The sequence below is a fragment of the Equus quagga genome, chromosome 14 (genome assembly GCF_021613505.1).
Source record: "Equus quagga isolate Etosha38 chromosome 14, UCLA_HA_Equagga_1.0, whole genome shotgun sequence".
Classification (NCBI taxonomy): Eukaryota; Metazoa; Chordata; class Mammalia; order Perissodactyla; family Equidae; genus Equus; species Equus quagga.
The window spans coordinates 58,845,976-58,990,154 of NC_060280.1; the positions used below are offsets into that span (position 1 = coordinate 58,845,976).

General features: G+C 39.6%; 2 protein-coding genes across 4 annotated transcripts in view; one reads left to right on the plus strand and one right to left on the minus strand.

The window, feature by feature from the left end:
• Window positions 1-26,347: 26,347 nt before the first annotated feature.
• ZC3H12C (zinc finger CCCH-type containing 12C) lies at window positions 26,348-94,354 on the plus strand. Of its 3 annotated transcripts, none has more exons than XM_046637998.1 (6): window positions 26,348-26,403; window positions 60,098-60,846; window positions 79,195-79,334; window positions 84,112-84,346; window positions 86,202-86,308; window positions 86,948-94,354. In XM_046637998.1, exons 2-6 carry the CDS (start codon window positions 60,170-60,172, stop codon window positions 88,339-88,341), a joined length of 2,553 nt encoding a protein of 850 aa, XP_046493954.1. In that variant the 5' UTR covers window positions 26,348-26,403; window positions 60,098-60,169; the 3' UTR covers window positions 88,342-94,354. The 3 variants fall into 3 exon arrangements, with proteins under 3 accessions (XP_046493954.1, XP_046493952.1, XP_046493953.1); XM_046637996.1 differs by having other exon boundaries at window positions 26,378-26,650; XM_046637997.1 differs by lacking the exon at window positions 26,348-26,403 and adding an exon at window positions 26,788-26,860.
• Window positions 94,355-128,752: 34,398 nt separating this feature from the next.
• The window catches only part of RDX (radixin), a 65,214-nt gene continuing 49,787 nt past the window's right edge, over window positions 128,753-144,179 (minus strand). The window contains exons 11-14 of the mRNA XM_046684954.1: window positions 138,946-139,106; window positions 137,977-138,069; window positions 133,389-133,631; window positions 128,753-132,451 (exon numbers count right to left, since the gene is read on the minus strand). Of these exons, the coding sequence (XP_046540910.1) occupies window positions 132,287-132,451; window positions 133,389-133,631; window positions 137,977-138,069; window positions 138,946-139,106 (662 nt within the window). The 3' untranslated portion in view covers window positions 128,753-132,286. The remainder of the gene's footprint in view (window positions 132,452-133,388; window positions 133,632-137,976; window positions 138,070-138,945; window positions 139,107-144,179) is intronic.

Here is a 144,179-nt window from a genome sequence, read left to right on the forward strand (position 1 = left end):
ATTGAGATAGGAACCCATCAGATGATTTCTGTTTTTTTTAAAGATCTTATTTTTCCTTTTTCTCCCCAAAGCCCCCCAGTACATAGCTATATATTCTTAGTTGTGGGTCCTTCTAGTTGTGGCATGTGGGATGCTGCCTCAGCGTGGCTTGATGAAAGGCGCCATGTCCGCGCCCAGGATTCGCACCAGCAAAATGGGCCGCTGAAGCGGAGCATGCAAACTTAACTACTTGGCCACAGGGCCAGCCCCCATCAGATGGTTTCTAACAAAGGAATAACATATGTGACTCGGGTTTTAACAGGATTGCTTTGGCTGCTAAGCTAAGGACAGCAGGAAAATTGTGTGGTAGCTATGGGGCTTTTGTATGCTGATGGGTATGCTCTAATGGAAAGAAGAAAAAATTATGCTACAACGAAAAGAAGGCATAATGGTTGGAGAAATGTCCTTGAGTAGGCAAGAGGGGAATGACTCTGGTACTCAAGTGTAGAAGCTAAAAACACAGATGGTTCACCAATAGTTACAGCGGGAAGGCAGTTTATGGGCATAGGTTAACCTAAGAGCATAAATGTGGTAGTGGAGGCTTTGTTATTTCTCTCACGTTTGCCTCAATTTTTCAATGAAATAGAAAGTAAGACCATCAACCGAGAGTAAAGATGGAGCAGCAGATACTGCAAATTTAAAGAGAAAAGAATTATCCCTGCATGAATGTATCCTTAAATAATCCCTTGAAAGACTCATAAAACAATACACATAATACTAAAATTTGGGCTATAGATGTGGTTCCAGAAAAAAAAAAAAAGACCAGAAAATATTTTTACACATACAGCATATGTAAAGCCGTCTGAGTACAACAACATGTACAAATGAAGTGACATGATTTGGCACATTTCCACGAAGCAGTAAGAACTGTAAGTCAATTCTCAAAATTCTAGTGAGATTTGAATCAGGCATATACCTCTTTATTACCGGAAGTCATTTAAATTTAGGTCATTGCATTAGGAGTTAAATACTGAAGTGTAAAACACGTGTCCAGAACTAAGCAAGTGAGAAACGCTGGTTTTATAATAGCTATCTTTATTTGTTTTGTCTTTTTTGTTTTCTTTAACTAGTTGCAGGATGGCTTCTGATCTCTTAGCATTGCCTAGTGGCTGTCCGATTTCTTCTAGTTTTAACAGCCACTCCCCACCTCCCTTTGACATTCCCAAACTCCCAGCTAAACCCTTTAACCCAGACAATTAAGGAGATCCAACTTCCACAATCCCTTCCATGGACAATAAATTTCCTATTCTAGCTGCACATGCTTGCACATTTGGAATGGTATGTTTTTGTCACACTGTGCTCTGTAATGTCCTTCTGTAATGTCCTTCTAGAATCCACGGTCTCTACAAATCAGTAGGTGGGAACCCCACCCCCTCACCCTGTGGAGCATCACTACCTAACAGGAGAGAGAGGAAGGTACCAGGTTTCTTTCAGAGAAGAGTCACAACCTTCTCACAACTCTCCTAAGAACGAGCCACAGGAAAGACCAACAAAACCTTCAAAATATAAACTCCTTCTGCTTGCAATAACTAACATAATTAATCTGTTTTCAAATTTGTTATAAAAACATTCTATTCTTGAGTAGGTGTCCCACCTCCTGTATTTGAAGTTTCAAGGAGAAATGAGCTCTGGCAGGAATTATCCTGAACGGGGTGTGGGTTTTGTTTTGTTTTAGTTTGGTTTTTTTCGTAAGTAGATGAAAATACATATATACTAGATTCAGCTGCTCTTTTGCTTTGAATCTGGATCATTTGAAGACTAGAATCTTATTAAGCAGCCTGGGAGTGCTGGGAGACCCAAAGCCCCAGAAGAATGTGTAACCTGCCTCACTCCTTGACTAAATATGGGTCATTCTTCCACGAAAGGAGGGACTGAGGCAAGATGCCTACACTCTTCTGCTCAGCTCCCTAAAAGAAAGCAGGATGCCATTTTGGTTAGACTTGAGTTTCTAAAAACAACTGAATAAATTATCAGGGCCTAGGCCAACCTAAGGGAAATTTCACCAATTTTTCTACTTACTTTGCCTGAAGAATGTGTTTAAGCGAGAATCTCTCTCTCCCTCTCTGAACTATCTATCCATCCATTAGTGTTCTATCAATGTATTTCCTTTTTTTGCAAAACTTCTTTTTGGGCTTAGAGCCTGAGCCTTCTTTTACCAATATGTAACTCCCATCTTCTCTACTGCCATGGTTCCCACGAATTCTTCTCAGCCGGCCAGCTCGGGACATAGGGACTCTTGCGTGCCTGCTGAGCTTCCACTGGTCCCTGCAGCCTTCCCCTCAATGAAGTGCTCAGTCACGCTCTGCCTTGTGTACCTGAGCACTGATGAGCCAAGTCTAGCCAGCTCTGATCCCCATTCTCAGCTAGCAATGAAAGATTCATCCAGCCTTGAGCTTCATGAGGCTCATGGGCGTCTCCTTCCAAGCTCAGGAGGTCCCCAGGATCATTCCTACAAGTGACAAAGAGAAATCTAGGAGTGAAATCCTAGAGTGTGATAAGATGCCTTTGTGTATTTTAATATAGTATGCCATTGCTTAATCCAGATTCTAGAAAACAAATTCTCTCATTTCCAAGAACTGAAGCCTTTTTAATTTTCTAAGAGAAGAACATGACAGAGAAAAGAGAGAGTCTACATAATTTAAAGCCTTGTTAAAGGGACTGTCACTCACCTTCCAGGATCGTACCTTAACCACCCGTTTATCCCCAGCTGACTCTGGTTCAATAAGATGAACATGATGGGTGTGAGTGTTTGTTCTCCTGCCAGGACGCACACGGATTTTTCCAGTGCCCGGCCTCCAGTAGATGTGATAATCATCTCTGAAGACAGCAAAGTCAGGATCGGCATCAGGCTTGCCAACGTCTTTCCTGAAGACGGTTTGTACTGAAAGGATTCTTTCCATGTGGCTGGGCCAATTCTCTACTGAGTTATTTTAACCTAAATGAAAAATCCCCTGTCGAATCTATAAATTTCACCAAATATTGCTGAATGACAATCTCCGATAATGAGTCTAGTATAAATTTTACTTATTTCTCAATTCTCTTTCATTTGGGAAGATAGAAGGGAAAATTACTGAAATATACGGCAGGTGAAATTTGAAGTGCTACTTTTTGGAATGCAGTCTGGCAATATCTATAAAAATTAAAATTATATGTACTCTTCAACTCATCAATCCCATTTCTAGGAACTACCTTTTGGAAATACAAGTGCCAATATAGAAAGACGCATGTAAGAGCCACAAAGTAAAAACAAAGTGGAAGTCCATCAGTGAGGACTGAATAAATCATAATAATAAATCAAATATAAATAAATCAAACTAATAAAAGTGAGGATGCCTGAATAAATTGTGATATGCCCATAGGCTACCACACAGCCACTAAAAGGAATGACTAGAGCAGTCCAAGATGGTCTGGAAGGACCTCCATAAGGTACTGTTGAAGGAGAAAAGCCAGAAACACACACACACACAAATTTGTATAATGCAATTTGTTCCTATTTAAAAAAATACAAAGAAAATCTGTAGTGGTAGAGACATAAAGAGTTAGATATAATAGATCTACATAGAATTATATAAATGTTGATAAAAATCTAAAAAGACATTCACCAGGTATTAACTTGGGTCACTTAGAATGGTCAAGGATCAGAAGCGGGATACTAAGGCCTAGACTGGGTAGGATGATAAGTGTCCATGATAAAAACAGAATACATGATATGATGCTGTTCATGTAAACACACATATATAGAGATTTACTTGTATTTTTATTTTTATATACCTCCTAAAAAGAAGACATGAAGACAATTAACAAAGATTAATGATAGTTATCTCAGGGTAATAGAATTTTGGATGAACTTGAATTTTCTTTTTGTACTTATTTGTTGCTTGAATTCTTTAAGAGCATGTGCTACTTATATTCTATATAAATTTATTTATATGTTGTATCTATGGGAATAAACAAAGACCAACCAAATGAGAAAAGCAAAGCCTATTGATTCAGAGCTTGCTATAACAAGGGAGTCAGCCACCATCACTGCGTTTTGACAGAGACTCAACATCAGGCAGAGGAGTGGGAAATGTTAGAGTGGAAGAAGCAGAAGGCTTCAGGTCTACCCTGATTGGAGACTGTTGGCATGGGGAAGCCATGGGCCGGTTAACAGGAAGTGGGGCATCTTACGTGATTGGTTAGAGGTACACATTTGACTTTCTCAGGTTGGTCCTAAGTTGGAAGCAGGAACAAAAGTCAGGGAAGTTATTAGTTATGAATCAAGTTCTGGCCATTTTGGAGTGATTATTACAGAAGTTATTGTTTAGCTTCCTGGCTTGTTACTAGACATAGCAATCTGGTCTCCTGCACGTTTGACTTATAGCAAGCTCACTTCCGAGGCTCGTTATTGTAGATAAGGGAGTTGGTTTCCTGGGCAGGTTGCTGTGGGTTGTGAGTCAGAGATCTATTTTTATATATGATCTGGCCATTGTCTGTTTGTATATTGTCTTTCATATTTTATTAACTTATGGATAAACATGTTTATATGTATTGACAAATATATTTTATATTATATAATTTATATTGTCTATAAAATGGCCAATTTACATTTACATAAAAATGAAGCTATTTGTGAAAAGCAACAAAAAAATAAATAATAAAGTAGGCCAATGAATGCTGTAAAGGATAAAAGGCTCCCTCTTCTTAGCCCTTACCTTAATGCAAAGGTGGTTCCCAAACCTATTTGTACACGTCATTGTACGATTAAAAATAGGAGTTTATTAAACTGAAATGGGAAGGATGCTCCTATTTGTATAGGAATCGTTTTGTAACTAGGAGAGCTTCTAAATCCCTGTTCCATCTGCACTGCCTCCCTCCTGTGATGGTTTGTTAACCGCTTCACCCTTGCTACTGGTGTTTGGTGAAGACCGTTAGGTAGCGAGAATGAGCCTGGCTTGGTTAGCAAGGTAAAAGGGAACAGACAAGGATGTGAGCTGGCCTGGAAGCACCAGGGTCAACCATCCCACTCATTTGCCCCAAGTGCTCTCATTGGGGCGGTCAAAGGTGAAAAATACCGAAGATCGGGGAGGCTGGGGCAAGGAGTGGACAAACAAGTGAGCCAAGCCCTCCCGCAGAGCTGCTGCTGCTGGCTCCTTCAATAAACTTGGTCACTGGAATCTGTCTTTTCTTTGCAACCTGAAAGAGTCAAACTAACACATGTGACCATTCAAGGCATAAACTGTATTTAAATTTTTCAAAAAATATTTCATAAAATAAATGTAATAAATCAAGATAGGCGGCCCTATGCATTGTTTGTATAACTAATTACAAAGATGCATTTATTGGGAGTTTTCCACTGTACAGTTTTCAAAAAAAGGTATTTGGAAGCACAGTTAAAAGTTAATGTCTAATTAATTTCTTCCAGCTTTATACATCTAAAGTGACTTTGTATATTTCAAGTCCTTCAAGTTTCATATACTCTAAGCCGCCCTCAGACTGAAACTGGTCACTGGTCTTAAAATTTTTCCGAAACACCTCTTAAATTGAAGTTTAGGGTAACTATCCTTTGTCATTTAGTTTCTGATCTACCACTGACTATGTTACACTCTCATCTTGTACAGAACTCAGAAAAGAAAAATTGAAGACTGTGGACTAAATGCATGCTTGAGAATAAATTTGCATCGTTTCCTTTCTTGTTCTCCTTGAAGACACCTCTTAGGAAGAGGTGCGTAGAGATTTAGTGCAGCCACCCTTGACCAGGGCAGGACTGCAGGGATTAATGTTAAGCAGCCTTGAAAGGAGGATCTCGGGATTCAGGGTAGTTGTCCTTCCAAGGGGAACATGGGTCCTTAGGGTGGCCACCTTTAGAAGGGAAGGGAGAGCCCCATTGTCTGAAAAAGAGGGTGAGAAGGCCAAGACGTAAGGTCAGTGGGGACTAGGAGAAGGGCACAAGACAAAACAATTGTGTCTGGGGATAGGATGCCTGAGCCTTATTCTCAAGAGGGTCCTGGTTCGATCTGAGCCAACACAAGGAGAACTACTGTGCTAGGCACCATGCTTTGCCCTCTAAAGCTGCAGCAGGCTGCTCCCTGCAGTGAGGAGTGTTAGATCTCAGCCAGCATCTGCCAAGACTCTGCAGCAGATGGTTCACCGCCCCACTGGTGCTGTGAGTCCACACACACCAAGACATTTGGTCACAGACAGCCCCACGCCTCACTCCAGGACCCGTGTACGCCACTGGATATCTAGCTGGGGAAGGGAAGGGAAGCAGAAGCCCTCACACCTGGATTTTGAAACCAGATAATGGTTTACTGGAGCAACTCCAGCAGGGAGAGAGTAGAGCAGGCACTTAGATTACTACCACTTACAACTTTCACTGCCTTGTCATTGCCTTTTCCTTCTGGAGGCAGGAAGTGGCTCCGGGCCATCCTGTGTGAGCTCAATATATGCTTTGGTTATTTATATTCACATAAAACGAGGGTAGGCACAAGTGTTCTCCTGACAAGTCAGATGAGAACCTCCAGTAGCATGTGTTCTGGACCCCCTTCTTTCTAACATATACATTCATAATTTGAAATTTCTTTAAATGACCTAGAGGGTGTGCCTTCCCATATATAATAAGAAGACAAGTATCTTCCTACATGCTATTAATAAAGTTTTACTATAAATCAGGGGACAGATTTATAAGCAATTGACCCTTTAGTCTACTGCCAGAAAGAGGGGCTCAGTATTAATTATGTGAATACAAAAAGCATTGTCCTTGATAGTCTCCAAAATTAAACTCCAAAGTCTAACATAAAATAATCAATTACCATAAATTAATTTGATTTTTTTATCTCCAGCTACATTTTGCTGTTAATTTATCCTGGAAAATATCCCAGGAAAGTAACTGATAAGCTCTAAAATCCATCTCTTCCTCTTTACCAACTCTGCCACCCACTTGGTCTCTAATGTTTCTTGATTGGACAACTACAACCGAGTTCTAACAAGTCTCCAGGCTTCTGGTCTGTTGTGTCTTGCCTGCGAGCCATTCAATAAACCCATTCTGCCCACACGAATGCATGGAAATATAAAAGTTCCACCACATAACAGTCCCACTACAGGTGCTGGCTTCTGTCCTTGGAATTTACTCATGCCACCTCCCGTTCCATGGATTCCAATCTGATACTCTTTGCTCTTGTCTTTTCTGGGTCTCTGACCTCCGCTTTGATGGTTCCTTCAGACATTCTACTCCAACTCAACCCCAGCCTCTCTCTCAGACATAATCCTGGCATTCACCTTCTAGCATTCTCCGCCTAGCACTTGAGTAAGAGATATTTCTAGTCCTCCCACATCAGTCCTTTAGCGCCTCTGCCAAGGGAAATTGGAAAGTTTCCAGGATTATCTCTTAATCTATCCTCTAAACTGAAGCCAGATTCCTCTCTCTAAAATGAAATTCTTATGTCTTGCTCCTGCTTGAAATTCTTCAATGGCTCCCTATGGCCTTCAAAATAAAATCTAAATGCCCCATGGCAAGCGTGGCAGGCAAAGTCCTTCGTGATGTTATTCCAACCACCCTTTCCAGCCTCCTCACTCACAACTTCTCCACAACCACCTTTCATCTCAACCATTATGATATACTTTCATTTGCCCCAATGAACCATGATTTCACACCTCTGACAGTCCCCCTTTCCAGAATGCTCTTTCCTGCATTGTTTACCAAGTGAACTCTAACTTAGTCTTTAAATACAAATGCTTTCTTCTCCAGAAAACTTGCCTTGACTTCCCTGAGCAGCGCTTACCGTGTCATTCTCAACAACCCTACAGTGCTATTTACTAACTTTATCTTATATCACTGTGATCATTTATTTTTAATGTTTGTCTTCCCACTAAACCACAAACTCCTAAGGGAGAGGACTGTCTTTTCTCATTCTTTGAATCTCTAGTTCCTTGTATAGCATCTGACCCATAATAATTGATACATGAAGGAACAGGCAAAGAAATGAATTAATGAATGTTGAGTAGTTTCAGAATACACTGAGGGGAAATTTTTTATGTTACCTTTGGTTGCATAACTCTACCAGAGTTGGGTAATGTCGCTAATTTTTGTATGGTGAAAGAGAAGGAGAAGCATGTATTCTATAGTCTGGACCCAGGGTTGTGAGAGTTTCTCTGGGCCCCTGGTGATTCCTGCCCGTTCTCCAGGAATTCTGAAATAGAAGAAGTGGTGATGGGAAAGAAAGGAAGGAAAAGAAAGAAATTTTAAAAAAATAGCAGCTGATAGTTTTGCCAGATTAGAAAACAGAAACTTTTGCTTTGATACTATTTTTGAATATATGAGGTACCAGGGAAGAAATTATAACCAACCAATATTGTACAAGTTAGGAGAGAAGGAGTATTTGCATTCAGTTATATAAGGTTGTGTGAGTAATGCTTTGAGGGAACATCATGCTGACAGGAAGGCAGGACATCAGCTAGGAAGAGATGACACTATAGAATTATCATTATTAGTAGAGTTATACCAAGGTGTTCATAATTTTGTTGTTGTTGTTTTCTATCTTAATAAAGGGGAAAATAATTTATTTTATTTTATTTTTTTGCTGAGGAAGATTTGCCCTGAGCTAACATCTGTGCCAATCTTCCTCTATTTTGTATGTGAGTCACTGCCACAGCATGGCTGATGAGTCATCCACACTCAGGATCCAAATCTGTGCCCCGGATCCAAACCATGAACCCGGGCTGCCCAAGTAGAGTGCACTGAACTTAACCATTAGGTCACAGGGCTGGCCCTAAAAATAAAATTTTTTGTGGCATCAGAATAAATACAACCCTAAGATCTGTTTTACAACTTACATACCTGATTATGTATGCTTTTGATGGTTCTATTGAATTTTTTATTTTTCTTAATTCTGAAAAGTTGAATGGGGAGGAAGAACAAGTTCCTCTCCCACTCTTGTGTCTTGTAGATGCTGTACTTATGATTCTCTGATCCATTTCCACTTAGAGATAGAAATGATTATCCGAGTGTACTGAAAGAGCTTATATATTAATAATAGAATGACAACCTGACCTCTATCATTTTTATTTTCACAGCATATATCGATTTCAACCAGCCACAGAGACCACTGACTCATCAGGCCCTGCAAAGAGAAGATAACCTCAGCATTTTCTACTTCTGACCCAGCTCCTATCAAGAACCTCACTGACAGCAGTTTTATTTAGAAACTACCTTTCGTGATGTTCAATCCCTCTGCTCTTCTAGGTACTATGCTATAGCGTTGAACCAAATCAAACTGCCAAATGAGAAGTTTATCAATGAAACCTGCAAGATATAGTCATATTAAATTTGCTATTCAATTTCCTATTAAAAAATCATTGGGGTCATTAATAACCATCTCTAACAGAAAGTTTCATGTGTAACGTTTCTTTAAAAAAGAAAATATAACAGTACTTGGAAACTCTTGGCTACTCTGAGAGAAATTGTGTGTGCTTCTTCCTTTCTAATAAGGTAAGTCAAAATTACAGCCCAATAGCACACTTCTTTAGGTCCTCTGAGCCCTGCTTACAGTCAGCGTTCTGTCTCGCCATTATCAGGTAATATGGCAGCCACTCCAGCTGTTACTTGCCATCTCTTGAGTTTACTTCCATCTCTTTCTGCTTTTCCTCCATTTTCTTTAGGCTAAGTCTTTTCTAGTGGTAAATTCTCAGTCTTATTCTTTTATTCATTCATTCAACAAAATGTTTTAAGATGTATAGACAGCTCACTATGTACCAAATATTGGAGACTGTGAATAAGACAGAAACAATCATGGAGCTTACAGTCTAAGCTAGGAATCAACTCACACTAGGTTATCTTTAGCTCTTTTACAAACCCACAATTTCTTTCTCAAAATTCCAGGCTCTTTGCAATTCTGTCAGCCCCCTATATTGGCCTTTCTGGTCAGAGGTCTCTGCAGATATTACCAGACACATGCCCATCAAGGATTTTGGCAGCAGAGTAATGAAAATTTCCATTCTACCCATTTACAACATATCCTGCCCCACCCTCCCAAGTTTATAATGGCTTTGGAGGAAGACACAATTTAACAACGGGGCAGATTCTACCAGAGACTTTTGAGGACGTTCTAATTCCCATGATATGATTCTTATCTACCTCTTCCACTCCCTCTCTTCCTTGCATATTATGCTTAATCAGCATCAAACTACCCCAGTTCCCTGAAGAGAATATCTTTCAGTTCTTTGAAATGTTCTTTGAAATGTTCCCTCTTACCCTTCCTTTGACAACTTGTCCATCTGACATATACCTATTTATCATTCAGGTGACTGCATAGGGAACACCTCTTCCCTGTTGCCTGCTGGCTTCCCTCCTCCCTTCCTCCTCTTTTTTCCCAAGGTAATCCTTCCCTCTTCCATGCTGGAGTAGTATAGTGCATTGGCTTCTAGCTTAGTCTCTGAATGCCAATTAATCTGAGTTCATCTCTTGGCTCTATCATTTACCAACTATGTGATCTTGGACAATTTATTTAACCTTTCTAGGTCTCAGTTTCCCGATTTGCAAAAGGGGACAATAACAGTGTCTATCTCATAGGGTTGTTAGAATTAAACAATATAAAGAATTTTGAAAGTACTTAGAACAGGTTCAGACACACAGTAAGCATTTTTACCATTGTACATATCACACTGGGTTGTAGTTAATGGTTCCAGTTTCACTCTACTCCACTACACCAGCAGCTCCACCAGAGCCAGAATCATGTGTTATTCATCACAGGGCCCGGCATTCAGTAAATGCACAATAAGTGGGTTTTTAACTGAACCTAAAAGTGGTATAAAATATGTATGTCATAATTCACTGCAATTCAAGGCAATTCAAATGCAAGGAATTTTAAATAACATACTGTACTAACTTCAATTAGAGATCATCTTCCTCTCAGTTCATCTCTAAAATTTCCTATTCTTTTCTGGTTTAACTGCAGTCATTCAACAATTATCTGTCAAGTGCCTACTGTGAGCCAAGCAATGTGCTGCACAGCGGAGATTTCTCACTGAGCGTGTGCAGTCTCAAGCTTCTAGAAAAGAGACAGACAAGTAAACCAGCTTACACAATAAAGTCCTGTGGGAGTCACAGTGGGAGAGTATACAAAATGCCATGGGAAAACATAAGGAGAGGCAAGTATTCGATTTTTGGAGTCAGAGAAATGAAATCTGGCTGAACTTGGGAGAGCAGGGTCTTTGAGAGATGTACTCTTCGCCCACTAAGTTAATAATTGACCAACCAGCTGCCCAGAGGCCCCCTTGGTCCAGAGGCACCCAGCTCTTACTATTAATGTCAGACTCTAGGGTACTCTGGAGACAGTACCTTAGGGTGTTGGGCAACACTCTTTCTTGCCGCATTACTACTCCTTGAAGGATATTCAGCTACCTCAGAAGTTGATACAGTTGAATGCAAATACATTGTAAAAAACATACGATGCCTGGGGCCATATTATCTGGAGCCTCCTAGGCCTCCTGGAATTCACTGCAATAAATCTTCCTGCTTTGTGCAACCGCATGTCTCTTCTTGAAAAGATCCAGGTTTTTTCAAAACATCTGTTAAAATTATACATGCATAAATCATTTTTATTATGGTCAGAAAGACCTTAATTCTTTTTGCATGTAACCTGTGCTCGACATGCAAAATATTCTGAGACAATCTCTAAGTTCTTTCATTAATAAAACATTTATTGGACATCTATTGGAGCATCATGATTATTATCACTACTCCAAGGGCTAGCATATCTTGACTTTTTAAATTATTTTTTTCTTCCTTCAATTATCACACACTCAGTTTTCCCCCACCTGTGGGTTTATTTATATAGTGAAGTAATCTGGGGGAAGTGAAATACACTGAAGAACATAAAAGTCAATAGAGTCCCCCTCATCAGAGTGTTAAATGGCTTCTGGTTGTAGCTCAAGGGACTCTATTCTGGAACTTCCAGTCTGTTTAGCAGGGCTCTGTTCCTTTATCTGAGCACCACAGTAGGGCAATTCTCTTTAATTCACGCTTTTTCCTCTCTATGTGAACTATAGCACTTTCCCCCTCTTATTACCAACAGAACATAATTCCAGATGTCGAATTTGAGTTCACTGGTAAAGATTAAGAGTTCTGGACGTGGGGCAGAACTGGTTGTGAATTATGACTCCAAACCATTAACTAGTTGTGTGACTTTGGGTAAGTTCGCTGATATCTCTGGACCTAGTTTTCTCATCTGAATAGAGTTGCTATAAAGATTAAATGAGATAACATATGTAAAATATTTAACTAAGCACTGTTATAAGTGCTTTATATGTATTAACTCATTTACCCCCTATAAGGTGCCCATGTCATCGGGAACTTAGGGACAAATATCATGTCACCATTTTACAGTGTTCTACCAGCCCACACCTCCCATATATGCCACCTGCTGTACCTCCCAATCACAAAATACAGGCAGCTTTCTTGCCATAGTTGGCCTTGACATGTCTCTAGCCCCAGGCAGCCAGCTCTCAAGCGCTTCTGAACAGCCTTCACTGTGCTCAGTGTGGCTGCTTGGCTCAGAGAGGCAGCCTGCAGCACTTTGCACTAGCTGCAAATACATCTCTGCATTTTAATCCAACAGAGCTGGCTTTGCTGACATTAAGGACATGGTGCAAAGCACAGCTCTTTAGTTTCCAAATGAATGAAAATGACACATTGAAAGCGAGGCTGGCCGCAGCATCTAGCTAGAAAACAATAATGACTCACAGGAAAGACAAAGACTGAGTAAGCACCCAACGAAAGGCCACTCATTCCTTCAGTAACATCACTTGGGAAAATATGGTCTCACTATGGAACAACCAAAAACATATGGACAAAAATCTCCCAGGCTTTTGAGGATAGTCTGAGTCCCATCTGGCTTACAAATTTCCTAACTTCGAAATTAGCTACATAGGAGTTGGGGGAGGATGTACAGGGACCATGGATCTTAGACATTGTTACATGTGGCGTACATCTGGGCCACAACCGGCACTGCTAATCAATTGTGAAATGACTATTAGATAGCTCTGATAAGAGAGCTTGTTATTTACAGTCTAGATGTTGGGGCACAAAAATATTCCACCGGCGACACAGATTGAAGCTTCTTTCTGCATGTATATACTGTCAAAGGTCTGGGCAGAAATCTCAAAAAAAAATCTAAGAATAAATAAAGTATTTAGTGTGTTACTCCTTCCTTATTTATTATCTCTGTCACCATGTAATGCTACCTAATCTTGGCACATCTTAAGCACAAAAGTATCTTACAATACGTAAGTTTTTTTTCAACCTATTTATTATTTTTATGGGTGATCATTTATTCCACACGTTAACAATTATGTTTGTGCAACAAAAAAAAACACATCTTGATTTTTAATGCTAGTAAATGTTAAAAATTTTGAACTAAAAACTATTTACATAATATCCCACAGGAAAAAAAATTACTCAGGTAAAGGGCCTAATGAATCAGTATTGTCTTCACTTTCTTAGGGACTTCTCAGGCATTGCCAATAAGATCTGGGAGCCAAAAGGAAATGTCTAGAAGACTGGGAGTTGTATGCTAAAATATCTTGTATTAACTAAATCAAGGGTTTGTTAACCAAAATGAAGCATCCTTAGAAGACAAACCTTGTACTATACATTTTTTAGTGTTTTTGGCTTCTCAGCATTTAAACCTTTTGCTATGCACGAGAAACCTTATGTCAGAGAGCCCACCTCCCACTCTAGAAGCTGAACATACCAGGTACTAGCCTACCCAGCCTCCCTTGTAGCTAATGTGCTGTCACATGACCTAGACTTCTCTGATTGATGGATTCACCTCAGATTTTGAACCAAGAGCTAGTGACCAAAGAGGAAGGAACCTCATAGAGTCCATTTTGGTAACAGTAATAGCAGAGACAGAATCTACATTCATTTTTCAGAGGCAGCAGGGCACAGTGATTCTAGCAGCCACTTTTAGTGCCAGCATTGGGCTAGAGGTAGGACAAGCTGTGCTGTCTGTAACTATCAACAGAGACATTGATATCTTCCTGGGATATTTCTGTGCTATGATGTCGGATATGGTACCCAACTCTATAACCTCCAAGCCTGATTTTCAAGCCCCTTAAGAGATTATGTCAGATACCAATATTCTTTAATAAATCCTATTGCATAAGACCAGGATCCTGACTATTTCCTTGTATTTACTTAAAAAAAAAAAACTGGACATGTTACTGTGGCTATTGTAACTTGAGAAGTGGGGCAATTTCTTTTAGATTAAGAGGAAAGAATCCTTTCGATTAAGAGGAAAGAAAACATAAAACATAAGCACCACAAGGCAGTTGGCAGACATGGCAAAAACATTTGCTGTCAGTTTTGGGCATTCTCACTTTGGATTCCAGAATGCACTTTCTAGACAGCAATAACTGTGTATTGACGTACGATGTGCATCAGCATTTAAGTGTTCCCAGTTAGTCATCCTAGAGTCTTCACACCATACTATGGCTTCCAGCCTGTTCCTTCTCCACCCTGACTGGCCCACTTGGGCTCCTTGGCTGGGAGTAATACCCATCCACTGAGAACAGCTTTGAAATCCTAGGTCAACCTTGTTCCATTGGACTTGCCCTCATTTTATTCATTCTTTTTCCACTTTCTTGTCAAAGTTCCTTGGTATGATGTCCTGCTTCTCTGAAGAGGAGCCTTGACTAGCTCTTCTACCATTTCATCCTACTTCTTAGGAGATAAATTTATGGCAGTAAATTTTGCGTTTGTAGACTGCCCTTGCTGGAGCTGGCCATATTATCTCTCATTAGCATTAAGGAATTTCTTCTTCCTATACCTGTGATAGAAGAGAAAATCTTTTTGGGAATTATATCTTTGTCTTATTCCCAGAGAGTAGTGCTACTTTAAGCAGTATCTTAACAAAGCTTTCAGCAATTAACTTAATAAGTCAATTAAAACAAACTCTCCTATGAAACAAAAAGGGTATTTGAGTCCTGGTTGATTCAAGGTGGTTACAGTTTACATAAAGCTTTCCAGTGCAAAAACGTATGAAATTATGAGCATATCCACTTAACAAAGGAGAAGCTGGCATTAGAGAAATTTACTAACTTGCTCAAAGCACAGAGTTGGTTCAAAGTGGAACTGGATTGCTGAAACTCAAAATCAGGCATTAGACTTCAAATTTCATACTTTTCCTCTACATAACTGTTTCTCTCAAGCATAGGTGTCAATCTTAGTGCCTGCCATACCCAGAGCCCACGGCCACTACTAAGGGAAATTGCTCCATCTGGAGCCCCTGCTGATAGGGCAGCCCTGACCAGCCATGGTGGTTTGGTCACACCCCTCTCCTGCCTCCACTAGTTGAACAGGAGTGGGCAGCTGACCCCTTAGGAAGCCAGTCCACAGACTGGTCAGCAGCCTATGAGACCTGACACAAAAAGTTTTGACACACAAAAAAAGTTTTGACTCAACAGAGGTGACTTGAGTCAACTAGATTCTAGCTGAGTCTTGTTCCTTCTACCCAAGAGACCCTAGGTGACTCAACCTTTCTGTAGATAATTGTAGTATACACTATTCTAATTACCTGATTGCATGGAACAACCTCGTTCAACTTTCTATTTTACCACTCTTATGTAAATACGTCCTAATAGAACAGGACATCACATGTTTGGAAGTTCCCAATCTTCTTAACTACTGATTACCTTTCTTCTAGAAACATTCATTCCATGGATTCCTTGCCCCCACACAATTTTGGTCCTCTCTCTGCTTTTTGGTCTCTCCTTCCTCTACGTTCTAGGCAGCATTCTGAGTGCTGTACATAAATTATGTTATTTAAGGATCACAACAACCCCATAAGGTAAACACTATTAGTATCTCCATTTTACAGATGAGAAAGTTAGGCACAGGAAGATGGTGGTGGTTTGGATCAGGGTGGTGGCAGAGGCGAAAAGAGGGCAGATTACAGATATATTTTGAAAGTAGAACCAACAAGTGTTGGCTGCTGGATTAGATGTGGAAGTGAGGGAAGGGAAGAATCAAGGATGATGTTTAAGTAACAGGGTGAGTTATGCAGCCATTTGTCCAGACTACTGCTCTAATTAGATGTTCAAGAAGCACTTCAAAAGACAAGTTCAACAAGTCTAAAGTGAATTTTACCAATTTTCCACAAGACCTGTTCCTCCTTTTAATATTTTCCTTTTCAAAGAGTGTCACCATCACTGTTATTTCGTGGCAAGTACCTTACAGAAAGAGATGCAAATAAGAGAAGCAGTTAAAACTATAGTAAAGATCCTTCTAGGTATTCAAATTGTTTTCTCCAACTTCTTCACGTATTTACTAGACTTTCAGCTCCCTCATTTGACCATAAGCTTCTCGGGGCAGAGATTGTATCTGTAATTAGAGTGAATGTTTACTAAGTATTTTCCAAAGGCTGGGGCTTGTGTTAAGCACTTTCCGTGCATCATCACATGTAATTCTTCCAACAGCTTTATGAGGCGGGGACTAGAACCCAGTGGTTAAGAGCATGGGCTGGACTGCCAGGGTTCAAATCCTGCCTCTGTCTTGTGATTTGGGGGAAGTTCCTCAACTTTTCTGTGCCTTGGTTGTCACATGGGAGCCTGGGAGCATAAGGAGGAACGTCTAACCCAGATCAAAGAAGACTTTCCTAGAATGGAATGAAATGCTGAACTGAATCTTTGTTCACAAAAGATTAGGGGAAAGGTGTTGCAGGCAGAGAGAACAGTCTTTGTGGAGGCCCAGAAGTAAACAAAAGCCTGGAACCTTTCGATAACTGCCAGCGAAGTTTACCAAGATCAAGGAAAGGTCACAAACTCAAATATCTACAAGAGCCAGGCAGGTAAGGTAAGTAAGAGAGGTTAGCCAGGGGAAAGATACTGGGAAGACATGAGGTCCAGGGTAACCTGGAGAGCACAGGACCCATCTAAAGTGTCCAGCCTCTGCTCCCGCCAAACTCCTTCCCCTTCATCAAGCTCCATTATCCCGCTCTTCCTTCTCTTCTTGAACTGCCCAGTTTATACTGCCTCCAGGTTCCTTTGCTTGCTATTTCCTCTACCTGGAATATGCTTTGCATAACTGGCTCCTTTGTATCCTTTCAGCTCAAATGCAATTAAAATCAGGACTTTCCTGACCACCACTCACAAGCCAGCCTTAGACCTGCTGGTACTCCACTCTGGTTTATTTCTTCAGAGCACTTGTTATCACGTGAAATTATTGCATTCATTTGTTCATTTGTTGATTTCATATATTTGTTTAATTGTCTATTGGATATATAATATAAACCCTATTGGAGCAGGAAACATTTCCAGCACCTACAACAATGGCTGACATACACTAGGAGGCCCCAAAAGGCCATTTATTCATTTTGAATAAATTACGGGGGTTTTATTGTGCATCTACTCAGTACCGAGTACTATGGGCTGCAGAGATCAATTGGGCAAACACAAGAATACAGGTAGTAGTTAATGCCACAGGAGTGGGTGAGAAAACCCAGGATATGTGTGAGGAACCAGAATATAATGAGTCAGAGAGGAATTCTTTGTGGGAGTAGACAGAAGAAGAAAAATCCCAGAAACTGATCAGGGGAGGCAAGGGCAAAGCCGAAGAGAAGTGGTACCACAGAATCCAAAGGAAAACAGTCCGCGATGTAAATCACAACTTGATTAGATCATCTGCTTCTGGCTAATTATGACATGCAGCAAATACCTGACTAGCCAAGACTTCTCTCCTTACTTGGTCTTATTGTTGTACCCCTTGGGGACTTCTGAAGAACGCCTCACCTACATATCTAGTCTGTCTGGGTTTCCTGTGATATATATCAATGGTGACGTCACATTTATTCTCCTTTTACCTCATTCAGATAAACTTTCCTCCACTCTCATCTTCAGATAAACAAATATCCATTTACATATCAACCTATCTGGAGATATGTAAATTATAAGGTGATTATAAATGTCAAAAAAAAAAAAAAAGATTGAGTTAAGCGGTGGATAGTGACCAGAATGTATACGAAGGGAGGATATGGGCGATATTCTAGGATAGGCTCTTGAGGGATGGCTTCTCTAATAAGGTGATATTTGAGCAGAAATCTGAAGGACATTAGGGAGCAAGTCTTGTGAGAGATTTGGCGAAGAGTGTTCCAGAGAGAGGGAGCAGCAAGAACAGCAAGAAGGCCATTGTGGCTGGTGGAGAATGAGCAGGGGAGAGTGGTAGAAGACAGAGTTTGGCAGTGTACAGGATAGACTGAAGGAAGCAGCAACTGCCTTCAGCTTAAGAATTCTCAAAGTCTGCCTTAGCAAGTAGTGGTATGTCCTAACAGTGCCAGGCACACAATAGGTGTCAATGCACATTTGTTGAATGAATGGATCCCTAAGGTAGACAGAGAATTATTTTGAGATCTATATGCTGGGGATCCCAGCTGACTGAGTGGGCACCTATCTCAGGCAAATTTGGCACTTGATTATACTTAATTTAGAGTTTTCTCTAGATTTTTTTCAAATGTATGTCTTACCTTTCCAAGAAAATATTTGCATTATTTAAGACATGGACCATGTCTCTTATTTTATGATTCCAAGTTCAGTACTGGAACTCAACAAACACTTGTTTGGGTTAATTAAATCAAGAGGGTAGTGGAATAAAAACATAGAATGGAAGAAAATGAAAAAGCTGTAAAGGTGGTTGGTTATCTCTGGGTGCTGGGATGAGAGATGATTTATATTTTTGAAATCTTGTGTTTTTATGTGCCTTAAAATTTTCTACAATGGGTGGGTATTCTTGTTATGTTTTAAAATGATACATTAGAATATTAAAATGTGCTAGGTATTAAAGCCAATGAAATCCACCTCCATTAACCCTTGTTCAAGATCCACAGAGCTGAAGTATTTGAGTCTCCATTTTACTATTGGTTGGCTACATTTGTAAAAGAGTCTTGGAAAGTGCCAGCCCCTGCTTTTGTACATAAATAATTGACCACCGAGACAATGCAAGTAATTGTATAGACCAAATCATATCAATACTCTAAAATGGTCTTGCAAACACATATTTTAGCAAAGTAAACCGCAGAAAGTGGTGATAATACATTTCCTCAGGACAGTGTCTTCTTGTAAACAAGTTGCCCTTGCCAAAACTTACTGAACATTTAACTCCCTCTTGTAGTTATCCAAAATAAAATGACAAATTTACGGATTTCTCTAGCAAGATCTCCATTAAAAAGTAGGGACTCCCAAAGATAGATAACGCTCACTTTTCAAAATAGATGCTTGTAAGAATGACCCAGAAGGCCTAGCCCTTGTCAATAAACCATGGTTCAGTGTATGAAACTCAAGAACTAGAGGCAGTCACATAAAGACTGAAGAGCTGGAGAAACATTGCAGGGGACTACTGACATTGTTTCAAATAAGGTCAATGTTTTCACCAAAATGAAGGGCCATGAGGCATGAGAATAGAAGAATGGCTCTACTGTGTTCCAGGTATAGCCTGACTCTACCTCTGCCTATAAGTTAAAACCTATGTGCTCTGGACTGACCAGAGAATAGATAACGCCAGAGAATAGAATAAGAAGACAAATAGTTTCTCTAAGATCAGAGCTTACCTCCACGAAATCCCTGAGTGTGATCTGTGACCCACCAAAACCATTAAAACCGTTGGATAGCTCCAGTCTATTTATCTCTTTAGTGTCAATCGTCTCCCACCTAGGCCCAAGGGACTCACTTGTGGGACCCATGGAGATATGCTTAACATTTCCTGCCTGCTGAACTCCTCATTTCTGATGCTCTTTAGATGAATATCCCCTGGAATTTCCACATTCAAACAAAAACAGCTGACGGTATGAATTTTCCGTTGACTTTCACTCAAAGGTTGGAAGTGAGTACCTGGAACATTCTAGAATGGCTGTTTCCCCTGTATCCTTCTGACCTTATCAACTAGGCTCACTTGCCTCTCCCCTATCCTAGCCTCTGAAGCCACCCTAGACCTTAAGTCAAAGTGACTTGCCCACTCCAACCACTCAACTCTCCAGAGGTAAAATGACTCAGCAGCAAACCTGGTCTGCTGATAATCCTGCGCTTCCTGTAAACTGCAGCCCTGATTATCGGGCTCTCTCTTCTATTTTATTGGTGTGCTGTTTGTCTGGGGGAATTGTTTTGTTTTAACTTGTTTGCTGGTTGTTTATTTTTCTTTTCTTTTTTTTAAGCCACGCCCTTCCCCTGTTCTGTTAGATCAATAGTTAGTTCCTTGCCTTTTTCCTTCATGCTTAAGTATTTTTCCAATTCCCTAGTTCCTTTGAGATTCTGCTTTGCCCACTCTTTCAGAGTCTGGAGTCCTGAATCCTGGTTCCCATGGCCATGTCTTTACTGCCTTCTAACAGATTAATGTCTAAATAAGCAGCCACAGACTGGAGAGTCATCGGGTGTTAAGGTCCCCAGTTCCAGTCATCTGGAGTCAACCTAGTTCCAGGCACCAGAGAACTGAGGACACTACAGGGAGCAAGACACACAGAGCTCCTGCTTTCCTGGAGTTTACATTCTGATGTGGGGAGACAGAATAAAATAAATAAGTAAATACAATTCTAGGTGATAAGTATTATGAAAAAAAAAACATCTTCCATCTGCCCTGTGCCTACTGCTGACCTTCTGTGATGCCTGCAGTTTATAGAAACTTCTCCTGTATCTGCTGCGAACTTCCCTGAATGCTCCCCTTAGTTAAAGCAGTTCCCATCAGAAATCTTCATAGGATCTGAGTTTAGAGCTTTTGACAATTAAGTTGTAAAAACAGTGACTAATCCCACTAATGGCAGCTGGAAACCCTTTAGCAAATGTGGGATCTCCCCTTCCACATGATCAGAGGAATCTTTCCCCTGACTGGGAAGCCCCAGACTCCACACGTGCCACTCACAGGACTCCCTCAACTTCCTCTTCCTTGTGGCTGGGGTACTGTTGGAAAAAAAAGAAAATCTACGTATTCATAGAATCAGATAGAAAGACATGGACAGTAGCATACGTCATCAATAAATGTAGACTTAAAAAAATAGTTTTTTTGAATAGCTAATTCAAGTATCTAATTTAAAATTCAAACGCTATAAAAGGGTATAGAGGAAAATACAAATCTCTGTTCCACCCTTTCTTCCTATCATCCATTTCCCCAACCCAGGACAACCGCCGTTACTGGTTTCTTGTGTGTCCTTCCAGAGATATTATATATATATATATATATATAAGTGAATACAGAGATATTCTTTTTCTTTCACACAAATGGTAGCTTACTGTATACACCTATCTTCACCTTACTTTTTCAATAAATAATGGATCTTGAAGTTTATTCCATGCACATAAAACCACTTCATTCTTTTTAATAGGTGAATGGCATTCTAATGTATGGAGATGCTTCAATTTATTTAGGTAGTCTCCTATTAATGGACTTTTAGGTTGATTCTAATTTTTTGTCTTTGCAAATAATGCTGCAATTAATATTCTTGCGATATTGCCTTTTAACGTAAGATGTGCTCTAACCTAAAAATTCTGTAATTCTGCTTCCAACTATCTCAATTTTGTATATTTTAGTTTATGTACCAATTTCCTTTTAAAACAGATGCTTGTGGAGGTGATGGGAATGTTTTTGGTACACTTGAAATTCCATGTTGAAACAAAAATTTTAAAACTCTGGGCAGGATGAACTGCAATGGCAGGTGTGGTCCTTATCAAGATGGCAAAGTGCCACCTCAGGAACATGTTTTATTCTATATTAAGCGTTTACTGTTCTCAAAATTCCTATGTGGTCAAATGTGGTGAAAGTAGGGCAGCCACACTGTCTGGTTCAGGTAGAAAACCAAGCACATGACGGTAGACACAAGCCTATTGAAAACCTTGCTCTTCTGACTCTCTGGTGGCCTCCCACAAAGGCTGAAAAAAAGAGTCATGCTGCTGGTATGGAATCTTGTGGTAACCCATCAAATGAAAGAAGCCCTGGGATTGGTCAACAGCACATATCTCTTGTCCTCTGGTTTCCTTTCCCTAAGAACTTAGTATTAAAAGGCAATTCTAACCAGTCACTGAAGCACTGGGTGAGAATGTGTTTTACCCCTCTGGGTCTGTCTTATATAGATCATGCGCTTAGAAAATGGTTATTTAGGGTAATGATATTAAGAAACTTTACATTTCATAGGCTGCTGGAATTAACCAGAACTTCTCGAAAAGACATCAAAGAAACTGTGAGTGAAAAATCACAGCGGTCACCTGGCTATGTGTGTGAAACTCTTCAACTAGAGGAAAGCAAGCTGGCTAAAGAGCTAGAGATGAAGGTGCCTCCACGGGACTATTGACATTGTTTCAACCAAGGTAAGTGTTTTGGCAGAAATAGTGGAGGCAGGAGACGTGAAAGCAGGAAAAATAATTCTCTTGCATCCCCAAGTGTAGCCACTGGGTCTACACATTTTCAATGAGAAAACTCCTAAGGACACCACTAGGAAAGCCCTGGATAGAACTAGAAAGAGTTGCCAGGGGTGTGTGCCAGTTCTGAACCTGAGAGTGTCTTATGGATCATCACTTTTGAAGCCCCTGGAGGTCTCAGATAAGGTGGCTGGGCAATTGGATGTTCCAGGCTGAGGCAGTCAGGTAGAATGCAATGGGCACCTGAAACACTTGCTTTTAAGGTTCAACTGTGAATGTAGGTGTGGGGTAGTCTACCCGGGAGCTATATTTTAGAAACAATTGCTGCCCTTGCAAATCTTGTCCCTCCCCCACACTCTTCTTTTCAAAGCATTTGCTTTTAACTAGTGAGGCTGTCCCAAGGCTTTGCCTATTATGTAGTCACAGCCACTAGAATTCATTAATTACATGCAACTCAGTCACAATTCAAGGTCCAGATCTGCTTTAATAACTGAAATACAAACTGGCAATCCACAATTAGTAATAGCAAATGTACCTTATTCAGCTAATGCCTATTTTGAAGTTTTAATATCAGACACTCAAAATTTGATCCTCAGTTTCACCATTTGCAAAATGAAAAGTGGGGTCAGATTAAGTGATCTCTAAGTTTTCTTTCCTCAGTTTTCCATTCTCTGAACCCATGAAATTTCTTTCCTATATAGTCTCTTTTTCTTTTAAGCAAATATAAGTTGGAGTAAAGTCAAGAGGAATTCCCTAATGTTCATTTATCTCAGAGCCATACAACCATTTTATTTTTGATAGAAATTTTCTTTCAACCCTGGTTTACTTAAAATGGACAACCGTATTTTTTTATAGTGACCATTTAAAATTTTCATCCTTCCTCTCTCAATAGCAGATAAAGGCCACATTTACCCAGGTATTTGCCTTTTCTAAATAATACTATAAAACATTTCCACATGCACATCCCACTATTACCACAAATGTATGCCTGAAACCAAACTGTTCTACACATTTGCTTAAAAAAGTAGTTCCTCTATCCCTATACTTCCCCTTTTTTTCAGTCAGCAATACTATAGGTTTCACATTCACACTCACTAAGTCATTCTGGAGTTCTCTCTTTTCTTGAGTCCATCTCCGTCAAGCATAGTCAATCATTCACAAAGCCTTGGTGATTTTTCAGTCACAGTGTCTCACTAACCTTCCTTTCCCCTCTCACGATTTACTTCATTATATCATGTCAGTTCTCCCACACTGACCTTCAAACTTGGTTCTCTGTTGCAATCTTTCCTCTCTCCAAACCATCCAATAACCATCACAATATTGGTTTTCCTAAAATAGGATGTTCCCCCGTGTCACTTGCTGTTCAACACCCTTCACAGATTCCCCACTGTATATGGGCTACACCGAGCTCAAACTCTCCCCCCACCCCCTCTTGTTTCAAGTCCCTGTGCAATTTGGTCCTACTTTTTCCTATCCAGCTTTTTTTATCCCTATTTTGCAAATTTCCCGGGCACTCTTATCTTTGTTTACGCCGTTCCATTAAAGTGCCCTTCCTTATCCTCTTTGCTTATCAAAATACTATTTGTCATCATTATTCAGCTTAAATTTCACCTTTTTGAAACCCAGAATCATCTACTATGTAATTCTTCCCAACCCCTCCAACCTAAAGTGATTCCTCTGTCCTCTGATCCTTCACTGTGTTTATTACCCGTGGCACATATTTAACACTTACAAATTCTCTTGTCTTAGTTTTCTTTTAACTTTCATATGTTTTTCTCTCTCCAACTACATAGTGAGGTAATTAAAGGCAGTTACTGTTTCTTATTCACATAATGGGTCCTGATCCTAGAGTCACACTGCCTACATTTTAATCCTTGCGCTGTTATTTACTGACTGTAATTTTGGTCTCATTTTTCTCAACTCTGAAATGGAAATAGTGATAGTTATTCCCTCACAGGGGTTTTGTAGGTGTTATGTGAGAGAACATATGCAAAGTGCTTAGAATAGTGCCTGGAACATGGTAAGCATTCACTAAATGTTAGCAATTATAATAATTATTCATGTTTTTTACCTCCAAAGGACCTAATACAGTGCCTTGGTCTATAACCATGCTTAATCAACACTGAATGGAATTCAGTTGAGTCAATGGAGGGAAATAAGGTAGACTGTGTGGGCAGTACATTATGGAGTAGGGGAACTTCCTGATGTCACTAAATTTATGCCACAGATGCTGTCACTTATTGTTGTCAGCCAGTTAGCCTCTTTCTAAGTCCCTGGGACTCCCTAATACTGCTCAAGAGAGTTCTGAGCGTTTGGCTCAGGGAACAGGAAAGCATCCCCTAAACATCCCTCCCTTCCTGTCAATCAAAACTGACCTGGCCACAGAGAGCGGGTTGCCAGACTTCCTGAATCTTAGAGGTGGTACTAAAAACAAGGACCAGAGAGCTCTCATATATCCTAAAAGAAGTCTACCAGTCTGTTTAATAGACCCCAAGACTGGCTTACTGAAGTGGAAAGCAGGCTCAGGAAGATGCTCTCCTTTCATCTTGCAGCATCAGAACGCCCATGGGCACCACGCAGTAGGATGCCCTCAGCTGGAACGCCACCATCAATAGCCAAAGAGCAACAGATGCTGTCCAAAGAGGTGGGGACATCTGTGCTGGTCAACTGAGCCACAAGGGCAGAGTTTTTTAAACTGGAAACTACAAAGTTTGAGCCCAGTAAGCATCATGGATTTCACTATCATTAAGTAGCCCAAGCAAATTCAACAGATCCAGGCTTAAACCATATATGCCCTACTGAAACAATTCAGAGAGTCAAGAAATGATTTTATTTAAGGTGAAAAGTGTGATCAAAGGCATGAACTCTGGTCCAGTGAAACAAATATGTGCTTTGGATGCAGACGGACCTAGACTCTATTTTCAAGCTGTGTAATTTTGGGAAATTTTTCTAACCTCAATTTTCTGGTGAGTAAAGGGGATTATAATAGCTAGCTCATGTGGCAGTGGAGACACTTAAACGAGATCATGCATTTAACACAGGCTACCTAGTCTGTGGCACATGGTAGGAGCACAATCCTGGTAAGTTCCCCTTCCTTTCACTCCAAAAGCAGATGCATCCATGCATCCTGCCTGAGGCTAGGAATGAGGCGCCTGGTGACAATTCCACAGACAGGTGAATAAGATTATTTCAACATTTCTGAATGTTGACCTAGATTGTGCTAGGCGTTGTACAATTCACAGGAGAAAGGCTCTCTGCTTTCAGTGCCTTTCATACTTGCAGCTCAAGAGCCTAACTCGGTGTAGAGGGCTGTCTCCCCCCAGCCTCCCAAAAGAGATCTGGATTTATCCTGGGTTTGACCTCGATTTTGACATGTTGCCATTTCCAACAAGGCAAGTTTCCTTACTGAAAGAAGTCCTTCCCCTGGGTGAAGTCCCAACAGCTTCATTTGTTTAAGTTCCCTTCTTGGTCTCGCCAACGCCGGGGATGGTTTTTCCTCATTACAAAATATTGATAAGAAGCAAACAACCACGGGAAGCTTGCTCTATGAAGGCAGCCTCTCGATTTCCTTGAGCTCCCAGGGAATGATCCGTGTTCTTGCTGGTGGAGGGGGTGTTGCCGAGCGGAGAGGCGCCCTCCAGGGCAGGGCTGGGGCAGCGCGGGGTCGGGGGGAGGTCGGGACCCCCGGGCTGGGCCCGAGGAGGGAATGGGCGCGAGGGGAGGAGGCGCGGGAACCTGGGCAGCCCGAGCGGCCGGGTCGAGCCCGACAGGTTCCAGCAGCTCCCCTCACCCCTCTCCACGCCTCCCGGGTTTTCCCCTTGGCTCGGGGTTTCCTGTTTCAGTTCTCGGTGATCTCCAGCAGCAGGTGCTGGTTTGCCAACCTCGGCTTCAGAGGAGGCGAAGGAGGAGAAGGGAAGAGGGAAAGGGAGGAGGACGCGGCGGCGGCGGCGGCGGCGGCTGCGGGCGGCCGAGCAGCGAGGCGGCGGGCGGCCGAGCCAGGTTCGCTCTCGTCCGCGGAGCTGCGGCGCGGGCGGCGGGCGGGGCCCAGGGCCCGGGCCGCCTGAGCCGGGGCCCGGCGTGTGGCCGGCCGTCCGGCCGGGCGACATGGGGGAGCCTCCCGCTCGTCCCGCGCCCTAGCGGCGGCCGCGGCGGCCCAGGGCGGAGGCGACAGGCGGCCGCCCGCCGGAGGGTCGGGGCTGCCCGGCTTCCAGGGCATGTTGTGATGGCTGCTGAGAAGAGGCTGCAAGTAGGTTGAGCAAGAGCTCCGGCTGCGCGCGCTGCGGGCAGTGAGTTGTGCAAGACGGGGGAGGGGGCGCGGGCCGCGGACGCGGGGAGGGGGCGCGCGGGCGGGCGCGGCTCAGCGCGGGGAGGGCCGAGGTGGCCGCTGGCGCTGCGGGCCCCGACGCCGGCTAGCCGCTGCCTCGCGGGCTCGGCCATGCGGAGTAGCGGCCCCCAGGTTTGTCCCTCGGGAAGGGGCGGGGGGCCGACAGCGGCGAGAGTGGCCCTGAGGGAGCCGGGCGAGGGCAGGGCCGCGAGCCAGGAGGCCGCGCCCGAGCGCCGGGCGGAGGGCCCGGGGCTGGGGTGGCCGCGCCGGGTGATCTTCGGACCCGGAGGTCGAGTCACTGAGCTCCTGCGGCTCCAGGACTCGGGTGAGGCCGAGCGGAAAGCCCAGCGCATCCTCGCCGCGGGCAGAGCCGTGGCCGCCGGGATCTCGGGCAGAGGAGGCCGGTCGCCCGGGTCCCGCGGCCTAGGGCACCGGTCCACTCCCGCCCGCCTCGGGGCACTGCTGCCGAACATGGAGGCGAGCTCGGGCGCCCCGGATGGAAACGGCCCCACAGCCCTGCGCCGGCGGCTCAGACCCGCGCGCGCTCGTGGGGTGAGGCATCCTCCGACATCTCGGATCCAGCCCCAGCCATTAGCGTTTCTCATCCATCCCTCCATCCGAACCGCCGCCAGCCCCAGGCCGGCCCTAACGAAAACCCCTCACCCAGCCTCCTCGCCCCTCCTGCGCGCCTCACCCCTCCGTCTGCAGCCGAATTCCCATTTCCACCCTGCGTTCATTTCAGCTGGGCTGCTTCGCATTTTGAACTCCCTACAAAGAGGTGTCAAAATATAACTTGGAGAAATGAATCCCGCTTTTCTTCCCTAAACTGTCTCATCCTTCACCCCCCTTTAAGTCCTTAAAATACAGTCTTAGCTTCCAAGTACTGATTACTCCAGCTGGATTTCTTGCCATTTGGGTAAGCATGAACAATCCGGGTTTGTGCTCTGTGTTTTGTGATAAAGAGATGAAATACTAATCCAGATTTAGGGAAAGTTTTCCTATTGGTCGCAAGACTGTGTTGGAGTATCCCCAGGCCCGTGAGGCGCCTATTGATTCAGATTTTTTTTTTCTTACCATCTTAGAATAGATGCAGATATACTTGGGGCTAAGTACTGTATATTTAGAAATTTGGGAGAGTTCTTCATTTATTTCCCTATTTAGTTTTTCCAATGCATATTATAGACGGAAAACAGTGGATATGCGTCAAACATATTTTTTAGACTTTCCAAGAACCACAAGAAGTGTGTTATATTTTCTTTAAGTCTTAAACTATTTAAGGTTTAATGGGTGTGACTTCCATTTATTTGATCACTTACCTATACAACTAATTTTAGTAGCAATTTCTTAATTTTAGTTTTATCTGATGTTTGGATATAAAGACAGCATCACCAAATATTTGTAAAATTATTTTATTGTGCTAACCCCAGGTCAATGCCTATTTCAGACTGGCCTCTCTATTCACCTGTTTTCTTCCAATTTGGCATTCTTATTTTAAATTTCCTAAATCTCACATCTTTATGTGAAGGTAACTTCAACATATCAGAATGGTCTAGTAACTATTTGTGTATCTGTAACTCAAAATGTTTGGTTGAGCATTTTTACTTAATTTAAGAATGGATTTTACTTTCAAAGTCAGTCACAATTCTACCTCTGTTATCTGGTCATCACAAAAGTACTTAAACATTATAAGCAAAGTAAAATGAACTTTCAAACAAAACAACAAAAAAGCAGCCAGTGTTTTTTAACCTGCAATTATTAATGAAAGTCTAATGAGACTGTTTTAATTATAATGGAAAATATTAAAGAATAGGAAACAGAAACTTGGAATGTTTGTATGCTGATAGGAGTTTTTATTAGTCATTTCCTTTTTCTACATTTTTGTTTTAATTACCAGACTAATAAAAATATCCTATGTTATGTTAATAGCTCCTTTGGAGCTATGTTTTCATGGATTGCATCTGCCAAATTGGACCCCAAGGAAATTATATTTTTAAAATATTTTTCTCATTCTCAACTGGGTTACCTTGTCTTCATTCTAGCAGACCACAATGGTTTCTACATTAATTTTAATTACTATAACAGATGTAAAAGTGTTGCTATCATTTTAGAGCTTTTTATAACCATTTTTATACCCTTTTATATCATTTTATACTCTTTATTATTTTTCGTTGTTTTGGTACATAAATTCAGAAGAATTCTACTTTCATGCTAATTTGATTGCAGTTTTAAAGAAACAAACATGAGATATTATGTAGATTTTTTTATTCTTTTAGTGTTAGAATTTAGGATTGTGAACTAATCTGTAGTTACTGGTTTTTTGAGACTAGTAATGTTCTGTTCCCTTGGCAAATGATTATTTAGTATCAATCTAGGTGCTATGTGAGGCCCTTGACTTCTGAAAGGAGAGAGATTATGAACAGATAGAGCATAATGCTAGATGGAATATGCTAAGTACCAGGAGTGAAGAAGTAAGAGATTCAAGTACTGGGGAGGGCTGCATGCCAGGGCTTAAAGGTAGGATTCAAGTAGGTAGAACTTGGTGGGAGTCATTTCCAAATGAACACTGTGAGTCAAGGGATGGTGGCAGGAAAGCAAGGAGTGGGGTGGTTGGCCCAGTGTGTCTGGAGCATCTTGCAGCAGAAGATAAGAGTAGTGGGTGGTTGGGGCCGGCCCGGTGGCGCAGCGGTTAGGTTCGCACGTTCCGCTTCTCGGCGGTCCGGGGTTCGCTGGTTCGGATCCCGGGTGCGGACATGGCACTGCTTGGCAGCCATGCTGTGGTAGGCGTCCCACGTATAAACTAGAGGAAGATGGGCACGGATGTTAGCTCAGAGCCAGGCTTCCTCAGCAAAAAGAGGAGGACTGGCAGTAGTTAGCTGAGGGCTAATCTTCCTCCAAAAAAAAAAAAAAAAAAAGAGTAGTGGGTGGTTAAGGGTTAAGGTGCCAAAGACAGTTTCAGAGTATAGTTTTTTATTGGAAAGAGAAATATTAAGTAAGAAAGAAGGTCTGTGAACAACAAAAATTTATTAAATCAGGATTCCAAATTTAAACCTAAAATACTGAGATTCTAAGGTTGATCTCAAATCTACCAAATGTTCTAAAAAATCTCGTGTTTTAAGTGCTGATATGCCTCCTAGACCTACAGCATATAAAATCTCATGCCTTTAAAAAGCTAAACTTTTAAGATTCAGCAAAAAACATTTTATAATCATTGCTACTGTTTCACTAGTAACAGTTCAAGGAAATGATGAATAATTGAGAATGTGATTTTTAAAAAAATCTGTCTCATCCTAGAATATATCTCCAATACCTTGGTCATTCAGTATGATTTTTTTTAAAAAAACCAACTTTATAGGATTATTGAACTAGTTAAATGAGATAGCGTATGAAAAGTACACACTGGCTGGCACACAGTAAATTTTGGATCTGATGACATAAAGATAACTTATAGATCTGTGATGTGGCAATATCAGTTCTCTATCTTTGCTTTGGCTTTTATGGCTAACATAATAATACCTATTATATATTGTACTCGGGTGTGCCAGACACCATGCTAATCATGGTTTTTATCTTTGTTTTGTAGATAAGGAAACTGAAACACAGACAGTTTAAAAAACTTGCCCAAAGTCACACAGCTAGTAAGTTGCAGAAGAGAGTTTGAACCCAGACAGTCTGACTTTATAACCCATGCCCTAACACTGGGCAGTTCTGCCTCTGTGATTCTGTTTTCAGTTTGTTCTCCAAAGTGTGTCATTGTGTGTGTGTTCATATGTCGACACACATCGTCTGAAAATTAAGAGATGCATGACAGTTAGCCGGAATGAAAGATTTTCTGCAAAGTACTCCAGTGACAAGAGAACACGCAAATCCTGTCTGGCCAGATAGGTTGAAGGCGAGGACCAAGTCCCTTCGGCAGGTTGCTTCCGTCCATAGGAAGGCAAATCCAAAGACAATTTCAGTCCGGCATGGCAGGTGTTTTAACAGCAGTGTAGTCCACCAAAAGGAGTGCTTTTTGGCAAAAATCTCAAAGCTTTTTTTATGAGTAGTGGTTTTTATTGATTTTTACAACTCTTATCTCTGACTCTAGAAATGTAATGTACTTATGGTGAAAAACTTACAGAAGATAGAGAGGTATAAAGAATTTTAAAAACGTGTAATCCTATGACCGAGAGAACTAACAACATTATGATGAATTTCTAACTTTTGTCTGCATTGACAGGATTGTCTTACTTTCTTAAAATAGAGAGTAATCACCCATAAAGCACAGGATACTTGGTTTTACGTCACAACACTGACAGTACTTCTTGTGCCTAGTGGACTAGCCTAAAGCAAAACCCATAAGCAGATGTGTGAACATTCAAAGCGTTCTGCCCTTAAGTATCAACTCTCTAAGGGTGGATGGGGAACAAGCAGAAAATCCCGACGTCCTCCTGCTTGCCTGGGACATTTTCCCCTATCCTGCCTCACCTGTTGCCTGGCCCACACCTCCTTGTTCAGGCCTCAGCCTAGATCTCACTTGGTTTACGCCGTTTTGTAGTTTAAGACTGATAACAGTAGGTAGTGCTCACTGTGCCAAGCTTTGTTCAGAGTGCTCTCCATGTATTCATGCGTTTAGTACTTACTGCACTCCTGTGAAGAAGTATTTCAATACTCTTTTTTTTTCTGATGAGAAAACCAAACCACGGTGTGGTTAAATAACTTGCTGGAGATCTCACAGTTAATAATGGTAGAACGGGTTCCAACGTAGGCTAAGTCCTTGTTTTAACCAAATATTAAGGTCTCTGTAACCTAATGCGTGTTAATAAATTTGTCTGTCGTTGTGAGGTTTCAACAATATAATGGAATTCTCTCTCTTGGGAGTTTGGTTCTAAAAAGATACTATATCCCTTCCTTGTCTAATTGGAATTATACTGTTTATAGAGCTTTGTATCCCACCTTCCCATCCCCATTTAACATATACTAAGGATTTTCTCATAACTTTAAAAATATTTCAAACATTCTCTTCCTAAGAACGTCATTTTATTTAATCATTTTCCTATTTGTTAGACATTTTTTCCCAATATTTTAATATAATAATGCTTTAATAGAACATCCCAGTAAAAAATTTCTTTCTGCATCTGTGTTCTTAGGATGGATTCCTAGAAGTAATGATCAAAGAGAATAAACTTTAAGGTTTTTGATGGCAACAAGCTTTCCAGGAAAGTTGTATTGATATGTCTGCCCATTAGCAAAAAGTGAGAGCGCTGGTTTCATCCCACGTTTGAATGCACTACTAACTTTCAGATTTTTCGACAGTTTTTTAGGTGACTGTTAAACTCTAATTTTAATTCTGACTTTTTTATCTACTTATATTTTAAATTATTAAAGTAGTACAAGTTGGTTAAGAAAAAGCCAAGAGACAATTTACGCCACCTGGAATCTCCTTATGCAGAAACAACTTCCATAGATATGTTGATAAATACTCTTCCTGATTTCTTATTCCTGTAGTTATACTTTACAGAATTTTTCTTTGGATTTTTAAGTAAAAACACAAGCATTTCTGAATCCCCCAGCTTCAGGCAAATTTCCTTACTCTCCTGTGTTTTCAAAATGCGCCTATTCCTCCATAACACCTGCATATTTGGTGATAGTTAACTGTTTCTTCTTTATTTCTTTTCTGCTTTCTGTGTGTCTCCTCTTCATCTACAAAGCAGAGAAAATACTACCTACAGTAGATTTGTCATAAGGATTAGCTGATAATACAAAATGTTGGTAACAGTACCTTATACCGTGCCTAGGATTTTTTTCTTCATAGCCTTTAAGCTTCCTGAGGGCAAGGACGCTGGTCTACATTGGTTTATCTCGAGTCTTGTACAGCATTTGGCACATAGTAGACACTTCATGGATGTATTTTTATTATTAAAGTTCATATAGTACTTTAAATGAATCTGCTGGTGTGGTTGGGATGGACAAAAGCCAGTAGATAGTTAAGAGATGGTCACAATAATCAGCACAGAGCAAACAACACAATTGGTACCCATACTTTCTTTCTTTCTTTCTTTTTTTTGGAGAGGAAGATTGGCTCTGGGCTAACATCTGTTGCCAGTCTTCGTCTATGTTATGTGGGATGCCACCACAATGTGGCTTGACGAGTGGTGCTAAGTCTACACCCAGGATCCGAACCTGTGAACCCCAGCCACCAAAGTGGAGCATGCAAACTTACCCACTGTACCACCAGGCCGGCCCTGGTGCCCACACATTTTTAAATTAACTTAGAGTGTATGATGTGGTTTCTTGAGGGGCCCTACATATTTGCCCCATAAGAAGATAATTAACCTTATCTACACCACTTAGCAGGAGAAGGAGATTTTAAAAGTATATTTTCTAAAAATTTAGTCTGTAGAGTCTTCAAGAGCAAAAATTTTAACTATTTTAAATGGAAGACTTTGTACACCTGATTATATTTTTCCACCTTCAAATATTATGTAGCCTATAATTTCACTTATTATGGAATATAATAACTGACATTTATTGGGTACTAACTGTATGCCGGGCACAGTATTAAGCACTTTACTTACATTATCTAATTTAGTTTTACAGCAATTCTGTAAGGTTTACACTGTTGTTTTGCCTATCTTCCAGGTGATGGAACTGCTGCCTAGAGATGAAAAGTAACTTGCCCAAGGTTATCAAGATTTCTGATTTATCCTAAACTAAATAACAATAATCTTATGCTCTTTTTTTGACCTTTAGATGGCGGTGGCAGCAGGACTCAATGACTTCGATCAGTGACTTTTGGTCTTTTCTTCTTGATGTTAGCTGTTCCTTGCTGACATTCTCACTCCCTCCCCCTAATTTGCAGCAGATCTCTGCTGTGGACTGTGAAACTGAACGACAACAGCTAGAGTTCTGTCTAAAATAAAAGTATTTAGGCAGTGGGGTTAAAGGCGTATAGGAGGCTCAGATAGTCTGGGGTGGAGAACTGAAAGATTGCACTTTATGCAGAGCAGATGGGGTCTCTGAAGTCAGCTAGACCTGGATTTGAACCCGGCTCTGCCCCTTGCTGGCTGGGACCCTTGGCAAGACTCTCAGTTCCTCTTTGATTTCTCATCCATCCAACACTATGTACTTTGCAGAGTTGTTTTTACTGACCGAAGATAATGCGTGTGAAAGTGCCGGGCACAGAGAAGGCTCTCAGTAGTATTATGAAATGATTTAGCAGTATCCATTGATTCGATTGTACAGAGATTTTATTTATTTGTTTTGTTTTTGTGTCTACTTATTCACTGGCTCCTGATTGTGTTCTGAGTAATTGGGATTACCAGATAAAAAATTTCTATAAAACCAGGTTTACTGTCACTGCTTTTAATTTGTCAGTTTATATTTAAGATTGTTCAAACGGCTTTCAAATCTGTTGCCTCGTGTCTTTTAGGGTGAAGCTAAAATTAGTTTTTGTTCTTTGTTCTTAGTCATCTGTACTCATTTCCTATTCAAAATTACGTGGGCTTAAATTTATCCTTATTCTGTTACTTAGTCTGTTTCAAATCTTGGCTTTTACTTTATAATTTATTTGTATTATTTTGTACACTTAGAGGGACAGTTCCCCGTGTAATTGAGGCTGCCTCCCCATTGTTGACTTAGACATTTTCTGGTTTATCTTTAAGTTATCATTTTCTGTGCTGGCCTCACTGAGTTGGTGATCTTATGTATTAGATACTTTCTGGAATTTTGCTGTAATTTTAAATGATTAGTACAGACCTACAATGCTTAAAATGTGTAATAAATTATGTATTTTGATAAAGTAGATATATTTCTGGTTTTCCTAAGATAGAAAAAATGCCTTAAGTAATGTAAAAATCATGGGTGTAAAGTATGTTAAAATTAGCAATATCATGCCTAGGAAAAACTAGTTTTAAATAGGGGCAGTGTTTTCTAAGTTGCATTTCTACTATTTTGACTACTTCAGTTTATCTTTCAAAATCGAATTTTGAGTTTAATATTTTAACATATTCATTTGATCATGTTTTTACAATACAGAAGACATCTAAAGTGACAGTGAAAGTCATCTATAATTCTCACCTAAAGATAACTTAAAGTTTTGGTTATCAGTGTTTTCATTGGCTAAAATCTTTTAGCCAATATAAACACATCCTGTAAAAAATTTGTATGCATATGTAGTTTTGTTTCTTGCTGTTCATTCAGTATATCATGTTTGCCTGTGTCATTAAATAACCTTTTAAAAGATTATTTTTATTGGCTGAATGGCATTCCACATACTCAAGTAGTGCAATTTAATCCAGTTCATATTGTTGAGTATTTAGAGTGTGACCCGTTGTGTTTTTATTGTTGCAAACAACAGTGTGTAAATATTCATGTATGTAGATCTTTGTACACATCAATGAATATATTTTCAACAGATTCCTAGATATGATCATGCAAACTGCCCTCTAGAAAAGTTGCACCAATTTATATTCTTATCAGCAGTGCATGAATATCCATTTCCCGCACTCATCCACACTTGCCTGCATAGCTTGTCTTGTTAATTTGATAGACAAGAACGCAGAGTACTGTTAAGAAGCTCAGTCTGTAGAGTCTAAGAGACTGAATTTGACTTCCTGTTCTGACACCTACTGGCTATGTGATCTGGGGCAAATTTCTTATAATTTCACTAAGCTTCAGTTTCTTTGTCTGTAAAATTGTGATGATAGTACCTATTATCATGGTAATATGTAATATCATAGTTGTGGAGAGTAAGTGATGATGAATATTGAAGCATAAGTCCTTGAGAGATGTTAGCTATCACTACTTGCTATGAATGCGATTTCCCCTCATTATATTTTATACTTGGTATTATATTTTATACCTGGTAGTAGCTGGCATAAAGGAAAGTAATTCATTTTTAAATAACCATCTAGCTACCTTACTGAACTCTTATGTGCTGTTAGTTAAATTGTAGGACTTAGTTCCAACACTTTTTCATTTGAGTCTTTTGATTTCCAGGATATGTAATAGTAACCCAATAATAATATCAATTTTTTTTCAGTCTTTCAATTCTACTTCTTTTTTTCTTGTCTTATTGCATTGGTTGAAGTCAGAGGACAGTGTTGATTAATAGTAGGCATTTGGGATTATTTCTGATTTTAATGGGGCTTCCTCTCTGGTATTTCACTTCTTAAATGCCGATGGCTGTTGTCTTCTGACACAGGTGTCCCCTCTTATGTACACATATTCCTGCAAATATCTATGAAAGTTAAATGTCAGAAACTTGAAAACAGACTTATGTATTATGGGAGGACTCCCTTAAATTATTAAATCCCTAAGTGTCTTTTAGGCACATCATCAAAAATATAGTTTCAGCATTTGACTCGTGTTCTTTTCTTTTTTAATTGAACATACAGTCAGTAAGTTTAAGGCTTAAATTTCAGAAAAGCTGAAATTTTACTGCTTTCAATCCACTTAATGATTCTGTCCTTGTCTCAGTGATATAAACTTTGAGACCTACTCTTCTTTTCACTACTGTCCACTGTTACATATTTATAAAATATTAGTAAAAGTAAATGAATCAGTTTTGCCCCCTGGAATAAAACCCTTTATCCAGATGAAGTTTTAGCATCAGGGTCCCAGTCCCCTCCTTATGCAGCCTCTTAGGCTTCTTTCAGAGCACTGTTTGAAAACCGCTGCCCCCCAAAAAAGATTCAGCTAATTTACAAATATCCAGAATGACAGTACTACTGAAACTGAAGTTTTGAGGCTAGCAGGAAAACCACCTTGTGATATCATGAGGTTTTTATTAAATTGTGTTTGTGCTGAAGTCCTAATTTAGCATGTTTAACAAAATGATTTAAGTATAGAAACATACTACATGAAAGTATGGTATTCACAAATCTAGGTAGTGTCTTTCTATCATTAGCTTACTGAAATTTTGGTCCTGGAGTCTACTTTTTTCTATGGTCTTCCATCCTTCCAATACTATATTTTTAAATAGCATCCACATGCTAAGTACCAGATTTATGTCTCCAATCCTGACATTTTTTACCCAGCTGTCTTGGGACAGCTTCACTTGGATAGCTATTGGTATCTGAAATAAAAATTATCTAAAACAGAATTTTTCTCCTTCTACGTCTGTTCCTTTCCATGTCTTCCCCACTTCAGTAAGTGCCACTACCTTCTTCTCAGCTGCTCAAACTGAAAATCTAGAAGTTCTTGGTTTCTCATGTCCCTCTCTCATCTTCCACACCCAATCCAGTGCAAGAGCTTCTTATCAATACATGTAATGAATTGATTTAACAACGTTGTTCAATATTAGAAAAATCTATTATCATAGAATAAAATCTACCCAGTTAATGTGTGTAATTATAATTTGAATATACTACATAATTTACCTTTTTTATAGTTAGAACTTTTGTGTGTAGTATAAGTAAGATTATACATATATTTGGTTAGCTTTGGTGCTATCTTTGTTGGGTTTTGTCATCAGAATTATGGTAGCCTCATAAACCAGTTGAGATGCTTTCCCTTTTCTTCAGTGCCCTAGAATAATCTAAGTAACATAGGAGTTGCTGGATGCTTTGAGGTTTTGCTGCAATATACCCATAGAACCTATAGGTAGAGCATCCTTTGTCAGGAGTGGAATAGAGGGTATAAATCTTTAACAGAGTTTTTATTTTTTAAATGGTTATTCACACTTGCAACCTTTTCTTAAGTCAGCTTTGATTATGGATTCTTAATTTATTGGCATAAAGAATTTATTGGCAAAGAATCCCTCCCATTGAACATTACATTATAACGTTACATATTTGTAGAGTTCCTGACCTCTTGGTCACATATTTAGGTTATTCACTCATTCATTTATTCACTCATCATTTAGAACCAGCTCTCCATTTTATTAACCAGTTCTACTTTGTTTCTTTTTTGATTCCTAGTTTGTTTATTTCTACTTTGAATTTTATTCCTTTGTCCACCTTAATTTTGGTTTGTTTGCTCATTTTAATCTTTCCGATTTAAATGTTTCATTTTTTTAATTTCTTGTTTTATTATTGAATACATTTACACATTGATTTTTCTTTGAGTATCAGTTTGGCCACATCCCATAGGTTATAATTTTATTGTCATCCATTTCTAAATGACCTTAATTTTGTTTTTTATTTGTCTTTAACTACAGAGTTATTTGGAAGAGTTTTAATGTACAGATACTGCATTTTTAAAATTGGTTTTGGGCTATCTGCTGCTAAATTTTCACTTTTATGTATATCAGAGTATATTTCCATTCTCTAGGTTTGAGTTTTTCCTAAGTGCCTTGAAAAAGTTGCTTTAGCGCAAATGTCTGTCTCTGTCTCAATTTTGAAGTCAGGCAGCCCATAGTGAATTCTTATGTGAGCTCTTGAGATAAGGGCCATTGTGATTGCTGCTATTGTTTAAATACCTCTGTACACTACAGTTGTGCCATCATCATCATTTAAGGCCTGTGGAGAGGAGAAGTAGATCTAATGGTTTGGATTGTCAGGGCTTTTTGTCATCTTTGTGTAAGGATAGGATGGTGTAGCTTTCAAAATAAGCTGATTTCCCTATTTGTTTTAAAAGTATTTGAGTTCCTTGAACAGGGATTCTCTGCTTGTGGATCTCCATACCTCTTGGCCCTGGGGTGCGCCCTTCTGTGTGTTTTCCAGGATTTCCTGGGGGTTGGAAGCTGAGCCAGCAGCTGTGGTTTCTCCATGGCCCTGACCATGCTCTTTACCAGTTTACCGTGTTTCAGTGAGCATCTTTGAATACTCCCCACTCTCACCCCCAAAATTAGAAAGCTTTGCAAATAAAAATTAACTCTTCTTTCCTGACCTGTTTATGGGTGGGATGAATAAACTGGCCAAGAGGAATATCAGAATTATAGAAATTACTCCACATTCCTGAAAATGGAGAGTGGGGGCAATTCTAGTGATTCCTGTAACTAAGAAAATTAACAAATTACTTTTTTTTGAAGAAAATCAAAATGCTTCAAATCACTGCCCTTTGATTTCCCATTAAGTTCCCTGCTTTTCAGTGTGCTTTCAAGTCTTCTGATTACATTAAAGAGAGAGCCTGTGATTGGTCCTAACAGCTTTAAATCCTCCCTTTTGAATAAGAATGTCAGCAGGGAACAAGAGGCAGCTAGCCTTTGAATCGTATCCTGATCCACAAATTAGAAAGGTTTTCTGTACTGAGAGACTAGATTAAAGGTAGTATATGTTTAAAGTATGATTTTTGAAAAAGCATCAGGAATCAGCTTATAAGAAACAGTTTCACAAAATTTATTTTGTGAGTTTGGTTGAGGTAGGAGATTTTACTGCTGGCCCGGGTGGCTGGGAAGCCTGTGCCAGGTTGGCAGCTGCACCTTAGCTTCACGACCATCCCATGCTGTGATGGCACCTGAGTGAAGACGTGGCAGGTGGAGAAAGCACTTTGGAACTCCTGAGTGACAGCCAGAAGCCAGAGTGCCAGGTTGGCAAGTGTGCTCCCAGGTGCTGAGTCTTGGGCCCAAGCATTCCTCAAAATAGCAGGTAGATCATAAATGTTTATTTCCCACTTTGAACGCAAATGAGTGCTTAAGTTTTATGTGCATTTTAATAGATTGGGTTCTTATTTGCTGATAAACAACTAATATAAGCTGGACGGTTCAGCATGGATTTACATTTCATCAAAATCCTGAAATAATTTTCTTCTCATTGTATGATAGCTTCTTACTCAACATTTTATGTTATCTCATAAAAAGATAATCAGAATTAGGAGATAAAATGGTCAGTTACTTATTTTAGAAATACTGGTTCTGAAGACTGATTAATTTTTTTAATTGCCAAAAATTTGCTTCCCAAAAAGGAGCTTTTTGTTTGCCAAACCCAATGGGTTAAGAAACTCTCGCAAGGGCCGGCCCCGTGGCCGAGTGGTTAAGTTCGCGGGACCCACAACTAAGAATATACAACTATGTACCGGGGGGCTTTGGGGAGACAAAGGAAAAAATAAAATCTTTAAAAAAAAATCACTTAAAAAAGGAAAAAAGAAACTCTTGCAAGAGTGAGAAATGGGGTAAGCTGATGTTATCCTCCCTGCACCCTCTTCTATCCATGCACGTAGTAGTAGTAACATACACAGCCCCGGAGGAGGAAAGGTGCAGGGAGAAGGAAGGAGGTCCAGAGAGCAGGAGTATGCTAAGATTCTTATATCTAACAGTCTTTCGTCTTTTTTTTTTTTTTTTTTTTTGCTGAGGAAGATTGGCACTGAGCTAACATCTGTGCCAACCTTCCTCCATTTTTTGTATGTGGGTTGCCGCCACAGCGTGGCCACTGACAAGTGGTGTAGGTCTGCACATGGGGACAAAACCAGGGCTGCTGAAGCAGAGCACACTGAAGTTAACCACTAGGCCACAGGGCCGGCCCCGTCAATCTTTTTGTCTTCACAGTCATTTGGTTTAACAAGCTATCCTTATAATATCCATTGCACTTATGCTCCTTCCTCACGAATCCTTCACACTGAATGTTTAGTAATTGCTTTAATCATGTAAGCATCCCAGTACCCTCACTGATCTTTCTTTTGGAGTTTTGATTTTTGGTGAGAGATAGAGAGGAAGGGGCAAGTAGGATGGGAGTATTCAGACTGCCCCACGGCAGCATTAAGCCTCTAGATATCTTGAGAATCAGTAAAGAAGACTGAAGATGTGTTAGTAAAGGAGGCAGAAGAGTAGCAAAAATGAAGCTCTTGCTCCTGAGGACTGGCTGTTCCTGCCAGAGGTCCTTCTCCTCATCTTTCACTCTGCACCCTGGTCATCCTGGCCCGCTGGGTCTTGCGGAGGCCAGGAAGGGCTGCAGAGCTGAGGGTACAGGCTGGTCAGTTTTAACAGAATTACAGGATAAAGGAGAACCAACATTTGCCCAACCGAACCAAGTCTGTGGTTTTCCCACTTCACTGCTCATCCTTCTTTCTTTCCTCTAAGTTATTGTTTTCTTGTTATTCTCATTCATTCATACACAGATATGCATACCTTTTTTCTCTCCTGCCCCACTGAATCCATTTTCCTAGTTTAAAGTTCTTAAAATAAAGAAAAGAAAAAGAACTTATCCTTCCCTACCACCCCCCAAAATATCTTTCTATGTCTTATTCCTTTCCTGCCAAACTTACTAAAAGAGTACATATGCTATCATCTCTTCTTCAGTACATGCTTACTTCCCAACTGGAGTTTTTAACCTACGCTCTGTGGTTCCCTAAAGGGTCCATGCATAGAATCTGCGCATTCTGTGATGTTGGTTGGGAAAAAATGTACATCTTTATATTCATATCCTCTAACTGAAATTTAGCATTTCCCTCAATTATGCATCTAAGCCACAAACCTAATGTTAAAAACAGTATATATGACTTTATCACCCAAAGAAATCATAAATATTGCCCTGTCACAGTTGAAGTAAATAGTTAAATATTTTCACTTTTAACTACTTCAGAATTATGGTAGTTATTAGCTCTGCTGGTACATCTTTTTATTTCACTCTGTTAATAAACAGGCATCTATTTCACTGTATCACAGTTTTTACATACTTTGATGACTGTGTTTTAATATAATTGGCTTCTTTGTGATGCAATGTATGTTTTTATTTTATGCATTTAAAAGCATTATTTTGACAAGAGGTCTGTAGACTTCATTAGACTGAGAACGGGACCTGGGGCACAAAACCTTGGTGAAGAGCAGCCACCTGTTCCTTCCGCTCTCGTCATCTCACGGCAGTAGCTCCTTCCGTGGCCACTAATAGCCTTTACCCAATACGCTCTTCTTAGTCGTTCTGCAGTGTACTTGTATCATTTGATGTCATCAGTTTTCTTTTTATTATTCCTTCCTGTTTTGTCTTTAGTATCAAATCCTCACTGGACCCATTGGCTTTATCTTAAAAAACTTTTCATATTTGTTTCTCTTTTTTTCTGCATAAGCTTAAACACCAGTCACCTGCTGCTTGGACTGTTATAATACCTTCCGAACTTATCTTCCTTGAGTTTCTTGCCCTCTCAAAATTAATACAGTTTGAGTGATCATCCTAAAATGTAGTTAGAAACACGTCATTCACATTTTCAGAAACCTTCAGTGGTTCTGCATTATCTTTCTAAAATGTGGATAGAAATAGCCATTCCCTTTTTCAGAAACCTTTAGTAGTTTCCCAGTGCCAAAGCTAAAACTCTAGTAAGGCATTCAAGACTTTCCAAGAACTAGCCACATCCTGACTTTCTAACCTCTTTTACAGCAATATTAACCACACAGTATTCTGTATATTTTATCATCTCTCACATCTCTGCACCTTTGATCCTCTTGTTCTCTGGGCAAAAAAATCCTTTTTTTCCCTACTTTGCCCCACTCCCCATTTTACTCCTGCCACACACATAGACCATAGTATATACAAGAATGTGTCATTGCCATCAGCTTATATATCACCTCTCAGAACCTTCTCAAATCTGAGCCAATGTCTTTGTCTCTTGTACCCTATGATATATCTCTACTAACAACATTAATTTTGACATACTCTGTATTGTGTAGATGTTCATTTATCTGATTTCCCTAGTAAAATTTTATAATTCCTTAGGTTTGCCGCTGTATTCCTGTTTGTACCCTCTCTCATCTTCTTCACTTAGCTTTATCCCTTTCTCATCATAGGCATTCAGACAAATGTTTCTTGAGTGAATATATGAATTCATTCAATACTGGCTTAACCCCTCATTTAGTTTGATTGTGTAATCATGGACCATGCTGCCATCTTCCTGCCTTTCATCAGAGTATTACTTTTAAAATGTATTAGTTGTACACGATTTTAAAATAAAATTTCATCAGCTAGCTAACATCTATAAGAATGCCCTGAGAACAAAGGTAGTCTATATTTAATGATTTAAACTATCGATAAAATAAATTCCTCAGTCATAGAAATCTTTTTTTCTAAAGATTTTCTTAAGTAACAGTTGTTTAAGGGAGAAAATTATGGCTTTAATTTTTCAATACTTAATAACTTATAGATGGTAGGAGAAAGCTAACTGAAGAGTATAGCAGTTTCTTACTTTAGGAAAATTGTCGCTAGAAATTAAAATGTTAATGCAGTTATATTATGAGAGAGGTGGGAGGGGATGGCTGCTCTTTGTCTGCAGCCATTTATTTTAAAATAATATTTCACAATCCACCATTTTTTTATTATTATTTTTTAAGGTATGCCTTTTTTGCTGAGGAAGAGTAGCCCTAAGTTAACATCTGTTGTCAATCTTCCTCAGTTTTTTTTCCCTCCCCAAAGCCCCACTGCATAGTTGTATATCCTAGATATCTTAGTTGCAAGTCACTCTAGTTCTTCTGCCGGGATGCCGCCACAGGATGACTTGATGAGTGGTGTGTAGGTCTGCACCCAGGATCCGAACCTGTGAACCCTGGGCTGCCAAAGCAGAGCACACGAACTTAACCACTCGGCCACAGGGCTGGCCCCCACCATTTGTATTATTAAACTGAAGAAATGCTTTCTCATTTTCTACAAGAAAATCTTTGCTTACTTTCAGGTGCCTATTATATTTTCTTCTACTTATACTTGCATTTTCTTCCTTGTCCCTTCACTCCTACCCACTATCAAATCAATGTATTTCTTCTAAATCACTGGTTCCCAATCATTTTTATACTCATGTTCCTTACTCAGCTGTCTAACATTATCTTCTAATTATCCTCACCAGCCAAAGTATTCCTTGACCTTAGATCTTCCGTAGTTTTTTCTTACCAAAAAAAGATAGATATTGTTTGGCTTTTTCCAAACTAAATGGTATTCTTCTTTCCCTCTGAGAAACATTTTTCTAAATTATTTTATTTATTTAACAAAATCCATATGGTAAGATCAGGAACAAAGGCATAGCATAGGGCATTTGAACTCCAAATCATTTGATTTCTTGGTTCCGTAAACATGTGGTGAGAAGAGCTAGCGGGACAAAGTTGTAGCCTTTGCCTGCATAACATTCTTTCCTGTCTGCTAATGAAGAGAGAACTTTTAGAATTATATTAATGAACACATAAAATAATGAAAATCAGGTTTTCTATTTTTTTGTACTGCAATTTCACTTTTAGTATAAATTTTTTAAAGATAACACTTCACGTTTACTCTGCATCAAGCACTGTTCTAAGTGATCATGTGTGTTAACTTGTTTTTACTTTTTCTAACAACCGTATGCTGTTGGTGTTTTTATCCCCGTTTCATAGTTGAAGAAACTGAGAGAGCAGTTAAGTAGCTTGTCCAGGTTTCTTGGTTAGTTTTTGGGAGAGGACACGGTATGGTGTTGGTTCTTATATCCATAAATTATAAGATCTCCCTGTAGCTCGTCTTCTTTTCCGTGGACCCCGTGCTGGAGTAAACTCTCGGCTGGGATTTATAGTAAGGGTTCAGGAACACGTTTCAGAATACCAGTAAATCAGGTCTCTAGAAATAGTGGTGCTGTCTAGGAACCCGTGGCCCCATCTAGTCTAGCTCCCTTTGGAACACTGGACAGTTGGTTTGTCACTGAGAAAAAGTTTGGATGGAAAACCATATCCCTTTGCTAATGTCAGCAAAAGAGTGGTAATCAAATGTGGCAAAGCAAGTAAGTGAAAGAAAATGACAAGCCAGCCATATGATTATTGATATAAAAATTCTTAGGGAAATATCAGTATACATAATCTTCCCAAAATGTAATGATGTTTCTGTATTAAGCAATCTCATACTATAATTCACAATATTAGTAAGTCAAAGGAAAAAAAATTATGTGGTCATTTTAATGTAATCCACATTCCTGATTTTTTCCCTAAATCTTTCATATAGGAGGAAAACATATTTCTGTAAATGATTTTTTAAAGGCTGTATATAGTGTGGTGTATATATGTATATAAACATGTAATTACGTACAGCTAACACTTATTGAGTGCTCACTACGTGCCTGGCACTGTTTCAAATATTTTATATTTACCAGCTCATTAAATTTCAAAACAACCATATTATATCTTTTTTTTTTTTTTACAGTTAAGGAAAGTAAAGCATGGGGAGGCAAATTTGCCCAAGGTGAGGTATATATTTGTTGGTGTACAACCTTACCAGAAGAATGATTAACAATAAAACACTGGAGGCATTCCCATTAATATCAGGAACAACACAAAATAACCATTGTTATTTAATATTACAGTGTAATTAGACAAAAGTATGGGGTAAGAAATATAAATATTGGTAAGGAAGAGGCAATCTGATAATTTTATATTATTGTATATCACTGGAAAACCCCAGAGCCTCAGGGAAACACTCATAGAAACAGGAAGAGTTCGCTGAGATACCTGCTTCACTCAAGTTTTATGTACAAGGATAAGAATAATTTTTTAGACACCAACAATAACTAGTCAGAAATTATAATAGAAGGAAAAACCTCCATTCACAGCAGCAAGAACAAAAGCAAAATATTTTTTAAGTGTTTTTTTTTTTTGAGGAAGATTGTCCCTGAGCTAACATCTGTGCCCATCTTCCTCTATTTTATATGTGGGATGCCGCCACAGCATGGCTTGATAAGCATTCTGTAGGTCCATGCCTGGGATCTGAACCTGCGAATCCATCTCTCTGAAGCAGAGTGCACGAAGTTAATCATTACACCACTGGGCTGGACCCCTAAAAGCAAAATGTTTTAAGACAAGATTAATAAGAAATTTCTAAGTCCTCTGTAAAGAAATCTAAGGAACTGTATTGAAAGAGAAAATTTCAGTAAATTGTTCTGGATTAAACAATTTAATAGAATAAATCAGCAGTGCTTTTTATGCAAGTATTACTGCAGCAGTCTCCATCAGACTCCCAACAGCTTTTTTGGTTAAAACTTGTCAAAACAATTTTAAAGTATCTGGAAGCATGTGCATGCAAAAATAGGATAAAAATATGAAAATGAGGAAGAAAATCTAATGATAGAAGACTTGCACATGCAGGGCACCCAATATATTATGAATCTACAGTTCTTAGTATGTGGTACAGGCACAGAAATAGAAAAAGATCAATGGAACACAGTCAGAAGTGTGGAAGTAAGCCCAAGTTTATAAATTAGTATAAAATAGGTCATATTGCTTCCTCTGCTCAAAACCCTCCAAAGGTTTCCCATCTCAGAATAAAAGCCAGGTCCTTATTGTGACCCGCAACCTTGCTGCTCAAAGTAGGGTCCATGGGTCAACAGCATCAGCTGTGAGCTTGTTAAAGTGCCGAATCTCAGGCCCCATGCCAGACTTCCTGAGTCAGAATCTCTTCAAGATCCTCATATGATTTAAATGCTGTGAAGGGTTTGAGAAGCATTGCCCTTCAGAGCTCTACGTGACCTGGCTTCCCTTGACCTAACCTTTCTGACCTTATCTTCTGACTTGCTTGCTTGCCCTTGCTCACTTGCCATCAGTCATACTGTCCGCCTTGCCGTTCCAGGAACACACCCTCGTCTCAGGGCTTTGTACTCAATCCACCATCCTCCAGTTATACATTTCCTTTCACTTCATTTAGGTATCTGCACAAACATCACCTTACCAGAGAAGCCCTCCTTGATTCCAAGTTTCTTTATAGCATTTACCATCACCAACATGTCTGTTTGTTTGTTTGTTTTAAAGATTTTATTTTTTTCCTTTTTCTCCCCAAAGCCCCCCGGTACATAGTTGTGTATTCTTCGTTGTGGGTCCTACTAGTTGTGGCATGTGGGACGCTGCCTCAGCGTGGTCTGATATCAGAGCAGTGCCATGTCCGCGCCCAGGATTCGAACTAACGAAATACTGGGCCGCCTACAGCGGAGCGCGCAAACTTAACCACTCGGCCACGGGGCCAGCCCCTGTTTGTTTGTTTTTTGAGGAAGATTAGCCCTGAGCTAATTACTGCCAGTCCTCCTCTTATTGCTGAGGAAGACTGGCCCTGAGCTAATATCCGTGCCCATCTTCCTCTACTTTATACATGGGACACCTACCACAGCATGGTGTGCCAAGTGGTGCCGTGTCTGCACCTGGGATCCGAACCGGCGAACCCTGGTCCACTGAGAAGCGGAACATGTGCACTTAACCGCTGCGCCACAGGGCCGGCCCCACCAACATGTCTTTATTGTTTCTATGCTCTTTCTCTCCGCCCCACACTACACCGTAAACTTGGTGAGAGAAGGGGGCTTGCTTTATTCTTGCTGCATTCTCAGCTTCTGCCACCTAGGAGGTGCCCATTTGCTGAATGAAACTGATCTTAAAAGTTGCTGGTAAGATCTCTGAGAGTTCTGAAGAGAGGGAAAGATTACAGTCAGTTCTTGGTTTTCCTTGTAGTTATGTTCTGTAAAGTTGCTGTGAATACTGAATCATTGCTCCTAGAGGAAATACAGGATTGGGTTCCTGGGCACCTCTGGTCAAAACATTTTCAGTGACCAATCAATACGTAACCTTGTTGGACGTGTGTAGCTGTTTAAAGACACCTTATTTAATATATATTGTTGATTCATTAACGTTGAGCTCACGACCAACAGTACTATAACTCAAGCCTCAACAGAGCTTACTCAACACACGTATTTTCTCCATAAGGCACATCAGTCTTCTGGCACTTGGGAGCAATAGATAGCACTTCAGCACTAGGCTTGGGGGCCATTTATACAATTCACCAGCAAAAAGCACAAAAATGAAAAAACATAGCACTTAGTGATCCTTTGAGAGCTGAAACAAGAGGCAAAGTCTCACTTTGTTCAGCCTCGACTGGAATTTGCGCCTCTGGCAACTCAAGTATTTCGCTTCTGCACATGCACAGGTCCATGGAATGACTTTAAAGCACCCAGAGTATTAATTTTGGGGTTACAAATAAATTTTAGTGAGCAGGCAAATTTGCACATACAGAATCCGCGGATAATGAGGACCAACTGTACATCATTCTTTCAGTAAATATTTATTGCATTTGCACTATGTCTCATGCTCCCAGAATTATTCACCACTCAAACATTTATCAAGTCCTAGCCATATGCCCAGCCCTGTGTAAAACTTATATAATCCAAAGATGATTTTAACAGTGTTCCAGGAAAGATTTCATGGCAGAGTTGGGCTTTTAGCTGAATCTTCCATAGTAATGGTTAGGATTTCAACATGTGAAGCTGTAGAGAAAGGTGTTTTAGAAGAACTTTTACGTCAGTGTTCCTAAACTTGGCTACACATTAGAATCACCTGGCCTATGGCCAGGCTTCCTTCAGACGAAAAAAATAAACATCTCCAGGGATGGGATTCTGGCCTCGGGATATTTTAAATCCCCCCAGGTGATTCCAGTGTGCAACCAAACTGAGAGAACCACTGCTTTAAATGCTTGTGTTGGCTGCAGTCTGGGTTACGTGAAGGAAAGTAAAAAATCTGGAAAAGAGATTTTGGCCCAGATATTGAAATGCTATCATTTACTTAGCACATATTTATCAAGTGCCTCTTGAGTGCCAGGCGCTCTGCTGGTGCTAGACACGCAGCAGGAAAGGCACCCAAGAATCCCTGCCCTGTTAGAGGTTACGGCGAAGTGTGTTGGCAGCTGTTTAGGATGATTCATATTCTAGATTTAACTGATTATAGTATATGATGATTTGTATTTGGAAGGAATCTTGTCCTAAATGCGCAGAATTCTCAATGTCTAAATTATTACATCATCCTCTGATATGAATAGAGCTCTATAAAGAAAAATTTTGTTACAAACTTTTGTGCTAATTTCACTGAGCGTTTTCTAATAGAACCATTCATTTTGTTAGCCCTTCAATGTTTTTCAGTGTCTTTCACGCCAGGACAGTTGTCCAAAATCAGTAGTGTGCGGTAATTTAAAATCAGCAGTGTGAGGGCCGTGGGAAGTACTCACTCTAACATTTCATTTTCTCGTTTTATGAGTTTATATATGAGGAACTATTTTCTATCTTGATTGTTAATAAGAATTTACATTTAGATCAAACTTAGAATTAATAAGAACTTTTATTGGGTCATAGTTGCTTTGCAGTTCGTTTTGCATTATTTGCTGTATACCATGTTTTATTTTTTCCTGAGTTCCTTTACATTTAATGTACTATTGTGCTTTCTTCTAGACCGTTAGTAAGGACAGACGGACCTAATGGGAGAGCCCTCTTTTAATTCTATCTGATACAATTATTCTTTATAGCCTAGATCAGTCAGTTTCACTTTTTAGCAGTGCTTTTGGTCAAGCAGTTTTGAATTAGTTTTCTAAGTAGAATTATATAACACCTAGAGAACAAGACCTATACGCATCTTCAGCAGGTATGTGCAGCCTGAAGATACTGTGATTCGTTTAAATGAGCACACACCAGGTGGAAAGTGAGGAAAGTCACAGGAGGGGCACATAAAGGAGGAGGCATCAGAAGAAGAGATGAGCCGAGCTCTGACCGGGCTTGAATAATGATGTTGTAAATATCATCATTACTATAAGAGAGAAAGTGTCGTTTAACTGCCATCCACTTGTGTTATAATTCAGAGAATGTCTTACAAGACAATTTACAATTTTACATAAAATTACACACATTTGGTCAGCTTTCCTTCAGTTTCAATTATACTTAATATAACTGTTTTGTCAACATAGATGATATCACGTGCTTTCGACTTTTAAAGTCATATCCGTCCCTTTTTCCCTCATGAAATTTTCTCTCCCCTTCATCCTCACGCAGGCGGCTTTAGTCACCTATTACATCGGCATTTTGGATGTTATTTGTATTTCCTGAGCTTTTCTAAAATTCCTCGTTCCTTGAGTATTTACGAGTTTTATGGAAGTTGAAGATCATCTTTTTAAAGACTTGTTGAATGAATTTTTTTAAATACTAAATGGGAAGCTAATCCTTGAGAAATATCTGAAGTTTTAGGATATGGGTTATATTGTCATGTAAAATGACTGTAGAAAAGGGTTTTTGTTTTTAGATCACTGGGAAGAAATACTGTTTTTGTAGATTTATTTAGTATTTGTCTCTGAACCCTAAAGAGAATTGAGAGTTGTCTGCTCTTAGTGATATGGTACTGCAAGATTTTCATAATCAAATCGTAAGAATTTTGACTTTGAGGAGCATCATGTTCCTTCTTTTTTATAGAGTTTTTTCTTTCTTTTTTTAAAGCTTTATTCCTTCATATGTATTTTGAAAGTGGTCTGATCAGAGTTTAACTTATGTAAGTCTTTTTACCACCTTTTTTCCCCTTAATAGTTCTTTATAACAAAACTTTTTATTATTAAATATTGTTTAAAGAGCCTTTTTACTGCCTTAGTTTTGAACCAACTGAGAAACAGACAAAGGAGCCAGGCGGATGGACATCGAAATAGCAGCTCTTTTTTGATAGAAGTATTGCAGAACACGACTTAACGAGCACAGCGTATAGGGCTTGGTATCATTGAATACCCCAGTTAGAAAGCTTTGAGCACCCATTTCAGGCAGCGCTGGAGAGCAAAGCCACTTTGTGCTCTCTGTACCTGGGCAGACCCCAAAGAGAAATGCGCAGAGCAAGGGGCTGGACTTGGCCTACACGATTCCTCTTCCCAGACTTACCCATCAGAGGAGTCATCCTCAAGTGAGGAGGCAGAGGCCAGTGTGTTACTCCCAGAGATACCACTGTAGTTGGGAAGTTGAAGTCAGAGAAGGCAAAGACTGCAGGAAAACACCTCATGACACAGAGAGGCGTGAGCACCCTCAATCCCACAGCTGCCTGGAAGGTTGAAAGCGGCCCCAGTAGCAGAGCTGGGCTACAGGAACAATACGATTAGCTGAGACATCTTTTATAAGCTCACCTTGTCACAAAAGAGAAATAAAAGCCAGCAGGGGAGCATTTTGTTCATATGAATGCCTGCATTCAAATTGGCAGGAGCCTATTCATTACTGGTCATCTTTTTCACTCAGATGTCTCCTGGGCATCAGCACACTCCTGTGTGCCATACAGGTTTTGTCTGTGTGGATTATGGAAGGTTAGATGGTTCTGCCCTCAGGAAGCTTCCGGCCTCGTTCATAAATATGTGCTATATAGTGCAGGACAGACTACTCGCGTTATAGAAATTCAGAGGAGTTGGAAATCAACAAAAACTGGACTAGTCCGAGAAGGTTTTATGGGAAAAATACCCTTACCCTGGGCTTCAAACAGCGGATGTGATGTGGGTGGGTGAGGCAGCGCGAGAGAGCACTTACACTGAAGGGACGGTGGTGCCAGCCTCTGTCGCCATCCTGTCATCTTAGTGAAGTGGGAATACGATTACTGGGCTAGTAGGAGCCCAGGTTGTAGAAAGAGCCTTGAAAACAAAGCAGAGGACCAGAGACCTGTGAATTTTTTTTTTAAGCCTAAGAGTGCTGTCACTGGAAATTACTTTGGCAGGGATGTACTTAGGGGTATTCAAGGAAGGAGATAAATTAAGAAACGAAAGTAATCTAAGCCCGAGGAAATGAAATATGTTAAAGTCTCCTGGCCCATCAGATTTACTCTCAGATAACTCTCAGAGGTCAGAGTTACTGCCTCACTGCTTTTGCTTCCTTCTGTTACACCACGTGTATAAATTAGGTTCTTCGTAGGTTGTTTTTTTTAAACTCTAAAATAAGAGGTTTTGGTTAAAATTTTAACCTTTCAACTTCTGGGAGACAACTGGGAAAATTTGATATAATAATCTTACTTCCATGGTGTTATTGTTAGGATTGAAAGAGATCGTATATTAAAAGGGAACAAATCCATATCAGGAGCAAGGTACCAGGAAGTCGCCTTGGATCACCACTGACAGAGAATTGTTTCCACACACCAGCGTCAAAGCCCACGTGTTTCACATTGATACCTCAGCAAACGGGCAAGGTCCTCTCAAAGAGTTGAAGTTTCAAATGTTAGACACACCCTTGGCATTGGCAGGTTTGTGTATACTCCTACAACTACACTGTCTTGTTATCTTCTGTCATAACTGCACACTGTCTTCAGTCATTTCCTGCAGTGACCCAAACAGAGCCCAGGACAGCTGTTTGTATTTACTCTGCAGTGGGAAGTGGACCAGGGCCATGTGACCAAGAAAGCCAGGCGAGGGCCATCTTTTCACCTACAGATGTTTTAATGTGCTTAACATTATCCAATACTAGCAACCAAGATAGTCTAAATACCACAGCGGGATCTGATTAGCTTTTTCAGATCACTGCCTTTATTTGCTGTTTGCAGAAAAGCTTAATCCAGTGCTAGAGATCAGGCTCCCTGCCGAGCTCCTGGGGGGTTCTCTCTCGTTCTTTGTGTTCACAGTGGCAGGAATTAGTGAGAAGATTCCTCCTCCTCCTGAATTAAAGCTATAAAGTAGTAACTATAGTAGCAAGGGATAAAGAGAAGAAAGAAATCCCAAGGGGAAAGAAAAGACTGTCTATTCATACTAAAGAGTTTCCTTTTTATATACAAAAGCGAAAAGTTTTTCATATAAATTCATAAATATTGACCTTGCTGTCTCTCTAGTCAGTGCATAGCTTAACTTTTATTAGGTTTGGTTGTAACTACTTTGCATGAATGTAGGTCGTATTTTTCATTTTTATCTTATTTAATGAAACACCGTTTTACCAGAAGTACATTTGCTAACCATCCTAATGGCCTTGATTTCTTACTCTTTTCAAGGTTGTATACCTTTTACTCATGAAATTTCCAAAGGAAGTACCACCACCCACCAAAAAATGAAATAGAAAAAGATAAATTCGAACTTTCTTCATTTCTGTGAAGTTCATATGCTTACCAAAAACATAAAATTTGAATTATGCGTAATTCACATTATAACTTGCAATAAACTGTAATATTAGAGATGCTTTATTTTGATTTTTAATGAGCTTATGGAATTAGACCATGAGCTTAACTATTGCAGAAACATTACCGTAACTCTTGGCAGAAAAAGGAATACTACTTGCTTTAGAAATTAGTTTAACATTCAGAACCTAATAGTTACATTTAGTTAAAAAAATATTTTTACAGATTTTCAAATTTTCCAACATTTTTGGAATGTCATACTTTCATAAAATATTAAGCTCTTTTGAGGAAAAATAGCTATAGACAAATGGTGATCTATAATATCATGCTTTAGTTTTCTTTTTGGAAACAACAATAATTTTTAGGCTTTTAATAGGCATAAGGAATGTTTTTGGTGAGACAACTGAAAAAGTGTAACCATATAGAGTAGATCTGCCTCTTATTTTGTAAATAGAGAAGATCTCATTTACATTTGAGTGGGCACAGTAAGGACATGGCCAAGAGTCCCAACCAATATTACTTTTTTCACAAATCATCCTGATTGTGAGTAGTCTCTATATTTGTGTGTGAAAAGAGAGATTAGTTTAAATTGTTTGGGGTGCTTTAACCAAATTTTATATCTTTTAGAGTTCATGATTGTATAATGAAAAAGCCTAGGCTTTGCATAAATCAGCCTATATCAGGAAATTGTATTTGAAGAGCAGCTTTTTGCCTTCACTCTTTTAGTTTGCATTGGAATGAAAAGGGGATGCTTGCTTGTGTCTCTGTTCGACATCACATAAGTGGTAGAACAGCTCTAGATTTCTTTTTGTCTTTAGTAGGGAAATATTCTCACAACACCTGATGGTGCTTGAATTTTGATTAAATTTTTTTGTAATCAGAGGCCCACTCAAGATATAACTTAGGCAGCCGTCAAAAGCAAGTAGTCTATAGCATCGTAAATACTGCAGTCTGGGACTTTGAATAAATCGGGGATAACAAGCTTTTCCCTGAGGGTGCTAATTCTTGTACACTTTATATCCTTCAAAAATATCATAGTATTTCTTCTTTGTAAAGTTAACTTATTTCTGAACTGAAATTTGAGTAGCACACCTTACAAATTTTATGAAATACAAATACTTTTAACAGGTATAATATCATGTGTGTTGAAACATAATGAAAGATTTTGCTTTTACTTAATTACATAATTAACTAGTATCCATAATAAAAGAATTTGCACTGCTATCTGACATACAGAAGAAGGGCTGTTCTGGTGATTTTAGGTGGAAGTTAAATACTTTTGTCCAAATATACAGTTTAGATAACTCATTTGGCATAAAGTTGCACCAAACTTGTTTTATCTTATTATACTGTAGGTGAACTTACTTTTTAAAATCAATTGTTTGTAAGCTCTTGAAACTCTTTCTTTTGCAATCTTATTTTCATCATCTCTTTTTTCATTTTATCGTCTTGCAACAGATTAACCAATACTTACAAATATTTTAGACTTTCCAGTATTTCTGGGGAAATAGTTTTACTACAACCTTCTGTCTCATTTCACCAGTAACTCATTTATTAAAGAAAAGGGATTGGTGCAATAGTTAATTGCTACTTCGACACACCTCATTTTCTTTATTTCTCAGAAACAAAAAGCTAATAGACTAGAGCATAGCCTCAACTTTTTGGAAACATGCAACTTTTACGACTTTAAAATATAATTGGTTTCTTTGTTTCCTGCATTAAAAACAAGGAGGAAAAGCTGAAGTCTGCCCAAGCCAGGTGTTTCTTGTTGGCAGCCTGCTCCCTAATGACTCTGCTCTCCAAGAGCAGCTGCCTACTAGTCAGCTTTGTATGGCCTATTGTTGCCGCACACCCCTCGTTAATACACATGCTGCCCCGGGCAGACCCGGAGAATGACATCAACTTGCTTATCTTAGAAACCTACGAACCTGACCGAGTGCTGAGGTTGGCTTGCATCTGCCTGGCCAACTAATTGTGAGCTTTCTGGCCTATGATTGGCTGTTATTCCACTTGGTAATAGGTTAAGCAAAGACATTGCCATTCCATCTGCTCAACCATTCATTGTTCTTCTCGCCTGCCTGGAAGTCTGCAGCTAAAATTGTGTTAAGGAGTTACTGCTGAAGCTGCTACAGAAACCAGTGTCTTTGTATGTTTCTGCTAATGTGAGTATCTGTGCTACCTGGTGCCTCGGAAGGTGAACTTTGCTAAATATTCAGAGTATGAATTTGAACTCTTGTAAAGGATAGAAAGCACCTCAAATGAAAGCCTACATGTTATTACATAGTGCCAAAATATTAGAAAAAATTATTTCTGTAAACTATGTCTGTGAAGCAGATTTTTTACATTTTTATATTCTGGAGTTGCACTTTCAGCTTCATGAACATTTTCGAGGTGTTAGGGCATGGCATGTAATCACTTGGTACTTAAAGATAAGTTGTAACATGTTCTGATATTTTGATAAACAATGAGTTTAGATTTTTATCTTGTCACATTCTTAATGTTTCTTAAGGTGTCACTGTCAGATCTAGTGCTGTAAAATGATAGTAAGATTTGATAGGTTTTTCCATTGTCTTAAAAATCTAGCCTGGGGAGATGGATTGATACGGGTAGGTGTTTGAAACAGCTCGTTTTAAATATGATTAAGCGTTCAGTTGCTTTGTCAGCAGTTTCAATATTCATGCGTATTTTCTAATTTCTTCTCTCCTGCCTTTTTTTCCCTTTGCGTTAGCTTCAGTTATTAGATTGAAGGTGTCATTCCAGGACCTCCTGCTTTCAAGAGTTCTGTAATGGGGGAGGGAGGAGGACACAAAGACTTTCATGTATCTGTTGGGAGGGAAAGAAAGAGCGTAAAGGGTTAAAAAGAGGTTTTCATTTCTACCACATGCCCTATTGTGTGAACATATGCATAAGTCTATTGAAAGTTTTCAGAAGATGGGCAGGCCACCAGTTGCTGGTCTCCTGCAGTTCCAGTAGACATCTGTTGCCCCAGAGCATTAACCAATCTGTTCAAAGGGCCATCCTTCCTTTGTTGGCTAGAGGGATGCAGACAACAGCACTCACTGAAATACAATGGTAATTAAATACACAGAGACTACAGCAGTAGGTATTTATTACATATTCATTATTTTATTTTCATTGTTCTCATAGTATTGCCATTTGGATAACAACCAGAACCCAATTTATGGCATTGTAACTTTACATTACAAACAAATAAGTTGATTTAACAAGTTTATGGTCTAATACTCCTGATTAATATGAGGCTCTTTAGAATATAAAAAATTGTTTTACTTGATTTGGGGTGAAGGATTATCCAGGTCATCTAATGAGAACTTTTAGAAAATCTGCTCACTAAACAGGGGAATTTGTGTGTATGCAACAAATTTCTATAAATAGCCATTATATCATAAACCTGCTTTCAGCTAACATAAAGTGTTTTTGCCAGTTAATATAATTAGTTACCATTGATCGTCATCTACAAAATTACCATGAAAATTTAGTTCTTTATCAACAAATAGTATTATTGGATTTTTAACGTATTATGCTTTTAGCAAGAAAAATTGTTTTGGTTTCCAATACAAGAGAGAATCTATAGGTTTGTAAATGTAGAAATCTGTTTCAGATTATATTTTTGCCCAATACTTTTTGTTTTCATGAATATTGTATGTAAAGGCCAATTACAATGGATCCCTGATATAAAGCTTTAAAGTTAAGCCATATTTATTGGAGTTTTTTAATAACTATGGGAGTATAAACACTGACCTACTTTGTGTGTGAAACATTGTCTATGCTGCTGCTTTATGAAATGAGGAAAAAAGTTAATAGTTGATTAAAGATTTATAGACATTTGCATCTGAGTCTATGCAAAACTTAAAAGTCTAATAAATGGTTTAGAAATTAGGGAGAAATTATTTTCTACCTTACGTGTAATAAATTTTATGATGTTATTGGAGTCTTTGCTATCTTTTCTGTTTCAAAATTATATTGATCATTTTTAAGGCATAAACAAAAATAAAGATCATATACCATTCTTTGTCCTAAGATTTGTTATAATAATTCCATGTTAAGTTTTACACACTGAATTACATTAACAAGTACTATAAAGAAAATATTTTATCAGTTTTTAAATCTTAAGACTAGCATTTAATTTTTTATTGAATGATTTCAAGATACTGCCAAATTCTTTTTTTCTTTTTTTCTTAAGTGCCATATTAAGTCAGGGCAATCTTTTACTAATTACGAGTGGGTAAGGAAATATTCTAGAGGTTAAAGTTTTAAAAACCAAATCTTTGCCGTTTGGCTCAATACAAGTAAGGTTATTTCAAATTTGGACTATGTAATTGAGAAAATATATGTGGCGTACATGCCTGGTAGTTGAACCTCTTCATTCTTATTTGTACTATTTCATATTTAGTCTTGTTGATTTCTAGGGACTAAAAATTATTTAATCCCTGCTTGTTTAGTACAAAATGGCATTGGATAACTTTCTCTGAGGTAACCAATGAAATCTGGAAGATGAAGAGCGGCCTGTCACTGTGAAAAAAAGTTCAGTGAGAATATTTTAAAAGAAAAATTATTTTGTCTAACAAAATTAGATGTTAATTTTTTAAAAAGTAGGGTAGATCAAACTTATATTTATTTTTAGTATTAAAAATCATAGTAGCCCAATTATTATAAACTTTTTATTCAAATAGTATATATAAATTATATGAATTATCATAAGTTGAAGGTGTGTGATATTCACTAAATACATTTGTATACAAATGAGTTTTATTAGGTTTAATATCATGAAAAGCAAACAACAGATGATCCCATTTTTTCTCCCTGTTTTATCGTTTAGCCACATAATCACATTGCATAGCAGAGCAGATTTACATCAGCACTTTTTTGTGTTAGACTGAAAGTGATGTAGAAAGGTTTAAATACTTTTTTGGTGTGGATAATTTTCAGTTTAAAAACTTTACACTATCTGGTTTTGTTTCTTTGAAAAATGTGAAAATTAAGAATAATTTTACTTATTCTTTAAACACAATGTTTCATTCTAATACTCTCCACTGGCTGTATTTTTCATAAAGCATTCATCTTGTTTGAAACAGGCCAAAAGAAAAACACTACAGCTCAATATTAAAATAATATTTCCTAGTTCCATTCATGGATTCGGTCAGTCAGTGAGCCATTATCTTGAAGAATTATCTCACAACAGCACTTATGCAAAACCCAAACTTTTCAGGGGAGATCAAAAATGTTGCCCGTTAAATACGCTTCCTGCAGTCAGCGCAGATTGTGGGGTTCACAGAACAATGATGTCGGAGCTTCCAGATTGGTTTGGCAGCTGCATTGTTCTCGGAGGGTAAACCAGACGCACTGAAGTCCCAGTCTCTTTTATAGGCTTTTGTTCATACCAAATTATTCTTTCACTGTGCTAGCATTCACGATGGCATGTTAAAAGAGTGCAGCTTAGCAACCAGCTTCTGGTTGCCAGGCAGCCCAGCTTCCAATAGGTTTTCCTTGTTTAAGATACTTTTGGTGGGAGCTCTATGAAGGCCACAGTGCAGATTTTTCTTTTAACTGTATCCCTTTATTAGGATGCTGTTGTGATTTGTTACTTGCATTATGGTGTCAGTATATTACAGTAGTTAATAAATCACGGGGTGCAAAGATTTGCTTTCAAAATCCCTTCCTTTAATTCTGAATAATTTGGCTCATGCATATCCATATTAATAGAAAAAAACTGAAATGAATGCAGATTCATAATGGAGCAGATGTATGTAGAGCTCTCCTAAAGAACATTTCTTTTTATCACTTGTGCAATCAGGAACCAGGAGAGTTTGATGGTTCTTAAAAACTAATGAATGCTATATTAGTAGAACAATGGAATTAAAGTTATCTGTCTTCTCAGGAATAAAACCTGAAGAAACTCCTGTGGAAGTGTGTAGGAGTTCTACACTGAAGGAATTTTAAGTGTATCGTTATCAAGCTAAAGATTCCATGTCTCTTCTCTAGTATTTAGCATAGTTAATATAATTTATTTCATTATGTAGAAATACTTTACTCTCTAATAAGTTCACCAAGTATGCATTCAAACGTGTGACTTCCAGAAAATCACTTAGCATTTTCTCTTCACATTTATATAATAGCTCCTTTCTAGTGTAAATAAGATGTTGAAGAGCTTTAGAAGAAAATGTTTTTCCAATTTTCTTTTTTGCGTTATTTAAATAGGTGTTTTATGACAGTCTCAAATTGAGCTACCACTGGCTTACTCGTGTTATCCGTGGATAGATCACTGGAATTGCCTTAATAAGTAAACTACTGCTGTGAATTTAGTTCATACAGTAAAGCATAGGAGAAATAATTTTATTTTGCTAACTTGTTCGTGGTAGAGAAATAACAATTATTCCGAACAGACTTTAAGGAAAATAGTGAAACAGCAAAAGCATTTTAAGCAGTAAAAGCATTCCTGTAGGGAAAGGTAGGAGAAAAGATGACTTGTTAAACAAATGCAAATAATAATCTGATAGGATATAAAAATATTCTCTACTATAAAATTTAAGAAATTAAGATAACATTATTGAATGTACTTGTTTGCTGCTGATTTTATGTGAAATACTTCGTTTCTCTGCTTTCTATAAATGTGCATAGAATAAAAGAGCTTTTTTTTCCCCCTAGAATGAAATAGATGCAGTGTCCCTGGCCCTTAGTAAGGTAGCTTAATGTTAAAATTTGTATTCTGTTTGCGTTCAGTATTCACAAAATAAAGATTATTAGGACAAAACTATTCTTCTTTTAAATGGAATATAATTCACTTTGTAATTATTTTATTCCTTGTTGGCTATTGGAGAATATGTGCTCTTCATCGCAATGCCTAAATTATTTTTGGAACATCTTTAGATTGTTGTTAAGCTTGATCCAAATGAATAATTTTTCAGTTATAAGTTAATGTTTTCCTTTCATTTCACATGACTTTTTCTTTAAAAGAATTTTTACAAATTTGTATGTGTTCTTTTAGAGAAAATGTATAACCTGTCGTAGGGTATCTAAAACAAGCTTTTTGATAATATGCTACGTGTCACTCTAGAACCATAGCAGTGGGAAAGCCTCTTCCGTCAAGGTTTGAGAAGGAGCATGGTATGGTGGGAAAAGCATGAGATTTTTAGTCAGAAAAAAACTGGGTAGAAAAAATCCAGTCTCACTTCTTATTTATTTTGTTGCCTTGGATTACATAGACTACGTGGCCTTTCTTTTTTTTTTTTTTTGAGGAATATTAGCCTTAAGTTAACTGCTACCAATCCTCCTCTTTTTGGTGAGGAAGACTGGCCCTGACCTAAGATCCGTGCCCATCTTCCTCTATTTTATATGTGGGACGCCTTTCACAGTGTGGCTTGCCAAGCAGTGCCATGTCTGCACCTGGGATCCGAACTGGTGAACCCCGGGCCGCCAAAGTGGAGCGTGCAAACTTAACCACTGTGCCACCAGGCTGGCCCCATACTTGGCCTTTCTAATCCCAAGCTGCTTCATCTGAAAAACAGGGCATGATACTGTCTTGGCAAGGGTGTTAGGCAGGATGAGCAGATGTAGACAAAACACAAAGTAGGTATTCAGTAGTTTGGTAATTTCCTTGCAACTTCTCTATTGAAACAGAAATGAAACAGTAAATATGAAATTCTAAATATTTTATATTTTTTCTCTAGGAATACGGGGTGCTTTGCATTCAGGAATACAGAAAAAACAGCAAAGTGGAATCAAGCACACGTAGCAGCTTCATGGGCTTGAAGGATCATCTGGGGCATGACCGAGGCCACCTTTGTGTGGAGAGCACTGACCCACATTCAAGCACATCTGTACCTTGGTCGATGGTAGAGAAACCAACAATGGATAAAGCTAATTCCGGGAAGGAAGAAAAAGAGGTGTCCGAAGAGAATGTGAGCTCTGGGGACTCTGAAGAAAGCACAAATTCTGATAACGAGTCAGAACAATTGGGTAGCATTTCAGTAGAGCCATGCTTATTAACCAAGACTCACAGGCAGCTCTGTCGGTCTCCCTGTGTAGAGCCTCACGTTCTCAAACGCACTGAAATTTTGCAAGACTTTAAACCCGAAGAGTCCCAGGCTACGCCCAAGGAAGTGAGGAAATCCCCTGACGTGCGAGAATACCAAACAAAACTGGAGTTTGCACTTAAGTTAGGTTATTCTGAAGAACAGGTGCAGCTTGTGCTAAACAAACTTGGTACTGATGCTTTAATCAATGACATTTTGGGAGAACTTGTCAAACTTGGAAATAAAAGTGAGGCTGAACAAACAGTCAGTACAATTAACAGTGTGATGCGGGAAACGTCTTCCCTGGAATCTCAGCGGTCCGAGTCTCCGATGCAAGAGATCTTAACAGATGACGGGCAAAACCTGAGACCCATAGTTATCGATGGCAGCAACGTGGCAATGAGGTGAGTGGGGAAGTCTTCACTAATCCTTGCCAAAATGTCTTGTAAAAGTATTTCCAATTTTGTGACTATTTCTCTCTTCTAACAGCCATTCAAGTCAAGATGATTCTGCATTCCAACGTCAGCTTACATAGTTCTGTGTCTTTTAGTTTTCCGTCTCTTCGCTTCCAGGGCGGTCAGCCATTCTCACCCCATTCGTCCCTAAATAGAGACCCCTTTTCCCCAGATATGTCTCTTTATTTCCTCATCTGGCTAAATTACTGTGGTATAAAAATTAGCGTTATGTTCCTGGTTTAGTGTTATCCACTAGTTTTAAATGAAGAGCTTGAGTGTGGTAATATTCAACAATTTTAGTATCTAGTCAGATAAATAGTTTATTTCTACATGAAGTGAAATAACCATAGGGAAAAAACCCAATTCTTTTAGAAAATAAACTATTTGTATTGGTTTGGGAACAAGTCAAAGCTATGGTTTCAAATTTTTTGTTCCATTTAAGAAATGTAATTCAAAAATAATTATTTAGGGGGCCAGCCTGGTGGCGTAGCGGTTAAGTTTGCGCTCTCCACTTCAGCGGCCCCGAGTTTGCTGGTTCAGGTCCCAGGCGCAGACCTATGCACTGCTCATCAAGCCACACTGTAGCAGGCGTCCCACATATAAAATAGAGGAAGGTGAGCACAGATGCTAGCTCAGGGCCAATCTTCCTCAGCAAAAAGGGAGGATTAGCAACAGATGTTAGCTCAGGGCTAATCTTCCTCAAAAAAATGAAAATAAAAGTAATTATTTAGGAACTGGAGGGAAAAAAAGCAAAAGCAAAACTTCTAATGAAATATTTTCTTATGAGTTTTGATGGCTCAAAATTTAGAGTGCATCTAAATTCAATTAGTATGGCGTTAACTGCCCACGATGTTCAGAACACTGAGGGGATGCGAAGATATATAAAGGCATCAGTTCTTCCTTCAGAAAGCTTAGAATTTGATACATTGTTTCTCAGAAGGTGATCTGAGGATATCTAGCACAGAATCATTTGGGAAACTTGTTAAAAATGCATGTTCTAGAGCAGCACTTTTAAATGGAAATATAATGTATGGCACATATGTCATTTAAAATTTTCCAATATCTACATTAAAAAGTTAAACAGGTAAAATTGATGTGAACAATATATTTTATCTTGGCTAGTATAGCCAAAATGTCATTTCAACATGTAATCGATAAAAAATTTTATTACTCCTTTCATATTGTCTTAAAATTAGGCACCTTACACCTACAGTACATCTCAAATCGGACTAGCCATTCTCAAGTGCTCAATAGCCACATGTAGCTAGTGGCTACCATATTGGACAGTGTGGTTCTAGAGACCCAGTAAGTCCACACAGAGACCTACTGAGTCCAGATCAAGGTGTAGCCCAGGTATCTCCTTCTGTAACGGTTATGCCTGCTAATGATGATGCATACTGAAATTGGAAAACCAGTGTTTTTAATAGGTGATGGCAATAGGGTAGGAGAAGGACCAATTTGTAATCCTCAAAATAACCTTTTCAGGTGGAAGTAGTATTGTCTTTCTTTCATTTAAAAGCAAATGAGACTTTCAGGATTTAAATTACTTGCCCAAGATAAAACTTAATTCAAACCCCAAAATGTCTGACTTCAAAGTCTATACACTTTCCATCATATAATGAAAGATAAAAAACAAATTGAAAAGGTTCCTGCCAGATCTTACAAGGCCTTGAATGCCAAGCTAGAGAATTCAAACTTGGCTCTGATTCCAAGGTGATTGAAGATTTTGGAGGAGGGGAACGTCTCGAGTAGAGTTGTGCCTTACACTGATAATCCAGCAGTGGTGTTTAAAGTGGATTATAGGAGGTAGGAGATCAATTTGGATGCCAACAGCCATTTCTAATAGGATAAAGAGGGCCTTAAATGTCATGGAGGTATGAGGCGTACACGTGGCCTTGAGAAATCCTTCAGTACAGTGACCTCTCTGTTGTTTAATCTTTCCCCAACTTGGCCACAGAGTGATGATTTTTCTTACAATAATCCAGAACTAGTGAAGAGTTACCTTAGCAGAGGGATAATATGTAAGGGCACAACGCCATGAATTCCCCCAGGGAGAGAGTAAAGAAGGAAGGTACGAGGTCCCGGAGGAATGCTTACGACCATAGCCATGTTCCAGAGTCCCCAGAGGGGGCCCTGAAAATACCCCTTCCAGGGTTCTACTCTGGGAGAATCTGATTCTAGGCAGGCTGTGGTAGAACCCAAATGACTATATTTTTTTTAAAGTGCCAAGGTATTTCTGATGCATCGCCAGTGTTGAGAACGATTCAACACAAAAAGTGTGGGTATCTACAGGTCGGGAGGTAGAAGAAATTGATGATCCAGGGAACGAGTAGTGTGGAAAAACACTAGTGTTAGAAACAACCATAGTGCTTGAAAAACCAAGAAACACACAAATGCCATCAAACCCAGAGAGGAAGAGGCTTTAAGGAAAGAATCTGCTGTGGGTTGTACTGAAAAAAGATCAGAGGACGTGACAGCCAGGAAGTCATTGTCTGCAAGGCTGCCATATGGTATTAAAGATAGAAGCCCAATTGCAGGATGTTAAGAAATGAAGGACTAGAGCCCAAACTATTATTCTAGAAAGTCCACAGAGGAAGGGAAGAAAGAGGAAAAGGAAGAATGGGGAAAGCATTTTGTCTAGTTTTGTTTTTAATCATGAAACAGTATAAGCTAAGAGGATGGGGAAAGAGTCTCCACAGGAGAGGAAAAGAGCAATAGAATGAGTTTTATTTTTGAAGCAAAATTCTGAAGGAGGAGACAAGAAAGGCACAAGTGGAGAATTTCATGTTGGAGGTAAATACACTTTTGGATAGGTAGAAACAGGCCTTGGAGGGGAAAAAGTCAGCATGAGATTTATAAGACCTGGAGCCCATAGAAATGAATTCTTAAGTGGGTATCACTTAGATAAATGATGTCACAGTTGAGTCAGCCTCACATCAACTCCCGTGACTGAAACCCAGTTCCCACTGCAAATGAAAAGCACTTGGATAACTGAAAATTCACACAAAAATTTAAACTTTACTCATTCTACCTGGTGAGAATTAGCCACGGGAAAAATAGATGGCATGATTAAGAGATTTAAAACAATCTATTCTTACATAATTATGAAAACAAACTTCCACCCCTGCACTAGTTTGGCATCATCTGGCCTTTCTTGCTGTAAAGATGGGAGAATGCAGATCCAGTTCTTCTCTCCGTCATATATTTTAATCTGACACTTAAACTGAAGTGCTTCAGGCATTTCAGGAGAGAACAAGTTGACAGGAAACTTTTATTATAGCAGCATTATACTGTCAGTCACAGTCAAAATTGTACCACATCCATAACTTTGAAAGTACCAGAACTCATGAAAATTCATAGTAAACTTTTACATTCTGCCATTTATAAGATCTACATAAAGTAGCAGTCTTTCAAAATGCATATCTACTTCAGATCCAAAAATCTTAATTTAACAAAAATGCAGAGAGATTTCACCCATTTCATGTTGCATAAAATACAACATGCTTTTACTTTTGAAATTAATTTCCTACTCATGATAAGTTTAGCAAACTTATTATATAGTAAATTTATATGTATAATAATAAATTATAGCTAAATGTGGGGATGAGTTAAGAATATTTTATTTCCTTTCTGATCTCTCAGGTGGATATATTCTCTATATAAGATGAATATGTTTTAGTTTCATTTAAATGCTAGCCATGGAACTGATATAAATGATTCTTTAGATATGAATTAAAAAGCAAAGCATTTTGGGGCCAGCCCTGTTGGCCTAGTGGTTAAGTTTGGCACACTTCACTTCGCGGCCTGGATTTGGTTCCTGGGCGCAGACCTATGCCACTTGTCTGTCCATGGTGTGGCCATGCTGTGGCATCTGCTCACATACGAAAAAAGAGGAGGATTGGCAACAGATGTTAGCTCAGGGTGAATTTTCCTCAGGGAAAAAAAAAAAAGCGTTTTTATTAAAATTACCAAAATAGACTTTAAAAAAAATTTTAATTCTCCACATACTAACTTAGTGATTCTGAGTAAATTGTTTAAACTCTCAAGCCTCAGTTTTCAAAGTTGCAAAAAGGGGAATTATATTATAGGCTTGTTATTAGAATTAGAGATAATACCAAGTGCCTGGCATATAATAGTTGCTCAGTGACTTACAGTTATTATTACATTAAAGAGCTGGAATATAGTAACTAATGTAATGAAAACTTAGTTATCCCAGGTGTTGTATTCAGTATTTAACAAACATAGCAATTTTGCAGTCCATCTTTTTTTTTTTTTTTTTGAGGAAGATTAGCCCTGAGCTAACATCTGCTGCCAACCTCCTCTTTTTGCTGAGGAAGGCTGGCCCTGAGCTAACATCCATACCCCTCTTCCTCTACTTTATATGTGGGATGCCTACCACAGCATGGCTTGCCAAGTGGTGCTGTGTCCACACTCGGGATCTGAACCGGCGAGCCCTGGGCTTCCAAAGCAGAACGTGTGAACTTAACCGCTGCACCACCAGGCTGGCCCCGCAGTCCATCTCATTCTTATGACCTATAGGTATATTTTAATTTTTACTTCCAAGTCTATGTCCTCATTGGTTTTCAGTGATGATTTCTACAGGTTCATAAAGGAGAGTTGGGCCCTTAGATCTGGGTAAGTCCAGAATTGCCCAGGGACGAGCCATGTAACCAGACTGTGAAGCGTAGGCCCCCAAATTGCAGGGGTCATGTGTTCCCTTGGGGGAGCATGCTTCTACTTTCAGCTCTCTAGTATCCTTTTTAAAATGTGCCCCATTGATAGAAGCTCTGGGTAAGTTTGTTGAATGAGCAATTCACCAAAAATTGACAGACAAATACCTGAAAGTTAGTCTAGCATAATTTGTGCCGGCTATTTCACTGCTAGACATAAGTATGCAAAAATAGAAGAGGGGAAACCAAGTTTAGAGAACGCTCTAGACTTTTGCATGTGAAATATTAAGCATTCAAAACATGCTTAGGGGGGCCGGCCCGGTGGTATAGTGGTTAAGTTCACATCTTCCGCTTCAGCAGCCTAAGGTTTGTGGGTTTGGATCCCAGGTGTGGACCCTGACACTGCTCATCAAGCCATGCTGTGGTGGTGTCCCGCATACAAAATAAAGGAAGATTGGCACAGATGGTAGCTCAGGGACAATCTTCAAGCAAAATGAGGAAGATTGGCAATAGATGTTAGCAGCTCAGGACCAGTCTTCCTCACCAAAAAAAAAAAAAGAAGAAGAAAGAAAAAGAAAAAGTGCTTGGTTTCTCAAATATGAAAAGAATGAAATTTATATTTAGTGGAGCTGGACTAACAAATCCTGACAAAAAGCTGCAGTTAATTTTAATTCTTTAAAAAAAAAATCTCAGTAATTTGGCAAATTGGTCATTTAGCAAATAGACCTCTGTCATTTAGCAAATAGACCTCTTTCCTTAATAGGGCAGATACTTGATGATATAGATATACCATGAAATGTATACTCCATACATAAACACAGAAAGAAAGAAGACATAATTAATATCCATATTCCTGAAATGAAATTCTTATGCTACTGCAATTTTTATTTCCTTCAAGTAGCTTTATTCTTCCAAATCTGTGATTCCATTAAACTGGAGGTAGTTCCGCACTGGGGTATGGAATCAGTCTCTATGCACATGTATCCAGTAGTTTAAAGCCATGTTTTTTCTCAAACTAATCCCGTGCTCTTTTAATTTACCTGTGATTCTAGGTCCAGATGATTTGTCACGTCATTAACAAAGTACAATCCTGTGACCATCAGGGACGGGGGTACAAGTTAGTGTCAGACCCCTTTGATTCCCAAAAGTCCTTGCTTTCTTCAGGGTGTTTCCATGACCTAGTCACCCAACTTCGTTAAAGTTAACCGTGTCTCCACATCCTACTTTAGCCTCTACCAGATATTATGTAAACTAAGAGTGGGAATAAGACAAACACCCGGGGCCTCCTCGTGACCGTCCCGTTGTCCTGTAAGTGGACTGTTGAGTGGAGTGGGCACTAAGCACACGGCCTTCTCTCTGTATGGGAACCAACTATTGAAAGAACCCTGCCTGCCCTCCGGCCTCATCGCGAGTCCTCTGTGTTGGTCAGTGAGCCTGGCCTTCTGGGTTTCGATCAGATCTCCTGACTGGGGGGTGGGCCTTTTTGGTGCATGTTTGTGCAGAGTATTAGGATAAATATTTTCTTTGCTAATAATCTCAGCTGGGCCACTTTTAGCCAATGGGATGCATGCTTCTATCTCCTCTCTCTTAGTGATAGGGAAGCACCAAAAGAGTTTAAGTGAGGGAAAAGTGGTATATCAATTTGCCTTTGAGAAAGATCACTGTAGAGAAACTGAGGGAAGAATTGGAGCACTAAGATTGGAGACAAGGGGACCTGCTTATACATGAAAATATACGCACAGGTTAAATTGTGAACAACTCCTGGAAAAAGAGATGAACTAAGAATATCATTGCTTTTGCATCCCAATCAAAGGCAGAGAAGAGAGAAATAAAGCAACCATTTACTTGACTATTTACACCCCACCCCAAAAAAGGTTCATGTTAGAAACCAGCTGATGTTAGTACAAATCTGAGTATTAACTGATTAGGGTGTAGAAAAGCGTTCCAGGTGGATCGTTGAGGTCCTCTCTTAAAGTTTGAACAGGAGTCAGAGATTTTAGAATCAGAATGTGAACAGAGAAAATGCCTGTTGTGCTAACTTTCCTTTATGCTGAGAACAGTGGGCTAAGCCCAGATATTTATAAATTACAAGCAGAGGTTGGCAGTCTATATAAATAGGATTTAAGCTTCTGGTTAATCTTTTAAAAAGCACAAAGCCTTTCCTGTATCTGACCTGTTTTGTGAAGTTATATGAACTTGAGAGCTCTTTTCAATGTCAGTTTGAGTATCAAAGGCCATCCGGCCTCTAAAATTTACCTGCCCTTGTTTGGTGGGTTTGCTGTCCTATTGGCTGTTTGCCGTGTAAGTCCAGCACTGCCTTTTACTTAGTAAAGTCCTCCGAGATGCCTCGTCCATGCATTTCGTTTAGACTGCAAGAGAGACTACAAATTGCCAGAGTTTACTCAGATTTGGTTTTGGTCCCTCACCAAAAGTTTATCAAAATCATGTGCAGTGGACCTGTGTGGTCCAGTACAGTGCCCACCAGCCACACGTGGTGTTAAGCTCCTGAAGTGTGTCTAGTGCAAATTGAGATATTCTCTAGATGTAAAATACATACCAGATTTTGAAAACTTAGTACAAAATACGTGAAATATATCCATAACTTTGATGTTGATTAGGTGTTAAAATAATTTTTGATACATTGAGTTAAATGAAATATATTACTAAAATTAATTCAACTGCTTTTTACTTTTTAAATGTGCTATACTAGATCATTTAAAATTATCCATGTGGTTCACATTATATTGGATAGGCCCTCGGTGGAATGTTTTTAAGCCCCAACTTAGTAGGGGCTTAACACTAATTACAGAGCAGCTTAATTTCCCTCTAGGTGAGTGTCATAGGTATTGCTTATGGGTTAGTTGGCAGTGTCCCGTTTCTCTGATTTGAAAGAAACTCTTTAGAGACTACGAGAAGAATCAAAGAATCCGAACTAGTTTTTTCTGTTGTTTAATTACATCAGTGTGGAATCTTCCAAAAACAAATAATAGTTCTCTTCCACTGCCTCTCTTTATAACCCTGCGTGCATAATTCTGGTTGACATCAGTCATGCATTTTAGTAGACTAACGGTCAGTAAACTTTCCTATTGTCTGAAATGTGCTTGTTTAAACCCTAACCTAGGAAACAGCAACGTTAGCAATCCTATTACATGTGAATAAAGTTAATTACAGATCACCTAAGTGATCCAATTATAAGAAATGAGAAGAATTACCCAATTATCAGAAATAGGAAAAAGTGATGAGACCCTATTTTTCTCTACTTTTGGTAATATTGAAGACATTTTTACGTCTGCTTAACAGAGATATTCTCTTCAGCATCTTCAGATTAATGACCCACTTGGACCCAGGTTAGCTAGATGTGCTTCCTGTTGTTAATTTTGGCTTCATATTAATGAGAGAAAATCTTTCCCTTTCTCTTTTTACTTACCCTTTTGCATTTTCACCTCTCTCTCAGCAACACTGCTGTTATGTCCATAACCAACTGGAGAGTAATGTTCAACTATTTCACATTAAGACTTCCATTGGAATTTCGGTTTTGAATATTTTCATTGTCCTAAATCAGCAATTCTTCAGACTCTTATTTTCCTTTAAAGTAGTACAATTCTGCAAATCTTGCATGGAAGCCCAGTATTTCAAACAAATAAAAACAGAATTCTGTTTGAATTGGGGGGTATAGGTAGGGCTGTGTTTCCCCCTTGTGCCCTCAAAGGGCCTGTGAGCCACACTGTGGAATTTCTGTCTGGAGTACAACTTGATAAACAGTGGTTAAATGATCTGTAACAAGGGAGCGTGGGTTTAGTTTTCTGGTGGTATGTTCAGTATTTAGCATCCAGTCAACTAGGTTCAAAGTGATCTTGGTTTATTGGAAAAGAGCTCAAAGATAATAAAGTTGAGTAGCCATAAGAGTGACAAAATAGGCATCAATCATTCCATCATTATGAGGCTTCAGTATAAAAAAAATTCTAGATGCCCATGAGTCAGCATGTGGAATTAATTGTAGGTTCTCAAATAGAATATGAGCTTGAATTAGACTACAATGATAGGAAGTAAAATGTTCTTTTATTTCCATATTGAAGATGATATCCAGCTGCAGTCCTTTCTCCCTGCTTAAGGAACATAGGATAGGATAGATGTAAGAGAATTTCTTTTTAACAATGATTAAACATTGAAAAATATGTTAGTGAAGAAGGTCTTAAAGTCATTTTGTTAAAAAAAAATTCTTTAAAATCTATTTTCATATGTCCAACATGGTTTATATATAATCAGGCCTAAAAAATGAGGGAAAAAAATAAAATCAAGGAGCTATCCTGGTGGTGTAATGGTTGAGTTTGCACACTCTGCTTTGGTGGCCCAGGGTTCCCAAGTTCAGATCCCGGGTGTGGACCTACACACTGCTCATCAACCCATGCTGTGGCAGCATCCCACATACAAAATAGAGGAAGATTGGCACAGATGTTAGCTCAGTGACAATCTTCCTCAAGCAAAAAGAGGACGATTGGTGACAGAGGTTAGCTCAGGGCCAGTCTTCCTCACCAAAAAAATAAATAAAATAAAATAAAGTCATCAAATATTTGCTGAGCACCTGGGTATATTAATAATTTAGTGTTCAGTAAATATTTATTATATTACTATTATTCTCTGATTAACATCAAGTGCACCCTGACTTTCTGTAATATCATTAAGCTAACTATATCTAAACTTGAAGGACTTTGATATTGAAGATTCGAATATGATTTTTTAGTATAGGAGGATACTTTTTACTCATATTTTCATTGTAGGCACTTTACTGACAAACCTTGCTGACTTGTGTCCTTATCATCATAGTTACTTTGATGTAGTGACTCATTAAAGTCATAGAAGTTTTATAGTCACACTTGAATCTTCCAGTGGAAGGTATAGCAAACTTATAGGTTGAGGTTTTTATTTAAGTGACAGATGATCTATAGAAGCTTATAGGAAAGTCATTGATTGCCTTTTTGAGTCCCCTGATTACCTGAATCTCTTTTTGGTTTCTTTTAAAAACTAAAACTGTTTAGTGATCTCCACACATCAAACTTATTGCTGTAAAAATCACAGTTTACTATCAGTGGTGAGGTTAAAGCTATTAAAGATTGATTTTATTGGTTTCATTTTCATTCCAAAGCAAGCTTTTTTTCATTTTCTAAAAATTAGGACTAAAGGGACATGAGAAAAGTGAAGGAACTAATTTTTGTTGGAGCATCCTGTGTGCCAGGCACTCTGCTGGTGCTCTCTTCATGTTACCGTGTTCAGTTCTTACTACCCTGTAAGGTAGGTGGGGTCATCTCCAACTTAAACAGGAGAAAAGTAAGGTTCAGAATAAGTAACTTGCCCAAGGTCACAGAGAAGAGTGGTAAAGAAGATGCTTAAACTCATGTCTGCTTCCAAAGACAGCGTTGCTTTCACTGTGTTGGCCTACTCATGAAGAACCATCTTTTTTGGTAGTGGTACTAGTTAGTAGTAGTAGTAGTACTCATACTATTCTAATAATCAGTAGTACTAAGTTATTGTTAGTAGTACTAAACATGCCATTCTAGCTATAATCTTTATAATTAGGTTTTAGATGAGTTATGGAAAGACTTTAAGAATAGCTTTTCTTTGATCCTATACGTAATACACCTATTACATATATTTTAGAAAATAAGAAAATAAAAATCGTCTATGATTTCCAAGGCCCTTTACAAGCATTATAAGGAATATGCTAGTTCCAAGCAAATACTCAAACTATAGCAAAATCAAATTTGAGGAAATAAAAAGATAATTGAAAAGAGACTCCTTGTTCTCCTTTTTTTTTTTTCTCAGTTCCATGAAAAGAATCAAAAAGTGGCAGTCCCCTGTAATAGATGCCTCATGCCCTTTTTCGATTTCTCTGTGTGTTTTCTACTCCTTGTGTCTCCCACGGGAAGGTAACAGTTACAATTCTAAAATAGCCCTTCCTGTCTTGTGGTTAACCTAGTTAGTGATATGTGTATATATAACTTAAGAAAGTATAATGTATGAAATTATATTTCCTAGGTATGGCAGATGAAATGGTTGGCCCCTTGTCCCCCTTTCCTAGGTCCTGTATTCAAACTGTGTTAAAATATGTGATTCCCTGAATTTTTCTCAGCATTACAAGATAAACTTTTATAATCTATTAACTATCATAGGTCACTAATTTAATGGCACATTAATAAGCAAGCATACTTCAGTTCTCCAGTGAGAAGTATATATAGTGTTTTTCTAAGATAGCAAATATCATCTTATTTTGACCGCTTGTGGAATTGTCCTTCTGTTGAAGACAGAAAAGTAGAATTTATGTGCTTTTCAAATTTGTTACAGTAGTATATATGAATAAATTAAAGATAATCCCATCAGATATGACACAAAGTGAATTTATGGAATGCAAAGTTACGATAGTGAAAGTCTTGAAGAATATGTTTGTCACGATCAATCTGAGTTCATTTTAGCTCCCCTTGGTTTCCAATTTCTAGTTCACGGGGAGTTGCATATGTCTGAAACTATGAGTGGGAGTCCCTGGATAGGAATAACGGGGCGTCAGTGGCCCCCTCCAAACTTACTGCCCTTTTCACAGCTTGGGCTGCAAGTTAATTTCACCTTACTGTCTGGTATAGGCTCTACAGTGGTTTACAGAAATCTGTTGGGGAAGTTGCAATGACTCTAATATATCAGCAGTTAGTTTCCCATGTGATATATTAGTTGCCATTGATGTTAGAAAGCCTCTCCTCTTCAAAATTTGGCCCATAGCATGGCACACCCCCAGCACATACTTGTTATCAGAATAGATAAACACATATTCATTAACTCAGGTGCCTTGTCTCCCAGGAGCTTCAAAAATACTCGACTTAGAGTACAGAATATGACAGCCCTTAGTTGATACAGCAGGTCTCTTCCCAACAGATTAACAACGTTAAAAGACAAGAGAGAGGACCCCTTTGCTCAGGAACCTCAGAGGAGAAAGAACAGGTTGTCCAAAGATACCCACCACTTGTATGTTTTTCTGGGTCTGGGTGAAACAAGAAAGGTCAGCAGAAATTTCATAATGCCTGGCTCCAGGATCCACAAGAAAGTACAAGGAAAGATTAAGGCGGGAGAAGGAAAGCACATACAGGATTCTCCCAAGCCCAGTTCTGAGGCTCCCCTATGTCAGTTTCGCTCATTATTTTGCACCTTTTGCCAATTATTTTGTGTGATTTCCTGGGAGGAAGAGTCTCCTGATGGAGGTGGTAAAGCTTCATAGGTTGCATCCCTCGCATCTTCCTCAGTCTCTTCCAGCGTTCCTTTTTCTGGTGTCCTGGCTTCTTACAGTGGTGACATACTGACTTTTCATTAGGGAGTCCTGTCGTATTTATTGGTAGCCCCAGAAAAGGGTTTGCTCCCTTTGTTAGTAATTCTAACTGGGCAAGTAACACGGCATGCAGTCTTGATTTTCTTTTTGTCTTCTCCTTTCTCCATTTTTTTTTCAAAACTGGATTGCTGTTGCCAATACCTAATAAACTGTATAGCCTTGCCATCCAAATACGTTTTCTCTTACTTGTGCTTGAATTCCAGCAACAAGGCTACCATGTAAGTGGAAAGGATTAAGGGTCTAATTCTGATCTGCCCCCAAATCCATCCCTATTAATTTAGAAAATGCCTCCATGAGTCACTGATGAAAATCAGTGGGAGACTCAGCCATCCAAGGCACTGCTGCTTCTTCCAGGTCGCCTTTTGCAGAAAGGTGTCAAAGACTGCCATCAGCAGTGCCTCACAGTGGGTGTCCAACGCGTGAGGAGCAGCCTGAGCAGTTGGAAGAGGTGCCTGAGGCCTCCTGGTGAGGGGGTTATCATTTGCCCCATCATGCTTGTTCCATTTGTCGAGCAGAGTCATCCAGAGGCAACACTCCATGCAGCAGCCAGTCTCCAGCCTCGTGCACAGGGCCGTAGACTGAAGACATGCTGCAGAGCACCTTGGCACATTTTGCAGATCTTTCCTGAGTGCTGGAAAATAACTCTTAAGATAGATAATATCAGGAAAAGAGGGCATTTCTACTCTTACCACGTCTGATCACCCAGCAGTCCTGGGTAACTTCTAAAAGGCGTTTGAGTCCCTGGAGCCCCAAAGGAATAGGGCTGATTTTCTTCATGCTGAGATGAAAAGTAAGTTGGTTTGTATGGCACTATAGTTTGAATCTCTTACTCTTTAGTAGCCTGACTCTTTTTGTTTCCCCTTTCTTCCAGGTTATCCAGGCAACCATTTGCCAACCTCATGCCTTAATTCTAGGACAGTCTCTTATCCAAGTTCTCAGACTCCTTCTTCCTTCCTCTTAATCATTTCTGCTTCCCTGGCTATGTTTTGTGTGTCAAGTATAGGGGGAGTCTTGGAGGTGGACTCTGAACATTTGATAAGGCTGACAATCCTCCCTCTTCCAAAGGAGAGTCATCCCCAGATCCTAAAGCTATTGGGAACCATCCCTCCAAGAAGTCATCATCTCCTTCTGCTAGGTCTCAAATTGAGGCAAAGAAGGGGGAGGGGGAGTGGAGGGAACAGAAGGAGCAACAGCAGAGAAGGGTTGAGAACCTAGAGAAAGAGACAGGAGCTTTCAGTTTCTTAATCTCTTCCTTCAGTTTCTTAATTCATTCTTTATGGCTGTCCAGTTCATTCCTTCATTTATTTCCTGAGATCCAGAGATACCAATAATCCCTTTATTTTGAATAGGGTTTTCCTAAAAATCTCTGTAGATAAACTCATTTGTCGACTTCCTATGAGCCTTCCTCTGGCCATTGCAAAGCAGGATTTTTATAAGCATGCCTATTCTAAACACGACAGAGTAAAATCAGCCTTTTAAGAAAGACACCTGCTGGCAGGCTTCTTGTATTTTTCTACCATCAAAGCCCATGGTGAATCATACGTGACTTTCGAGCCTGTATTACCCATTTTGCTCACTAGTAACTCAAAATTTGCAGTGAAGGTATGGAATCTTCCTTGGGAACCCAATCCCACTGAGCTAAAGTAGTCAAAGGAACGCTTTTTAGCAAACATTCAGGGTCTCTTACCTCATCAAAGGTGGCCACAGATCTTCTGAGAAATTCACAGGAGAAGAACTCACTTGAGGTATACCATCCTTACAGCCAAACTGCTGAAATAAAAAAGGAATCGAGGCCCAAAGGAACATGCTAATTCATAAATATAAAATTAACTATTTTTATTACTGAGAAAAAAAACCCTGAATGCATGCAGATATAGCCTATAAGTGGCTACAGAACTATAAGGAATTTTCTTCTGTATTTATATGGAATTAAAGCTACAGTTCTTAATCATCCTACTTTTTTAATCAACACTCAACAGATAGTTAATTTGCACCAGTAGCTACATTGTGCTTACGCTAACATCCTATTTTTCACAATTTCTTACCAGGCTCATTCTGTTTCTATAATCCTTTATCAGAACCTCCTACAGTTGCCCTTATATTGTATCCAGCACATATAATTAGTCATATCCTTCCACATGCTTCTAAGGTTACATGAAGGTCAGTCTCCCACAATCTCTCCTGCACGGTGGAAGTCCCAGCTGCAGTTGAGAGTCACCTGGTAGTCAGGCTTTAATATTACTAGGGATGATTCTGGGCCTCGTTAGCTGGCAGGGACTTCCAAGATGGCGGCAAGGATTTCCTAGTCAGCATTCATTTCTTTGGCCTGATCGGAAGATTGGCTGGCAAAGTATTGGAGACTCAGGGACCCACCCTACACATTCCCACTCACCTGCCTTTCCCTCCCCCTGGAGAAGATAAGACAGTAGGCTGCCCCTGTGTGAGATCTAAGGCTGGGCCAAGGATGGAAGCCTGCTGCTAACTGCATTCAATCTGATTTCAAGTCCCTGTGGGGCTTTACTATACCTGGACGTGCAATTACTATGTTTTAGAGAAAGCACGCCTTCGACTTTATAAAGTGTTGCCAAATTGCTCTCCTGAATAGTTATACCAATTCACACTCCCACCTGTAATGTATGAGTTCCTGCTTTCACACATCCTTGGCAACATCTGGTGTTTGCAGACTTTATTCTTTCCAATCTGATGAGTGTAAAGTGGTGTCTAATTTTGGCTTTAATTTGCATTTCTTCACTACTGAGCATCTCTTCATGTGTTTGTTGGTCATTTGGATTTCCTCCTCTGTGTTCACTGTTCATATCATTCGCCTTAAAAAAAGAAAAAAAATGGTTACCCTTCTCGATGTATAGGAATAGTTTATATATTCTGAGTACTAGCCTTTTGATTAGTCCTATATGTTGCACATACCTTCTTCCAGTCTGTGGCATTTTTATTCTGTTTATGGGGTCTTTTGCATAAAGAAGTTCTATGTACTCATAGCACTTTCCCTTGATAACATGTGATTGCGTGTCTCCTTTAAGAAGTATTTTCCTATCCTGATTTGAATACCTCCTATAATTTCTTCTAGAAGTTTTACAGTATTCCTTTTCATATTTAAATCTTTGATCGATCTACAGTTTGGTTTTGTGTATAGTATAAGATAAAAATACAGTCTTATTTTTTCATGTAAGTAACCAATTGCCCTAGTACCATTTGTTAAATGGTCTATCTTTTCTTCACTGATTTTTAATGACTCTTTTATCTTTTATACTCACATGTGTGAATGTGTGTGTGTATCACCTTAGGCTCGCTTTTCTGTTACGTATTTTCTATTTTTTAATCTTTACCTCTGCCAATATAACACTGACTGGAGGTCTGTAGTCTTGGTTACTAAGCATATTGATAGCTCATGGGGAAGTTCCTACTGTTTTCTTCTTCAAAATTGCTTAGCTATTCTTGGCCTTTTGTTTTTCCATATTAGTTTTAGGATCAGCTTCTCAAGTTCCATAAGAAAGCCTTTGAGGATTTTTATTGGAATCGCACTGTACTTATGGACTAATTTGAGAATTGCTTTCGTCAAAAATTGAGTCTTACCAACCGTGACAATGGTGTATTGTTCCTTTCATTTAAATCTTCTCTTATGTCCTTTAATACGGGTTTTCAATTTTCATTTTCTGTATAAAGCTTTTGCATATCTTTTCTTCTGTAGATTTGTTTAGTTTTGTTCTGACAGATGGGATCATTTTTTAAATTAAAATTTTAAATTGGTTTTTCTGGTGTATAGCAACACTATTGAACTAGAATCTTATATCTTCAATGTAATAACATATTGTCAAAGAAGATTGTTTGTATGATACAGATTCCTGATGTCTGTTGAAATCTGTTCTGTGGCCTAGTGCACACTCAATTTTATAAATCTTCCATGTATAAAATATTTTCTTTAATTTTGTACATAGTTTTGTATATGTTCATTAGATCAAGCTTGTTAACTGATTGTTTCCAGTCATCTATATTCTTACTAAATGTTTTCTGCTTCACCTGTCGGTATAACTTGTCCATTTCTTCTAGTTAATCCTGTGATCTTTTGCATTACTCATATGAAGACTGAGTTTACAATTATTGTAGCTTCCTTGTGAATTGTTACCTTTTAACAATTATGTCATAACATTTTTATCCCTACTAATGTTTTTGCCTTAAAATATTTTTTTCTGATATTAGTAGAGATTTATCAGTTTTCTTTTGGTTTATGGCATGACTAATGTAACAGTTAAGGATGTGTTTAGCTGCAAATAACAGAACCCTTGACTATAGTTTCTTAAACAAATTGGGAGGGTTATATCTTCTCACATAACAAGATCAGAGACAGATGTGGGTCCATCTGCTTGGAAAGTCAGTCTCTTTCTGTGTTTCTATTTACCCTTCACAGCGTGGCACCTTTCGTCCTCCTGCTTGTCTTCTCCCTGTGAGGTTTCCTGTGATGGGAGTTGGGGGGTGTGGGGCAGAGGGGAAGAGGAGGATAATGAGAACAGCCTTTATTGTCAGTATTACATGGGATAATATCCTGTTTTAGCATCCATAGAATCTTTGTCCCTTGATTGTAAATGGTTTGCTGTTTACACACATTTTCTGAAAGTTCTTTAATTAGAAGATGGAATCTTCTATTTCTACAGGAAAATGTGACAGTTGCCCTTACCAAATGAAATCACCAGGAAGAAAATGCTTATGCAGTCCTCTCTTTAGAGCCAGAAGCAGTTAAATGCTCAAGTCTCAGTAAACCAAATGTCATTAATGACTAGCAAAGCATAATACACTTAGATTTCAAAGCATTCATACAAATTAAAAATATAGTTAGGTTTTAGCAAGTTGAGTTTTTGTATTTAGGAATAGTTAAGATATATATTCTCTCAAGAGATGATACCATCATTTTCTTTGGTTTTTCAGGAGAGTGATTAAATTTCAGTATTCTCCATGAAACCTAACATCACTTTGGATTATTTGCTGGGGCATTAGTGAGGCCATTGGGTAGCCCTTCTTACCTAGAAAATGTGACCTCAAATTCCCCCTTCCCTTATCCCTTTCTTTGAAACTTCCAGGGCATCTGATTTCACCTCTAATCTTGCCCCAGACCATTAGGATGAGTCCATGGAATATAAACAGACTCTGTGGTTTTCCTTTATAGCCTTCAATATCTACAGAGCAAGTTGTTCTATTTTTGTTTTGTCCTTAAAACGATTAACCAGATTTAGATGATTCTAGTGCTTCCTGGGAGACGTCTAGAACAAAACATTAATATACCTAATGTTTTGTGTTAAAAATTAACAAAACAGTTGCTTACCTTATTTCATTCAGCCCTCCTTAGCCCCAAGAAGTAAAAAACATCTATCTCCATCACAGATGAGAAATGGAGTCTTCAGAGCTCAGACTGCAAAAGAACATAATTATTGCAGTCAAAGTAGGAGACTCTTTCTTTAAAGACATTAGAATAAGCGTTATTTTGAATTATTAGGTTAAAGTGCACAAGCAGAGCATGGTACTAGATAAATATTTATTGAATGATTACACTTTCAGCTGAGTATTTTCTTGTAGGCATTAAGACTGCTAATCCAATTTTGAATGCCCTTTTGTCATCGTTAATCCTTGTCCAACACAATGTTGTTAAACAGAAACCAGGTGTCTTTTTCCCTGAAGGCCATGGAAGCGTTCCTCATGTGAGGTTAAGCCTTGTGAACATATTTTTCCTTTTAGTGCATGTGTGCACATAGTTTGCATTGGTCACCTGATAAACCTTGTGCACGATTTCATCACTGGATTGAAATGTACACATGAGAACCTTGAGAAGGAAAAGTTTTTAGAAACTCTTAAGTATTCCATCCCACTGTTTTTACAGGTTTTTTCTGTGTGACTTTTTTTTCCATTTGACTGAAATTATCCTTGCTCTGGTTTAGGCCCCATCCTTTTTTCCCTACTCTGATCAAAAAGAGCTTGTACCTTTCTGACTAGGGTTAACCTTTACAACGTTGCCTTTGAAAACTCACTTCCCTTTCTCCTCCGCACGATAATTATCCCAACTTTTAAGGATTTTTTTCTGGCAGATTTTCAGCTTCTAGGTTATCTTAATATTTCTCTGAGCTGCACAACTCCACCTTAGATTTGAAATCTCCTATCACTGTTGTCATGATGTGATCATTTCAGTTTATAAACTTGAATTCATTAAGTTGCATTTAGGTTTTGTTGTGTTTTAAGTGTTCTAAAATAATTTTTCAGCCATGGAAACAAAGAAGTATTTTCCTGCCGAGGAATAAAATTGGCTGTGGATTGGTTTTTGGAAAGAGGCCACAAAGATGTTACCGTTTTCGTTCCTGCTTGGAGAAAAGAGCAGTCCCGCCCTGATGCTCTCATTACAGGTAAGCCCCGTTAGCTCTTTGTTCTCAGCTTCCACAGACACCTGTGCAGGTTGCTGGCACAGTCGAGCATCTCACTGAGCACTCTCACTCTGCTCCTGTCTCCTCTGTCTATGCGACCACCACATTCTCTTGGTTGGGATATTAAAGTTATTTTGGGGTTTAATTATCTGATTATGTTAACTAAACAGTAATCCTTCCTACAGAGGGCACTTTCTCTCTTTTTTTTTAATTTGGAAATTTTTACTTCAAATTTTGTAAAATTATGACCTTTAGAGACACAGTAGGAGTCAGCAGACCTAGACTTTCTTTGCCATTTATGAGCCATCAGACTTTGAGCAACACACTGAACCTCTTTGGACCCCAATTTTCTCATCTGCTGTATGAAATTGGACTAGGTGACAATCGAATTTTAATGACTGCAGATCAAAAAAGACCTGTGAGACCTTGGGGGTATGCTATCTGATGTCAAGAAGAAGGAAATGACTCAATCCCAATAAAGTATCTGTATTTTGCATTATTTTGTTTTTTTTTTTTTTTTTTTTTTTTGCTTGAGGAAGATTGTCCCTGAGCTAACATCTGTGCCACTCTTCTTCTGTTTTATATGTGGGTCACTGCCAAAGCATGGCCTGATGAGCGGCATGTAGGTCCACGCCTGGGATCTGAACCCACAAACCCTCTACAGCTGAAGCCAAGTGCATGAACTTAACCACTGTGCCAGGAGCTGATTCCTATTTTGTAATTTTTAAATGGAGGAGTTTCAGGCGAAGACGTCCTCTGTAACTGTTAATTATTGTTGCTGAGCATTTTCTCAAGAGATTCTCCGTCAGCATCCAGCCATTCTCGCCCTTCTCTCCATCTCCAAAATTAACAAAAACTGAGTAATCTGTGAAACTCCAGCACTTTGCAAATCAAAAACAAACGGAGAAACTACCTATCATGTACCCGAAGAGGAGATTATTTTAAGACTTTATTTTTATCTATAACCATTAAAGCATTGAACTAGCATAAGAATAGATAGGCAAGTTACAGTGGAGTCCAGAGCCATGGAATCAGACCCTCACCTATATAAACTAAAGTGGGAGGGGTGGGTATCATTCAACCAGCAGTACCAAGACCTTTCATAACTCTTTGGGAACAATATACATATTTAGATCCTTATCTTAGACCATATAACAATAAATTCCAGATGGCTGAAGAATTAATTGTCAGACTCAAACCATTAGAGACTATAAATAGTCTTTGAATAGCTAGAGAAGACCTTTCTAAATTTAAAATTTTTAGAAGAAATTACGAAGGAAAAGATGGATTTAATTACATCAAAATGTAAACTTCTGTATTTTGGAAAACTTTCTTGAAAATGAGAAATTTTCTTATTTGCCTGAGAAAAAAATACAACAAATAAGCAAAGAATCCATGTCTTTAACATATAAAGAGCTCATACACAATAAAACAAACACCAAGCTCTCCCAATGTATAAATGGTACCATGGTAGGAACAGGCAGCTCGCAGAAGAATGCAGGTGCCTAACGAGAGAGCAAACTGTTCAACCTCATCAGTAATTAAAGAAATGCACATTTGAACAACTTTTATTTTTCACCCATCAAATTGGCAGAGATTAAAAAACTGATCATACTCAATGCTCTTGGGGAGTTCCTCCTACACTGCTGTGGAAACATGAACGGTTACAGCCTTTCTGGAAAATAGTTTGATTTTAAAATGTTAGTACTCAAATCTGCTAGTTCCCCTTCTAGGAATAATTCCCCAGAAGATAAGCAGAGGTATGGGAAAGATTTATGACCACAAAGACAGTCAGCACAGCATTACTCATAATAGAAAAAAATGGAAACAAACCATACATTCATCAGAAGGATGACTTAATAAATTAGTGTATGTCTATATGATAGAATATGTCTTAAATATTTAGGCAGAATCCTTAGTGATCTGAAGAAGTGTTTTTTTTTTTACATAAAAGGCAGGTTTTATTATTGTGTGTGTGTGTGTATATACACACATATACATACATGCATGCATACACACATACATATCAACAATGGAAAGAAAAAAATAACAGAAAATGACTAGAAGTAAATATACCACAATAGGAACAGTAATTGCCTCTGGGTCGTGGTTTCCTCAGGTCTTACTTCTCCCTACTTCTTAGTACTTTTTCTTACTTCCCTAATTCTGTACAGGGAACATACGATACTTTAAAAGTCAGGGAGAAAAACTGAAAAAGAAAAAACAATCTTTAAATGTGTGAATAACTGGAAAGCTTCTTGAGCGTAAAAGGACTATGAGATCAGGAAGAAGAGAAAATGATAACACCCAGGGTGAGGTGTGGCTGGGTTGGATTTTTAAAATCCCAGCGTGCTGGTCTCTGGAACACGTCAGTGTGGTGCAGGCTACTGTTGTCAGAGGTTGTTAGGTGTTTTCTCCCCGAGCGTAATAATTCTCTTGACCAAAACCCTCAACCAGATAGTACCTGGTAAATTGAAGAATCCAGTGTTTTTTCACTATACCAAAAGAGAAACTTGATAAGAAATATTTTAAAGTTCAAAGGTATAAAGATCAATTTAGTTGCATCAAAATTTAAACTTCTGTATTTGGGGAAACGTTATATCTCAGATATAGATTCAGAGTAGCACTTTTGCCGGTTTTCTGTTGATTTAACAAATATTTTAAAAGCAAGCGCTAAACTGTGTGCCCGGTACTGTGCTAGGAACTGGGGATTCAGTTAACTTACTAGCTATCCTGAACCCATATTTAAGTTAGGAGGATGCGTTCTAACTAGTTATCGTTTATTACTTTTCACTAACAATCATCCTAATTAGCGTCCTTTCAACCTCATTAACTGTTAGAGAAATGCACACTCAGCAAGATGACGCTGGCTGGTAATCCCCACACTTGTTCCTCCGGTTCCTTGGGTGATGGTCCAGGCGTAACATATATGAGTAAACACTCCCACGAGTAAAGGTCATGGATCATTCATGGCACGGTGAATAAACTGGGAGAGCTCCGAATAGACATCTTTAAGTGGCTCGTGTGTTCATTCCACAGGCATTTGTTGAGTTTCTGCTGATGTGCTTCCTGTTCTGGGGGCTGACGAGACAAAGATAAACGAGACGTGGCACCTGCCCTCAAAGCGCTTATCAGGGGAGCACACGACATAATTATAGCATGACAAGTCCTTTAGTTGAGACTGGGCTTTTGATTTTGTCTTGGTTTATCTGTGATTTTTTAAAGGAGATCAACAATTCCACACATCTATTAAACAAAATTTCATGGACGGACACGGGATTTATTGAGAGCCCGTCCCAGGCTCTGTGCTAGGGGTTTTCCACGTGCTGATCACTCCCGGGTTCCTTAGAGCCTGCCAGCTGTGCTCGAGGACGGGAAGAAACAGGCCCAGTAAAACTGGGATGGCCGTTACAGACAGTGGCCGAACCTGAGATTTCTCTGTGATTTGCTGATTCTAACACCCCCATCTCTTCCACTTCTACTCTGCTGCTTTTCTAAACCGAAGTTCTGTTCTGTATGAACTCATTTGTCGGGAACATCATGAAATCTATGTCCAGTGGTAGAGCTAGCTGACCCATATTGCTCTTCCATTCCCCCTTCCTCGTCCCCTGCTCATACTTCTGTCGTGGCAGTTGCCACCCTTGCTGACCTAGTTTACATGTTTGTCCAATCCAGTAACAGACCTCCTCGAGGAGAAGTCATTCTTGATCTTGGTGGCCACCGACACTTAGCACAGGACATACTATAGAGTAGGCATGTAGTAATTGTTCGCTGAAGAGATAGATTTGAAAACATTAGTAACTGCAGTTAATAAGCGCTGAGAAGTAGCGAGCCTTTGTTTTTTTTAATCATGACATCCATCAGCTTATCCTTGGCACTCTGTGCCAGAACTTACAATGGTGGGAAGACAGGGAGCCCAGGAGCAAAAGTAGGAAGAAGGAATGGTTGAGAGAGAATTTTTATCATCAATCAAAATATGAACTCTAGCACCATTTTTTTAAAACAACTGAACAGTCAGTAGCGTTACAGCGTGCTGTAAGAATATGCCAACCACAGACGGAATGAGCATCCCTCTGCCTGGGCTTTTTCTCTGTGTGGCTGTTTTCCTCACATGATCACTTCTCATGTCTTCCTCACTCAGTCCAGCCCCCGCAAGAATGCTGGCATTTGTGACCATGTGTTTCATGGGAAAGGACACACAACACCTAATGGCCGTGTCCGCAACAACCGTTCTGACTTCCCTGCCTCCTTTCTCGTGGAAACTTCTGCCCTTTGCTACCTCAACTGTTTCTTCTACTTCTTTTCAAACTCTCCCACCCTCACACCCCTTTATTAGATGCTTGGTTAGAACAGCTTTGGGCTAAGAATGGGTGAGAAGCTGTGTTCCTAGTGGTGGTGCTGGCGGCTCCAGCTCCGCGGCAAAAACTTTATGTAGTGAAAATCAGAATTGGCTCAGCCATGTTTAAGTTTTAGACTTTTAAACGTTTTAAAATTTCTATGACTTGAAAATTTTAAACTTTTTATGTTTTTTAAGTTCACTTTTTTTGCCTATTTTTAAAGCCTTTGTTATTGAAAATCCTGAAGGGAAAATATTATTGGGAGTTACAAATTTCCTACATGTACAAACTGTAAGTCGCAATCCTTAATTAAATGATTACATATGTCTAGTTCATGTTATAAAAGCTTGCTTTGTATTCAAGTTGCTAAATGTGTTATGTAGGTATTTATCCCTGAAATTCTACCCTGATTATTCTTGTAGATCAAGAAATTCTACGTAAATTGGAGAAGGAGAAAATCCTGGTGTTCACACCATCCCGGCGAGTCCAGGGGAGGCGAGTGGTGTGCTATGATGACAGGTTCATCGTGAAGCTGGCTTTTGAGTCAGATGGTATAATTGTGTCCAATGATAACTACAGGGATTTGGCTAATGAAAAACCAGAATGGAAGAAGTTCATAGACGAGCGATTATTAATGTATTCATTTGTCAATGACAAGTAAGTAAAACCATTTACTCACCAGTAATACTGCTTCCCTGAAAATCTAACCATCTGGCCGGTGCCACAGAAGCCCTCTCTGTGCCACTGACCAGACCTAAGACAGGTTTCCTCCAACAACTGATTTCCCCACTAACCCTCAGTGGGAGCCAGAAAAACTGCAGTCATTGTGTGAGTGACAGGCCCTGCCCTTCCCTGTAAGTCATCGACAGAGAGAGTCTTCTAGGACTCTGAGCAACTTGTAGTAGCTGACAGAGGGGGAATTTCCATCCTCAGAGAATGCAGATTTTGAGCTATTGACCCTGAGAACACTGCCTTTCAGAATCTACTTAAAGCATTGATAGCTTACTTAAATATATGATGTTTTAAATATGATCTTTTTAAATGTTATACCAATGTAAGACTCTAGTCATGATTAAGTTGATAAATGGATAAATGACATGAACAAGCGAATCTCCTGAGAAATAAGTATATTTACCAATATGGTAATCTACAAGGAGTCTATTTTTTCACCCATTTAATTCACAAAAATGTCTTTGAACAGGGCTTACGCTGTTAAAGATGTAATGAAACTGTTTTACAGTTTGGCATGGTTTAGAGGAAGCCTGAAAAATATGTATACCCTCCCCAGCCAATAATCCCATTTCTTGGAATATATAATGAGGAAAAAAGGAAGACCAGATATGTTCATTTCTATTTAATTTATAATTTCAAGAATTCAAAGGCAACTAACATTACAACAGAAATCAATTAAATTGTGATACATCTCCTAGTGGAATATTATTCAGCTGTTCAGAATTATGATTATGAAGGCTATTAGGAAACATGGAAAATATCTCTGTTAAAAAGACAAATTGTGTTTGTAAAGTGATGTATGCATACAGAAAAATGACTGAAATGCAACACATATAGGATTGAGTGACTTCGTCTTCTGTTTTTAAACTTTTAAGGTCGCCACGTTGTTTTTATGATAGTAAACACTATAATTGCTAAGTGTTATTACTCATCCATATTGACACTCCCTTAAGAGTACATACCTTGTTCACATTTTATGGGTAAATACTTGAGTTATTTCAAGTTCAAACAGTGACGTAACTAGTACTAGAACTCTTCAATCCTAATTTATTTTCATTACACGTGCCATAAATTCTTGCTTCCATTGGACAGTCAATCCAAAATAATAAGTTTATTTCCTTAAGATTTTTTCTATCTTAGTTGAAGAAGCACCTTAGTATAATGGGAAGAGATTGGACTATGGAGTTGGATATAATTGAATCTTGTCTATGCCATGTGAACTTAGATAAAAATTACTTAATTCATCTAAAGCCTAAATTAGGAAAACGTAGTAATCTGTAAAGTGGAGCTCATACTTCAAGGGATTATTGTTAGGATGAAATGAAATGCTGTGTGCACGGCGTCTGACACGTAACGGCTGTTTGGTTCGTTTCAGTCTTCCTGTTCCTTTCTGCCACCTTGAACTTCCCTTCCTCAGCTGCTCCTCACTCTTCACAGGGGTAATGTTTCTAAGCTGTCCTAAAACATCGTTGTGATCATTTCCTAAAGTCCTTACAAAATCCCAAGACTGGGAGGAAGGAAGAATTAATTAGAACATACCAGGCTCAAAACTTGTTTGAATTAAAACAAATACACGTTCAGCTTGAAACATTTTAATTTTGTTTTCATTAAGAAAGGAAAGCTTCATGTACTTATATTTTTATCCTGTAAATGTTGAATCAAAATACTTGGATTAAAATTTCAAAAAAATACCTAGAGTAAACAAATCTTTACACTCTGTCTTTATAATTCCATCACCAACCTCCTACTTAGGTACGGTTTTGTGTTACATCCATGACAGGTTCATGCCCCCTGATGATCCTCTTGGCAGACACGGCCCAAGCCTGGATAATTTTCTGAGGAAGAAACCTATTGTTCCTGAACACAAGAAGCAGCCTTGTCCATATGGTAACTTTCTTTACGAGTATTTAATATATACCTTTAGAGCACAATATGTTGTTAAACTTTTGTTAATAAAAACAACATTGTAAATTTTGGATGGCATAGTATGTAGTTCTTTTGATTGCAATTAAATTTAAGAAAAAAATAATTGTTTTTACCTAGTTGGGATCAATGCAGATGCATGTCCCTGAATTAAAACATGGTTCCAAAAACTCAGTTAATTATAATGAAGTTAATTATCAGGTAGGTAAAAATGTAGAGTTCTTATATTTAGATACACATCAGATTAGCATGGTTTGATCACATTATGGCAGTACAATCTGCTCTTCAAAGCAGAATGTCTTATCTGATTGAAAAGTCATATTGGAAGAGAAGAGAAGAGAAGAGCAGGTAGGAGTTGAGGACACTGGGTGTTAAACTCTGGAGGTGATTATTAATCTTTCAACCAACTTTCTTACTGCTCTTGATAGTAGTGAAGCAGAAAGACTGAAAGGTGGCATTTCTCAAAAGCAAGGAGCAGAGGACCACGCAGCATAGCTCCCATTTCTGCCTTTGTTTCTTTCACTAGTTAAAATAATAGTGCCAGACTGAGTTTTCAGAATCTGGTGGTCTGCCCCTTCGCCTAACGAATTTTCCTCTTCACAGGGAAGAAGTGTACCTATGGACACAAGTGCAAATACTATCATCCTGAAAGGGGCAGTCAGCCTCAGCGGTCAGTGGCTGATGAACTTCGTGCCATGTCTAGAAATACAGCAGCCAAAACTGCAAACGAAGGCGGACTGGTGAAAAGCAACAGCGTTCCCTGCAGCACTAAGGCCGATAGCACTTCTGATGTCAAACGAGGTGCTCCAAAGAGGCAATCAGATCCAAGCATCAGGACTCAAGTCTACCAAGACCTAGAGGAAAAGCTTCCTACCAAAAACAAATTGGAAACCAGGTCTGTCCCTTCCTTAGTTAGTATCCCGGCTACTTCTGCAAAACCCCAAAGCACTACATCTTTAAGCAATGGCCTTCCATCTGGAGTTCATTTCCCACCTCAGGATCAAAGACCACAGGGACAATATCCTCCAATGATGATGGCAACCAAAAATCATGGAACGCCAATGCCTTATGAACAGTATCCAAAATGTGACTCGCCTGTTGACATTGGATATTATTCCATGTTGAATGCATATCCAAATCTGAGTATCTCAGGCCCGCGAAGTCCTGAAAGGCGTTTCTCCTTAGACACGGATTATAGGATAAGTTCTGTAGCTTCTGACTGCAGCAGTGAAGGGAGCATGAGCTGTGGGAGCAGTGACTCGTATGTGGGGTACAATGACCGGTCCTACGTCAGTTCTCCTGACCCACAACTCGAAGAGAATTTGAAGTGTCAACACATGCACCCTCACAGCCGCCTTAATTCCCAACCCTTTCTGCAGAATTTCCACGACCCCTTAACCAGAGTGCAAAGTTACAGTCATGAAGAACCAAAGTACCATCACAAGCCTCCTCTTCCACACCTGGCTGTGCATCTGCAGCACCCAGCTGTGGGGGCCCGGTCCAGTTGTCCTGGCGATTACCCCTCTCCTCCAAGTTCAGCACACTCGAAGGCCCCACACCTAGGGCGGTCCTTAGTGGCCACGAGAATAGACAGCATTTCTGACTCTCGGCTATATGACAGTTCTCCTTCAAGACAGAGAAAGCCTTACTCCCGCCAGGAAGGGCTGGGAAGCTGGGATAGGCAGAGTTACGGAATTGATGTGTACGGCTATCGGCAGACTTATTCCTTGCCTGATAACTCCACGCAGCCATGTTACGAGCAGTTCACCTTCCAGAGCCTACCTGAACAGCAAGAGCCGACTTGGCGAATACCGTACTGTGGAATGCCACAAGATCCTCCAAGGTACCAAGACAGCCGAGAGAAGATTTATATCAACCTGTGCAACATCTTCCCGCCTGACCTTGTGAGAATCGTCATGAAAAGGAACCCTCACATGACAGACGCCCAGCAGCTGGCTGCAGCCATTTTAGTGGAGAAATCACAGCTGGGTTATTGAAAGATGATGCATCTTTGTGGTGTTTAGTAGTTTTTGTTCAGCTCAAATGCTGAGGGAGGTTTGCTACAATAGCACATGTGATCTCCTTCTCGGCAAGGAGGTTATATAGTATCCATTTATGTGAAATACTGTATCATGGAATCTGTATGTATAGCCCCACATAGTGGAAGTGTCACAGGATTGCTTTACATTCAAACTTTTTTTTAACATTTCCTTTTTAAAGCTATACCCTTGGCTGGAAATTTTTCCAGTGTGATTTGTTAGATGTATCTGTGATCTTTGATATTAATCTTTGGTGCATCAGGGGTTTATATGCAGCACTTTTTATCCTTGTTTCATGTTTTATTAACTTGGTGTTTGTCTGTCAATTGCAAGCAATTACAATACCTTCAGAATGTTGGACATTTGAGTAGACCTAGCAAACTATTTTTTCAAGCCAAGCTTAATTGGAATCTTTTACAGCTTTTTAAGTTATTTTTATTTGGGGGAAGTGGGCTTCTTTGTGCTATAATCATTATTTATAGAAACAAAGTTATACTGCAGCACTGACTTTATATTTTAAACAAAATATAAGTTACCAGTTTATGTTGAATTGGGTAACAGTATATTTTAGAATGATTTACAATATGGCACTTTTCATTGTTTTATTTTGGTTTGGATTTTTTTTTCTGTTAAGTAATTAGTTAATTTAATATGGTTGATTTAAAGCAAAGCAGATGCAATCAATGGAAAAAATTGTTTCCATTTTTTTTTTATGAGTAAGGCAAAAGCCGTAACTGTTGCCATTCAGAGCTTTGTCATCCAGCTATGATGTGCTTCTAGACAGTAGAGACGGAATAGAATTCCTAGATTTCCATTACCCTGTACTTTTAACGTGTTGTCTTTTTGTTTGGGGGCACAACAATACTGGATAAAATAACCCTTTCACAGTACTTGCCTGTTTTTAATGAATCTAATTATTCTCAATGCAACTTTTATATTTAATATACTCTGTAGCTTTCCTGCTATTTATCAAGGCTGGCCTGAGGTGGTTGTCCGTGTTGAGGATATGCAACATTTATTGATAATGCACTATGGAAATGGTGACAGAGGAGTTGTAAATGGTAACTTAAAGTTTTTGTAAGATACTGTATATTTTCCATTTTCCTGAAGGTAGTTTTTTGGGGGGCCTGTTATATTATTAAGGCCAGATTCTTGCCACAAATAGTGTAGTTTTAGATACAGACTGAAGTCTGTTCTAGTATTAGTAAGGGATATTTCTGGTTTCAAAGTCATGGGTTTTGCTAGACGTGAATTCATATTTGTCACTTAGAAGATAGTTATTGCGGTCAGTGGCAGACAGTTGTGTGATTGACAGAACTTCGCTGTTGCTCCAGTTTTTGAATTTTGCTTAGTGTAACAGACTCGTTCTGATCTGTTTCTGTGGTCTGCCTAGATGCCCTGGTTATTCTGATTATTCTACATGCTACGGTTTGAAGTAAAGCCCTGAAAAACCAGAAAGTACCTTTTACTGTTGATACAAATTGTATCTTTTTAACTATAAGAACTATTTGATTTGTAGATCTAGTTAAAACACAAGTGTGTAACTATGATTAGACTTTTGGGCAACATTTTATCCCTTATTTAAATACAAATTTTTTTAAGTAAAATTGAAGTCTAGAATAGCGTAGAAAATAAAAGTAACAATTTAGGTAAATAAAAGTGTCTGTCTTAGTTTTATATAATATATTAAAATATATTAAATAAATTTATTGGCATTTTCTTTCTCCTAAAACTTATCTAGTGTGAACTTAACTTAAAATAAAGGTAAAATGCTGCCTGAAAATAATGTCCAAGCACCTTTGACTAGGATAACATTTTCACTACTTGTGTGACACTGTGTGTCGCATGAAGTAGCATTTGGGTATACAGTAAATGCTTCTAAAAGGCATTGTGCATATTGACATATCCAATAATCTGAACCGTGTTCAGCAAACTTAATTCAGGAAAGTGGTGTTCTACACAATTATTGCTGTTGTTTTTGAGGTGAGTGTGGCACTCGTCTCTACCCAGAAATAATTCAGATGGTGCCACACACACCGTTCTGAGTGGCATCTGTCTGAGAGCCCTACCCACTCGTGAAATTGTTCTCCTGATGTCGTCGGTCACTCTCTGTAGAACAAGTTTAAACGTAGAGGCTAAACCAGTGCCAAAATTCGGGTTACAGATGCCTAGGACCTTCTATGTTAGTCGCATTGTAAGCCTTTTTTTGTTAGTATGAAATCCTTCTTAAATTGTACTTGTAAGTTTTGCTTCGTTTTTTTATTTCAACATTTTAATTATTTGAAGATTCTGCCAAACTAAGTTTATTTAAAGGAGATCTTAGGTGAAATGTATATCACACCTCTAATCTGGCCTCCTAACGTTTTTAGCTAACTATTTGTCATTGCTTCGTGGATTTTGGACTGGAAAAATAGCATAGCTTGTCGCCACCTGTCCCGAAGTCAGCAGCTCTGAACTATCCACGTGCAAACGCTCCGGTCTAATTAGTAGCGAGTTAAGAAATAGCAGTTTTCTTATGTCAAGAGGACAGTTTGTCCCTCGTTTTCTTTCGAAGCACTGATGTTGCTTTCAGAGCTTAAGAATGAGATATTTGGCAGACTTTCGACACAGCAAGTTCTTAATTATCTAAAGCAATAAGTAAATGGATCCATTATTAAATTAAATCCATAGCTGATCCCAAACCTTCATTTTAGTCAAAACTTTCACCTTGATCATATCTTTTACCAGACTTGCTAATAAGTAGCTGGAGAGAGGTGTGTTACTAAGTAGTGAAACTGCCGACAGTGGTCAACTGATAGAAGGAAAGGATTCAGATCGGAACATTGTGCCCCTGAAAATTGACAGAGGGCTGTACTTGACACGATAATCAGCCAGTTCGTTGTCTCTGTGTCTTGGTACAGAGGGAATAGTACCCAGCTGGCCAAATACTGGCCCTTAGTATTTCCTCCTTTCTTGCATGTGGTACGTAAATTTTCAGTCTCTTTTTTATGATCTCTCTATCCTGATGGAGTTTGTCATTGACCTAAACATTTGAAAGAAATGCACACCAGTATAAAATATTTGATACTGTTAGAAACTTGAACTTTGTGTTTTTATGAAAATTCATTTATGAGAATATGTAATATAATTAAAAAGAGCATTTTTATATATATCTACATGCATACATATTTGTTATGAAGTATTAAAAATAGGAGAGTGTATGCTTTTGATGGCTAACTTTTCCTTCATTGAACTATGTTTCCTTGAGTTGCGGAGGACCAAGTCTGGAGTCTGGATGACCAATGAAAAGATCTAGAACCACTTAAATGGAAAGCAACTCTTCACTGGTTTTATTCCTGGTATTTTTAAAGAATTATTTTGATAATTTTAATCGATTGTGTAATTTTAAAACACAAAAAAAAAACTTAAAGTAGTAGTGCTTATACAGATAATTATTTAACATGTCTTTTATGGATGTATCTATATGTATATAGACAGTAATATATTTATAAAACAAATATTCTTTGATTATACTGTAGCTGTTAGTTTGTGATAGGTGGGAGGGTGGCTCTGGGGGGTGTGTGTGTGTGTGTGCGTGTGCGTGTGTGTGTGCGTGTGCGTTTTGCGGACTCTCTCGAGCTGTTTTTCCCCTGATTTAATGGCACTTACCATAAGGTATATTTGGTTTTTTTTTTTTTTTTTTGCTATCCAACTTGCTTTTTCAAGATAAAATAAGATGTACAACTTTCCAGCCATTCTGTTAGTGTATGGCTCGTCTATTGTATTATCCAACTCCTGGAGAATTCCTGGGTGACCTGAAATCAAGCAGGTTATGGCCAGAGAGAATGTTTATGTTCCAAATAGATTACACATGGGAACTCAGCTAGGATGTTGAGCTTCCTAGGTATATACTGACGAATAAAACCCATGAACTACACACATGCGTTAGAGTAAGAGAAGGCAGAGTGTTAATCAAAGTACAGAATACATGCCTTATTTTCGATTGGTCTGGGAAACCCGGGTGAGAGTTGACAAACTTGTTCGGTAAGGATCAGATAGTAAATAATTCAGGCTCTGAGAATCCTATGGTTTTCCTAAACTACTCACCTCTGCCCTTACAGCATGAAAGCAGCCCCAGACAATATGCAAATGAGTGGGTGTGACTGCATGCCAATCAAACTTGACTTACAGAAACAGGCAGCAGGCCAGATTGGGCCTGTGGGCCATAGTTTGCTGCTCCCTGTCCTAGAAGGAGAAAAGCAGGCGTAGTAAGCAGTAAATCCTGATATACGTTAATATAAAACATAATAATTGTATTTCAGTTGACATTCAAAGAAAATCTGTTATTGATGGTCTTCAAAAGAAGATTGTGAGACAGTCTATTAAAGTATGTTTTTTACCTGGTCACACCCATTATTTATCAGAGATATTTCTTGTGTTCAACCACAAAAAAAAAAGCATTCTGTAGAATGATGTTTTAATAAGTGTTGAAATTTTTTCATGAACTTTGTATTTCTATTGATAAATGGAAATCCTTTTGTTTTTTAAGGGCCTCATGGACCAAAATTCTGTTGTATTTTGAAAATTAGCGTATAATTAGCCACAAAATATTTTAAAGACTGCATTTATCAGTTACATTTTTCTGCTGGTTTTTGACTTCTAAAAAAATGACAGCTCTGCCCTTCTTTAAAAATGGTTTTAAAGAAGATAAATATATTGTAATTTCACATACTATAGCTTTATTCTGTAAGGTTAAAAATTGTAACTAGTGTAATCGTAGCTATAATGTGAGTGCACTTGCTGTATTGTGACTCTCTTCATAAGAAACAAAGTGTCCCCCTGCTTCCTCTGTCCAGACCTTTAGTGTAGATATTTTTAGACACCTGAGGACTGTCCTTGGTGAATGACATTAACACGATCACATGTGATTCTAAATTCAAACTGTTCGCATGTTCGTTCACAGTGCTTTGTAAATTGTGTTAACGTGATAATAACATCATTTCCATAAGAACATTAAATAGTTTTGAACATTACCATCCACTTAAGTGGTTATACTTCCTTTTAAAATTGGAATACAACTCTAGCTTTTAACAGTGTTTACTGTTCTAAATGGTTATTTAATGTTTTTTCTTTAATGTCGTCTGTTAAGCTGCTTTCTGCTTCTGTTACAATAATAGTGTTATGTTTTAGGAGTGGCTTTTTCCCTAAGGTCCTTAAGTCTTTCAGATTTAAAAACAATTTAAGGTTTTGACCATTTGGCAGTTAAAAAAAATCTATGCATGTTTTAATTTAGTTTTTATAAATTTGTAAAGTGTCACTTTTTAAACCATGTACCAAATTTGCCAATTTTCTGTCCACATGTTTCAGATGAATAACAAATTGTTGTCCATTGTGGCTTTTTGACCCCTTTCTTAAAGCAGCTTATGTCTCAAGGGAAAAGACATTGACGAGCAATGGTTTGTTTTATAAAGAATATGTTTCAGATTTCTTTGGGGTTTGTTGAAATTATAAACGTCCTAGCTAATACAAAATACCCACAAACATCCAGACCTCTACAGAGACGTAGACATAGCATTGCAAGTGAACCAGGTTACTGATTTTATCTTTTCCTTTAGGTTTTTCCTCCTAAACCATAGTCGTATGCTGATAGTAGAGTTTCCAATTTGGCCCTTCAAACTTTTCTTATAGGAAAATAAAGCAAAGAATCTGTTTCAAACAACCATCTGATAACTGACGTGATGCTGTTTATCCTATGTCTGTTCTGTATGTTTCTGTAATGAAATTTTTACAACTCCACAAAGCAGTATTTTAAACATCCTGGAAATCGTATCAAAACATCTATGTGATTGATTCTGCCACTGAGAAAAAAAATTAAAAAATGCGTTTTTCTTATGGTGGTTTGTTTTCGTTTCATGAAGAAATTGACCTCGTGCAGCAGCACAGATGCTAAATAAATAAAAGCATCCTTCACCAGGCGCACAGCCTGCCTGCATTCAGTGGTTAATAGCGTGCGTCTTCTGTAGGATAAGTGTGTGTTTAGTATCAATAGTTAGTTCATATGAGAACTGGAATCAAATACCAAAGACAACGAGTCATACTTTATTGTGGTATTAATTTTCCTTTGGTGATTAAGCAGTTTCTGGCTTTGCCTGGAGGCTTCTTTATCACCTCTTGTGACTTGATGAGGCGTTCCTTGTATAGATCTTTCTAGTTTTCTGCATCTCTCCTTGCGTGAGTCAAGGTTAGTGTCTTACTAATGCCACCCCCAAGTAGGTTCGTTTCCCTTCTTTTGTGACCTCCTAGGAATTGAAAATGCTCTATTTCAGATACGGCCACAATTCCAAAATGGCCTCCTGATCTTTATGATTTAGTGTATTCATGTTCTGCGTCAGTGTATAAGAAACTATTTTATTTCAGGTAGCAGACTTTTTTCCCTATCACCACTTTTCACACTTTTGCTTTCCTTGTTATTTTTTTCCTAAAATTGCTGTTTGCCATTGACAGGTATTCTCTTTTTTTTTCAATTCAAGCTGTTTAACTGGGATCTTACAGATTTAGGTAATTTATTTCGGTTCCATCAGCAAATTTGATTATTGATGTTCAGCTTTAGTTGGCAGAGAACTCAGCATATCCAAAATAAGTGTTCGGTGGGAGAGGCCAGGCTGAGGATCTAGAATAACATTAGATCAGCCTACAGTGTTGATTAGAGCTGGAATACTTCTCCACCTTGTACCTCTGACTGACGAGAAAGCATTCATACACATTGATGAATCAAGGAATGTTTGGAAAGGGGAGAGTTGTAAAAAGCAACTACAATGGTGAATTTATTCAAAACAAAATACTTATAGTTGGGCCTCTCATTAATGTACTTATTAGCCTTTGAGCCGCAGCCTCAGATGCTGTGTTAGAGTTGATGATGTTCATTTGGTGTTTTTAAAGGCTTTTAAAGGGTTGTTTTTTTTTTAATCTTTCAACATTTTAAAGGTTTTCTTTTTAAGATTTTTAAAGTAACCTTTTAAAAAAATGTATTATTCCTCTCCACGTGCCAGCGTCAGCCTGGGCATTAAGAGCACAGCCTGTGGAGGCTGAAGCCGCCGCACGCGTCCTGCCTGGAGAGACAGGCCAGTTACCGCACACACCACAGAGGCAGTAATTGCCTCACCTCCTGGGGTTTTTGAGACTAAATGAGTTAAACCCTTTGAACAGGCACATCCAGAGTGTGTGACCGGTAAGTGACAGCCCTCGTTATATAAATGCTAGGTGTTCAAATACAGAGGCATTCTCAGAAGGAATCCCTACAGAGCCTTCGTATCTGCAGACACCTCCTGGAAGAGTCTGAGTTCTAACGATCAGTGTAATGCGATACATTCAACGGTGAGGCTATTTTGGGAGTGACATTGTCACCTTTGAAGAGTTCTTCCTGGCACCCCATTTCCTTGCTACCTCCATTGTTAGGCCCTTCTTGGCTTAAGGGTTTTCTATATATCATAATAGGGAAGTAAACGGAATAACAAAAATAGTGATAATAAAACAGAAGGTAAACCTTCCAGAAGCTCCCGGTTCGGCAGGTCATGGACTGCATTGCTGACCCTCTGCGTTCCACTTCCATTGCCGGAGGGGGCACTCAGCACACCTGTCTGCCCCCTGCCCCCCTGACCACAGTGAAGGGGGACGTCAGCCCCTCCCCGGGCACCTGCAGAGCCAAGCTGGACAGGGCACATTTCTGGGCAGACAGCAGATGAAGTTTTTGTCTTTGAGCATTTCCTGCTAGTTTATAACTAAGTGCGGCTCAGAGTCAGAGAGATGGGTCCAGTACTGTAGATAAGTTAGACTAAAATCCTGTGAAATGGGCATTATCCCTATTTTAGAAATGAGAAAACTAGGATTCAGAAAAGTGAAAGCGCTTGCTCAAAGGCAAACCCCTCTACGTGCTTCTAAAATGTTTCTTTTTACTCTTCTGTGCAGTCCTGGGACAGGCCCAGGGTCATCCCGCATGTGGGTGAGTCTAAAACTGTAGGTCTGAGAAATGAACACAGTGACACTAACTGCACATAATAAACAGGCCGTGACTTCACCTGGGAGCAGGGCAACAGGGAAAAATATGAATTAGAACTTCTGTTTGTCTACCTCACTGGACCCACACGCCTACAGCACTGCTTTTACGTATAAATAATGGTGACGAAGATGTCACTTGTATTGGAGGAAAGAGTAACAGAGTTCTGCCTGTCCTGAGGCTCGGGATGATGGCCCTGGCCCAGGACCCAAGCCAGCTGACCAGGGCTCAGTGCACAGGGCCCCCAGGGAAAACCCACATCCCACAGCCTCTCTGAGAAGCAAGACTGGTCAGCGTGTGCTGGAAGGAGGTTATCTTAGCATCTGGACTCCTGTTCCCACTCCTTGGCACCCTTTGTCGTCCTGGAGAGTCAAAGGCATACATTCATTTCTAATGTTTCCCATCAGGTACTGAGCCCTTCTCAGGTGTCTTTTGAGAAGCCCCATTTAGCTTCCAGACTCTTGACAGTGCCCACTGCAAACACGACACCTTTCAGGGCAGCAGCTGCCATTTACATTTCCCATGCTTTCCATTTGCACAGATTCAGCATGAGATAAGAAATAGAAAAGTTAAATTGGGTGGTCGCACGGATTCCCTTCCCAGTTCCCCAGGAGAGCTCAGGGAGGCACAGAATACTGAAAGGAGAGGAAATACAATGTTTAAATGCACCTCCCATTCTCCAGCTCCCCGGCCTTCCCCACCCTTGTCCAGAGGCCTCTGCAGCGTCTCAGTGCACCCCAGTCACCCTTCAGCCCTTGGGGGCCCCACCAGCACCAGACACTCTGGGTCCCAGGGCACAGGCTTTGTCACCATCTCAGCCTTCAAAGCTCTTTCCCCCTTCACTTTCCTAAGATGTAATTATCATTCATTTGAGTAATTGTTTCAAATATGCATGTGAAAAGATTAAGGGAGATGGCAAATACAATTTTCTAACTACGTGAAAAGCTATTCAGTAGACTCCAGAGGAGACTTAATGGGTTTGCTATGTGTGTTACCAATTTAACAAGACTAGGACAAAGCACATCGTGCCCCTGAATGCAATTCACAGTAAAATGCTGCGAATTACAAAGCGGGGAGCAGAGCCCAACGCAGGGTCTACTCCCAACTCTACCTCCCGGACTGCGCTGGGCTCGGGGAGGCAGAGAGCAGTGTGAGGGGCCGTGAGTGGGACTGGAGGAGGCCACCAGCCCTTGGGCAGTGCAGGTTAGGTCCACAGGCCCAGGCCCTGACAGACCTCAGGGCAGAGCCCTCCCTGCTTCCGCCTCACTGTCTCTTCCCGGGCCTGAGTCATCCAGAAAGATCAGGATTCTCAACACTGCCCCCTCTCCTTCTCCAGCCAGAAGTGGCCTGGGGACACTGAGATCACCCAAGGGCAGTGATTAGTGGTCCTGGGGGGTGGGGAAAGAGGAAGATGGCAACTGGTTTGAAAGCTGCCGGCATCTCCCTAACAAGAATTTAACACACAGACTTCCCGGTGCCACTTCCCAGATTGGCATGCCCGGGGCGAAAGGGGTGTGCAGGGAACACTGACTCTAGCCACAAGCTCTAGTTATGTTGTGAAAATAGATGTGATTTCAAGGACTGAGCCTCCAGGCTCAAGCGGCCTGAGCAGAGGTCAGAGGAGCATGGTCACCACAGCTCGCGTCCTCAGTCCCCAAGGAGCCGAGGGGCTGGGTGCGTTTCCTATCTTGGGGGGTCCATCCCGCAGGTCTGTTTGCTCATCCCCGCAGGGAGCAGTGCCACCAGGCTGCCTTCCTGGGCCTTCTCTGGTCGGGAGGAACAAGCACAGCTTCCCTCAGCTTGCCTCAGGCCCACGTGCATCAGCTTCTCCGCACGCACCCAGGAAACTTTGCCCACACGATCCTCCCCTCCAAGAAACTCAGCGTGGGGAGAAGGTGAGGTAGTGGGGTGCAGCAGAAAGGGCGCGACCTTTGGAGCCAGACGGTCCTGGTTGCTAATCTGGTGCCCCCATTGCCACACCTACGACCTCAAGCAGGGCCTTAATCTTGAAGCTCAGCCACTTGGTCTATTAAAGAAGGGAATCTTTTTACCCACCTTCCAGGCTGTCAGTAGAGTTAAAGAAGATATCTGCGTAGAATGCCCAGCACCAGAGCCCAGAGCACAGGCCATAATAGATGCTGAAAGCCCCAGTTTCCATTCCCACCCAGAGACCTGAGCCCCGCCCCCAGTTCTTTCCCTTTCCTCGAGGTGCACACACAGTGGTTCCCGAGCCCTCCATTCAGCCCTGATCATAGATCTCACCTTCCTCGCCTCCACCCGCCCCCCCCCGTCCCCCCACCCCACCCCACCCCCCCGCCCCCGCAAGCTCTGACTCAGGCCTCCAGGCAATGCTCACCGGCGCAGTCTCCCTCCTGTGGCAGCTTCCTACTTCCTACCCGGTCTCCCTCAAAGGCTCCTTCCACTCTGGAGCTAGACCGGAGTTAACCTTCTAATGATGCACTTCCTAGAAACCTTTGGACGCCCCACCTGCACCACACCCCCCTACCACACACATACTGCCTGTGTGATGAAGCCAGAATTCCTTAGCATAATATTCAAAGCCCACCCATCACAGTGACATCCAGATGCACCATCTGCCCCCACAGCCACCACAGACTCTAGACCCCTGAGCCTTCCCAAAGCACATATGGCAAGGGTTCTCCTTCCTCCAGGCTGCATCCTGAAGGCCAACCCCCCCCCCCCCCCCCGCCGCCCCCCCCTGCGCCGGGATCACCTCCATCTCTGCTTTATCAGCAAAGACAAGATCCTTGGCTCCATGTTAAGTGCTGCCCTCTGCCTACAGCTTTCTGCAGCCTTTCTAACAGAAGTTGGGCTGCCTCTCTTCTAGGGCAGACCTCTGTTGGGTCCTGATGCTGGGTTTAGGAGAGTTGCTTGCTTACCCACCATCGTTCTCTCTTTGTCCAAACCAGGAGTGCCACAAGAGCAGCAGCCGTGTTAGGCTCACTTTTCCTCTTTACTTGATTGATTGCTGATTGACTGATTCAGCAATTGCTAAATCGGCAGTTGCTGAGTTAGGTGCTGAAGAAGAATCTGTGGTGAGAATGAATGGTTCCCACCACCTGCTTCAAGTTCAGGGCTCTGCTCTGCGTGAGCAATTATCTCACGGCTTCGGCCCTCGAGAAGATCACAGTCGAAGGGGAACGAGGGAAGCAGTCCAGGACTCGCGAGCAGTGATAAAGCTGTGGGCAGACAGGAAATTTCACAGAGAAAGTGGCCTTGGACCTGGGTCCCAGAGGTTGATTGTTCTATGGGAGCAGAACACAGAAAAGGTCAGAAGGAGGCAAGGAGGCGTGACAGGGCACCTTCCAAGTTCAGAGAGCGTTAGGGAGGAAGCTGGGAAGTACACCAAGGCCAGACTGCAGATGCCCCTATTTGAGAAGCTCAAGATCTGGGCCTTTAAAGTAAGGATTACAAATACGCAGGGCGCCAGGCTGGTTGGTGACCGGCACATCTCCTCTGGCCAACACAACATCCTGGCTTCTGTTTTCCCTGACTGCCTTTCCCACACACCTCCCCGGGGCGTGCACTCTCTAAGTTGGCCCTGACACCTGGCCCCATGATTTTGTCATGCCCGGCTCCTGACGATATTTGGGTTTGGGGGTCCCTGCAAACTGGCAATACTGGGGCCAGTAAAAATACTGAAGATTTCTGAACAGGAGCTAAATGGTGGATCCTGCTTTTAGGAGGACGATAAAATGAGAGGCGGGTCAGCAATGGGGAGACAGCTGCACTTGCTCGTGCGTATGGGTATGAGAACAAGACCAGTGTAGTGGGCAAGGAGAAGGGGAGCCGACAGCAGGACACCCCACTGAAGTGGAACCAAGCCCGGCTTGGTACTGAGGTGATGCTGGATGAGTGTTTGCCATGCGGCCATCCATGGCATGCAAAATCCCACGTCTGAGGCAGCTAAACCCCACTCTCAGGTCCTGCTCTGGGCCCAGAGCAGCTGCCCAGCCAACTCAGTTCCCATCCCCACCCTGGCCTGTGAATTACCTCTAATACGAACATTAAGGCCTCATCTTCCCAACTCCACTCTTGCCCACCCAAATCCACTCTCCACAGAGCAACCAGAATGTTTTCTTAAAACTGTAAAGCAGGTCAGTGACTCCCCTGCTGAAAAGCCTCCAGTAGGTCCGGCCCTGGGACGCTTTACCCTTTAGGGCTCTCTACACGCTCTGGATGAAAGCTAGCCACTTGCAAAATCGGAGGCCAAATGCGTAGCTTTGCCTTGTCCTTCAGGTCTCGTGTGCCAGCCAGCTTGGCCCACATCCTCTTCCCACAACACGGTCAAGGTTTTCCCCTTAGCCCCAGCTCTGGGCCTGGGCTCGTTCCTCCCCTGCTTCTCCTTTCAGAATGTTCCCCCCCCCTCCAGGCCAGCGCCGAGACTGCTCCCTGGAGGAAGCATCCCCCGCTGACAGGCTCTCCCATCCCCCGCTTACGGCAGGTCTCATCCTACACTGGTACCCGGCTTCCTCAGGCCACCTCGTGGGACACAAAGAGCCCCAGGATGGCCCTTGTGAAGCAGCACTGCTCTGGCTCTGATCTGTGGGACTCCAGCCCCGTCACTGGGCTTCTTGCAGCATCTTCAACATGCCACACACCCTCCCATCTCAGGGCATCTTCGTTTGTCTTCCCCTCTGCTGGTGTTATCCCCCCAGGTGCCGCATGGACCCTTCCCGCACTTCTCGGGGTCTCTCCTCAAGTGTCACCTTCTCAGTGAGGCCCTCTGCCCACAGGGCTCCCTCTGTGACGTGCCCCATTTTAAATGTCCTCCACAGCACTTTTAACCACCTGATGGGCCATGTTGTTTGTTGGTTGCTCATTTCCCTCTACTGGAATATTAACTCCATGAAGGCAAGGACTTGATTCATTTGGTTGCTCAGTACATATATGATGAACAAATAGGCAAAGCTCCTTTTTGCCACACTCCCCATGTCACCTTGGAGTGTGTCTGGATCCGCCTGGGCGAGCACAGCTTAGGTGGTGGCTGGGCCACAGGCTACACACATTGCACACACCATGCGTGGCTCAGGGCTGTGGGTCCCAACCCTCCTCTAGGCTATGAGCTACTTGAGTTTGGTCCCCTCCCAGGATGCCCGCTGCCCCCTGTCCTGGGTGGGCAGAAGGTCGGGGGCCTAGTGGAGTATGGATGGTGGAGCCTGAGGGCTTGGTTAGGAATGGGGCCATGGCCCTGTGCCCTGTGTTATGACGTGCAGACTTGAAGGGTATTCCCAAAGACAGCAAAGCACAGAGTCAGGACCCGGGCTGTGTAGTCCAGAGCTGAGCTGTCATCTCCCAACAGAGCAAGGACAGGGAGGTGTCCAGGGCCCGGTCACCACACACGCCAGGGGGACATTCACTGGGGCAGAGGCATTTTTAATGAGCTCCACCACCCCCAGCGGCAGCCTGGAGAAGAGGCAGCTTTACTCCCAGACACTGTTAGTCACCTCGGACCCAGGTCCAGGACACACCCGGGAGGCAACTCATGATGATTCAGGTTCAAGTGCTTTGTCATGTGGTCATGCATACACTCCAGGCCCCCTCCTTGTCCCTCTCAAAGCCCACCTTCTCCCTGCCTGGCTGGCTTCAGGACTAGGCCAGAGCAGAAGGGCAGGTAGACGGCAGGATGAATAAAAGAAAGTTGTTCTCTCAGGTGACTCTGTTCCTCATGGTCACGTGCACTCACTTCTCAGAACTTGTACCAAATCTCTTCATTTCTATCTGTTGGGCACCTTCTGGCATGAGTCCCTCAGGGCTAGGTGAACAGGCTGCCCCAGGATAACAGGATCCATGACTAGCATTGCTGTGTTAAATTAGCCAAAAGGAACCAAAAATCGGTTCTGAGCACCTACAGATTTTATCTATTTGAGGAGAAAAAAATGTGTTATACAAATCAATTCAGTCTTTGACAGGTGTAGAAATTAAAGTCCAGAGAGGTTAAATGAGTTACCCAAAGGCACACAGCAGAAAATGGTAGAGTTGGAATTAGGAGTCTCATTTCAGACCACAGAAGCCAGTCCACTGTGAGGACAGGGACTAGCACTGACTCACTCTTCGGAATTCCGGTTCCCTTCACCTTGGTTCAACCACCACACCAGCAAAAAAGCAGTGCCAAAGAAATATGAGAGCTTCAGGGTCCAAGAGGTCTGGTGTGCACACTCCCAGGCCCAGGGTCCTGCAGAGGCCCCCAAAGTCGGGGTGGCCTGCAGGCAGTGAGGAGTGTGCCAGGGGAGAAGCTCCTCCTGGCTTCTGCCCGCTCTGTGTGAGGCTGGGGAGGGGGTTACGTATACGGTCAGGGCCCTTCTTTCTCTGCCTCACTCCATAACCTGGTTCTTTCTGCACTTCTGCACCGGCAGGGGCCAGGCCACACCCACAGGCCCGCCATGACCCTTTTCCACACAGTTGCGATCTGGTGGGAGTAATACAACATCTGTGCACAAGGAAACAGCCCCTGGACGGCCAGGGTCCCATCACCCCACCATGGACATTGGGGCTGGGTAATTCTTTATTGTGGGGCCGTCCTGTGCCCTGTAGGATGTTTATCAGCATCCCTGTCCTCCACCCACTAGATGAGGGAGCTCACACACCCCAAGTGCTAACAATTGAATGCGGCTCCAGACATCCTCAAATATCTCCTGGGGAGACATTTGTGCCCCTGGCTGAGAAGCAGTGGTGTAAGGAATATAAATACTGGCGAATAAGGCCGAGGAGAGGGAGCACGATGAGTGTCGCGGGGCAAAGGGGGACATAATCTGGCCTTAAGAATGGCGGGTCCTTGCAGTGTGGCAGAGACAGCGATGCTCAGCAAATATTCCCTCGGCTCCCCTCCCTCTCCCAGCCCCCTGTGCCCAAGAGTGTCGTGTATAGTTCTGACGACTGAAATATGAGCAGCGGAGACAAGTGTGGCTCCTGGGCCCCAGGGGGTGGAAAGCCCGTGCCGGGTTCTCCCACCTCAGTTTCCCCCGCGATGGTGCCTAAGAGACCATGTGCTCCGCAGGAAAACCAGATCCCCCGGAACCGCGAGGAGCAAAATGCCCTCAAACGCGCGCAGAGCAAGGGATGGGCGTCTGCCGGGTGAGCGCCGTCTGGGACCGGGCTAGAGGCTGGCCTGTCGTGACCAGTGGAAATGGGCAGATGGGAGAAGGGACGCATTGCTGATGGCGGTGGGGGAAGCCTGAAGGACGACCTGGAGGAGGCGAAGCCCAGCTGTTGACAGCAGCTGTGCTGGAACAGCCGCGCTGTGCACAGAAGGGGGACGAAGTGTGCAGCGGGCAGGTCGCCGCCCGATCACGGAGGCCGAGAGGCGGGCGGGAGCCAGGGCGACGGGGTGGCCGCAGGACAGATTAGGAAAGTGGTCTTTAAGAATTCATGGGTTTGTTAAGTAAAAGAAACCAGGCCGTAGAGAGTGCATGCTGAATGATGGCATTTTTATAAAGTACCAAACAGTCACACATCCCTCTCGCCCTAGAATTCGAGACAGTCCCTACCCTCAGAGGGCGGGGCTAGTAACCGAGAAGAGCACCCGGAAACTTTGGGGGTAAATGTTCTCTTTCTGCTCTTGTGCGAATTGCACTGGTGCGTTCAGTGTGTGAAGATTCTTCCCGCTGTCCACTGATGTGCAAACGTCTGTATTTTATATGTCAATGAGAAGGGTTTAAATGCGTTCTTGAAAAGCCCCAGGGAAATATTTATTTGTGCTCCGCGAGGTTTCGTCAAAGGAAACTACACACGTCTCTTGGATTCTGTTTTTAAATTGGCATTTCAGAGCTGCTTTATGGCTGGCATTGCTTCATCTCGTGTTCTGCTTAGAACAGAAATGAGTTCAATCCATAACCATTTGTTTCTCCCCAAGGCCGTGGGCTACAGGACGATGTGGATCTGTAAGAGTTACTCACACTGACCCAAGAATCGAGCGGAGGACGCCGGCTGACTCAGCCTTGAGAACATTCAGTTCTGGACACTGAGGGCACCAGTAGATGGAACTCCTTCTCTCAGCCACGCGCTCCCTGGGTCTGGAAGCCTGGTCCCCAGTCAGCAGCCACAGCCTCACCCGGGAACTTATTAGAGAGGCAAATTCTCGGCCGCCCCTGACCTGTGAATTAGGAACTCGGGCAGTGGAGCCCAGCACCTGTGTTTTAACAAGTCCTCTAGGTGGTTCTGATGCACATTAAAGTGAGAACCACTGTGCTGGCTCAATTTCGAACTAAAGAATATGCAAAAGAATACTCAGGTGGGGGCTGGCCCCGTGGCCGAGTGGTTAAGTTCGCGCACTCCGCTGCAGGCGGCCCAGTGTTTCCTTGGTTCGAATCCTGGGCGCGGACATGGCACTGCTCATCAAGCCACGCTGAGGCAGCGTCCCACATGCCACAACTAGAAGAACCCACAACGAAGAATACACAACTATGTACCGGGGGTCTTTGGGGAGAAAAAGGAAAAAAATAAAATCTTTAAAAAAAAAAAAAAGAATACTCAGGTGAAGGCCATAGACCCCGTTCATCCGAGATAAAGCTGGTCCTGGGGCATGGGGGCTCACGACTGCGCCAACTGGGCTTCCCGATGATGAACTCCAGATTAGACAGACTTACCCTCTCGCGGGGGAGCCGGGGCCTGCCTCCCTAAAACTAGGGCGTGGAGGAGCAGACATAAGTGTGCTTCTTGAGGACAGCCAGCCCCCTACAGGAAAAGAGGAGAAAAGGACTGGGTACACAGCTCCTCTCCAAACTCACCAGTCAGGCACTCATCCCACCTGCCCAGAAAGGGTTGAGGGTGGGCCAAGAGGGCGGGGGCGCTGTGCTAGAGTTGTGTCTATGCCGAAGGAGGGAAGTGTTCCTCCCGGTGTGTCCTTAAGTGCGGATGTGGGTTATTAGTGGTTGGAAGTGATCTGCTCTTCTCCCTTTGGGTTGCTGTGCCACTGTCAGTTTTGCCTGACCAGGACTGAATCCAACAGTTCACAAGGGCCAGGCACACTCTTCATGCCACTGCCCCATCCGGTGGCTGTGGGTAGTCTGTGGAAAAAAGTGGCTTCTTGTTCTGAGGCTTCAGCTTCCCACCCATGTGCCCCAATGACAAGCATACATGGCAGACTCTCTGCCCTCTGCAGAAGAGACCCCACGAAGAAGTCTGGCCAACAGGATGTGAAAAGTGAGAGCTGAATATGGCTGGGCGGTGCTTGACTTGCCGTGATCTTAATGCATTTCTTAGCACCTGAAAATAAATGATCTTCTTAACTCTCTTCTGCCCTCAATTGCCCATTTTTGCCATCCCATGACCTTCCTCTTTAGCATTAAAAGTATGCTACTCCCTTCCCTTTCTCAAAGGAGGAGAGACTCGAAGAACAGAAAGGATCTTAGAAATCACTTAGTCCAGACACCTGATTTTCCAGCAGATGAATCAGAGGCCCAGAGGGTTAGAGTGACATGTCCAGGGTCTAACCACTAATTAGTGGCAGAGCCACGACCCACGCCCAAGTTTAACACCCACAGGCTGGAAATCCTCATCCTCCACAGCTCCATAAGCAAGCTATGAACGGTGGGGATCCAGCATCATCTATCACGGGGCTTATCTCTTATCGCACTGTAACCAAAAGCAGCCGATAATTTGTCATGGATCATTTTTAATAATTTCCCCCTGTAACACCAGTCCTGGCCAGACAAGTCTACGTGTAGAGAAGGTTTGTCTAGTGGTATTGCACGAGAATTTACTGTGGAAGGCGGCAGCCCACACTGTGACCTCTTTATCTTTTGACCTCAAGCCTCAGGTTGTCTGATGAATCTATTAAAAGGTGAATGTAAGAACAGACCTGGCCTGATGGTTCTGGTAATTATCTGATCAGTCCTTCAAAGGGCTCAACCAGATGATTTCCTCAAGCGCTCCTGGTCGATATTCTTTTAATACATAAAAAGCACTCCTTCAAGAGCTGCCTGCGAACGCCTGCCATGGGACCCCCAGCTTCCCCCTCCGCTGCAGCCCAGGTCTTGTGACTCCAGAGTGGTTTTACACCAACTTCTGCTTATAATCAAGGAGAGGCCTGAGAAGGATAAGAATTTGATAAGAAACCACACAAAGTATGTGGTTATCTTTTAAGTTTTATAAAAATGCCTGATAACCAAAGATTTCAAATAAATTATGAGACAATTTGGGAACAAATATTCCTTGCTATTAGATAAACAACATTATTTTTGCCAAATAGAAAGTTTATTTGCCTATGTGTCCCCCTTTAGAAGGATACCATTTCTAAAACAACTAGACTTAGTATCCTTGAACAACATCAGGGACAGGTGGAAAAATCAATATCGTGTTGGCATATTTTGTGTGGTTTTTCTGAAAATCTTTAAGGGGTAGCTTTGTGCCCGGCAATAAGTACCTGCGGTGTAATTGCAACACAATACATTCTTGAAGGATGTAAGAGTGACTATGAAAATAGCTGACTCATGTCACGGACTGTCACTCAATCCTCTAAGCTTCAGTCCTTGGACATTCAAGCTGCCTCAGTGCCCGGAACAGTGCCACCTAGTGAATTAGTAATGCTGCTTCACGTCCCAGCCCTGCCCCCATGCTCCTCAACCTTCTTTCTCCAAACACTGGCCAACTCCAAACTAAGACTTTGTGAAATCAGAGAAGATGAGAACCTGAGATGGGGCAGGCAAGCCCCTCTGGTCAGTAGGGCAATTCCTCGAGAATGTGATAGTTACTGCCTGCCATCAGGATGCAGAATCAAGTGGAAAGCAAAGCCCAGGCTGATGTTAGAATATATTTATTGCTACATTTATATACAATTATACAAACAGCCCCAACAGGAAAGGGAATGTTGCACCAGTTTCTCCAGATTCCACAGATGTGTGCAAGTAAACAGAGCTGTACACCACAGAGTTCGCTCTCAGGTCGAAGCCAAAAACAAGTCACATACATTTTTTGAAAAAGTGGAAAATTCCTGGAAATTCTCTCCATATAGCCCTCCTCACAAGCTAGTCATGCAGAAAAAAAGTGGGTTCTCAGAAGCTGATGCCTGCCAGCATCTGTTTGGGGGTGGTGCCAGGAAGATGGGCTGCGGTGGGTGCTGGCCTGGGACTGCAGGGTGCAAGGCAGAATTCCTAAGTCCTGGCCCATCTTTTGAAGGCCTGTCCCAAGGAAAGGAGTCGAGAAGGGTTTGGAGAGAGACAGAATAGCAAGAAAGGGAAAACCAGCAGTAAACTGAGATGTGGAGAAAACCGCCAGCAAGAGCCCTGGTTGAGGGGACACTCATCCGTCCAGCTCAGCTGAGATTCTGGACTTTGGGGGATATACACATTCGGAACATCAGGGGCGTCTGGATACGTTTTTATCCTAAAGCTCACCATATGTCGGATACCAGGGACCTGCATGAAGACACAGAGAGTAAACAGGAAAGTTAGGCAAGAAAGAAGAAAACGAAACTTAAATATTACTGTAATAGGCTTGAAAAGGGCACGAGCCTGAACCCCTTTCTGCATTCTGTAAGTACCATTTAGCTGTGGTTGAGTTTACTCTTGATTTATGCACAGATTGCACCCAAAAAAAGGAGGTTCCACAGATTCTGCACTCTGACCTCAGCCCAGCTAGAATTATTTTTTGGTCTCAAAGGGAATCTAACATAGTAGATCTTGCAACGTTCAGATCCAGAATTGTGATGCAGATATGAGATCGTGGTTTAAACACACTCCCTTTCATGTCACCATCATATAAACCTCTGTGTCGTGAATCACAAGAGTTGAGCAGCCCATGGGGCAGGTGTGCCCAAGGGATGAATCACTTTACTGACATCAGCTCCATCTTTCCCATTTCTTACCCTTGGGATCCAGGAGAGAGGGTCTTCAATCAGGTCTAGCCTCCTAAGCTAACAGCAGCCTAGTGCCTCAGAGAAAGGACACGACCTGCAGGTTGAGAGAAGAAGCCTGGCGGTCTGCACACACCAGACGGCCAGGGGCCTTTGGGGCTGATTAGTAGCTTGGCTACAGCTTGGTACCTGAGGCTGTAGGGCATTCTATCCCAGAAGAAACCAGCAGCCATAGCTGGTCCATGGCTGTAGATGTCACCTCTAATTCCTCCTCATAATCCCATAAGAAGACAGGATGAGAGTTCTGAGGGAGAAACCCTAAGGACAGCGGGCAAAGGACCAGAAAACCACTCAGAAGTCCCTGTCCTTTTCCTTGAGTCACTAACGTTATAATCAGCTATGGAGGCGCCCAGCAGTTCTTTCAAGGCTGCCAACTATGTGACATTTCCAGTTGAAGGATGTGATGGCTGCCAACTCCCTTGATTCTTTAATAAATGCATCTCTGGATAATTCAGAACCTCTGTCATTTGCTCTTGACTTTTCTGGTGAGTCATGCAGAAACTTTCTTTCCCTACTTCTGACGACAACAGCACAGAGTCAAACTCACTGAAAGGATTCGCTCTAAAAAGCAGAAACATTAACGGGTGAAAATCAACGAGGAAAAATTGCAAAACATCAGGCAGATTTTAACCTGGCGGATTTTACCAATCGGCAAATAAAATGGAGAGAGTTACATAAATTCCTACACTGGAAGAAATGGTTCAAAGACAAAGAGCTAAGAAGAGTATCGTTGGTGGCAATCTATGGAACGTTGAGAATGGGTTTGAACCAAGGATTTTCTCTCAGATGTCAGGAATAAGACTAACTGGATTCTGTGAATTCACAATCAGCTACACCCCTTTCAAAATGATGAGAGCAAATGAGGATGGATGTGTCACAAGCCCTTCAGGTGGATTTTGAAGCAATGAAAAGGTTTTGGTGACATGACATGTCAGAGATTCTTGCATGACCTTAACTCATTTCAGAGCAGTCCCAAATTCAAAGCCAAAGCAGCAGGTCATTTAAAAAAATTCCTCACCCACCTGAAGTGAACATATATGACCATTTTTTTATGTCACATAAAAAATATAAAAAATAATGTTGTACAGGCCATTATTCCACATCTTAAAGTATTATCTGAAATAACTTCACAGATAGCTAGAGTTAGGTTTATAGAATTTTGGGAGGCTTAATGAGCAAGTTGGGGGAACTGAAATGTACCATTCAAGATGTACAAGATAAACTGTATGCTGTGGCTTTATTTAGACATGGGATGGGTCAAAACAGTCTCTGCCAAAGAAATTAATGAATTTTAAAACAATCTGTTGTCATGGTAATCAGGTTGATGAATGATTTTTAAATATTTCCAAATTGAGATCAATGCATAATACTAACCTGGTTTATGAACCAATTCTGGAATTCTTCTACTCAATATGTATTATGGCACTCCATTTTGAAGTAAATCTGATTTTTTTTTAAATAAGAAAAGACTGTCCCCAGCACATAAGTGTCACACACATGAGCTTGCACTTTAACCCTCACTCCACGTCAAGAGGTGCTTTCACAAAGGAAACAGTCTAAAACAGCAAGTGCAGTCAGTTCACCAAGAGTACAGGTAAGATCTCATTTTAATAAAGTCTGACCTCAAAATTACTAAACTGGAGGAAGACGTTCTTGATTGATAAAGAGCCCGAGAGATGCAAACAGTTGAGAAAGCATAAGGAGCAGGAGGAATTAGAGGCAGTGATGATAGGAGTTGCTCCGGGTCAGCTCCTTTGACTGGGAACTCTCTAGCCTGGATTAAAGGCTGTGGGCGGTGGATGAACAGATTTGGGTTTTACGGGTCCCGCCAGCATCCTGGCCGTGGAGAGGTGTGGCAGGTCTAATGGGAGGTGGCCTGGGGGCCCCTGCCGTGGCTGTCAGCTGTACTTACCAGTGAGGGAGGGCGCCTTCTTCCAGTTACATTTGCTTTATGCTGCTTTGGCAAGAACGCATCTGGAACAATGCGTACAGTTTGGGTCCCCACCTTTCAAAAAAGATATCAAGAGGTTAGAAAGCATTTAGCAAAAGAACACAGAAGGCAGCCAAAGGGTACAGAATGCCAGGAGCACCCTTGTCACTCTGGACTCTGTAGAGCTTTCTGGGTTACCAAATTGCCAAAGTAACCTTCTTAATCTTTAACCTCTTTTTTTTTCAGTTTACTTTTGGATTTCCACTATTGCAGTGTGGAAATAAGAATAACTTTAAATCTCCCTTTTAAGTAGATGCTAGAATTCTAATAGTTGCAGCAACTCTATACAAACTAATCAGTTTCACAAGAATAATGGATCTCAAAGCCACACACATCACAGCTTTACAGGTATCAGAGTAATGCTGAAGATCCGATTTTATGTTTTATTTTAGGTTCTCTCTTGATTAATCTAGGCACTATTAAAATGTCTTTCAGGGACCGGCTGGTGGCACAGCGGTTAAGGCCGCAAGTTCCGCTTCAGCGGTCCGGGGTTTGCCAGTTTGGATCCTGGGTGCGGACACGGCACTGCTTGGCAAGCCATGCTGTGGTGGGTGTCCCACATATAAAGTAGAGGAAGAGGGGCATGGATGTTAGCTCAGGGCCAGTCTTCCTCAGCAAAAAGAGGAGGATTGGCAGCAGATGTTAGCTCAGGGCTAATCTTCCTCAAAAAAAAAAAAAAAAGTCTTTCAGGCACCAACCACTCTTATGGACCCAAAATACTTTGTGGTGCTTACTTTGAAATCAATACTTGCTGTCTTTGAATAAGCAAATTCTCAATGTACTGTACCTGCTGACTAAAAGACTGGGGTGGCTTAAGACAAACAAACAATAAAAACTACCTCCCCCGCAGCCATGTTGGCAGTGCAGTGGTTAAAGAGGCCAGGTTCAGCCCTACTTTCTGTGGTCTGTCTTCTTCAGCTGACTCACCTGCCATTCTCAGATACGGCCCTTAGAGACACTGAAAACAAAGTCAGGATTAACTCTAAAACGAAACTGCTAAACTAACCAAGCTTCTTCATGCGTCAGTTGTCTGACTGGGGAGAATATTGCTGACGGTTTTTCTATGCCTAAGGGTTATGCAGTTAGCAATGCAATTACTGGCAATGTCTATCTTATAAATGGGTTGGATACCAAAAGGGCATCTGTGGTGGGCTGTTTCCCATGGAAACCATGTTATAGATGGTTAGTTCAGTTTCCAGGCAGTTTAACCCATAATGAAAAAGTCTTGGCAATAAAATACAGTAGAAATCTTAAATTTGTCAAAGCCAGTACGAACACAGAAACAATGAAACTTATAACCGTCATCATTTTTCTTTAATCCTTGAGCTTGGTGTTAAACTGGGCAGAATTAATTAGAAGATGATTAAGTAGTTCTTGAAATTTAAGAACATTTTAAAGGGATTGTTAAGTATTTTCAGGGACTTTGAAGGTTAGCAGAGGTGGCACTTTATCATATCAAATGTCATTTAACAATGTATTGCTGTACTTTTTCCTTAGTCCTCAGCACTACTTTCACTATGATTAAGCATAATTGAGGTAGATTTATACTCACGAAGGAACAAAGGGAGAGAGAAAAAGAGAAGGAAAAGAGAATGATTTGCGTGAGTATAATGAGAAAATTTGGAAGAGCAAAAGAGAGGAGGATGGAGGAGCAAAGTGGATACATTTAAGGTACAAGAAGGAAAACAGAATTGAATGAGGCATTACAAGTGATAACAGGAAACTACATGGCACGTTTCCCTGAGAGAGGCAGTACAGACATCAAGTCAGAAATTTCCAAAGTTTGCCACCAGGTGGCGCCAAAAGCTTAAAATACTTTCGTTGAGACAGCAACCTTCGAAGAGGAATGACGGGACAGAGACACAAATCAGAGGGCAGGACATTCATAATACACGTGGCTCTGTATTCACGGAGCGCCAAGCCATAGGACATACATCATATCAAGTTATCCCAGGAATGCAAACTTGGTTTAACATGAGAAAAATCTATCTAATTCTGCATGTTAACAAATAAACAAAAAAAAGCACATACACATATTATCTCAATATGCACAGAAATCGCATTTGATAAATTTTAAATTCTTTTTATTAAAAAAAACTCTTAGCAAAATAGGCATATGTATACAAAAGGAAGTTCCATTAACCTGATAAAGGCATGTACCAAAACCTACAACAAACATATGCAGGGCAAAATGTCAGAAAAGTTAGAAGCATCACTCTTAAATCAGAAATGAGGTGCCACTTATGTTCGGCATTGTACTGAAAGTTTCAGTCAAATCACCTCAGTAAGATAAAGGAGTAAAAGTTATATGGATTGAGAAGAGAGACTGAGAACACTCATTATTTGCAGAAGACGACTATATGTGTAAAAAGCCCAAAAGACTTCACAAATTACGAAAAACAGTAAGAATTACACAAGGTTCCTGAATATAAGGTCAGCAAACAAAAATGAGGTTCATTTCTATACACCAGCCACAAACAGTTTTAAAATGTAACTCTTAAGAAGGTAGTAAAAATAAGATGCTTAATAATAAATCTAACAAAAGAAACACATGATCTTAATGCAAAAATCTAAACAACTTTACTGAAAGGCATTAAGGCAGACATCAGTAAAGGCAGAGAGATAACATATTCGTGACTAGGAATCCTTAATATTATACAGATGTAATTTCTTTCCAAATTAATCTATTAGTACCCTTCTAACCAAAAGGTTTTTTTCCCCATACAATTTAAACTAATTCTAAAATTTATGTAGAGGAACAAAGAGTCAAAACTAGTCAGGAGTTTCTTATTAAAACAAGGTGAAGAAACTTTTAAAGAAAACAGGCAAAAAACCAAAACAGCCATTTCAAAGAAGAGGAAAGAGGCCCAAAATACAAGAAACAGGCCCAAAAATACTAGAAAAATTCTCAACTACATTAGTAATCAAGAAAATGAAAGTCAAAAGCACAGTAAGATACCGTTTTAAACCTATCAAATTGGCAGGAATTTAAAAATCTAGTGATATGAAATGTGGTAAAGATGTGGCTACAGCCTTACTTTGGCAACCAATTTGATGGACACACGGTCAAGCCACATACCCTGTAACTGAACAGTTCCCCTCCCGAGGTCTCAGCTCACACTCACGAGGAGACATGTACAAGAACACGTGTGGCTATACCGTTTGTAAGATAAAAAATACCGGAAACAATCCAAAGGTCCATCATTAGGGGAATGGATACATTCTAGTGCATTCATAAAAAATAATACACTCGCAGCAGTGAAAACAAATGAACCACAGCTCATTCATCAAAATGGATATGTGTGTGTACTGAAACTATATAAAGTTCATACATGTGCAAAACAATATTTTACATTTCTGTGGATAGAAATGGTAAAAATTAAAGAAAAGAATGATGTTATAGATGAGGAATACAGAATGCCAAAATTACTGACAATGTGCTATTTTTTAAACTGATACATGACTATTTATTTTATATATATATTCAAATATATAACATTATAATATATAATGTATTATATACTGCATATAATAATATAAATATTCCTTTATTTATATTTCTCTTTCCCTAACACTGTTGTAAAATAGTCTTTAGCTTTTAAGTGTTTAAAACAGAAACCGATGGAAGAAAAATACTACAACAGATAGGGAAGTTATAAATTTGGTTCCAATTATCTTTGTTCTTTGAGCTGTTAGAATTTTGACGGTCTCAAAGAAATGATCCAGGTGGAAAAGTCAATAGTCACTCTAAGGACACTGAGTAAAAGAAGCAACTGCATTACTCCCACAGTGTCGGGCACCCTCATCTCTAAATCAGTGATTCTCAAAGGGTGACGCCAGAACAGCAGCGGCCTCATCTGTTAAGAATTCAAATTCTTGGGCTCCGCATAAACTTACTGAATCAGAAACTTAGGGGGCGGGGCCCTGCAATCCGCATGTTAACAAACTCTCCAGGTGATTCTCATATATGCTAGTCTGAGAACCACTGCTGGAAGTCTTTCAAATGTGTAAGGAAACCTCTTCATTACAACAAAAGAAGACCCCCCTATGATCCAGTCAAAAATCCAGACAGCTGAGAAAGCCACACCACTGGCCCTCGAAAGAACGTAATGGTCTTTTAAGTCCTTTAATTCAGAGGTCAGCAACTATGGCTTGTGGACCAAATCCAGGTCCCCACCTGTTTTGGTAGAGACTATGATTTAAAAGTCAAAAGAAGATTTTATGACAAAAGTTACATGAAATTCAGGTCTCAGTGTCCATAAATAAAGTTTCATTGGCAGGTAGCCATGCTCATTCATTTACACGTGCCTATAGCTGCTTTTGCACTATGACAGCAGAGCTGTGTAGCTGTGACAGACTATTTGGCTCACAAAGTCAAAAATATTTAATATCTGGACCTTTACAGAAAAAGTTCGCCAACTCCTATTTTAATTCAGCAATTAGCATCTACTAATCTTGAAGCAAAATATAAAGCAATCATAGTGATTTTTTCTTAAAAATACAATTTTCACTTTAATTCTATAGGCAAAAATCTAATAGTTTAAAGAATCATAAGGAAAGTTAAATCAGATTCATTTTTATCCACAAAGTAAATCAAATAACCCACATAGAGCAACTGGAAAATGTTATTAATTACGCTTTCTCTCTTCAAATATTCTGATAAGTGACAAAGAACTGACAGGTGAATTGTAAGGAAATACTCTATCACGTTTAGTTCTGAAGACTAATTCAGCAATCCCCTCCTACAGATCTTGACTCACATCATTCTTTTAAGCTGTCAGCTTGTCTTGAAGGCTGCACGTGGGCTTCCTTTCTCAGGCCTCACACTGGGGCCACCTTTCTCCCCGGCTCTTCCCCAGGCTGAAACTCTGCAGGCAAGAGCCTCCTTCAGGACCTCTGATCCTCAACCTCTTGAATTTTTTCTAGATCGAGTTCGGTTCCTGTCACTGAAGTCCTGCTCACTGAGTTCCTGAAATATTTTATTCAATGTCTCTTGGTGGCCCAAAAAGTGTATTTCTATCCATGTCCAACTTCACATCTCAAATTTCATTTTCCTGTAGATTTCTGAGATCCCTTGAACACAGACCCTTCTTTTGATTTTGAAGGCTTCAACACAATAAAAAGGATGCTTTCTCACTTCTACAAGAGTAAATCATACATTTCAACTTTAAATCTTTAAGTTATATTCACCTTCTCTTGAAAAGGAGAGCCCTGAACTCTCGGCGGGTTGGTGTTACTAGCCCACACAAAACAGTTGAATAAGTGGGTCTTCAATTTGATGGGGTTTGATCTTCAGGTCGCTGTTACTGTGTATTCAACTTAATATGTAAAGCATTCTTCTTTGGCCTCTAAACTAATGGATGCATTCACTTTGAGTTAGGCAGACAAGAAAACCCTCCAAAGGGCACTGTGATGTAGACATCTCTCAACTGGAAAGGTCGTGAGTGTTCTGTAGTCAAAAGGATATGGGCTTCCGTTTCAAAGAAAACCAAAAGCCAAATGCAGGCTCTGCCACATGGTTGCCTTTGGGCAGGTCACTGACCTGTAAAATGGAATAATGCACCTACCTTCAAAGACACCGCAGCATTTATGACATCTTTGTTTGGATCCGGAACAGGTGCCCCTTCTTCCAGGCAGGTGCAGCCCCGTGCTGCCCCAGGACACATGCTTGTCGAGTCCACACTCCATCTGCACTTGTGTCCCTGCTCTTCTGTCCCTGTGAGCTCCTTGTGATCTGGATCCCTCCCAGCTTCACCTCCCACACACTCTCCTCCAGGGTCACTCAGCTCTGGACATACTGCCCTCCTTTCTGTTCCTTGAACAGTCAAACCCTTTCTTGCCTCAAGGTCTTTGCATATGCTGTTCCCTCCACCTGAACTGGTTTAAGGCAAAGATTGTAAATTGGTGTCCAGTGGGCCACTTCTGGCAAGCAGAGACATTGTTTGGCTTGCAAAACATTTCCTAAATTTTTTCAAATAGCTGACGTAAAATTTGGGAGATTTCACATAAAATTTACATTTCAACTTAAACATCTAAAGCATTATTCTTTGAATGCTTTTTTTAAAAGCTGTTTTCTCGCTTATCTTAGAAAATCAGAAAGTATAACCACACTGGGTCTACTGCTTCTGAGGGGCTGCTGTCCTCTTCAGACACCGCGTGAGCTTCCCGGATAGACACAGCCTCCAGCAGGCCCAGGACACTCACTTGATCCTGCTGACATTTGCATTCACCACTTTGATTTAAATAAAAGAAGAGGGGGCCGGCTCCGTGGCCGAGTGGTTAAGTTCACGCTCCGCTGCGGCGGCCCAGGGTTCGGATCCTGGGCGCAGACATGGCACTGCTCGTCAGGCCACGTTGAGACGGCATCCCACATCCCACAACTAGAAGGATGTGCAACTAAGGTACACAACTGTGTACAGGGTGGGGTCTGGGGAGATAAAGCAGGAAAAAAAAAAAAAAAGATGGGCAACAGTTGTTAGCCCAGGTGCCCATCCTTAAAAAATAAATAAATAAATAAATAGAAGAAGAGAAGCAGCCAGCCTTCTCTTCTTTCAAGTGGCAACTTATACGCCTCCTCCTCAGAGACTTTTTCTGACCTTCTTATCCCCAAATTATCCCCGCATTTTCCCCAGCTCAGTCCCCTGTTTCTTTCAGAGCATTAAGTTCATATAAATTTGCTGCTGTTATAGGCCAAAGATGGTTGAATATTGGCAATTTCACAATTCAGCCTAATGCAGTTTGTAGCTTTTTAATTATTCGGCTTGTGCTTCATGTCTTTCTATAGAAAGTAAGCCCATTAGGACAAGGATCTAGTCTTAGTCACTAAGATATTCTCAGTGACTGGTACGTACACAGTGCCTGGCAGGTCCCAGGCACTAAAATATTTAGATGAATAAAAGCAAGGACTCCTCCCAGGAAAAGTCCCCCTGCAACTCCAGAACATAAACGAAATCCCTCTGAACCCTTCCTGAGTTCTCCAGAAGCAGCCCAAGTATGAGGGACTTCCTAACCCCCAGCCCAAGGCAGTCCTGCCACCACTTAGCAAGCCCCCTACTCAGCTCCGAGCTGCCTTCACTCCCAGACTGCCTCAGCCTCGCTGCTCATAGCTGATGCTCCTGGTTCTAGCACTGAAAGTTACTCTTACGGTGTGATTTTTCCTGGAACCCCTGTGCAAACCAGCATTGAGACCACCACTGGACACCACTGAGATGTTCCCTCAGCCCTACAAGCAAGCCGCGGGGCAATGGTCCTTGCTCCTGAGGCAACTGCTGACAATTTTAATAACCTCTACACCTTTGGAGATGTTAGCAAGACATTGGTTGCTGGCCAGATCCTTGTATCTCTCATTTACTTGTCTCATTGTCACACTATTTCTTACCTCTTCTGTCTCCTCCTCTAGATTACAAAAGTCTTTAAAAATTATCTATGAATTCTCAGGACCTAACTTCAGGCACTTAATAAATGTTTAACAAATGAATGAAATTATTTGAATGGACTAAGTGCCACGTGGAGCATCCCTAGCAGGTAAACGTGGAAACAGATTTCCACTGACTAGGTGTAATCTCACAGACTCGAGCAGAGGTGTGGGTGGGGATTACTAGGTGTAATTTCATGGACTTGAGCAGGGTCACTGTGGGGTGACCACAGTGTCAGACATCTGGAGTGGACAGAGGACTCTGCTAGAAAGAACATTTTCCTGTTCTATGCATAGGTTTGCGGGAAACACTTTCCAGAAGACACCATACAGTTAAGCTAAGTAAAAAACCATTCTAATTCCAAGGAAATTGCTCTGTTCAATGATTCTATTGCCAAAGCCAGTGTCCATAGTATACGTTTTCAATACTGTAGTAGACCTCTCGTTTTCATACAACGCTAGAGACCACAGCAGCTCTCCAGCTCTGTCCTGCAGTGCCTGTGCAGTCCTCGCTCCAGGGGTGCCTGACGCCCTCTCTCCTGATGCACTCACGTGGCTTGGGCAGTACTTCAGTGCTGGTGCGCACCATGGCCCTGTACCAAACCCAGTTTTTCTCCTGACTCTTTCCCCTTGGGAAATTTCATCTGACATTCCATCAGCATCCAAACTTAAATTGTCCAAGAAATGTCACAGGTACATCCACACTAGCTTCCGCTCATATTTTCTAGTGTTCCATGGCACCACCCTCTGAATCTCGAACTTTATACTTTTCAATACTAACGGGCAGTTCAGGCACACTCTAAGTTTTCTTGTGCCTTGATGTATTTGCCTATATAGTTCCTTCTATCTGGATAGCCATCCTACCTTTGACCTTGATGAAGAATAACTTGTTCTTAAAGACTTGGCTTAGGGATCATCTCCTCCAGGAAGCCTTCCTTGGAACCCTCTAGCAAGATTAGATACCTCTCTTCTGAGCTCCCAGAATTCATCCATCCCATTCGACACATACTATCGAGCATCTGCCACATGCCCAGGCATTGCTTTAGGCGCAGAGCACATATCACCGCACAAAACAATAAATTTCCTGCCCTTACGGAGTTAACATTGCAGTGGAAGAAGACAGTAAACGATACAAATACGTAAAATATACATTATGTTGGATGGTAAGTGCTATAGAGAAAAATGAAAAGAAATGGGAATATCGGGGAAGGTGCACTTTAAATAGGGTGGTAAGAGAAGGCCACACTGAGGTGACATTTAAGCAAAATCCTGGAGGTGGCAAGGAGGTGAATCATAAAAACATCTGGGGAGAAAAGGCATTCCAGGCTGAGGTAACAGGAGTACTGGCTAAAGAACAAGAAAGCCAGCTGCTTTCAACTTAATGAGAGAAGGGAAATCAGCAGATGAGATCCGAGAGCAACAAGGGACCAGATGGTGTCAGACTCTGAATGGCCATTGAGAAGGATAGGCTTTTACTTTGAGATGGGAAAGCTCTGGAGGATTCTGAGCAGTGACAGGGTCTGACTTACCTTTTTAAAGCTGCTGTCTTCACAGACTGTAGAATAGCAAGAGAAGAATCAAGAAATCCCATCCGAAGGCTCTAGCACTAATCCCAGCAATCCTGGTGTATGGAACAAGATGTATGGTCATTTTCGGGATATAGCTGACATTTTGACCACTGGGCGAACAGGGTTGTGGTTGGATTGGATGTGGGTTATTAGAGAAAAAGAAGTCCTATATGCAGTCAAGGTTTTGGCCTGATTCACTGAAAAAATGGACTTGCCACCCACTGACTGAAAAGAGGAAGACTGAGGCAGGACCAAGTCTGAGGGGAGAAGATCTTGAGTTGGTTTGACAAAATAAGTTTGGGATGCTTATCAGATATCAAAGCAGAAATGTCAGGTAGATAGTGGATTTATACATCTGAAGTTCAGGGGAGATTGTTCTGGCTGGAGATTTGAGAGTTTTCAGCATACAGATGGTATTTAAAGCAGTAATACTGGACAAGGTCTCTTAAGAGAGCCAACTGTAGACAGAGAAGGCCTGGGCCTTGGGACACTCCAGTATGAAGAGCTTGAGAAGGGAACCTCACTTATTCATAACACACAAACACGTAAATTATTTACTTTCTCTGAGAGTAAACTGTGAACTGTCACTGCTCAGGACAGACCACGTCTCTTTTTATCTCCTCATTCTTAGCACACGGCCTGGAACACTCTCAATAAACATATGCTGAGCAACACCTTCTAAGAGAATCTCAAGTAAAATCCTTAAAAGGCAAACAGAAGACATAAAAAATGGAATCCAGGGACTGGCCCTGTGGCCTAGGGGTTAAGTTTGGCGTGCTCTGCTTTGGCAGCCTGGCTTTGGTTCCTGGGCGCAGACCTACACCACTGGTCAGCGGCCATGCTATAGCAGTGACCCACATACCAAATAGGGGAAGAATGGCACAGATTTCAGCTCAGGGTGAATCTTCCTCAAGCAAAAAGAAGATTAGCAATAGATGTTAGCTCCAGGCAAATCGTCCTCAGCAAAAAAAAAAAAAGGGAATCCAAATCCAAAGAACTTGGGTACAAATACTAATATCCACAATACTGACAGAGGAACAAAAATATGAAAAACAAAGTAACAGAAGTTACTAGTTATTAACACCTTTCATATACCTGGCTGTAAACAAAGTATTCCACGTATATTATTACAATCAATGTTCACAAGATAAATAGTGTTACTTCCACTTAACAGATGAGGAAACTTGGGCTCAAAATGGCTGAGTGGCTTCTTAAAGTCACACAACCAGTAAGTGAGTGGCCAGGCCAGAATTCAAAGCCAAATGCAATTAACTCTACATGATGCTGCTTCGCATCTATCCCAAGATAACCCAAAACTCTGACAGCCAGTCAGACTGGCTATGTATCGAATGCGCTCTGAACTGATAAAACCTGGATCTAGGTGTCTTCTGTGAAAAAACAAAACGTTTGCTGAAGCAGCAGGAGATTCTGGGGAAGGATGCCTGCCCCGCTAGATTGGGGATAATAAGCATAGGCTACCGAGTCTGCAATTTGACTGCTGACAGTTTCTGGGCATGCCTGAAAAACTAGGCAGGAAGAGCAGGGATCAGAACTCGGCAGCGCTGGGCAGCTGAAAGAGCAACGGGCAGATGGTGACTACTAGAGGCTACAGACTCAGCCTTTCTGCCTCTCTCTGCTACATCAGCTTAGAATTTAGTGTGGATCTCTGGGAACGGTGGGTGAAAGGGAGACCGCAAACCACAAAGATCTGTATTTCTTCTCTCTGATGAACATGAACTACCATCAGCACTTTTGAAACAAATCTAGGCTGTACCCTTCAAAGCATTTGGGGCCCAAGAAAATCATTTCAGCTAGGTCAAAGTTTATAGATACAGGAGCAGTATTTGATAGAAAAAACAAGCTCTAAAATCAAAGGACATTTTCTTTTTTTTTTTTTTTCCTGGGGTAACAACTGTTGCCAATCTTTTTTTTTTTTTTTCTGCTTTATCTCCCCAAACCCCCCCATCCATAGTTGTATACCTTAGTTGTGGGTCCTTCCAGTTGTGGGATGTGGGGCGCCACCTCAACGTGGCCTGACGAGCGGTGCCATGTCTGCGCCCAGGATCCGAACCCTGGGCCGCTGCAGCGGAGCGCAAGAACTTAACCACTGGGGCACGGAGCCGGCCCCAAAGGACATTTTCTTAACTTCAGAAAGATCGAATTAATAATACAAGTCAAGTTTATCTACGTCCTTAAAAACCAAAGAAAACTTGCAGAATCAAATATCTGTGAAACACTTTTGCTGCCGTTTGGTGTTGTGGTTAACTGCCTTATGTCATTAAAATGTTTTGCAATGATCCGAGCTTGTCATTTTCCATTTTAACAAAAGTAGGCAAATGAAAACTCTAAGCACTGAGGAGATGGTGGCAATCAAAGGAAATTAAAATCCAAAAAGCTCCCAAAGTGTATTTAGAAAATCCCATCCTATTTATTTGCTTCTTTTTAAACAATGACATTTTCTGATTATTAAGATTTGCAGAAGTCAGAGAAGTTTTAATTACTGGCAGAACTTTTTCACTTGGGCCCTTAAAAGTGAAATATTAAGACCTTTATGGCTGCGTCATCTTTAAGTAAACCTGTAATACAGAAATTCAATTTATGAAAAAGACCAGTGTCTACTTTTCTCACAAAAGTGCTTCAACAAGGACATATTACTGTTTAAATTTTTTAAAATGTAAGCAGCACACCTATATAAGTAAAAATTTCCTATCCTAAAATATAGGAAACCTTATGTAAACTTACCTCATCCACTGGACTATAACACAATTTCTTAAACAGGATAAAACACAAGCAGTGTTTGCACAAGAATACATGACAAAACTGTTCATAATAGGAAAGAATTGGTAAAAACGTAAATGTGCACTGGAAGTAAGGGCCATGCATACAATTAAATACCAGGGTATTTTTGTACTGATATGCAATGACTTCCAAAATACACCCTTCAGTGAAGAAGCACAAAAGCCGAGTGAAGAATGCTCTAATTCACATAAGCAACACAACCACATAACACGCTCGTGCGTGTGCAGCTCTTCTCCAGGAGGCAGACGACCAACACACGAGTTACTCTGGGGAGGGCGGAAGACAGAGGACAGGGAGAGGCTTACTGTTTTAGAGTTAGCCCAGTGTACCTACTGAATTTTGTTTCATGTTCATGTATCACTGATTTTTAAAAACTGTAATGATTTAACCAAGTTTTTAAAAATGAGGCTTTAACATCAAGTAGCTAAGTATGACCTAAAGCACCTTTAGTATTTAGCAACTTCAACACATGATAATACTGGAAGCCAATGAAAAATATACATTTCCTAAAAACATTTGTAATTTAATACCTACTTTTCTAGTTTTTTAAAAACAATTATCTCTAAGCATAGCTGAAAATTATTTCATTAAATTAAAAAAGGAGAAAATTTGGCAATAACAATTATTTAAACGCTTAAAAAAAATCCCCCCCCAAAATCCTTAAATATCTGTTTTCTGATGCTTTTGTTATGATACAAGTTATTGCTACACAAACCTACAAAAATTAACACAATCAGTGTTTGAGAAGGAAATTTTACCAGTACTGCTTGAGGTAATGGATAATCTGATAGTTATAGAGTAGAAAAATAATTTATAGTCAAGAGTGGTAAAATTACTGTCAAGTTAAACACAGTAGTTAACCTAAAATGCTATATGAAAACTTTAATATTAAATTACATTTCATTATTGGCTATTCTAATATAAACCATTATTATTAAGGTTGCTTATACTCAATAGACTCTACTACAAGAAAACCAGACACATTTGTATTTGATATTAAAGAATATGCAATTCTTACTGGCAGAGAACCAAGTTAACAAATCTAAACTATTAGCTAGCCGACCTAGTGATGGATTTATAACTTTCAATGAGCCCCAGCAGCAATATGAAGAAATGAAGAAAACATTTCTCAACTTTCTTAGTCAAATCACTATCATGCTGCTTGTTTGCTAATAGCACCTAAGTGACCTCTCATTTCTCTAACTTCTGTACATTTTATCTCCATTTTTCTTCTGGTATTTACTTTACTTTCTATACCTTAATTTGAGTCCACGTCTCAACTCTCTGACTTAACTACAATTTCCTACAATAGTCACAAGGTCTCGTCTATCGCCCCTAACTCTAACAGCGCTGTGCATAACCAGCAATTGCTCCATAAATCACTGGAAGAATGAATGCCTCTGTGAGCACACATGTATGTATGGATTAGTCTTATTACTTTATGGGAAAAAAGGAGGAATGTTTCCCATTCAGCATTCCTTTCATAACACCATTAAATTGAAAACTTTTTAAATTTGTAATGGCTAAGAACTAAAGCACAATGGCTCAAAAATAAGAGGTGGCAGATAACATGTTCTTACCTGCATACATCACACCACTAATCTAGAAGACATACTTGCTTCCGGTCTTCCTAATGCTTGAGAATATTCCAAAAGTATTAATGCCAAGAATCTCCTCTAAAGATGCAAATCTACTTTTCCAATGGATACATCTTCTTCACAGATTGATGCAAAGCCTTTGATCCAGCCTATGTCCCCCAAATTCATTATCAATATCCTTAAAACATCAGCTAATATGAAATATATGTGGCCCAGCACATTAAACTATACTATAAACTATACAGATGATTAAGTTCTGGGTTCTAATTCCAGGTTTTATACTGTTTGGTACTGTAGTTTTTATAAAATTGAGGTATTTTCTCATGGTATTTTGAGAATGTATATAAACTGCTAAGCAACAGTGATTTTATGTTATTTTGCACCTATCAATGAAAACATTTTTCATACTTATGATCAACTACTTTTAAAAGATGTTAATATTTCTCGGAAAAAAATGATAGTTTAATCAACGTAAAGGTTCTAAGAAACTAAAATGAGCTACTATCATGTACTACATTTGGAAATATTAATGAAACAATTTTTAAAAAGTAAACAGACCACTGAATTATGATTTCCTTTTGCATACATTGATTTTGTCTTTTGATAGAAAGTACTTCTAAAAGACAAATTAAAAAGTTGCAAAATTCTACATTTAATCTACATACCAACAGTAAGTCATCATATTTTAAAGTCAGTGCCAAAAAAGTTAACTTCAAAGTTTTCTTTAAAGGAAAACCATCCACTTGTAATTTAGATTACCAAAGGATTATATTTATCTATACGCAAAAACTTCTATGGCCTAAAAATTGAGAAGTATATCGTATTAGGAATTGTCTGGGGAAAACAAGGAAAAATAATAAGATAAAAAACTAATATCATTTGGGCATAAGCACATGAATCAAATCATTCTTCTAGCAGAAGCTAAACTGAGTACAATCAAACGTGATTCTCAACTTTAAAAACCCTACAGAAATTTCCAGACAAAGTAAGTTGTTCAAAGCTGTCACAGCCAGTGAATAATTGTGTGTGTATACTGAGATAATCTTCACTGAGTTGTGTTTTGGTGAATATAAACCCTTCATAATGATCTGAAAGAACTATTTTTCTAAACCATTAAAACCTGTTTTAAAAAAACACTTCAAGTTTCTTTCAGAAACTACACTATTAGGATCATCTTGGAGCAGAAAGGATATTGATGGAACTGTCGTAAACACACTCTGTAATGGTTCTTCAACTAGAAACAAGTATTAATAATTCAAAGTACATGGATATTAACCCTTGGTCAGGCATTACACACTTTTTGGGAAGACAATGCATTGGTATCTCAGTTTCTAGATCTGATTCCACAGAAATACTCTGAAATAGACAATCTGATTCAGAAGTATGAAACTGCTTATAAAAAACAAAGCACAAGTATAAGACCTGAAATTAGAACTCAGAATCGAAGCCATTTGTGCTTGGGTGTCTTTAATTTCTAGTTCTCGTTTTTGTACCACTAAAGAACACAGTCCCAAAACATCATGAATAAAAGAATAAAAACAAAGGTTGAAACTGTCCCAAAAGAGGTCACTTGGAAAATAGGCAGAAGAAAAAAACATTACTACATACAGCAAACATGAGAGCAAATTACATCTAGCTATTTCCTTGAAATGCTCAGAAGGTAGGGCTGTAATTCATTCCCATGCCCACAGCCTTTCTTCAGGCTAATTACAGCACATATAGTTCCTCTATGAAGCTTTCTGTATCCTCTGCACTTGCTAGTATACTATACATAGCAGCACGAATTTTCCTTCGGAGCAAAGTTTAGTTATTATTCCTTTCCGTGACTGCGTTCCCAAAGGCACCACATGTCTTCAAATCAAATTAAACCAGAAGATTCAAGTCTCCAGAAATCCCTGGCCCGGCTCACTCCAGCTCTCCCATCCCACAGTCAGTGCACAGCGAACCACATTTTCTATTCCAGTCAAGACAGCCTACTTTCCATCTCTCTAGACTCTAACCACTGTACATAACATATGTTCTGCTCTGCTTTTCAGTAATACCATCCTCATCAAAATAATTTTTTCTCTTTGACAAACATGAAGACTAAAAGCACAGGCAACAAAAGGGAAAAATAGATAAATTGGGCTTCATCAAAATTAAAAACTTTTCTGCATCAAAGGACACTATCAACAGAGTGAAAAGACAACCCACAGGAGAAAATTTGCAGCTCATATATCTGATAAGAGATTAATAACAGAATATATAAAGAACTCCCACAACTCAATAATAAAAAACAAACAACTCAATTAAAAAGCAGACAGAATGTGAATAAACAAACACTTTGGCAAAGAAGATATACAAGTGGTCAGCAAGCACATGAAAATATGTTCAACGTCAGAGAGAAAAATACATCATTGGAAAATGCAAATCAAAACTAGAACGAGATACCACTTCATCTACCAGGTGGCTATTATCAAAAACAAACAAAAAATAACAAGTGTTGGTCAGGATGTAGAGAAATTATTCATTATTGATGAAAATGTAAAATGGTGCAGCGGCTAAGAACAATAGTATTGGCAGTTCCTCAAAAAATTAAGCATAGAATTACCACATGATTCAGTAATTCCATTTCTGGGTATGTACCCAAAAGAACTGAAAGAAGAGACTTGAACAGATATTTGTACACCAATGTACAAAGCAGCATTGTTCATAACAGTCAAAATGTGGAAAGAATCCAAACGTCCACTGACCAATGAATGAATAAACAAAATGTGGTATATACATCCAACGGAATATTACTGAGCCTGAAAAAATAATAAAATTCTGATACATGCTGTAACATGGATGAACCTTGAAAACATAGTGCAATAAGTCAGACACAAAAGGGCAAATATTATAGGAGTCCACCTATATGAGGTACCTAAAGTAGTCAATTCAGAGACAGAAAGTAGATTACCAGGGACTGGGAAGAGGGAGGAATGTGGAGCTAGTGTTTAATGCGTACAGAGATTCTATCTGGGATGATGAAAAAGTTCTGGAGATGGACAGTGGTGACGGTTGCACAACAAGGTGAACGTACTTAATGTCACTAAACTGTACAGTTGAAAATGGTTAAAATGGTAAATCTTAGGTTATGTATATTTTAACACAAAAAATGAAGATTCAAATGAAAAGTAACTCCATTAAACTCCTCAATATTTAATATAGTTATAACTAATTACTATACTTAACTGGTTTGTCAGTTGTGTAAAATAAATGAGTCTTCCTAGAAAGTTAGAAAAACTTTTAAAATTAGGCACTTTATTTTTTAGGATATCTTTAAATATTGACCAGTATTTAAAATTTGACCTATAAAATAAAAATTAATTTATCAAAGAACAAGCATACTTGAGAAACTATCCTGTATACTCTTCTTCTCTATCAGTCACTAATTTTCCTCTATCGATCTTACATTGTAGTATTTTCTGTCATCATACAATTGTAGCTTTTATCCAAATGAGCTAAAATTTAAAAGTAAATAATTATATAAACGGAATGACGGCATACAGGTTTCCAATGTTAGACTTGAATTACAGAGACTTTTCAGTATAAACAAAAGGAAAGGGAGGGAGGAGGTATTGCCTTAAGAGTCTAAGGCACACACGCACTGCTAGATCTAAAACAAAAGATAAAACATCTTAAGTTGCAAAAAAGTTGAAAGATATCGTGGTATACATTATAACACAGTGCAAGCAGCATTTCATATAATAAATCCATGTGTTATCAAAAGGAACTTTCTCAAGGATCATCACATAAATCTCAGAAATTGTGATCCCATATTACCACTAGGAAGATGGATTTTGGCTATACAGACTTAGTAAACGAAAACCAGTATCACTATTTTTAGGAGCAAACTAGATGACATGCATAAATAACAAAGTGAATCTAAATTTTTAAAATAATCATTAAATAAAAGTGAACAATTAGAACAGAGTAATAAAAATAATAAATTACATGGATGGAAGCAACTGACTAGATAAAAGCACGGAAGAATCTGGGCATACAAATAACATGAATCAACCAAATGGTGTTGCCATCATAAAGAAATCTAGTATTGTAACGGATTAATGCAAATGATCTCAGAGCTAAGATAAATTAATATTTGAAGTTCCACATTTTAAGATAAGCCAAAACAAAGAGGTCACAGCCATTCTAATTTTGCTTCTATATCCTAGAACATAGCAGGTGCTTGATAAAAACGTATTGGCTAAATAAGGTCATTAACTAAGAACCTGGAACCATTTAGTGGCTATTGAACTCCGGAGGCAAACATAAACCTGAATTTACAAGATATGCCATAGGGTAATTATCTCAGTAATGATCTTTAACCTTAAAATTTTATGGGAAATAATGATGGATACTTCAACTCCTAAAGTAGTATATACGTAACCTCAAATCAGGAAACTCTTAATCACCAAGTTTAAGGGAGGTTAAAACATTGAGGTGACAAAGCAAGGAGTCATGATCTTTCTAGAGGGAAAATGGCAGTTTTTAAAATCTTGAAAGATGGACACACTAAGAAGCAGGTCAACTAGGAAAAAAACGGGAATTAAGATTATTTAATTGGAAAAGCCAAGGATGGGAATGTGACAAGCTTTGACATAGGACACACTACTATGAGAGAATTTTTCCTTGCTACCAGTGTAGAATGTGAGGAGTCAGTTTGCCTTGACATTTTATGAAGTTAACAAAACATCTGCAGAATCCACTGCGCTTTTGAAACGTACTAGAATACCATCATTCTACATGGTAAACTACATAAGAATATTTGATAACCTTCTGGCTAAAAAAAGAATGAAGAAATAAGAAAATGCTAAAGTTCTGTTCATTTAGAACATAGTTAAAGACGAAGGGAACCTGTCTACCAGTGTAGTTCCATAGTTAAATGTTTTCCTTTATTCTTTTTTTCCCCCACTGTGGAAGATTGGCCCTGAGCTAACATCTGTTGCTAATCTTCCTGTTTTTTTGCTTGAGGAAGATTAGCCCTGAGCTAACATCTGTGCCAGTCTTCCTCTATTTTGTATGTGGGATGCCACTACAGCATAGCTTGATGAGCAGTGTGTAGGTCAGCACTCAGGATCCAGATCCACGAACCCCAGGCCACGAAAGCAGAGTGTGAACTTAACCACCATGCCACCAGGCCAGCCCCTCCCTTGTTCTTAATAAAGATATCTAAACTTTGGTTTACTAATCAGTTCAGTAAATCAATGCTAAAGGCAGAAATTCTGTATACTTAAGCTTTAGATTTTAAAGATTGTTTTCATCATGTATAGACAGAATGAGATGCTTTTGGACCTAAAAAGTTTTTTTATATTATCTTCATTTCTGAAAACATCACCCATCAACAAGGTAATCAAAACTGAGACAGAAAGTGGTGGGCATTTTTTATTTTTAATCACAATATTAATATTGAAACTCTTTTCTAATGACGATCAGGAGTGAGTTCCAATACAGTCTAAGATAACTTTGTAAGTGGTAATTCTAGTTAAGGAAAAACTGAGATATAAAAGACATATAAGGCAAAATCTTACATAAAATTCCCTTTACTTTTTTGATAGGATCAGAGTAAAGAAAACACTACTTGCCTTTGGGAATAGAAATAATAAAGTGATACGTAAATATTACTATAAACTGAGAAGATACCTGGCTTTTACTATCAGAATAGATTTATCACTTTGTTTAAGAATGATCTTTATGTTAAAAATTAGTAAAAAGCTTTTACAAAGAGAATTAACTTCTAAAATTATGCTAACTGCTCTGTAACGTAGCTTTGAAGTAAGAATACGTATTTAAGTAAATGCACTTAGTATACAGTTCGTTAAAGAACATTAGCATTTTAATAGCAAGATTAATCAAGAACAATGAAACTATTTTCCTTAGGAAAAAGAAACTAAACACTATAAAATAAAAGCAATAATTGGAAATCTTAACTGATTTTATGTTATCAAGAGAGTCAATTTAATTTAATTAATTTTTCCGCAGAACTAACAATCGGTATTACTTCCATACCAAAAGAGATATAATCTGGGGGAAAAGAGTAAATCTATGAAGATTTTGACATTTTCCCTATCCACTTCTCATTTTTAAGATGTGATGATTCATAAGTCTAACAGAGATTATAACTTTCAGGAAATATACAAGAAATCCATGTTAAATAACAACAGTGGACCTCGAAGGCATGAGCTTTTGTCACTTTATTGTTAACCAATGAATGTTATCCAAAATTATAGATGTAATTGTAACTTAATTGTACAACACAAAATTATGCTAATGGTAAAAGCCTGTTGGAATTTACCAAATACTCATTAATATATTTTTACATTGCTATATGAACATGTGCTCTCAATTGCTAATAATAAAAGTTATAATTGGTTTAATCACTATGAAAACCTATATTGCAAATAGTTGTTCCTGTTTAGAAAAATTCACACAGCTTTAAAAATGGATTAAATCCATTTTAATCCTAATCTACAAATAGATTATAAACAGCAAATATAACTGGTAATTTTTCAACACTGATATCACACTGATGTGACAATGGTAGTGCACACAATTCAAAATGAAGAAAATTAATAAAAATCCAACGGAAGTCCAAGTTTTCCCCTTTATGGCAATTGTTTTAACGCTCTGGAAAAGTGAACACAGGCTTGAAAGCATCAACAGCAGCGTTCACCCTCTAGTCCTCTAGCATGCTGCAAGCAGAAACATTCTCTTCCACAGTATTTTGAAGCATGTGCACAACCACCGTACAACAGTCACTTCAAGGGTAACCAGTTATCTTTTGTCCTACAAAGTCCAAAAAATATATTAAATGCAACCTTTCCTTTTCATTATGTCTGCCCAGATTAATCCTTTTAAAGTCAGCAAAATCAAAAAAGCACAAGAGATATTTTCAGACACAAGTTGGATCTACTGTGCATGAAAAATGTTTAACAAAATGGCAATTTTAATAGATAAATGTAAATTTGAGTGCATAATACCAAATGGAAAGTAGCTGAACCACCCAGAGAAAACAAGGCTTTCCTTATCTCCAAATCTAGATATTTTACAATAAAGAAAATGTTAGAACACGTGAGTATTAGAACATCTTTCAAACAGGAAAGATTTCCTTGTAAGACATAATTGAGCTTAATATAACCTAACATTATAATTTCTAAAATAGGTTTGAAAAAACAAATTTAAGTATTCTTAGTTAGAGATTGAAAAAAATAAGCACAATGATTTAGAAATCAAATATGCTAAAATGATTATGTAACAATTACATCAGGAAATGAAGGTACAGACATTCTTCACATGCTACAAGGGAAACCTCTCTCCCTCTCTCACACACTCTCACACACACACACACACACACACACACACACACTCTTACTTCCTCAGGCATACAACACCCCTCCAGGAAGATAGTATACCAGCAAGAGCTTACAATTTTAGTACAAAGTCCCACAATTCAGCTCAACAAAAAGGCAGTTAAAAATTTAGCACTCTAAGATATTCTGAAGATAAAAGGAAATCTCAAAAATATTCCTTCATGATTGAAAGCATCACTATGTATTATAAAACATACAGCTGACACTCTCTGTTGTGTTTGAACAACCAGTCATCACAGGTGTAGTAGTGAGGTAGTATTTATTGTCCCTTCTCTGGGACTAATGTTTTCATAGGCTGCCCTTCCAGAAAGGTCCAAGTTCTTTTTAATGATTATAATCAATTACCAACAAATGATATTTTCTTTTATTAAATATCTCTTTGTCTAAATCAATCTATGAAAGAACAAAACTTTTAAATCTTTCAAAGATGACTGTTATTTGCAGATAACGTTTCATCAATAAATTTTCCTAGGGACCTACTACCTGCTGTCTACACCTTTGTGAATTGGTAAGTAAAGAAAGCCAAAGGGTGACAGGAGATGAAACACCAATCAATTCAGCTGTCAAAGATGACTGTAATTAAGTAAGCAAACATCAAATATCCAATAATGTAATTAAATTGGGATTTAAAAACTTAGCCACCAGCTGCACACTACACCATTCAACATTCTAATCCTCTTCATGATTGATATCTGTTTTCTCACAATGATCAAACACTGTCCACCCTGTCACCTACCCTCATTTTAAACACTACCAATGATCTGTATGGTGGTATGGCAAGATACAAGGAGACATTGAGAAAATATGAATGAGAAAGAATGTGAAAATATGTGCAGATAAAACATGGGAGGGGCGAGGAAAACCAGAGTGCTCTACCTAAACACTCATTAAGTAACCATCATCCTTTGAAACATACAAAGTGCTTAAATCACACATACACATTGGTCAGACGTGATAATTAGTGTTAATCTTCAACAGAAAAAAAATGGAAAATGAAAATCGTGAAAGGTGATGGAACACTGTTCTCCATTCCCTGGCCCAAAAAAAAAGGAAAACCAAACATGATATCACACTGCCTTAATGTGGAAGAGTTCCCCTTAGATATGTCTTTTAGTCACCACAGTCAAACTGGTATAAGTGCTTTGGCAAGGTGGGATGCACTCCATCACATCTGCAAAGGCCTGCTTTTCTCTGTTGGTGGTTCAGCTTATGAAGAACACGTATGCAAAATAACAGCTCTCACATTGCTTCAAACTCATCAATACGCTGCTTTGTATTGCCTTGTCGAATCTGTCGCAGAGTCTTGTACTTATCACGGCCTGCTTTAACATTCTCAGCATGAAGAACATCATTTTGTGTTTTCTTTGTTTCATCTCTGGCTTGGGCTAATTCTGAACTTAATGCCTATGTTTAAAAAATAAAAATTATGACTATGATTTTTTTCATTAGATTTTAAAAACATGAAAAAGTTTAAAGACAAAAACATACATATAACAAATCTGACTTTTTTAGTACATTGAAATTTCCATTGTAAAATCTTTTTCTTTAAAGTGTGTAAGTTTGTTTTACTTTTAGTAATAATAGGGGTAGTGGTTAGGAAGGAATACTCATGGCCTTTCATTTCTACACTCATCAACCATGACAATTTTTTGTATTATTCTAAATTTCCTTAAGTTTCTCCAACAATACTTGAAATGACTTACAAAACGTGCAATGTAGCCATTATAGAATAATGTATAGATAAAAATCTACACCACTAGAAACGCTTTCTCCAACAGTCTTAATATTTTATTCAACTATCACCTCACTTTCTTTATTAATATTTAAAGATTTCACCAATTAAAAATTATAGAACTTACCTGGAAAGTTTAATATTAAAATTTCCTATTTTATTCTAATTATGCAAATTTAATAAACTGACCTTTCACCATTATAAAATCTGAACAAATAATTCAGATGATATAATGTCATACAACTAGTGTATTAAATTTTCATTGCCTTTAATATATACTTTACCATTTAAAAATTAAATTCATTTGCTTTTTAAACACAGCATTAAAATATTATCTTTTAACAAGAGTCAAGCTATAGTTAAAGAATAACTTACTGGTTAAGGCCTGATTACACAAGACTAACAAACAAGGGTGTGCTAACAGGATCATACAATAGATGAAATGAAATAATGCAACTGTAGGCCAAGCACCCACAAAGCAATCACAAGACCAGCTAGTGTTCAAGGCTTCCACAAAATCTAATGATCATTTTTAATAAGTTTAACTTAATAAAAAAAGAAAATGTAAACTATATTTTAAACGTGCATACAACTGCAAATTTTAAATACCTGGAGTTGCTTCTTAACACGCTCATTTTTCTGTGTTTCTGTTACACGTTCCTCCTCACTTCTATGGTTCATTACCCCATCATTTGATAATTCAGCGCTAGCCTCAGCATTATTCTCATCATGTTCATCATGTTCATTTTCTGTCGGAGGAATGACCGGTGGTGGCGGAGGTGGAGGGGGGGCAGACATCACAGTTTTTAACTCTTCTTTGGTCTTTTCCAAGTCTTCCTGGGCTGCAAAAGCCTGAATATTATAAAATAAGTTTATCAGCAACTTACTTTGAAAACTTATAATTAAAACAATCATGCTATCCGTCCTTTCTAACAGAAACTATATTGCAGAGTAATGAAAATAGACCCTATTGATGAAAGCTCTATTTTTATAGAAGAATGACAACAGGTAGGAGTGATAGAATTTAAAAACATCACTTTGCACACCCTAATAGAATTATTAATTCTGGCAAGGATTATCAATTGTTGCTAAAATTGTTCTGCAAATAGTCGATGAGAAATGGATATTAGTACAATGCCAAAGAATGCTACACCTAATAGATTACATTTTAGCCACAAAGAGGAAAATGTAACCAGACAGTGGAGGAATCAGACTGTCATTATTCTATTCCAATGATCAATTAAAATCACTAATGGTGGGTTAACTAGATACTGTCTTCTGATATGATACAACAGAAGAATCCAGCATCATTCATTATTTGAGTGACCATATCATGCTGGTTTGCCTGGAAAATCTTGCATTACACTGTTGTCATGATGTTATGATTAATAAAACTCCCTTTCACTCTCAAAAATGTTCTAATTTGGATGATAAACTATACGGAAGTCTTACCTATAAGGCATTGTAGCCAAAAACTTAACTTGAATCATTCAAGGTTTTAGGTCTATCTTCCAATTTACAGGAAATATTAACAATAAAAGGACAAGCTGAATGACATCATGAGGCAGAAAGTAGACAAATATAAGAGGAGGGACAATCTGAAGGTCCTTTCAATTACTTAGTATCCTAAAAAGAACTGGCCTACTTTAAAAGAGATTTAGAGCAAACAGACGCAGTGCAAAGTCCTACTTTGGACACTGGCCTGGCAAATTATCTATAAAGGACTTCTTGGGTCAGTTTTGAATATAGTCTGCCCAGAAATATATATATGGACAACTAATTTACGACAAAGTAGCCAAGAATATACAGTGGGAAAAGACAGTCCCTTCCATAAACGGTGTCGGGAAAACTGGACAGCCACACGCAAAAGACTGAAACTGGACCACTATCTTACACCATACACAAAAATCAACTCAAAATGGATGAAAGATGTGAACCTAAGACCTGAAACCACAAAACTCCTGGAAGAAAACTTAGTTGCTCCTTGACGTTGGTCTTGGCAATCATTTTTTGGATTTGACACCAAAAGCAAAGGCCACAAAAGCAAAAAGTAAACATGTGGGACTACAGCAAACCAAAAAGTTTCTGTACAGCAAAGAAAACCATCAATAAAATGAAAAGGCAACCTACCAAATGGGACAAAATATTTGCAAATCATATATCTGATAAGGGGTTAATATCCAAAATATACAAAGAACTCATACAACTCAAAAGCAAAAAAAACAAATAATTCTATTAAAAAATGGGCAGAGGATCTAAATAGACATTTTTCCAAAGAAGACATACAGATGGCCAACAGATACATGAAAAGGTACTCAAAATCACTAATCAGGGGAATGCAAATCAAAACCACAATGAGATATCAACCTCATTCCTGTTAGAATGGTTATTCTCAAAAAGATAACAAGCATTGGCGAGGATGTGGAGAAAAGGGAACCCTTTTTCTTGTGCATAATTGGTGGGAATATAAATTGGTGAGGCCATTATGGAAAACAGTATGGAGGTACCTCAAAAAATTAAAAAATAGAACTACCATATGATCCAGCAACTCCACTTCTGGGTATTTAACCAAAGAAAAGGAAATCACTAACTCAAAAAAATATATGCACTCCCATGTTCACTGCAGCATTATTTACAATAGCCAAGATATGGAAGAAACCTCTAAGTGTCACAGTGGATGAATTAATAAAGAAAATGTGGTGTATACATACACAATGGAATATTATTTAGCCATAAAAAAGAAGGAAATCTTGCTATTTGCAACAACATGGATGGACCTTGAGGACGTTACATTAAGTGAAATAAGTGAGGGAGAGAAAGATAAATACCATATGATCTCACTTATATGTGGAATCTTTTTTTTTTTTAAGGTATGCTTTCTGTTGAGGAAGACTGGCGCTGAGCTAACATCTGTTGCCAATCTTCCTCTTTTTTTCCTCCCCGAAGCCACAGTACATAGTTGGATATCCTAGTTGTAAGTCATTCCAGTTCTTCTAGGGGAGATGCCACCACAGCATGGCTTAATGAGCGGTGTGTAGGTCCACACCCAGGATCTGAACCAGCAAACTCCAAGTCACCAAAGCAGAGCACAAAAACTTAACCACAGCCACAGGGCTGGCCTCTATACATGGAATCATAAAACAAAACAAAACTGAGCTCATGAACACAGAGAACAGATTGGTGGTTACAAGAGGTGGGTATGGGTGAAATGGGTGAAGGAGATTAAAAAGTATATAAACTCCCAGCTATAAAATAAACACGTTCTGGAAATGTAATGTACAGCATGGGGACTAGAGTTAATAATATTGTATTGCATATTTGAAAATTCTTAAGAGAATAAATCTTAAAAGTTTTCATTTCAAGAGAAAAAAATTTTACAACTATGTACAGTGATAGATGCTAACAACTTATTGTGGTGATCATTTTGCAATATATATAAATATTGAATCATTATGTTGTATATCTGAAGCTAACAAAATGTTATATGTCAATTATATCTAAATAAAAAACTGAATATAGTCTAAAATTAGATAAGATGAAAACTGACTAAAATGGAATAGTATGCACAATATGACCTCACTCTGAACATATAAATGTGTATGCATACACATACGCAAACAGGAAAAGATCATGGAGGGATATGCACTAAGGTGTTAAAATAGTGATCCTAGTTTGTAGAAATGTGATTTTTCTTTTGTGTGCATTTTCTAATTTCTACAGTTCACAAGATTTGCCTCTATGATATGTTATTTTTAAAAGTTTATGTGTTTCAGGGGCTGGTTCCGTGGCCGAGTGGTTAAGTTCACGTGCTTCACATCGGTGGCCCAGGGTTTCACCAGTTCAGATGCTGGGCACAGACCCAGCACTGCTCATCAAGCCATGCTGAGACGGCGTTCCACATGGCAGAAAGAAACACAAGACCCTACAACTAGGATACACAACTATGTACTGGGGGGCTTTGGAGAGAAGAAGGAGGAAAAGAACGAAGATTGGCAACAGATGCTAGCTGAGGGCCAATCTTTAAAAAGAAAAAAGTTTATTTGTTTCTATAAAATTCTAATAAAGAAAGTAGTGTAACAGTAGGTTAACAGAGTTTTATTCCTTTTGTGGAGTTATATACACATGAATACATAATTCTCAATATATCAAAAACTTATAAAGTTTAAACTGCTACAAAGAAAATTTAAGCTAAGAGTGAAAGAAACCATATTCACATTTTATTTTAGAAAAGTCATATACCTTCAGGTGTACAAAATTATTATTATAGTTCCTATTATCATAGTTCCATTTAAGAGTTAATGTTATTTAAAGTTTGAATTAAACTCTTATGATTTTAAAATCCCCCAGGCCTCCAACTAAAGCCTGATTTTTCACTTGTGTGCTATTTCAGACAACAGTGGTTTCATCTACTTGGAAACTCATATTAGAAATCTCAGTATCATCTTCACTGCATCCCTCTAATTCAACTTTATATCCGATCACTTGGTTGCCACACCCTTTTGAGTTTACCACAAAATGTCTCTCAACAACTCCTGTTCGTCTTTACTCTGTTACATCCTAGCTTTGGGTCTTTAGCTTGTAAGTAATCCTACCCATCATCCCAATCCATCCTTCAAACTGATTGCTAAGTTATTTTTATAAAATCATACCTGATCACACTACAATCCTGTTTTGAAACCTTCAGAGCCCAATGTCTACAAATACTCCCCATAATCTTGCTTAGCAGGGCATTTATTTAAAGCCTTTCACAACCTAATTTCCTCTCTAACTTTCCAGCCACATCTCCCAAAATTTCTGAACCTATAGTCTAAGCTTTGCTCACTTACTGGTTGTCCTCACATCTGTCATACTTCCTATACTCATTCAGTTCCCCTGTCTGGAATGACTGTCTTTTCAGTCTCTAACCACTCCCAATCTTTCCTACCTCAAAATTGAATTTATTTTATTCAAGACCAGCCTTTAACTTATAAGGGCTTCCCCAACACCTGCCTCATTCCCACAGAAATTAATCACCTCTTTTGTATTCCCAAAGTACTCAGCTTAAATCAATAGATTAATATTTACTACAATACACACAGATATCTCTTCCCCTCCAAACTGTGACAGTATCTTATACTCAACTCTATAAATTCAGCATACTGCTGGGTACAAAATGGGTATTCAATAAATGACAGTGAATGAACAAACAAATCATTACTTTGTGCTGCCACTCAGTAGCTTCCTCTTCCTTTTTCTTCTTGGCTTCCTCTAGAAGTGCAATCTTGGCAGTGAATTCAGCAAGTTCTGCTGCCTAAAATGAACAAGATAATTACCAACACTAAAAAGCTTAATATATTTCCAATAATTTATATTAAGTCGTCAAAGGTTTAATGTACAATCTTGGGCTGTTTTACATGTTTTTCTTAGACAGACTTCCATTTTAAAAAATGGTAATATTTCTTTAAAATCATAAATATTTACAATAGGTCTAAGGAGCTAATAAGGAGGCAAAGTAAAAGAAAATTATTAATCTACAGACTAGTTATTTCTGTTTCAGTAGGGGGAACTTAAAATGTGCAACTAAGGAGCTACTTTTTAACTTTTATCAATAATATATTTGCTAAAGCCTACAAAAGAAAAAATTGTATTTATATAATGCTTTATAAAGAGCATTTTGTCAAATAATCTCATTTGATTCCCCAACAATCCTATTAGGTGGTATTATTCCTTTTTCAAAAGGGGGGATCTGAGGCACACATCAAGTAAATGCTTGAACCAATATTTAAATCCAGGATCTTCTAAGTGTCATAATACTCATTATTTGCAAGTCCACCAAACAAACAAAAAACCCAATCAATTATGGCCTACAGTTATCTTACAGGAGTTAGAACATATTGTCAATTTATCTAAAGCAAAACATGCCAGTGGCTTATGCAAAGTTTAAGTGAATCAGAATCTTTTGTCAGCAACAGATTCCACTTATCTTTTATTCTGTTTTGCTTTTAGTTTTTTTTTTAAAAGGCAGAAATAGAATTTCTAGGTTTATTTCCACCCTTTATTATTAAGTTACTTGTATCTTTGGTTTGCTTTCCAGAAGGTATAATATACTCAGTCTTGCAAGGTTCACTCCATGCTTTTGTCTAAATTATTCTTTTTCTCTAAGGCAGAACTAAGACAGGCGCCTTACTAGCTGCTCCTGATTTTTCATCTGGTCGGCAGCTTGTTTTGCTATAGCAGACTTGGCCTCTTCAGCAGCTCGACGCTCCTTTTCAAGCCTTTCTGCTTCTTCTTTCGCTCGTTTTCGTTCCTGGTCCAGTTCCAGAGCTTTTCGAGTCTGTTCTTCTAGTTCTGTCAAATATATGTATATCCCACAAAACAATGTTTAATTCCAATTATTCTCAATATCAAAAGAAGCCAAAATAGTAGCAAGGAATCTAATCTGTACAGCTTCTAAGAATTAGCACAACTACAAATGAACACTTACCTTGTTTTTAACTTGGCAAAAGCCTAACAATTAAAAAAAATCTATTACATAATTAAATATGAAGAAATGAAAATCCTCTGTAATTCAAGTTATGTCATAAAGCTAGAAGCACATCCTCTATTTTATTTTTTAAAAAATACTCTTTCCAGGCCAGCTGGGTGGCGCAGCGGTTAAGTGCGCAAGTTCTGCTTCAGCGGTCCAGGGTTCACCGATTCGGATGCTGGGTGCGGACCTATGCACCACTTGGCAAGCCATGCTGTGGTACGCATCCCACATATAAAGTAGAGGAAGATGGGGATAGATGCTACCTCAGGGCCAGTCTTCCTCAGCAAAAAGAGGAAGACTGGCAGCATACGTTAGCTCAGAGCTAATCTTCCTCAAAAAAAAAAAGAAAAAGAAAAAAAAATCTCTTCCAGAGCCAGCCCTGATGGCCTAGCAGTTAAAGTTCAGTGCGCTCTGCCTTGGCAGCCTGGGTTTCAGTTCCCAGGTGAAGAACCACACCACCTGTCTGTCATTAGCCATGCTGTGGTGGCAGCTCATATGGAAGAACCAAAAGACCTTACAACTATACATGACTATGTACTGGGGCTTTTGGAAGGGCATGGGGAGGAAGAAATAAGGAGAAAGATTGGCAACAGATGTTAGCTTAGGGCGAATCTTCCCCGGGGGGGGAAATAAAAATCTCTCCAAAGTTTTATTCTCAACAACTTGCCATCTGTTCCAAAAATCTATAAAATAACACACTTTAAAACTTACATAAGTTTTTACTTATCTTAAACTAAGTATCAGATAAATAAGCTCATGACATTAAGATTGAAAATAATAATTCTAATTCAATATAGGAATTTTGATGTGAATTATATGAATTACTGAAAATTTTGAGTTATTAGTACACAGCCATTCCTCAGGCATGAAGAAAATTAATATCTGGAGATGAATGACACAGATTTTAATCCTTAAGTGTACAGATCACACACACAATTCTCTTTTCTTATTCTAATGAGTTAAATGAGAAAGGAAAATATCACTAGCACAAAGCCAAAAGTTTTTAAATGAGTTTATTTAAATATTATTCTGACAAGTCTTGGTTAATAACAAGGACGTTTTGTGACAGAAGACAATAGAATGCCACCTATTAAGAGGGTACAATGTCTTAGAAAGAATGACTCTCGCTTTCTGCACACTATAGAGAAGAGGAAAAGCAAAATTTGTAAGTCATGAGCTTTGAAAGCTAACTAACATACACACTTCTCCTTACTATTCTTAATTTTGTTGGTCTTGGTCAGAATTAATTTAAATAACTGCAGTTAAGACTTGGGAGGTTTTGAGACAGTTAGGAAGGAAAATGACTCTGGTTAGGCTTTAAATATTGTAAAACTTCTATGAGGCTATTTGACCATAAAGAAGAAACATATATTAACAATGGATGTTACCAGAGCTGAATTCTAGGATTATTCACTTAGAATCTGCCTTCTAAAACTTGGATATCAAGCTAACCTACCAAACTTTTCTTATGGTTCATTCTTTCCATCTAGTTGACTGATATATAAAATAAAGCCCACAAACATAAACTGAAAGCCATGCCTCTGAGAACAGGAACACGACAAGGGTGTCCACTCTCACCACTCTTATTCAACATAGTACTGGAGGTTTTGGCCAGAGCAATTAGGCAGGAAAAAGAAATAAAAGGAATCCAAACAGGCAATGAAGAAGCAAAACTCTTGCTGTTTGCAGATGACATGATCTTATATATAGAAAACCCTGAAGAATCCACTGGAAAACTATTAGAAATAATCAACAACTACAGCAAAGTTGCAGGGTATAAAATCAACTTACATAAATCAGTAGCATTTCTATACTCTAATAACGAACTAACAGAAAAAGAACTCAAGAACATAATACCATTCACAATCGCAACAAAAAGAATACAATACCTTGGGGTAAATTTAACCAAGGAAGTGATAGACCCATACAACAAAAACTACAAGACCTTCCTGAAAGAAACTGATGACATAAAGAGATGGAAAGACATTCCATGCACATGGATTGGAAGAATAAACATAGTTAAAATGTCCATACTACCTAAAGCAATCTACAGATTCAACGCTATCCCAACCAGAATCCCAATGACATTCTTTACAGAAATAGAACAAAGAATCCTAAAATTCATATGGGGCAACAAAAGACCCCAAATTGCTAAAGCAGTCCTGAGAAAAAAGAACAAAGCTGAAGGCATCACAACTCCTGACTTCAAAACATACTACAAAGCTACAGTAATCAAAACAGCATGGTACTGTACAAAATCAGGTCCACAGATCAATGGAACAGAATTGAAAGCCCAGAAATAAAACCACACATCTATGGACAGCTAATCTTCAACAAAGGAGCTGAGGGCATACAATGGAGAAAAGAAAGTTTCTTCAACAAATGGTGCTGGGAAAACTGGACAGCCACATGTAAAAGAATGAAAATTGACCATTCTTTTTCACCACTCACAAAAATAAACTCAAAATGGATCAAAGACCTAAAGGTAAGACCTGAAACCATAAGGCTTCTAGAAGAAAATATAGGCAGTACACTCTTTGACATCAGTATCAAAAGGATCTTTTCGGACACCATGTCTTCTCAGACAAGGGAAACAATAGAAAGAATAAACAAATGGGACTTCATCAGACTAAAGAGCTTCTTCAAGGAAAGGGAAAACAGGATTGAAACAAAAAAACAACCCACCAATTGGGAAAAAAAATTTGTAAGCCAGATATCCGACAAAGGGTTAATCTCCATACTATACAAAGAACTCACACAACTCAATAACAAATAATCAAACAACCTGATCAAAAAATGGGCAGGGGACATAAGAGACATTTCTCCAAAGAAGATACACAGATGGCCAATAGGCACATGAAAAGATGTTCAGCATCACTGATCATCAGGGAAACGCAAATCAAAACTACACTAAGACATCACCTTACACCTATTAGAATGGCAAAAATAACCAAAACAAAAAGTAACAAATGTTGGAGAGGTTGTGGAGAAAAAGGAACCCTCATACACTGCTGGTGGGAATGCAAACTGGTGTAGTCACTATGGAAAACAGTATGGAGATTTCTCAAAAAATTAAAATTAGAAATACCATATGACCCAGCCATCCCACTACTGGGTGTGTATCCAAAGAACTTGAAATCAGCAATTTCAAAAGTCCCATGCACCCCTGTGTTCACTGCAGCATTATTTACAATAGCCAAGACATGGAAGAAACCTAAGTGCCCATCAACTGATGATTGGATAAAGAAAATATGGTATATATACACAATGGAATACTACTCAGCCACAAAAAAGGATAAAATCGTCCTATTCACAACAACATGGATGGACCTTGAGGGTATTATGTTAAGTGAAATAAGCCAGATAGAGAAAGACAATCTCTGTATGACTCTACTCATATGTGGAAGTTAAACATGTAGACAAAGAGAACAGATTACTGGTTACCAGGAGAAAGGGGGGTGGGGGCAGGCACAAAGGGTGAAGTGGTGCACCTACAACATGACTGACAAACAACGTACAACTGAAATTTCACAAGGTTGTAAACTATCATAATCTCAATAAAAAATAAAATAGAAAAAGAAAATCACAATGAGTTACCACTTCATACCCATTAGGATGACTATAATCCAAAAGACAAACATCAAAAAGTGTTGGTGAGGATATAGAGAAACTATACATTGCTGGTGGGAATGTAAAATGGTACAGTCACTTCAGAAAACAGTTTGGCAGTTCCTCAAAAAGTTAAACATAGAGTTACCATATGACCGAGCAATTCCACTCTCAGGTTTATATCCCAAAGAAATGAAAACATACAAATACACAATAACCAGTACTTAAATGTTCATAGCAGCATATTCACAATAGCCAAACAGTAGAAACAACCCAAATGTCCAACAAAAGATGAATAAGTAAAATGTAGTATATCCACAAAATGGAATATTATTCAGCAATAAAAAAGAATGAAGTGCTTGACACATGCTATAACATGGATGAACCTTGAAACCATTATGCTCAGTGAAAGACAGTCACAAAAGACCACATTTTGCATGATTCCATTCATATGAAATGTTCAGGCAAGCTTAGAGAGAAAGAAAGTAAATCAGGAGTTGCCTAGGGTTGGGGGAGGGACGACTGGGAAGAAATGGGAGTGACTGCCAATGGGTTGGTATTTCTTTTAGGGGTGATGAAATCATTCTAAAGTTATAGTGATGGTTGCACAACTCTGTGAATTTAATAAAAGCCATTAAATTGTACACTTTAAATAGGTAATTGTGTGGTATGTGAACATCTCAACAAAGCTATTAGAAAAAAATAGGGAAGGGGCCAGCCCGGTAGCATAGGAGTTAAGTTCACACGTTCTCCTTCGGCAGCCCAGGGTTCACAGGTTCAGATCCAGGGTGTGAACCTAAGCACCACTCATCAAGCCATACAGTGGCAAGCATCCCATGTATGGGGTAGAGGAAAATGGGCACGGATGTTCGCTCAGGGCTAATCTTCCTCAAAAAAAAAAAAAAGAAAAAGACGACAGAGAAAAAAATAGGCAAGATTAAACTCTATGATGATATAAATCAGAATATAAGTCACATTTGGGGTGAAAGAGTGACTGGGAAGGGACACAAGGGAGACTCCCTAAGTGCAGGTAATGTTCTGTATCCTGTTCTGGGTAGTTACAGGAATAAATTCACTTTGTAAAAATTCATTGAGCCTTACAGCTAAGAGGTACGCACATTACGTATGCTATAGCACAATGGAAAAAAATTTTTTAATGTAACTACAAATTTCAAAAAAATCTCAGAAAACTAAGTTGGAGATTATTTACTTCCATTTGAGAAATTAGGAACCTAAGAAAATCAAGAGGTTAAAATGACTTGCTTATGGTCATATTTTAAGTA

Excerpts from the sequence above, each read along its gene's own strand:
- ZC3H12C (XM_046637996.1), top strand. The coding sequence starts at position 26,627 with ATGGCTGCTGAGAAGAGGCTGCAA. Across the intron at positions 60,847-79,194 it reads GGCAGCAACGTGGCAATGAG|CCATGGAAACAAAGAAGTAT; the intron begins GTGAGTGGGGAA and ends ATAATTTTTCAG. Across the intron at positions 79,335-84,111 it reads CCCTGATGCTCTCATTACAG|ATCAAGAAATTCTACGTAAA; the intron begins GTAAGCCCCGTT and ends TTATTCTTGTAG.